The sequence below is a fragment of the Periplaneta americana genome, chromosome 13, assembly GCF_040183065.1.
Source record: "Periplaneta americana isolate PAMFEO1 chromosome 13, P.americana_PAMFEO1_priV1, whole genome shotgun sequence".
In the NCBI taxonomy this organism is placed as follows: domain Eukaryota; kingdom Metazoa; phylum Arthropoda; class Insecta; order Blattodea; family Blattidae; genus Periplaneta; species Periplaneta americana.
In genome coordinates, this window is record NC_091129.1 from 63,725,208 (window position 1) to 63,842,247 (window position 117,040).

At 35.2% G+C, this 117,040-nt stretch overlaps 1 protein-coding gene across 5 annotated transcripts; it reads left to right on the plus strand.

Annotated features, from left to right (window-relative positions):
* Positions 1–19,351: 19,351 nt before the first annotated feature.
* LOC138712014 (death domain-associated protein 6-like) lies at positions 19,352–116,277 on the plus strand. 5 transcript variants are annotated; one of them, XM_069843393.1, is made up of 12 exons: positions 19,397–19,544; positions 22,003–22,124; positions 33,745–33,855; positions 39,690–39,800; positions 45,862–45,957; positions 57,619–58,041; positions 62,601–62,686; positions 67,610–67,707; positions 68,209–68,352; positions 70,740–70,912; positions 74,754–74,943; positions 91,509–116,277. In XM_069843393.1, the coding sequence occupies exons 2-12, from the start codon at positions 22,092–22,094 to the stop codon at positions 92,552–92,554; spliced, it is 2,511 nt and encodes an 836-aa protein (XP_069699494.1). In that variant the 5' UTR covers positions 19,397–19,544; positions 22,003–22,091; the 3' UTR covers positions 92,555–116,277. The 5 variants fall into 5 exon arrangements, with proteins under 5 accessions (XP_069699493.1, XP_069699497.1, XP_069699496.1 ...); XM_069843392.1 differs by lacking the exon at positions 22,003–22,124 and having other exon boundaries at positions 19,352–19,544; XM_069843396.1 differs by lacking the exons at positions 22,003–22,124; positions 91,509–116,277 and adding an exon at positions 83,963–87,619 and having other exon boundaries at positions 19,352–19,544.
* The last annotated feature ends 763 nt before the right edge of the window (positions 116,278–117,040 follow it).

Below are 117,040 nucleotides of genomic sequence, written 5' to 3' on the forward strand. Positions count from 1 at the left end.
CAGATATTCATATTACCAGATGTCTCAGATCATAATTTCCGTGTGTGCAGAGGTTAGATGTCATGGCTTCTGTGCAGTACAGGCCAGATGTTTTCTCTCTTCTTGATACACCTCCGTAAAAATTCTGTGCTTGGCAGGAGGAATTGGGTCCTCAGGTCTTCCACTATTGTCCAACTGAGCGGTTATGTCGCAGGGTCGTCAAAACGGGGAAATCATGTGGCAGCTACTTACTTAACAGGACCTTTTTCTTTAAATTATATTTTAAACAGTTGTAAAATATTATACAGAATTCTAATTCCGTACAGCAAATATTTTCAGAAAAAATCCTAACAGCTCAGTCACTAGCCTTTACAGAGGGGCCAGCAGAAATGGGTGGGGGAAACCGAGATGTGATATAACCACTCAGTCGAACAGTAGGAAAGACTGCTTGGTTAAAACATATACCAGTCTCGATGGCATTGATGATAAAAGACACACAATGCTTGCTTGACATATGTTGCTTTGACCTTTTCTAAATCTGCAAGGTTCCCTTCTGTGAGGTGCTTCCAGATGATTTCTATGTCACAGCTCAGAATTGGAAGTATTTTCACTTTGAATAGTTAGAGCACTGTTCTCAGTGAAATCCGGTTCAGTTTGCTATGTCATTTATCGCTACTATAGCGCTTCTGGACTTCTTCTTCACGTGTTTAGTGAAAGTTGTTTCATGTCATTGCAGGGTGATGCCCAGATAGCAGAAATGTTTAATGTTTGACAAGGGGACTCCATTGCATTGAATGCTTCTTTTGATTTTATTCTACCTCCTCTCCTGAAGGCCATTGTGATGGTTTTTCCCTCGTTTATTCTGAGGCTGGTCTCAGTTGCTCATTTCAACAAATTGGCGAAGGTTTTCGGAAGCAAGTTTGAGAATCAGATAGGATAGCCATGTCGTCTGCATAAATGTATACTTTCACACTGTCCCTTTTCACGGTGTTTATGCCGTCCATGGTTGCCAAGTTAAAGAGCAGTGGGCTTACAGGATCCTCTTGTAGTACACCAACTGTTTGCCCTATAGGTCTGGATGTTGCCAGGTTGTCATTCACTTGGACATAATTTCTTGCCAGTATGTTTCTCATTGTGGCTGTTATATAATGCTTATCTCCTATGGTGTCGGCCAAATTCTACAGCATTTTTTTGGCGATCTAGGAGGTCGAAGGTCTTTGTGAAATCAACAAAGATGTCTATTAATCTGTCTTTTTACTGTTGTAGTGTATCTTTGACATTGTTCAGTAGGCATTGTATGGCTTGGAGCATCGAGCAGCCCTGCCTGAAACTGAACTGTTCTTCTGGTATTGCTTCGTCAGCCAGGTCATTGAGACTCTGGGTGTTGAGTTTAGAGAATATCTTGCATGCAGTGCATTCTAAAGCAATTCCTCTGTAGGCATTCACATCTACATTACCCTTCCCTTTGTAGAGTACCTTCATGGTAGAAGTTCTCCATCTCTCTGGTATTGTGCAAGAGACTAGACATTCATTGAAAAGCACTGTCCATGCTTCTGCGAGGGTAGGTAGTGATGCCGTGAGGTGTTCATTGAATATATTGTCTGGCCCTGTAGCTTTGTTCTTTTTGGATGTGCATATTGTTTCTGTCACTTATTGGGTTGTGAACTCTTGCAGTTGACTAAGAAGTTCATGTTGTGTGTCAATGACTTGTGCCTGTACCCAGGAAAAGAGAGAGCAGAAGTTTTCTTTCCACTTTTGAATGGGTATATATCCCTCGGGAACTGTGGGTTTCTAGCTCTTTATGCCTTGAAGGAGTTTTGTTCCAAGTCTGCTAGAAGTTTAACTTCTTCTTGAGTTTTCTAATGGTCTCCGTGCTTCTTTGAGAATTGTTTTGTATGTTTTGAGGCTGTTAAAGTATTCTTTTAAGTCATCTGGAAGTCCTGTCTGAGTCTTCTTCCGGGCTTTGTAACATTTGGTATTGAACCAGGGCTGTGATTTCCTTTTTCCTTTATGAAAAAAAAAAAAAAAAAAAAAGAATACGATAAAACAAAGATGCATTTGCGCTATCATCCCATGTCATTATTTGTCTTTTTCTTCTCCCCCCCCCCTTCGTTCCCATCTACTGGTATTCCGCACATTTACCTCGAGAAGGAGTACCACAATCTAGTACATACAGTCACGAAGCTCAATTCGTAGGGAATATGCATCCAATGACAGTTGAACTTTAGTTGCTAGCCATTAGGATTGCTACTATCGCCTCATCACAGACAATGCAAAATAGTATCGGCACAGTCTATTGTTCCTAGTACTCTCAGTTGTTAACCGCTTGGAACGCTGTATCGCGAGAAATGCAGAAAAAATCACCTCAAGCTTCGTGACTGTATGATATTAGACTGTGGTAGTACCTTCAGTCATTTAGTGAGCTACTTACTGTACTGATGGCTGGTCTGCACGGAATATCAATGTTGCCAATTTAGTAACTTTATCGCTAAATCTGGTGACTTTAATGGTTTTTTGCGACAATTTTGTTTTTAAATTTTCCATTGCTTAAATAGGGACTCAGCGACTTTTTCAGCACTCTTACTTACAAATGGCTTTTAAGGAACCCGAAGGTTCATTGCCGCCCTCACATAAGCCCACCATCGGTCCCTATCCTGTGCAAGATTAATCCAATCTTTATCATCATACCCCACCTCCCTCAAATCCATTTTAATATTATCCTACCATCTACGTCTCGGCCTCCCTAAAGGTCTTTTTCCCTTTGGTCTCCCAACTAACACTCTATATGCATTTCTGGATTCGCCCATACGTGCTACATGCCCTGCCCATCTCAAACATCTGGATTTAATGTTCCTAATTATGTCAGGTGAAGAATACAATGCGTGCAGTTCTGTGTTGTGTAACTTTCTCTATTCTCCTGTAACTTCATCCCGCTTAGCCCCAAATATTTTCCTAAGCACCTTATTCTCAAACACCCTTAACCTATGTTTCTCTCTCAGAGTGAGAGTCCAAGTTTCACAACCATACAGAAGAACCGGTAATATAACTGTTTTATAAATTCTAACTTTCAGATTTTTGGACAGCAGACTGGATGATAAGAGCTTCTCAACTGAATAATAACACGCATTTCCCATATTTATTCTGTGTTTAATTTCCTCCCGAGTGCCATTTATATTTGTTACTGTTGCTCCAAGATATTTGAATTTTTCCACCTCTTCGAAGGATAAATCTCCAATTTTTATATTTCCATTTCGTACAATATTCTGGTCACGAGACATAATCATATACTTTGTCTTTTCGGGATTTACTTCCAAACCGATCGCTTTACTTGCTTCAAGTAAAATTTCCGTGTTTTCCCTAATCATTTGTGTATTTTCTCCTAACATATTCACATCATCCGCATAGACAAGAAGCTGATGTAACCCGTTCAATTCCAAACCCTGCCTGTTATCCTAAACTTTCCTAATGGCATATTCTAGAGTGAAGTTAAAAAGTAAAGGTGACAGTGCATCTCCCTGCTTTAGCCCGCAGTGAATTGGAAAAGCATCAGATAGAAACTGACCTATACAGACTCTGCTGTATGTTTCACTGAGACACATTTTAATTAATCGAACTAGTTTCTTGGGAATACCAAATTCAATAAGAATATCATATAATACTTCCCTCTTAACCGAGTCATATGCCTTTTTGAAATCCATGAATAACTGATGCACTGCACCCTTATACTCCCATTTTCTCTCCATTATCTGTCGAATACAAAAAATCTGATCAATAGTCGATCTATTACGCTGAAAACCACACTGATGAGCCCCAATAATTTCATCTATGTACGGAGTTAATCTTCTCAAAAGAATATTGGACAAAATTTTGTACGACGTCAACAAAAGTCATATTCCTCGAAAGTTACCACAGTTGGTTTTATCCCCCTTTTTAAAAATAGGTACAATTATGGACTCCTTCCATTGTTCTGGTACAATTTCCTTTTCCCAAATAGCAAGTACAAGTTTATAAATTTCGCTGTATAATGCACTTCCACCCTCTTGTATTAATTCTGCTGGAATTTGATCGATACCTGGAGACTTGTACTTTTTCAGATTTTCTATCGCAATTTCGACTTCTGAAAGCGTGGGTTCGGGTATAAATGGCTCAGCAGTTTGTATTTCAATTTCTTCCCGATCATTTCTATTTGGCCTATGTACATTTAGTAGTTGCGCAAAATAGTTTTTCCATCTGTTTAGGATTGATGGAGAGTCTGCAAGCAAGTCACCATTCTCATCCTTGATCACGTTTACCCTTGGCTGATATCCGTTCTTAAATTCCTTTATACCCTTATATAAATCTCGAATGTTTTTATTCTTACTATTTGTTTCTACCTCATTCAGTTTTTCCTTCAAGTAACCTCTCTTTTTATTCCTAAGTGTACGACTTGCTTCCCGTCTTTCATTGAAATAATTATCTCTCTTCTCCTCAACTGGATCCTGTAAGAATTTCAATTTTGCCTGTTTCCTTCTTTCTACTACCATGCAACAATCTTAAAAAAACCACGGTTTCTTTTTCTTAGTTTCATAATAACCTGTGCTCTGCTCAGCTGCAATTTTGATACTATCTCTGATATTTTCCCACACGCTATTAACATCTAATTCTTTCTCAACTTCGTCGGAACTTTCTAAAGTGGCAAACCTATTCGAAATTTCGACCTGATAATTTTGCTTAGCTTCCTTGTCCTTTAATTTCAAAATATTGAATTTAGTAATATTAACTTGTTGCTCTACTCGCTTGGCTACTGATAATCTTTCTCTTAATTCTCCAATCACCAAATAATGGTCAGAATTACAGTCTGCACCCCTGAAAGTTCGAATATCTACTATACTATTATGTCTCCGTTTATCTATCAAGATGTGATCTATTTGGTTGTGTGTCAATCCATCTGGAGAAGTCCAAGTATATTTATGTATATCCTTATGGGGGAATGTTGTACTTTTGACAATTAGGTTTTTCGATGTGGCAAAGTTGACTAATCTAACTCCATTGTCACTACTAATTGCGTGTAGGCTCTCTTTTCCAATAGTTGGTCTAAAAATATCCTCCCATTCTACTTTAGCGTTGAATTCCCCCATTAAAATGTTCATGTGATATCTAGGGAACTGATCAAAAGTATGTTCTAATTCCTCATAGAAGCTATCCTTTATATGGTCGTCTTTCTCTTCTGTAGGGGTGTGAGCATTTATAACTATGATGTCGCACCATCTACCCTTAAGTACTAAATATGATAACCTGTCACTGATAAATTCGACCTTTTTTACTGCTGATTTCATTCTTTTATGAACAAAGAATCCTGTTCCTAATTGGTGTTTATTGTTTCCTTCCCCATAATACAACAAGTAATCTCCTATTTGTGATATGCCATTCCCATCTAACCTAACCTCTTGTACTCCCACGAAGTCTATTCTATATCTAGCTAGTTCTTTTGGTACTAATGTTACCCCTCCTGTTCTATAAAGACTAGTTACGTTCCAAGTGCCAAATCTCAAAACCTTATTCCTTTGCTGTGGTAGTGCCAGAGAATCAGTCCTATTCCGAGGCTTATTGTAGGGATTCGTAACAAGCTGTTTTTTACGGTGATGGGTTGTTAGCCCTTCGCCCAACCCCCAAGCTGGAGGACCACCCCTTATCGGCTGTCCATGACTGCTTATTCAATATATTCGCAGCTACCCTCCATATCTGGAGGCCGTCTCCTGTATCTGCAACCCGAGGATGCGCCATGCCGTGGTGATAGGGAGCCACAATATATTGTGAATTTTATTAGTAACAGCAATGTAATTTATTCGTCACAACAATAATTCCTTTCTACAATTCGCCTTAAACGCTCTCGTCAACAATTGGGTTTTCACTCAACACAATATTCGTTATAAAACTCCACCGACGACAATGACAATTTACTTGGACTAGTACGAACAACAATGAACTGTTAATCTTAACTAATATTTACGAAGTACTATTTAGGAATCAGAACTATCAGTTCTCAGTTCACAGTTCTTCTATCTCAGTCACTCGAGTTCACAGTATCTCGAACCACAGACCTTCAGAGACAGTTCACTGTACTCGAACTCGGGTCCCTCCAACTGCGGTCCACTGCACTCGAACTCAGGTCCCTCCAACTGCGGTCCACTGCACTCGAACTCAGGCCTTCGGATGCTGACGCAGATGCGGACGCACACTCGAGTCAACTTCCGGTTTGCTTGACTGGCTTGCTTGCTCTGGCTTTCTCACTGACTGAATAACTGAAAACTGCTGTCGTTCCTTCGCGTCCTTAATTTATAACCACAGCGACGTAGCCTCGAAAATTCCACGCGTCTCTAGAGATTGCACTCCAGAAAAATCCAGAGCCCTCTCCTCTCTACCAGCACCAGATGCGCGCGCACTCTCTCTCCACTCTCTCGCTGCGTTGGCCCTTTCCCCTCTCCGCCGCGCGCCATCCCAAAGTGCTCCGCGCGATCTTCTCTCTTGCGGGACGCTGGTCGTGAGTTCGAATCTCACGTCGCTGTCACATTGCTCCCTCCTTAGGACTGCTCGTCTCGGGCAGTCCCTTGGTAGGCTGCTAGTCGGTCCAACGTTTGGGGTCCTCCGGCTGCTCCCTCCTTATGGTGGCGCCACCCCATCCTTGGCTTGGCTGGGCAGCGATACTCGTACTGCGTGGGCGCCGTCTTGCTTTTCCACTTGGCCCTCCAAGGAGAGCTCGCCGGCCACGGGTTGGTCTTCGGCGTCCATCAGGAACACTTCATCCCGACCAAGACGGAGTATACGGCGCCGGACGTCCACCGTCGCATCGAGTAACCGCATGGCGTCGAGTCCCAGGACGACGTCCTCGGTGATGTTGGCGACGAACACCCACATCTCCAGTTTCCTCTTCCCCAAGGTCAGGTCCAGGAAGACCTCTCTCTGGATGGGCAAGCTCTCGCCTGAAGCAGTCCGTAGCTCGTATTGGCGCAGCGGCGTTCTCCCAGGTAGGCCACGCACGACGTCTGGTCTGGCGACAGTGAGCATCGCCCCGGTGTCCACCAGTACTCTGCATGGACGGCCTCTTATCCGTCCTTCAGCAATCAGCCCATCGTCGCACCTTCTGTCGACCGGTTTCAGGACGAGCCGAGGGGACGGTGATGACGGCGCCGACGTGCTCCTCCGAGCATCGGCCCCCTCTCTCTCCTGACTGTAGCCAGGTCGGTCGCAACTCCTCCGCAAGTGCCCAGGTTCACCGCAGGACCAGCAGGTGGGCACCCGTCGTCCCCGTTGCTCAGGCGACTGTTGACTCCTCTCGGTGTCAGCCACCTCTCTCTCCGGCCGGTGGCCAGAGCGGTCGCAGTCCCTCCTTAGGTGTCCCGGCCTCCCGCAGGACCAGCAGATGGGCGCCCGTCGTCTCCGCCGCTCCGTTGACTGTTGGCGCTCCTCGACGTCGGCCACCTCTCTTTCCTGCCTGTGACCGGATCGGTCACAGTCCCTTCTCAGGTGTCCCGGTCTGCCGCAGGACCAGCAGGTGGGCGCCCGTCGTCTCCGCCGCTCCGTTGACTGCCGCTCGGGTGGCTTCGGTTGGCGCCCCCCAGCATCCGTCGCCGTGACGCTCCTGATCCAATGCGGTGTTGAGACTCCCGCCGCCGACTTGGCCGCCTCCATCCTGAGGGCCGCCGCCAGAGCTGCGTTGATAGTGCGATGCTCTGCTAAGAGTAGCTGTTGTCTTATTTCCGGGTCTCGAACTCCGCTGCCGAAGGTGTAGGCCGCCTCTCCAGCGATGAAATCATTAGGTAGGCCCCTTGAGGGCCTTATGGGCCAGTTGTTCCACCGCCATCGCGAATTCTTGTAGGGACTCGCCTGACTGTTGGACCCTCGTTTTTAGTTGGGTCCTAAATGCTGCAGCAAGTTGATGGTCACCATAACGTCCCTCCAGGGCCGCCATTATCTCAGCGGCTGTCCCATATTCTGGAACGCTGTGAAGAACCTCCGACGCCTGTCCCTGAAGCGCGGTCAACAGCTGGGTAGTCTTCTCCGCTGGCGTCCACCCATTATGTGCCGCGGTGGCCTCGAACTGGAGACGGAATATCGCCCAAGACGTCGTACCGTCGAACTTCGGCGTCTTGACGTTGTGATGTCTGGCTCAAGGCGATGATTCCGCAGGGCCACTATATGGAGTCCTCAACTCTGTGGCCGCTTCTTGCATGGCACGTCGAACCTCCTCGGCAACTATCTGTTTATGTTCTCTAGCCTGGCGATCCACCAACGCGAGAATGTGCTTGTTTTCCTCAGCGTGTTTGTCCATCATCTCACTCGTCTTGTCCAGCAACTCGCTCGTCTGCTCTTGACGACGCTCGAGATCACGGATTTTGCCATCGAAATGGTCTACATCCTGTCTCAACTCGGCTACTGTCTCGTTTATAGTTGTAAAATTCTGGTTTAGTTTATCCAAATCGGCCTTAAGTTCGTCTTTTACGATGGCGACAATTCCATCTACGTGGGCCGAAACCTTCCAATTTGCGTAGTGACGTCATCTTTCACTCCGCTTATGTCGCCTTTCACTCCGCTTATGTCGCCTTTCACTCCGCTTATATCGTTCTTCACCTCACTGATGTGTTTGTTTATGTCGTCTTTCATTTCTGCTTTTACATCACTTATGTCCTTTTTCATTTCAGCTTTCATTTCCGCGATGGCTTGCAGGATCTGCTGTAGGTTCTCCATTGTCGATAATATCCCGATTCTGACACCAATGTGAATTTATTTCCACTCAACAATAGGATTTTATTCTTCCAACAATAATTCCTTTCTACAATTCGCCTTAAACGCTCTCGTCAACAATTGGATTTTCACTCAACACAATATTCGTTATAAAACTCCACCGACGACAATGACAATTTACTTGGACTAGTACGAACAACAATGAACTGTTAATCTTAACTAATATTTACGAAGTACTATTTACAAATCAGAACTATCAGTTCTCAGTTCACAGTTCTTCTATCTCAGTCACTCGAGTTCACAGTATCTCGAACCACAGACCTTCAGAGACAGTTCACTGTACTCGAACTCGGGTCCCTCCAACTGCGGTCCACTGCACTCGAACTCAGGTCCCTCCAACTGCGGTCCACTGCACTCGAACTCAGGCCTTCGGATGCTGACGCAGATGCGGACGCACACTCGAGTCAACTTCCGGTTTGCTTGACTGGCTTGCTTGCTCTGGCTTTCTCACTGACTGAATAACTGAAAACTGCTGTCGTTCCTTCGCGTCCTTAATTTATAACCACAGCGACGTAGCCTCGAAAATTCCACGCGTCTCTAGAGATGGCACTCCAGAAAAATCCAGAGCCCTCTCCTCTCTACCAGCACCAGATGCGCGCGCACTCTCTCTCCACTCTCTCGTTGCGTTGGCCCTTTCCCCTCTCCGCCGCGCGCCATCCCAAAGTGCTCCGCGCGATCTTCTCTCTTGCGGGACGCTGGTCGTGAGTTCGAATCTCACGTCGCTGTCACATTATATATATATATATATACACACGTTGTTGGTTTTTCAGCACTCTATAGCGACAAAAGTAAAACATTCACTATTGATAATAAGGAATCTAGTGACTTTTGAACTATCGTGCTTGGCAACTTTTTGTACAATACATATAGCAACACTGCAGAAGATTGTTTAGTTAAATGCCCGAAGACAAGTTGGAACCTCATAACATAAGTGGCAACAGTAAAACATCGCTCATGAGGCAACTAAGCCAGGAGATAATAGGTAGAGTGACCAGTTCCTGCTGAACATATATCATATGGAGTGTGGTGATTAAGAATACCAGTATCGGATTGAGTGTCACGATAGCTGTCTCTTGGGCTAGTGTCTCTTACAGCACCAGCGTGCATTCGTGGCTGCAGGCGGTATGCTTCCTCCTGCACGAGAGTGCATGTTGCCATGCACTGCTTACCCGTAACCTATTTCAGTGAATGCTGATGACCACTGTACTAGACTGTGGTACTAGTATGGCCGTCAAATTACCCATAGTTAATCTCTTTTTCTGGTGTATCTATCAACTGTTTTGTTCATATTACGTCGTGTTGTAAATAGTATTTCAAAAGTGTAGTCAAGTTCAGCAGGTGTTATTTTTTTTATAAATAAGCTAATATTATGTTCGGCTCAACTGTAGAATATGTCCCTCTATGCTTTAACACATTGACACCGACTTTTGAAAATCTTGGGGTGTGCTCATCATGTTACACTTTAAAAGTCATAATTACCCCCTATATAATTATAGTAAATGTAAATGGTACAAAATTAACTTAAAATACATTGATCACTCACCTAAATAGGGAGAGACTGGAACGTGCTCCTCCTGACAGTTGTTTTGCTGATGAATTCGTTGATTAGAGGTTCCAGGTTCAGTTCCCTTGCGAGAACGGAATGGATGTTCAATAATGCTACATGATTTAACCAGTCTTGGTTCATGGTGGCTCTGGTGTAAGTTTTCAGTCTTTGAAGTGCAGAAAACGAACTTTCTGCAGTACACGTGGATACAGGTATCATTAAAAGAAGTCGCAATAATTTTACATATTCTGGTATCATGTTCTTCATCCTCTGTCCTACTCAAGTATTGCACTACACTTTCAAAGCTATCTAGTGTAACATTGTTGTTTTACCACATTCAACAAAATATCTCTGTGAAGAGTCAGTCTTACACAGTCGAAATCGTCACCGTAAAAAGAAGTAACATAACTACTATCGTCTTTGCCTAATAAAAACTGTTCTATTTTGACAAGGTGTGACATTGTTTCGGGCGGAAATCTGCTTTTAAAGCTGCTTACTGTTTGATCCACTACCTCAAAATATAAAATTCGCAACTTTTCTTGAATATCTGATGAATTATGCTTGTCACCACCTCGTAATTTTAATGGCAATTTTCTAGGGCGTGAAACAGTGGGGAGACTTAACTGCAATGTATCACACTTTTCTTTAGCATGTTCCCAAAGTGATAAAAATGTATCTGTATTTATGGCTCCTTCTATTGAAGGCAAAACAGCATCTACAGAATTACAAGCAAGGCGGAAATTCAATGAAACTTTTTGAAGTACTACATTAAGTTTTTCTATTCTTTGGAATACAAAAATTAGCATCTTGATTGAAACAGTTTCAAATTTTTGCAGACATTTTAGAAATCCTTTAGCTTTTGCACCAGCATCATTCCTTTCATCTTGTGTATCATTAAGAAAACTTTATAATTATTATCTATGCACAACAGAGACACAACACGCATTCATCATCTAGTTGGACAGAATGGTCTTAAACCTTGACCTGGTTCAATGTCATGAGAATCTGAAAGCAATTGTTTAAGATTGCCGAATTTTCCTAGCCTCTTGGGTGAACCACGAATAAATGAAATCAAATCTTTGAGAATTGACAAAATATCTCTTAATACTGGAATGTTATTAAATGAGTCTTAAACAACTAAATTTAGGGAATGAGCCAAGCAGTGAATTTAAATAGCCCTGGGTTCAATTTCTTTTATCCATGACTGTAATCCTTACAGACAACTGCTAACGTTTTTTGCGCCGTCATAGCATTGCCCACGACAATTGTTCACAGAAATAGAATATCTTAATAATATATCCTTCACAGATTTAAAGAGGCTATCTGAATCAGTTAATGGGAGCTCATAAAAACCACAAAACAACTCATGAACAGCAAAATTTTGGTCAACAGTACAAAAACAAATAGACATCTGCTCTCTAATTAATATATCGGACATTTCGTTCAACATTAATGCATATAAATCATATTCTTTTATTTGTTGAATCAAAATTCTCTGAAGAGACATGTTTATCAATGTTATAATTTCATTAATTATGTCATAAGACATCCACGTGTAACTAGTCTGATTAAGCCATAGTTTCAGTTTGGGTACATCCTCGGAACGTAATTTCAGAAGATTGACAAAATTAGAAGATTCATCAACATGACCACGTAAGGTCAATCCTTGGCAAACCAAGAACAATATTGAAGTAAATTTTTTTTAAACAAACAGTAGCAGCCCGCTTTTCTTTTGCTTTAGAATGACTAAATGATGACAGGATATTTACTCCTTTTTTCATAGAATTATTTGTACTAACTGAACACATATGCAAATTACTTTTTTCATGAGATTTGAATCGTTTTAAAGTAATGGACCAGTTCTTAAAGCCATATTCAACGAATGCATTATAGGAATCCTTGTTCGCAGTAACAATTTTTGGAGGCAATCTCTTATTTTCACACGTAGACCTACACAAAAAACAATAAACTCTGTCATCTTTTTCGTCATACTGAATCCATGTATATGTTTTTTCCCAATGTTTTTGAAAAGTCCTACCCCTGTGGCTGCCACTTTCAGTACCGGTATCATTTTTCGTGGAATTACCAGAAATAGTAACAGGGATTTCATTGTCACAAGCTCCGAAGATGGATCACTTTTACTGCTACATGCTGTCGATTCGATATCACCATCACCATTATCAGTCGAAGTCCTTTTGTATTTCACTATATAATTATCCATTTTAACGATTTTGACATGCAAGACATGAAGACATAACATAATTTCAAGCATAAGTGACACAGGTCAAACAGAACACAAACTAACGTCTAGCGGTCTACACGTTCTGACTTCTGACTACTTCGTTCAATTGTTGAAGTCTGGAAATTCAAATTCAGTATAAGTTACACTATATTCAACATGATTTCACAAGAAAAAATCTCTCGCTGGCTGTTGCGTTTCATGATTGTTACAAAGCTGCCAATTAAAGCACAAAGAACTTTGCCAGGTTGTTATAAGTACTGTCCATTTACTGAATGTTTTAGCTAGGAGAGATGGGGCACTCTTCGCAGCAGGTATGTCGGCTTACTGGTAACATATGTGGTTGTGTTAAAAGGTTATCCTAGAAGAAACCTCTAATTAAATTCGTAGTATAAACGTTTTCATCATATCATACCCAACCGGCTTCATTTCTAGTTATTTAATACAATAATTAAAGGTTACCACCTTCAGTTTACATTATTGACTTAACAAGCTGCATTCCCTTAATATTCGGACTATTTAGAAAACGGTCACTTCACTTATATATCAACATGGATTTTAATTCCTACGAATTCAATTACCCGTTTGTTTTAAGATAACCTTTTTACAGTAGTGTATTACAAAAGCCAGCCCCCCATCAATGCGATGAGTGAGTCGATTTTAATTATGATCAAGAAGCAAACCTTTATAGTGCCGGTTGGGTATGATGAAAGCTTTTATATATATATATATATATATATATATATATATATATATATATATATATATATATATATATTTTTACAGAATAGTAACGTAAAGAAAAAATAATTCTACAATTTTCAATGAGGTATGCTGTGCATACCCACTCAGATTTTGGGGTTTGCTTGAGTGACCGAGCATACCTGTAGTCGGTGCCTATGCTTTAACATATGATGGAGTGCCAACATCCTTCTTGATAAAAGAAAGAATATGGAAATGAAATATTCAGTCCATGTCACAACTGTAACACTTTTAATTGTACTGTATTTATTTATTCCCTCTACAATCTATTACAGATTATAGGTGCGTCATTAGATACAAACACAAAGTACAAACACACACATAAAATAAGATTTCTAGTATGAATTTAATTTTAACACTCACAAGTTTTCCAAAGGATAATAAAACTACCAAAAGACACAATAAATAACAAGATACATAATTAGATATCGGATTTTTAGGCACTAAAAATTGCAGTTTTAGGCGCCTAAAATAAGCTCAAAATTTGTAAAATTAGGCTCTATTTTAATGAAAATAGGCATTTTAGGCACATCAAGGTATCATACTTATTTCTTTCACTGAAATTTTTAGTTATACACTAAAATACGCACAAAAAAGTATGTATAAACATTAAAAAAGAATACTATATTATATTTATAAACAGAGCTGCACAAATTTAATATATTGAAACTAATGAAATAATGATTATTGATATCAAGATTACTCATTTTAAGTTATTGAAATTCAGTTCCATGCTCAGACTTTATTATAATTATCTGCACAGTACACCACCAGAATTTTTTCTAAATTCTCCACAGTTAACCTTTGCCTTTTGTCACTGAGAATCATTTTGAAAGCAGAAAAACTTCTTTCAACCGAAACTGATGTGAGAGGCGCAAATTTTAAATTAGGTACAATAGAAACATCAATACTTACTGGAACATTTACACTTTCCCCCGATATCACTCTTGATACTTTTTCCAACAATGAAAATCCTACATTCTTATTTAATACGTTGTCCCACTTATTTTTAACTTTTTTCCCAGTTTCGCCCAAAGCAGAATGTATGTTCACTTGAGCTTCCTTTACTATTGCTATTTGGCTACAAAGAGATTGTTTTTCACGTTCTAATTGTTCAATGCTTGCAGGTATGAAAGAAAAGTTTGATGTTATGTAGGCAATATCGTTTTTCACCCGTGAGTCATTCAGACAATCTTTCACTGCTTTCACACACGCTGCACTATCAGTTTCAGGTAATTTATCAATAACTGTGACCACTTCTTTAAAATACTTAGAATAATACACCACTGACTGAATCCAGGTTCCCCATCGTGTAACAACCGGCTGAGGTGGGAGTGGGATATCTGGAAAGTTCTCTCTGAATATTGAAATCCTGGATGGGGCTTTACAAAAACATTTTTTTGTGTTAGAAATAAACGAATTGACAAGAGGAAATTTATTCCGGATTGTTTCAGAAACCCTGTGAAGGCCATGTGCTAGACAGGTTACATGCGTGAGGTTAGGATAAAATGTTTTAAGAAGTGGAGCTGCAGCAACCTTGTATGAGGCAGCATCAGTACAAAACAACAGAACTTTAGAATCGTTTATATTACCTGAGTATAAAGACTGTAGGCCTTTATTTACAAAATAAGCAATGGCTTGGCTATTCACTTTCGAAAGTTCCTTAACACATACGAGGTGTGGAATCGAAGGTCCATCAGGACTAAGTTTTCCTACTACCATATTTGCTATATACCTATTCATAGGATCTGAGGTTTCATCCACAGAGACCCATATGTAAGAATCACCTATATCCTCCCGAATGGAAGCTAAAGTTTCATTGTATATTCTGTCTAAGTAATTTTTTCTTAGGGTCGACTCAGATGGGATATTTTGTTTGCAGTATTTTTGTAAAAACTGTCTTAAAACCGGATTTTCAATTGCATTCCAGGGAATGTTAGCAGCAACAAACGCTCTGGTTAAATCAGCATAGAAATTGCTGCTGAGATTGGATGAAGTAGGCTGTGTTAGTAAAGTTTGTTGCAGTTGATTTTTCTGCTGAGCTTTAGCCTTATGAGCCGCTCCTTGCACACGCTGCTTTAGGTGGCACTTCTTTTCTTGCGAAATCTAAAAATGTAAAGTAAACTGAATTAAAATAAAATCCTAATTGTTGTATTGCCGTATTTCTATCACAAAGTTAGTGGGTTCGAACAATCAAAATTTTAATGACCTGCAAATACTTTAACTATCGGAATTTAAAAGGTTAAAGTGTAGTGGTCTTAAAAAGAATTATATCCCAGGATAGCTCAGTCAATGTATAAATATTATAGGCCTACTCATTAAAATTAATAGAATTTATATATTTCAACTATTGTTACATACCTGTTTGCTACAAATCTTGCAGAATATTATTTTTCCATCATAAGTGAATTCTGAATATTCTGTTAGCCATTGCCGGATCAATGTAGATTTTGCTCTTATATTTTTCGGCATTATGGCGTTAAACTTCACAGGAAAACGTCCTACCGCTCAAAACTTCTCAACACAAATAAGGTGGGGGAAAGAGCAACTGTTAACGAGCATTCAAATGAACCGTTGTTATTGAGATTCAATTGGACAAAAATACAAAGTTCCACTTATTGTTGCATTTCCTGGTAGTGTTAACACTAGGAGGGCCATTCTTTTAAATATTTTGTAACGGTTTACCCTACTAATTCGCAGTTTTACGACTTTTCATAAATATTTCAAAAACACTCTTTCTCCAAAAATTGTGATTTTATGACACTCTGAAGGGCAGTACAGCTAATCGGTTTCAGACCGAAAACAGTCATTTTTATAGTATAGTATATCTCTGAATCGGTAGCAGCACATGTTGTGATTGTTGCCTGCTTCAAAACTAAGGTTGGTTCTTTGTCGGCATTTATGCCTCCAAACATGTTAAATTCGGTGAAATCTATTGCGAGTGTCGTGAGATTCAAAACATTTTGTTTCCTTTATCAATGGTTTCATGGCCGGTGTGAAGCAAACTTTCCACTTTTTAAATGCCTTAAATTTCGCAGTGAATGCATGTATAAATTATAAAAAGTAAGAGTAAAATGCGAAACTTTACAGTGAGTTAGGCATTTTTAGGCGAATATTAACAAATTAGGCTTTAATAACCGTTTTAGGGCATTTTAGGGCACTATAAAGTTCTTTGAATACCTTTCAATTTCCATGAAACACATATATTAATAATTATTTTTACTTTTCTCCTAAAGAAACAAAATAGGCATTTGCCCTAGAATCCGATGTCTGTACATAATACATTTTTAGTTTACAAGACATTAAAATAAATAGACTAACATAGATTAGGTAAAAACAAGATAGGCCTATATAATGAGATTACCATACATTAAACAAGTTTATCATCTGAGGTGATTAATTAGGAGAGCGATTGAGTCTTTAAGAACCAAGAGACGTTATCTTAGTTATTCTGTACATTTATTATTAATACCGTTTAGAGAAAAATTATGCGCAATTGTAATGAAGATAGGTATTCTACTTTACAGCTTTAATGTAAGAAACCAGTAATTTTGAATGGCATGAACTGGAGCAAAATAGTTTTTATCCTGGTTTTGAAACCTTCATAATTTAAATGTTTAATATCCCCAGGTATCTTGTTATTTATAATAAGATACCTGTATGAAAAGTAGCCTACTGTTAAGACTTTTGGTAATAGTATGACAATTTATATGCAAATTGTTGGCAGCTCTAGTGTTATGGTTATGAATTTCAGAGTTCCTTTTAAAATAGTTAAGTTTTTTTTTATGAATGAAGCAAACTGTTTCTAGAATGTAGATGCAGGGGACTGGTAAAATATTTGATTCTTGAAAAATTTCTTTGCTTGGAGTGCATATAGGGACTTGTTTTATTATTTTCTTTTGAAGTTTAAATATTTTTATAGCTTCAGAGGACATGCCCCAGAGTATTACGCCATATGAAAGAATGGAATGTACATGGGCAAAGTAGGCTACTTTTAAAGTTGGAAGAGAGATGCTTTTTGTAACAGTTCTGAAAGCATAACATAATTTGCACAGTTTTCCAGAGAGAAAGCTTATGTGTTGAGTCAGGACAAATTGGAATCAATCCATATTCCCAAGAATTTTGTGCACTTAACTTCTTTTATATGCCGATTGTCAATATATATTTGCAAAGTTTTTATGAGTTTTATTTTGATCAAAATAAATAAATACTCTTTTGTCGATGTTTAGATTAAGTCTGTTATGTATTAGCCCCGCTTTTTATTGATTATTAGCTTCATTTATGTTATTCTGTAGGATATTCTCATTTCTAATTCTGAAAATCATATTTGTGTCATCTGCAAAGAGCACTGTTTCAGAGTGGGATATATTTATTGACATCATTAATATACAGAGTGATTCACGATGATTTACCGTCCTTTACGGAACTTATTTCCCAAGACATTCTGAGCAAAAAATGTCATATAAACATGGGTCCTACTCTCAATATTTACAGAGTTACGTTTCGTTATTGGAACACATTGCTGTGAACGCGTGATCTTGGTCAGCGTGCAGTCAGCAGCCAGCACAAGCGCTATGGAAATCAAAATTATGTAGCGCGATGAGTGCCGTTCACAAGCGTGCAGTCAAGTGTACTCAAGCGGATGGCGACATTTTTTAAAATGTATTGTAAACTCTCCAAGACAGTAAATTAGGATGCAAAATTGAACTGTATATTAAGTTGGTGGAAGTGGTATGATTTGTAATAATTGTTATAAGTGCGTAAGGATAATGCAATTTTCTAGTTAAAAATAAAAAAAAGATTTCTGTACGAAGCAACTAAGGAGTTCACAGCACATTTTTAGCTTCAGAATACTTGCCAATTAAAGAAATGATACTTCTGAATGGTTCGTTCTCTATTTGTATTATTCTTTTACCTTCAAACTAAAGAAAAAACGTATTTTACAAACAATTTTAAATTAGTGTAACTCTGAAAATATTGAGAATAGGAACTGTGTTTATGTGACATGTTTTGCTCAAAATGTCTTCAGAAATAAGCTTCATAAAGGACGGTAAATCCTCGTGAATCACCCTGTATAGCAGAAATAATATTGGACCCAGTACTGAGCCTTAGGGAACACCGGTTTTGATAAAAGCTGGATTTGAGTTATACAGTGAAATGTACACTGATATAATAACCTGCTACTACTCCTGTTACCTCCAAATCCATTCTAAAAATCGCTTACGTATGAATATTTGGCGATTGGCGGTATTTCGCGGAGGATTATGGGGCGTAGAAGGTGTAGTTTGACGTCATATTCGTCGCACTGATTTCAAGCTTATTTGCTTGGATTGCTCCTTCCTTCTTTTTTTATCTTCTAAGTGGGGCACAGACTGCTTAATCTTCCACGGATACTAATATTTTTGTATCATTTTTAACTCTGTTCAGAAAAAGAATAAAATGAAATTTGCTTACTTGTATTTTGTTATCAAACGTTGGTATTAGTCTATAGATCACAGAGAGATAGATACTTTCCAGTGTTTTCTTAGTGAAGTTGGTATCCGTGATCAACTATGAGCATCCACAAATCTAAATATTTAGAAGGAATTTTCTTCCCTTTTATTTTTTCGACATTTTATAATAATCCACAAAAGGAACTGTTTTAGTTATATGTTAAATTCCTAACGATGTTAATATTGCTTCTCTCCAAGTATAATAGTATGTAGATTTATGGTAGAAATTTCAATTGTTTTGTGCGTGAATCGGTACGTTTATTATATAGAAGGCATTGAAAGTATAGTTCGAAAATGTGACTAAGCGGAAGATGTTTATGAACGGTTGTAGGCTAATGATAATGTGACGTAAACGGCTTATGTAGAGTTTGTTGTAATAAAATTGAGTCGAAAACATTTTATTTTATTACATAATTTATTCAGTGAATAAGGTCGTTTAGGATGCGTGTCTTTAGAAATGTTGTATGATCTTATTTGAGGCACATTTCTTCCAAAAATAATATTATTGTTTTTCTTAATGACGTCATTCTTCTTCATCGTTACTATGTCCAGTTATCATCATTTAGTCTTTTTGAACGTGTGCGTAAATGGTCGTTCTATAGTATCAATTACCGTAAATAATGTTGTGTAAAGTAATTGAAATGGTGTACATTTAAAATAATATTGTGTTCTATAATATAAAGAAATGAGTAATTCCGATGTGATAACAGTTTCTTCGGATGAAGAAAATAGTTCATTATTTCAGGTACAGTAACATAACAGCTGTAGACTAAAGTAATAGAGGACACTTTCAGATAACGCCACCAGAAGAATCGCTATGGCTATGTAAACATTTATTTGCGGGCTGCTCGAAACTTTGATAGTTTTAAAGTGGTCAACAATGAGTTCTGTTTAATATTCATCGCTCATATTTTTTGCCATAATTCAGTAATTTTCTTTATTGCCCTTTACTTTTATTGGATTCCCCTTTTATATTAATAATGATGAACACGGTGATAAGCTTTTAATGAGTGAACATTGATAATGCAACCATCACAATCTCTTATGACCTGATTATAGGCCTAATGTAGATGCAGTGTTTATTCAAATTTAGTCAGACTTTCACCCGAGGTATGAGAATCTATTAATTGGGACCGCGTTCATTTAATTTTTGAATACTAAATTTGAAAATTTCGTCTATTTCTATGAAGACTGTCACGAGTGGGACATTTGCATTGCATTTTTCTTCTCATGTGACAAATATTTAGTTCGGTAGGAACAAAGTGGAAAACCACTATATGCACTCTTGATATTAAAATCTTCCATAATATATTAATTTTAAGGAACATTGCCTCAGTTTTAATACCATTTAGTTTTGAAATCTTTTCACGGGTGAGACCAAAAATGAACATAAATAATGACACTGTATGAAGTTTTATTGAAGTTCTGTTAAGTTATTAGTAAAATAAATTCAAAACACTTTCAGACTGGTATAAAAAGAGTTGTACTCCATTATGATCTGCATAAAATAATAATTACCTACATTTTACATATAAAATATAAATTATTAATTGTTGTCACGAGGTGGGACATGGTGTGAATTGTTCAATTTATCCTATCTCATATAGGTTCAGAACTTACAGAAAATGCAATTTCTCACATAGGTATTTCATTACTGGCTGGAAAAGGAAACATACAATTTGTTCATAATATCTACAGTATGTATGACACATCAGATTGCGATAAATCTGAAAGCTTTCTCTGATTCACCAACAGTTCGCATGCACATTATTTTCGTATCACCATCCTCATATAATTATATTACTTTGGCAGATGGTAGATAGAGTTTTTCTAGTGTCACTAATAAAGTTCACTAGCACAAACAATACTGGGTTAATTTCATGAGTTACTGTTGTTCCTGCACTATGTTCTTGCAGTTTTCTGCAATCGTTATTTTCATATTCATTGTCTCTATCAGGATGAGGCTTAAATACCTTGCATTCCACTAATTCTGATAGATGTATAAAACCAATAATCAAGTTACCAGAATCACAGCCCTAGAAATAATGCTTTGAATGCAGTCAGTCATGCATTGTTCATTTTCCAAGTCACAGCAAATTATCTTTAAAAGTTTTATACCAAGCTTATTAGTAAGCAAAGTGTAGGATTTTATTGTTGATGGCATTGGCAAGGAAGCTAAAATTTGTGTGGAACTTACACACAGTGTGTGACGTTTCACTTGACAGAAGGATATTCGTTGGTCGAAATTATTAGAAAATATTTTGATAAATTAATTTTGGCTGATGGGTGTTCTGATTTCAACACATTGTTGTTGTTGCTTTCTAATGTCAGGCATTTGACAATAAAGTCATTTGACCTCTTGCACTCCAATATTTTTCAACACATTGTATGCTTCTTTGACAGTAACAATCATGTGACAATTCTTTAGTAAACTACCGTATCCCCTTGCCAGTTTTAGAATGTTCACGAACATCTTTAATACCAGGGACTTACCAATTGATATGATCTTGAGCATGAAACTCCTGAATTTTAGTAACTATATCTTCATATAAGTAGTAATCGAATAGGGCCTGTAATTTCTTGACCCTCAAGTAATCTTTAGACGGTATTAGGTATACATTCCAACGTAAGTTTCTTTACAGCAGCAAATTTTTCCTCAGAATGTGAGAAGGAACTTTCGTTACTCTACTTTGCAAGTAACTGGAGAATCCTAAATTGTCCTAATTTGGAACAAGGACTGACTTGTTTTTGCTTGTTTTCAAAATTATCCTTAATCTTTTGCTGGTATTTTCTTTTCCTTTACATCGGTTTCCTTTTAATGCACTGTTCTTCTGTTATATTTCTTCTCATTTTTTCCTGCTGCCTTTTGTCCTGCTCTCTTTCCATTTCTTTATGACTTTCATACTTCCTTTCAAATTAATATTCTTTGAGCAATGTCCTCATCTGTCAGCTGATGTCATTTTACCCATGTGTGGAAAAGATCGGAAGTCCAGACTTAAATTACAAGGAAAGTGATGTCCCCATAAAATCTGTCATGGGTGGGACACACAATAATATGATAAATCTCGAAAACTTTTCGGTACCATTCTGGAAACACTGGATTCAATGTTAAAGAGGACATGTTTACTTATAGATAATCTCAACTTTAACCATTAATTTGATTTTTTTCTAGAAACAAACTTTTTTATGTTATTTTATTACAGATGGGACATTAGGAAACTTGCCTACCTTTCAAATAAAATATTATTGCAGCTGCAACAGTGGACTATCTTCTTTCATTCAGCACAATAAAATGACAGACAAATGGAATGGAAAGCTTTATACAGTAAGACTAACTTACAGTACAGAAATCCAGTTCAGGCCTCAGGCCTGCAAATTTCCACAATTCTCTTCAAACCGTGATTTCTTGATAAATGGTGAACTGATATCTGCATTTCTTCTTTCACAGATAACTTCCGTGTTTTCTCTTCCCAAATCATTAAGATTTGATCTAATATAAATTGTTTAAAAATTTTGGAGTCTGCCTCACTTTGTCATGGCGTGATCCTTGTCGTAACCACGATTTGAGACATTATAGTAACGTCTTTGGTTTTAACATTTTTGCTGTAAAATTCCTGTACGTATCTGGATAATTTATTTTAACACTAAAATTACTGACATATTCAGCACTGAGTTAAATATTGGAATAGGCCTAAGTTACAATTATCAAATTTTGGTAAAATCCAAGATTCAGTCACTGTTTTCTCAGACCAATAGAAGATCCATGATGTGACATGTGACATTACGCATGAATGGCAATATTTAAAAATACGAATGTAATTGGGGGCTATCACTCCGACACCCCCAGTTTTCTCTCTCCTCTCTACACCACTCCACTATACTGCACTCCTTCTACCTACTTTATTCTATTCACTATATTTTGTATTAAACTGAAATACTTGACTTACCCTTGAGTACTTTGAATATGCCAGGATTTGATCCTTGAACCTTTCGTGTAGTTAACTACTATCATAGCCATTACGCTAAAAATTCGTTGATGAACAAACCCTTAAAAATTATACTTACAATGCACAATTAACATTAATTACTTCGAAAGATATTAAGTTATATGACCTTATTATCTATATTAATAATAAATCTGTAACCGAAATTTTTCTGGTAATTTTCGCTTTTTCAAAAATAATTGGTGTCGGCATGTATAATTAACCATCCTGAGACCAAAAATCGCTTTTATGAAATTTTTGTTTGTATGTCTGTCTGGATATTTGTTACCTTTTCACGCTATAATAGCTGAACCAATTTATGTGAAAATTTGAATATAAATTAAGTTTGTTCTAATTTAGATTTAAGGCTATAGGCTATGGCATTCAAAATACTTCATGTAAAAGGGGACTAATAAGGGGACCTGAAATAAATCGAAATACCGGTATCTCGCTTATTGATTTTTATGAAAAATATTACATAACAAAAGTTTCTTTGAAAAGTTTTCCGATAAGTTTCATTCTATGCAAAATTTTGATAGGACTGATATTTAACGAGATATACGAGTTTTAAAATAACAATGCGTTTTATCATCACCACCTCAAACTAAGAGGCTATAATGAAATGAAAACAAATGACTTCATCTATAGGCTAAGGGGCCTTGCACAACAACAAACGGAAGCTATTCATTTAACACTATTTTATAGGGATATAATTGTATAATGGGAATGTATAAATGTTCATCAATATTAACATAAGAAAATGTTTGTGTGTTTGTATGAAGTAATCTCAGAAGCTATTTAACCGATTTGTATGTGAAATGATCCTACAGCTACTTGTTTCAAGAGAAGATCTCCATTCCTTTTCAAATATTTGTTCATTTTGTTTTGAATGTTTTTGTTAGTATTATCTCTGTGAACTTCACAAACTTAAACTAGGCCTAGTTTTGACCAGTTTTTTCAAATAAATGTCCGAACTGTCACATATACAGTACTACTTGTAGAGATACAGTAAGACGTAAGAGCACTACCACCCTCATACCATGTTTTAGTAGATGATTCTGAAAGTACTTGATCACTTGCATAATGTGTTCTGTTGCTTCTGGTTAGAAATAGACAAATCTTTTGCTAATAGATTTAAGAAGTGAGCAGAACAAACATATGTAAAGATGTTAATATTTTCATCTTTAAGAATTTCATTTTTCATCTTAATCATGTTAGGTGCATTGTTCGTAATGATGCTTTGGATTTTACATTTTGTGACGCCTCACCTTATATCGGGCACTGCTACTGGTAATGGTGATGTGGATTTGATCAAATTGCGCAGTAGAAGCATATAAATAGGCAGTGGTGGGTATTAAATAATATAACATATAATTAGTCAAATATGTAAAGAATACAAGTACAGGGTGGTTTGTTTGGGTATGGATAAAATAAAAACACCGTAAAACATTTACTACTGAACTTTATTTCTTGAAACTTTGTACATACAACACTGAAAAATGGAAAATTCCTCAGAGCTCAACATGACCCCCATTGCGCATCCTGCACAACTCATAATGGTGATGCAATTCAGCCCATGTCCGTTGTAACATAAGAGGGGTGATTTGTTGAAAAACTTGAGTAATTTTTACTCTCAGATCATCAATGTTCCTGGGTCTTTGTGAATAGACAATGTCTTTAACAAAACTTTACACGAAGAAGTCAGGAGGGGTTAAATCTGGGGAGTTTGGAGGCCAAGCCAAGGGATAGCTGCTTCTCATACTGGGTTTCGCCTGCAACTTCCTGCATGTTTTTTTTTTTTTTTTTTTTTTTTGGTAATTATGCATAACAACTACAGAAGCGATTTTAAATTTTATTCTTTCACAAAACCCTACATTTTTACCCCCTTTTTCAAAAACACTTGATAACAAAAGTAGGAAAACAACGTAAACTGCAAAAACTTAATGTAATATTTTTTTTTATCAAAAACCTTAATTTTCACTCTTTGTCAAGAGGACAAATTTAAGCAGCAATAATCTAAACTAACCTAACCTAACCAAATTAGCCACACAAAGACTGAATCAATTTCACAAATTCGTCAAACAATGTCAGACATGATGAACCTTGCCTTAATAATTCGTAGGATACAGGGCTGCAGCTGCTCTAAAGAATGCGCACATTCTCTCTTCCATTAGATATTTACACTTTAACATATATTCTCCCAAATATCCAATGACGCAACCAAACGAAAAACGTCCACAACACTAAGTTTACTACATGCCAGAAAGGTACCAGAACGACCAACTTTCTTCCCTTTTGCATACTTCTGGTATAATCTCCCGCAACGGAAGTTCAAATCCGTCTTACTTACTCTCAACTCATGGCAACACACTTCGAAAATCATGCAGTCCTTAATAATACCGTGATTCACGAAATAGTCTACAATATCCTCCTCTCTCAACTCTATACAGACAAAAAACGAAATTCTACATCCATTACAACTCACAGCGATAGACCACCTACAAGAGAAGAATAATACATGCACCAACTATGAAAAACTACAATCATACAGCCAACGACTTAGAGAAATTCTAGCTCGTAACATACAGCTATCACTTAACCACAACCATCCAATCATACCGGAAAAATCATCACGCAATAACAACACACAACGCTTTATTTTTTTTTATTTTATTAGGTTATTTTACGACGCTTTATCAACAGCTTAGGTTATTTAGCGTCTGAATGAGATGAAGGTGATAATGCCGGTAAAATGGGTCCGGAGGTCCAACACCGAAAGTTACCCAGCATTTGCTCATATTGGGTTGAGGGAAAACCCCGGAAAAAACCTCAACCAGGTTAACTTGCCCCGACTGGGAATCGAACCCGGGCCACCTGGTTTCGCGGCTAGACGCTCTAACCGTTACTCCACAGGTGTGGACACAACACTTTATGAATTAACCACAAACATCCAATCATACCGGAAGACACATCACCCAATAAGAACACACAACACTTCAGCTAATCAAATCACAATACATTAAAAGTTATGCACTCACAACATAGTCTTCTAAACACGAGAAAAAAAAACCAAGTTAAATTCTACTTCATATTTTAAAAAATCTACTCTACCTCAACCGTAAGTGACCTACACATAATATACACATACTAATAAATGAAATTCAATACTAAACACTACCAGACCACCAAAAATAACAAAATCGCTTCTGTAGTTGTTCTGCATAATTACCTTTTTTTTTAACACAGAACTTGTTTCTACAAATGTTCGATACCACAATATTATGGAATCGTATTTAGGTACATTATGCACATCATACTCACGTCGAAATTCCCTTTGAACTCTTTTAACACTCAAATTTAGCATACCAAAGAACATATTGTGCCCGCCGTTGACTTGTAGTAGCCATTTTAATCATCTACGATTTTTATTTGTCCTTTCAGATTATACATTGTTCATTGTCATATATGGAAACTTCCATCTTTTAATCATAATATAACCAGCAAGAAATTTTTCCTACTATCATAATAGCTTTATAATAATAAATTAATATTATCCATACCCAAACGGATCAGACTGTATATATTGTACAATGAGATTAACTGACATGAAAGAACAAAGAGTTAATAATGGAAAATATGTAACAGTATTGAACTAAATGAAATAAACCAATATGAGATTTAAAGGCTGATAAATCAGTACAATATACTCTAATACATTTCTTCAGGCTCAAAGCCATATTCAGTCTTAACTCGGCTATTAATAAATTATTAACACAGATCTATACCGTATTAAATTATTACAAACATACCGTAGACTAATGAGAGGAGGAAAATGTCTCAAAGAATTTAGAAAATACGAAGCTAATACTTTACCAAACAGGCGAATCTCTGAATACCCAATACATGTTACTATAATCTGGATCCTTTCAGAATAATCCATTGTAGCCTACATATAACTTCCGTGTTTTCGAAACTTCAATACTAATTCAATACTAAACTCCACAGCACAATTTCGATCCCTTTCATTTACATATCTACGCAAAGCAAGTCTCTGAGTCTAACTTGTCTATATGACCAAACAGAAGGTGAGTTCCCGAGTGTAACTTATCTATATGTTTAGGTAGAAGCAAATTTCTGAATATAGCTTATCTACATGTGTAGGCTGTGGCGAATTCCCAAGTGTAACCTATCTACATGTCTAAGCAAAGGCGAGTTTCCGAGTATCACTGCAATCCTACTCGCCTAACCAAGAAACCTCTTATTTCCTCCTCTCTCGTCTACCCACAATTCCTTGCTACTATTAGGATAGAACATTTGGGAATATCCAATAATATAGGTGGCACTAGCTGCTGAAGAGCTGCCGAAACGATCGAGCCGACATGCACGGCTCAATTTGTATTTTTCTTCTGTAGATTTTATGGCATCAGCAGTTGTTTTAAAATAATCATTGGTATGAGGGTGTCCAGAAGTATCAGTAGTGTCTATTAGGAAAATTTTATCTTCTTCATTTACAAATATGGTTCGTTTTGGATATTTAGCCAGCTGTCAATTGTCTTAATACACATTCCCATCCTTCAATTATGTCGCACACAATTCTGACTCTTTATTGTAAAGTATTTACAACCATTTGTCAGTAATGTCATGTCGAGAAGGAAGTCAGTTCTTAGAAATGTGCATGGTTTCTTAAATTCTTTATGTTTTACTGTTCTAAGAGGAGTTGTTGTTTAGTCAACTGTCTGAAGACAGGTGTGAACCTCACAAGTGATATCAACAAGGCACCACTTATGAGGCAACTAGACCAGGAGATAATGGATAGGGTGGCCAGTTCCTTTCCCTTCCATTGCATACATTGCTGATTATGACACTAATCAGACTTCAGATGTATACAAACAATTGTTCTTTCTCTGATACATATCACCAAGTGAGATGTACTGCCTGATAATAGATGTAGCTGCATATCAGCCAGAACGTCAATCAAAGATACTAAGAGAAGTGTTAGTTGCAAGTACAAATCTAGCAATTTGTTCATTTAACCCTCCAGTGGTCGTGTAAATCACAATAATGATCCAGTACTTTATTTTTGATGGGTGATCCGAGATGGCAGCACTTAACATATCTCCAATATGGGTACCTTTCTTTTAAGTTACATATTTCTGTCTCTACCATCCTGTAATTGACAAGTGTTAAGTGTTTTCTTGGCGTGTAATTATGTTGGTACATTTTTGGATCACGATTGTGCTCCACACAAACATTCTCAGTTTCTAAATTTTTGGGGTTTTGCAGCATTTATAATACCTATATAAATGGACAAACAATTGTTTTGTGAATAATTAACAGTTGAATATACATACATGCATACATGTGTAATATTAGACTTTGTTAATGTGTAATGATCACTAATCATTAACATTGAACACAAAAACTTAAAAAATAAAAAATCACATGTTAAAAATTGCTTAAAATTTGGATTACAACTATGATCCACGTGACCACAGTTCTGCCATCTGTCTACAGTATGTGGAACCTGAGTCACTGAATTGAAGTGGGTAGGTATTGGAAAAAAAAAACACACGCACACACACAGAGTTTGAGTGTGCGACCACTGGAGGGTTAATGCATCTTTTTCTCGTTCAGAAGTGTTTGTAATGAATTTATCCATGTTAGTAATTTAGCAGTTAATCAATTTGAATTCCCCTCTTCTTCCCCCCCCCCCTAATGGCACGGCCCTTAATTTGTCATTATTCACACCCCCCCCAACTCTACGAGCAGGCTCATATAATGTTGCTAGTGCTGAGAAGTATAGATCACTTCGTATGTCATAGACTAGACGGAGTGCACCACAGGCAGTAGGTTTACATTGCACTGGTAATTAATGATATTTATGGAGAATTGTTGGTATGTCATGGGGGAACCGGAGATTCTGGAGGAAACCTGTATGTTGTTTGGACCACAGACTTGCCCAACACAAGTTATAAATTCAAGGTAGGGCAGACTTGAACCTGGATCCACTGGCTAAGCCCAGCACTCTAGCACTGAGCCACTATGGGGGTGTAAATTTCTCCATATTGTATTTCATGATAGGCTTCTATATACCTACTGGTAGCTAGTATCTATATATCTATTATATAATCTATTTTTAGATTTTGAATCAGCTTATGATCCCTTAATAAAAGAAGAAATGTGGGTACTGATGCATCAACTTGATTTCCCCAAGAAGTTGGTTAATCTGTGTAAGGTCATTTCATTCAAGTAGTTAAAATTGGTAAAAGAATATCGCCACAATTATGTTTGAAAAAGGAATTAGGTGAGACAATGCAATAGCACCATTATAATTTAATTTATCCGTGGAAATTGCAATACAGAAATCAAGAATTCAAACTAAATGGAACATTTTTAATAAATACTATCAAATTCTGGCATATGTGGAAGAAGAATACAAGATGTTTTGGTGAAGCCTTCATTACCTTAGTGCCTTAGAAGAACAAACTGAAAAGTTTGGAATAAATATCGATTTTAAGGATCAACAAAACTAATGTCAGTGTCAAGAAGAGTCTATTTTTAACAATTGGTATTGAAAATTATACTTTTGATAGAGTTAGTGAATTTATATAGGTATCCTGGTACATTTCTCGCATCCAATAATGATATTAATGAAATTCAAATGAGAATTAATTTAGCTAACAGAGCATTTTGTTTATAGAATTAGAGAAAAGAATTTTTAAATTGAAGAAGGGCTGAATAGTATTGGAATGTAACGTTTCTTATAACTGTCGCCAAATTAGTAAGTGAACTTGGGAATATATTTTGACTTTTACCTATACTTAAAAAAAATTATTTCTAGAAACATCAAGAAGAAAATTTATAACATTTTAATTAGGACAATAGTAATGCAGAGACATGAATGTTGAATAAGGATATATGCACACAGATTGCCGTTTTTGAAAGGAAGATCTTCAGAAGAATATATGGGGCTCTTAGGATTGGAGATGAGTGGAGTTGCAGATACAACAATGAAATTAAGGTGGTTGGGGCATGTAAACAGAATGGCTGAGACTAGTAGAGGTGAAACAAATTTTTTCTACACATCCGGAAGGATCCAGACAGGGGTTAGGTCTAAAAATAGATGGTAGGTTTGTGTTCAACAGAATTTGGTAAGATTTGGATTAAGGAGATGGAAGGAGCTGTCAGCAGATAAAGATGGAGGAGAGCCACATAGGAGGAGAAGGTCCACCATGGGCTGTAGTGCCATGTAAGAAGAGCTAGTATCTATTGATAAAATATATTAAATAAAATAGGCCTACTTGCTAGTATTGCCTACGTAACAATGTTAATGGAGTGTTGACATCATTGGAGACCATTTCTTCATTTTCATTTTTAGGTTCACAAGTGGACAGAGTTACGCAACAATAGATTAATTGACAATTTGAAAAAATTGAGATATTTGCACATATTTGTTATTTGCTGGATTATTTAACTCTGAAAAAATCAAGAATGCGATATCTGCATTTTGGTGCTGTCTATAAGCAAAATTCGTTTATAAAATTTATTTATTTATTTATTTAGCTTTGCAATATTAAACCAACTGCTGGTCTGTTATTAAAAGCGCTTAACATTTTTTTATTATTATTTGTGCTATTTTTTCGTAATAGTATGAATGTTACAATACTTCTTGCATAAAATGTTTAATAAAGACCAGATTTATTTCAATGGTCAGTATCTCGAAAAGTTGGTCTGGATTTCCATTTTTCTATAGAAAATATATCTGTGTGCTTTCAACCGAGCTACAAGCCCTTTCATCTCCTCTTTACACATTTTACATTTAGCTCTTATACCAGGTTTACATCTTGAGGAGAAACTTATGGATCAATCTGTAAAGTGTGCTGGAACTATTCAAGATAGATATGGGAAGACAAATAGAAGAAACATATAGATTAAGCAAGAGCAACAAGCATCCTATACTAGTAAAATTCCAAAGCCTAAGGGCAAAAGAAGTGATTATGAGCAAATTGAAAAACCTGAAAGGATCAAAATTGCGAATTGAGAAGAATTTTTATTTATGAAACAAGAAGAAAAAGAAGTAATTATTGTTCATACATCTTGATTACACAACTTTTAACACTGTATCACTTCGGAATATGTATGTAAGAACTTTCTTGTGTTAAATTTTAATGTAAAGGTCGAAACATGTTAACAAGGTACCTCAAAATTTAACACAAGAAAGTTCTTATCATACATATTCCTAATTAGTGTTACTATTTCTAAAAACAGCAATTATGTGTAACGACACACTGAAAATTAACAGACAAATTTATGATTTGGAATATTGAAAAATGAATTGTGATCATCCTAAGTTCTGGAACAAAGTTGAACAATCTAAGTCAAAGGGTCACACTGTGTGGAGGAAACCGAATCATGAATAAGTCAGCAAATGAAAGACAGCAGGAGTCAGTGAACTAAGCAAATGGACATGGAAGTGGATAGATGAGACACATGAACGCAATGATTGGAATGAGCTGGGCTTAGCAAACAGAAGACAAAGGCATCAAGACAAGAATCGTCAGAAGCATAAGTGCAGAGAGATATAATGATGAGATGAACAAAATAAGAAAGTGCACTGTCATAATTAGTGAGGGAAAGGAAGGGGATGTTAAGTGAGGAAAATGGGGAATATGAAAGGTACACAAAACAACATGAGGGTGAGATGAGGTTACACAGAAGTAGAAGGAAATCTGAGATAGATGAGGTAGACATCCAAAACAGAGCTAGCTGTAGTTTATTGAGTAATCGTTTAGAAGGTAGAGAAAAGCATAAGGGAGGTTGTAGAGAAAGAGATGAATAAACTAAGAATGAAGAGTTGATAAGGCGTCGTTAAATAACAAATTAAAAAAGCACTATTTTTTTTTTTCCCTCACTTTAACATCTTTGGTCATATCGCGAGTTAATCTTTGGTTGAAATCCGAAGGTCTGTATACTATTGCTGAGACTGGTTCTATTGTTGTGAACTAGATGGCGAATATATATATATATATATATATATATATATATATATATATATATATATATATATTACTGATTTGTTATGAATGAGACTAGTGATTTTCAGGGATATTGTGGCCCGAATTTCCTGGCATTTGCCTTACGGTTGAGGAAAAACCTCAACCAGGAAATTCAACCCGACTGGGAATCGAACCCGGGCCCTCTGCGTAAGAGACCAGCATGCTGACCCCTACACCACAGAGGTGGTTAAAAGCACTATTATGACCTAATACTATTTCAGTATCATTGATATGAACCACATCTATTTCAGTTTAATCTACAATGTAACATACAAATTAGTAATTTAGTTTGATCAACTTGTGCATTATTCTATGTTGTATAAGCAAGCACTCACAATTCTAGTTGAATTGTTTACAGTACTACCTTAATGATTTTGTTACTGCTGTTGCTGGTCCTACAGATTTTTCTTTTCCATTCTTACTATCCTCTTCACTATCGTTCCTTCCTATTTAAATTTGCTAAACATTGTAGGTCTACTATAAATCAAAACACAGAGCATTATTAACTACGTACACCAAACCAATAATGGAACTTATTTCAATTTTCAACATTGCTAAAAGCTGTTACAGTAACAGTGAAGTGTTGCCAAAACCATTTGGAAGAACTTCCGAAAATAACAATCCATTTTAGAAAAAAATATTAAGTTAAGCATTAAAAATAGAAAAGAAGTCCAACTCTGGGAGTAACGGTTAGTACGTCTGACCGTGAACTTGCAGGCCCAGGTTCAAATCCTGGTTGGGACAAGTTACCTGGTTGAGGTTTTTCTGGGGTTTTCCCGCAACCCATTAAAAGCAAATGCTGAGTAACTTTCGACGGTGGACTGTTGACTCATCTCGCTAGCATTATCACCTTCATCTCATTCAGATGCTAGATAACCATAGCAGTTGAAAAAGCATCTTAAAATTACCAACTAAAAAAAAAAACAAAAGGAGGAGCATTTCTTTAAAATCGGGGTCTGTCCTGACAAAATTGGAATGGGCAGAAACCAATTGTCATATCATTTATGAATTTGGACGAATATGGATGAGTTCTATGTTTTTATTTTTTTATTGTGTTTCATATTTGGAAAAGCCCTACATTTTCTGAAAAATTCAGTTAAAAAACCCCTAATTCCTTGTCAGGCAAAATATCCCTATGCAAAGGGATTAATTCCTCAATCTGACAATACTGATTATTTTGCTTTTGCATTGTTAGACTGTTGGTCGATATCTAAAATTCAAATTTAAACTGAGTATAACTCTTTTTTGCATTGTTAAACTGGCATTTGAGCTGTGATTTAGATAATAGAAATAATATGATTAAATAATAAAAATAATTTGATTTAAATAATTCAGAACAATAGTTTTCTCTCTGCAGTTTAGAGTTTTGCCACATTTATGTTTGACTATAACTCTGACATATTGTTGCAACTGGGGGATGGGCTGTGTTACTTCATAGACGTGCATTCTTTCTGATTTCTGAATAACGACATTCTAGAGGTGACTGTTGAATGTATCAGTTACTGGTGTAATCTTACGGTAAATATATTTGAAATTAAATTATCGCCTATTTAAAATATACTTTATATAAAAATAAATAAAAAACGGTAGAATATACAATAATATGTTATCGAAACATATTGCTTTATTCCAAGAAGTGTAATATGGACGGCCTGCCTGTTGTGATGACAACACGTGCATTTGTTGACATCAGGTTTCACTCTTGAGCTAAACGTGTATTATCCACAGATCGGCCATATTGAGCTACATAATCTAGATAATTAATGTCTACATCCACAAATTAGAAATCAAGTAGCCTAGCCTTATATCTAAAATGTTCCGTGAATATTACATTTGCCTTCTCATTTCAAAAATAATTTTTATGTTTGTAAGTGTAGGTTGTACATCTTGTCTTCTTTGGTTTCAGGATAATAAGTCATCTTTAAAGCTTATAAGAGAAGTAAAAGATAATTTTGGTGAAAAATCCAAAAAGGAAACAACTAATCGGGAGAAGAATGCTGTTGAAGTACTTAGAAGGGTAAGAAAAAATACAGCATATCTGATTGAAATTTGGTAGTGATGAATGAACTTACTTTTATTTTTGTATTTTTTTGTATTTTATTAACTTATCTAACATTTTTACTGTGATATACATCACAGATTTTTTTTAGATATTTATTGTGAAGTTATGCTTGAATATTTAGTAGATCTAGTATAGGCATGTCCTCAGGTTGCGGATAGAGGAGACGGCCTCCAGATATGGAAGGTAGCTGCGAATATATTGAATAAGCAGTCGTGGACAGCTGATAAGGGGTGGTCCTGCAGCTTGGGGGTTGGGCGAAGGGCTAACAACCCATCACCGTAAAAAACAGCTTGTTACGAAACCTAACAATAAGCCTCGGAATGGGACTGATTCTCTGGCATGACCACAGCCAAGGAATAAGCTTATAAGATTTGGTACATGCAACGTGACTAATCTTTATAGAACAGGAGGGGTAACATTAGTAGCAAAAGAACTAGCCAGATATAGAATAGACTTCGTGGAAGTACAAGAGGTTAGGTTAGATGGGAATGGCATATCACAAATAGGCGATTACTTGTATTATGAGGAAGGAAACATTAATCACCAACAGGATTCTTTGTACATAAAAAAATAAAATCAGCAGTAAAAAAGGTCGAATTTATCGGTGACCAGTTATCGTATTTAGTACTTAAGGGTAGATGGTGCGATATCGTAGTTATAAATTTTCACGTCCCTACAGAAGAGAAAGACGACCATATAAAGGATAGCTTCTATGAGGAATTGGAACACAATTTTGATCAGTTACCTAGATATCACACGAAAATTTTATTGGGGGATTTCAATACTAAAGTAGGACGGGAGGATATTTTTAATCCAACAAATGGAAAAGAGAGCCTACACGTAAGTAGTAATGACAATGGAGTTAGGTTAGTCAACTTTGCCACATCAAAAAGTTTAATTATTAAGAGTACAACATTCCCCCATAAGGATATACATAAATATACTTGGACTTCTCCAGATGGAATGACACACAACCAAATAGATCACATCTTGATAGATAAACGAAGACATACTAGTATAGTAGACATTCGAACTTTCAGGGGGCAGACTGTAATTCTGACCATTATTTGTTGGTAATTGGAGAATAAAGAGAAAGACTATCAGTAGCCAAGCGAGTAGAGCAACAAGCTAATGTTAGTAGATTCAATATTCTGAAATTAAAGGACGAGAAAACTGAGCAACGTTATCAGGTTGAAATTTCAAATAGGTTTGCTGCTTTAGCAACTTCCGATGAAGCTGAGGAAGAGTTAGGTGTTAATAGCGTGTTGGACAATATCCGAGATAATATCAAAATTGCAGCTGGGCAGAGCATAGGTTATCATGAAACTAAGAAAAAGAAGCCATGGTTTGATGAAGATTGTTCCATTGTAGTAGATAGAAGGAAACAAACAAAATTGAAATTCTTACAGGATCCAATTGAGGAGAATAGAGATAATTATTTCAATGAAAGACGGGAAACAAGTGTTATAATTAGGAATAAAAAGAGAGATTACTTGAAGGAAAAACTGAATGAGATCGAAACATATAGTAAGAATAAAAACATTCGGGATTTATACAAGGGTATAAAGGAATTTAAAAGTGGATATCAGTCAAGGGTAAACGTGATCAAGGATGAGAATGGTGACTTGCTTGCAGACTCTCATTCAATCCTGAACAGATGGAAAAACTATTTTGGACAACTACTAAATATACGAAATGATCGGGACGAAATTCAAATACAAACTGCTGAGCCATTTATACCAGAACCCACACTTCCTGAAGTCGAAATTGCAATAGAAAATCTGAAAAAGTACAAGTCTCCAGGTATTGATCAAATTCCAGCAGAATTAATACAAGCGGGTGGAAGCGCATTATCTAGCGAAATTTATAAACTTGTACTTGCTATTTGGGAAAAGGAAATTATACCAGAACAATGGAAGGAGTCCATAATCGTACCTGTTTTTAAGAAGGGGGACAAGACTAACTGTAGTACTTTTCGAGGAATATCACTTTTGTTGATGTTGTACAAAATTTTGTCGAATATCCTTTTGAGAAGATTAACTCCATATGTAGATGAAATTATTGGGGATCATCAGTGTGGTTTCAGGCGTAATAGATCGACTATTGATCAGATTTTTTGTATTCGGCAGATATTGGAGAAAAAATGGGAGTGTAAGGGTACAGTACATCAGTTATTCATAGATTTCAAAAAGGCATATGACTTGGGTAAGAGAGAAGTTTTATATAATATTCTTATTGAATTTGGTATTTCCAAGAAACTAGTTCTATTAATTAAAATGTGTCTTAGTGAAACTTACAGCTGGTCAGTTTCTGTCAGATGTGTTTTCAATTCACTGCGGGCTAAAGCAGGGAGATGCACTATCACCTTTACTTTTTAACTTTGCTCTAGAATATGCCATTAGGAAAGTTCAGGATAACACAGAGGGTTTGGAATTGACCGGGTTACATCAGCTTCTTGTCTATGCAGATGACGTGAATATGTTAGGAGAAAATCCACAAACGATTAGGGAAAACGCGGAAATTTTACTTGAAGCAAGTAAAGCGATAGGGTTGGAAGTAAATTATGTCTCGTGATCAGATTAGTGTACAAAATGGAACTATAAAAGTTGGAGATTTATCCTTCGAAGAGATGGAAAAATTCAAATATCTTGGAGCAACAGGAACAAATATAAATGACACTCGGGAGGAAATTAAACACATAATTAATATGGGAAATGCCTGTTATAATTCGATTGAGAAGCTTTTGTCATCTTAGTCTCCTGTCAAAAAATCTGAAAGTTAGAATTTATAAAACAGTTATATTACCGATTGTTCTGTATAGCTGTGAAACTTGGACTCTCACTTTAAGAGAGGAACAGAGATTGAGGGTGTTTGAGAATAAGGTTCTTAGGAAAATATTTGGGGCTAAGAGGGATGAAGTTACAGGCTTATGTGAGTGCGGCAATGAACCTTCGGGTTCCTTAAAAGCCAGTAGTAAGTAGTATAGGCGCTATATATTTTTGGTAATTCATTATAATTGCGCTACCAAAGAAAGGTGGATATCTATCCATATTCCATACCCACCTACCGACCAAAATGCGTATATGCAGGGCATATCAAAAGCTTGAACTAACCTAACCTAATGTAACCTATCACTGATACTAGACTTTACAAAAACTCTCTCTCTATCTATCTATCTATCTATCTATCTATCTATCTATCTATCTATCTATCTATCTGTCTGTCTGTCTGTCTGTCTGTCTGTCTGTCTGTCTGTCTGTCTGTCTGTCTGTCCGTCCGTCCGTCCGTCCGTCCGTCCGTCTGTCCGTCTATCTAGCTACCTACCTACCTACCTATCTATCTATATATCTATCTATCTATCTATCTATCTATCTATCTATCTATCTATCTATCTATCTATCTATCTATCTATCTATCTCTGTCTGTCTGTCTGTCTGGCATGTGATCGTCCTATCTTTCTTAGGCAACGCAATTGTAAAGAAGATATATATATATATATATATATATATATATATATATATATATATATATATATATATATATATATATATTCGCATATAATTCGTTACTTTATGATTTCTGTATTGTGGAGTGTACTCTTGCACTTGAACTATCAAATTTCGTTTAATTGAATATACATTACATCACAAAGGCAGTGTCTCGAACTTTTGAAAATTGTAGCCTACTGATTCTAGAGTAAAGCATGATAGTTCAGTGTGACGGATAATGCAGATACAGCTGTGTTTGTGATAACAGGATAGTTGTGATGTGTGTATAACAATAAATATATTTCTTGAAGTCCAAAAGATCGCAGTACTCAATTCCTCATTAATTAGAGTAAAATTTATAGTTATAGTTCCTATTGTGAAACAAAAAATTGTTTTTCTTTTGACAAATGGTGTAAACCTGCTGACTTTCATTAACAGTTCTGGGTTAGAAGAAGGCAGGTTTAACCATCAAATATATATTTTTTTTTGTAGACATTATGGTTGCGATAAACCTGATAGTAAATTTATGTAAATAATATTTTTGTGGCTTATCTATTTCAAAGTATTTTAACTTATTTATAGTATTGATAAATATATTCGCTCAACTTTGATCATCTTCAGGTCTTGAGTTTGAACATGAAACAGGTTAACAATTTAAATACACAAATAACACAAAAATAATTACATCAGGTATATTTCATATGACATATTGACCATGTTTGGAAGAAGAAGTCAAGATTGCACTATGTAATGTCAAAAAAAAAAACATATATATATATATATATATATATATATATATATATATGTGTGTAAAAACGTGCAAGATAAAATCAAGTTTAAAATGTCTTGAATTGTTTGCTTTCGAATATGTATCTATATAAATGGAAGTACGAATATGTATATAATATATATGTAGGCCTACTTGTATTACTTGTACATCCAGTAGGCGTATGTATACAATGTATATGTAGGCCTACTTGTATTACTTGTACTGCACTGAGGTGCATTTCTTTGAAATCAGGACTGTCCCGACAAAATCGGAATGGGCAGCAACGAACTGTCATATCATTTTTGAATTTGGATGAATATGGATGAGTCCTATGTTTTTATTTTCTTATTGTGTTTCATATTTGGAAAAGCCCTACATTTTCTTAAAATTGAAGCTAAAAAAATTTTCTAATTCCTTGTCAGTCAAAATATTCCTATGCAAAGGGATTAAATTCCTCAATCTGATACTGATTATTTTGCTTTTGCATTGTTAGACTGTAATTGATATCTAAAATTCAAATTTAAACTGAGTATAATTTGTTTTTGCATTGTTAAACTGGTATTTTAAAATAAAGTTTGAGCTGTGATTTAGATAATAAAAATAATCTGATTTGAATAATTCAAAACAGTGGTTTTCTCTCCACAGTTCAGAGCTTTGCCTCTTTCATGTTTGACTATAACACTGACATAATATTGCAACTTGGGGATAGGCTGTGTTACTTTATAAACGTGCATCCCTTCTGATTTCTGAATAACGATATTCTAGAGGTGACTGTTGAATGTATCAGTTACTTTTGTAATCTTATGGTAAATATATTTGAAATTAAATTATCATTTATTTAATATATATAAATCCCACAAGGGTAGCTGCCCTTCAGTAAGGGTTGCCAAAAGACACAGCATAGGAAAAAATAAAATAAAAATAAACATTTGCGTTATCACTATTTACGATTTTTATTTTCAAATGGAAGCTACTCTTGGGAAAGTACTTTCATTCAATAATTATTAGTAATCAAATAGAATATAAGGAAATTTAGGTGTACAGGTGATTACGTAAAATCTGAACAGAATATTTCATTACGTTTATAGGAATAATTTTTAAAATATTTAAAGGAATTCCAAAAGACTTAAAACATTCAACTGAGAATTTCGGAATTGTTCCCCTTGTTCCGAACAATAGGCTAAATATAAAAATAAATAATAAACGGTAAGTTAGAATATAAAATAATATGTTATCGAAACGTATTGCTTTATTTTTTTTTTTTTACAATGTCAATGTATTGCTTTATGCCAAGAAGTGTATTATGGAGGCCTGCTTGTTGTGATGACAACACCTTCATTTGTTGACATCAGGTTTCATTCTTGAGTTAAACTGGTATTAGCCACATATCAGCCATATTGAGCTACGTAATCTAGATAATTACTCTCTACATGCAGAAATTAGAAATCAAATAGCCCTATATCTAAAATGTTTCGTGAATATTATGTTTCTATATCTGTAAGTGTAGTACTTCTTGTATTCTTTGATTTCAGGATAATAAGTCACCTTTAAAGCTTATAAGAGAAGTAAAAGACAATTTGGATGAAAAATCCAAAAAGGAAACAACTGATCGGGAGAAGAATGCTGTTCAAGTACTTAAAAGGGTAAGAAAAATACAGCATATCTGATTGAAATTTGGTAGTGATGAATAAATTTACCTTTTTTTTTATAATAATGCTTTTTATATATTATTCTCTAACATTTTTACTGTGATGTACATAAATAGTTTTTTGAGATATTTATTGTGAAGTTATGCTTGAATATTTAGTAGATCTAGTATAGGCGCTAAATATTTTTGGTAATTCATTACAATTGCGCTACCAAAGGAAGGTGGATATCTATCCTTATTCCATACCCACCTACTGACCAAAATGTGTATGTAAAGGGGATACCAAAAGCCTGAACTAACCCAACCTAACCTAACCTGTCACTGATACTAGACCTTAGAAAAACCTACTCTCTCTCTCTCTCTCTGTCTACCAAAAAGCTTACATGCAAGGCATGTGATCCTGCCTTTCTGCCAATCACACTTCCACAGCAACTTCCCACCCTTATTCCAATGTGAAATTGAATGTCACTGCTCAATTTCACTTTTGTTTACGGTATGTATGACTCAACTAGAAGCCAAGTATGTAAATACGTCCCACCTTTCTTAGACAATGCAATTGTAAAAAAAGAAAATTATATATATATATATATATATATATATATATATATATATATAATATATCTATATACATATTTTTCGCATATAATTTGTTACTTTATGAATTTCTGTATTGTGCACTGTACCCTTGCACTTAAACTATCAAATTTCATTTAATTGAATATGTATATTGCACCACAAAGGCAGTTTCTCCAACATTTTGAAAATTATACTAATTCTAGAATAAAGCTTGATAATTCAGTGTGACAGATAATGCAGATACAGATCTAGCTGTGTTTGTGATAACAGGATAGTTGTGATGTGTGTATAACAATAAATATATTTCTTGAAGTCCAAAAGATCGCAGTACTCAGTTCCTCATTAGTTAAAGTAAAATTCATAGTTACAGTTCCTATTATAACAAAAATGTGTTTTCTGTTGACAAATGGTTTCAACCTGCTGAGTTTCATTAGCAGTTCTGGGTTAGAAACAGGCAGATTTAGCTATCAAATATTTTTTTTTGTAGACATTAGGGTTGCGATAAGCCAGATAGTAAATTTATGTAAATAATATTTCTGTTTGTGGGTTCTCTATTTCAAAGTATTTTATTTTAACTTATCTATAGTATTGAAAAACGCATTCACTCAGCTTCGAGCATCTTCAAGTCTTAAGTTTGAACATGAAACAGGTTAATAATTTAAATACACAAATAACACGAAAATAATTACATTAGGTATATTTCATGTGACATATTGACCATGTTTGGAAGAAGAAGTCAAGATTGCAATATGTAATGTCAAGAAAAAATTAGTCTAAAAACGTACAAGTTAAAGTCAAGATTAAAATGTCTTGAAGTGTTTGCTTACGAATATGTATCCATTTAAGTGAAAGTACGAATATGTATACAATATATATATATATATATATATATATATATGTATATGTAGGCATACTTGTATTACTCGTGCATCCAGTAGAAGTATGTATACAATGTATATGTAGGCTAATTGTATTACTCTTACTTCCACTGAAATGGATACATGTTCGTAAGCAAACATTTCAAGACATTTTTAACCTTGATTTTAACTTTATGTTTTTAGATTATTTTCTTTTTTTGACATTACATGTTGTAAGCTCGACTTCTTTTTCCAAACACGACAATATGTTATCTGAAATATGCCTAATATAATTTATTTTTGTTATTTGTGTATTTAAATTGTTAACCTGTTTTATATTCAAACTTAAAATCTGAAGATGTTTGAAGTAGAGCAAAAACATTTGTCAATATACTGATTGATTAAAATAAAATGCTTTGAAATAGATAAGCCACAGACAGAAATATCATTTTTATGATAGTACCTATAAACTGTAGAAGTAGAGATTTTTTATCACTATGTCTGTTGCTTTGCTTTAATATTGTTGATGTAAGACATTTGTTAGAGCAACGAATATTTATGCATGATCATAAAAATGAAATTATTTATAAAGTGCTGAATTAGATTCATAAGAATGCTGTCTGGATTTGCCATTCTTGACAACTAGGAGAATTCAGACATTTGTTAAAGGAGGGTTAGAAATGGGAGTTGTCTGCCTAAGGGTGACAACCAAGAAAGGAAACTTGAGTAACTGCAGAAGTACTACATATTGGTGCTAAGCTAGTAGTAAATATTTTTAGGGCCTTTTTTTTTTTTACATATTAAGGACAGAAACCTTCTTTAGGGATATTTTTATGCTATCCTTTGGTAAACTTAAAGAAAAATATTATAGCCACCTATTGTGTGGTTGCCATTGCATCTCTCTGGTGTATAGGTGAAGAGGGGGAAAATTGTATGACAGACAAGAGAGCCTGAGATTTAGATGGGTGATGTGATGCAGTGATAATGAAAGTATATTAAGTAAACATAAGTTTATTAAAATTGCTCTCGGGATAGGGGAAACAGGAGTGCCATGGTGGAAGTTGATAATATAGAAACTTCATTCAGGGACTTCGATGTTAGAGAACACAATGATAATGTAATAGAGATGAAGATATGGGAAAAGAGGGGTAACAGGAATGCCTGGGTGGGAGAAGAATGCACTTGCCACTATAATACTAGGGCATTCGATAAGTAATGGCAACAATGCTGTATGTAAATCAGTGCTCCTAGCATGACCATTGAAATCTTGTACTATCTAATAGAGCAGCGATTGTTTCATAATTTCGCAATATTAAAAGTCTGGAAGTAGCCATATTTTGTAAATATAGTAGCTGTTTCTGATTTGTAGTAAACAATACAAACAAAGGTGTTTCGTAAAAATCCAAGTTGCAAGAGAAAAACATGGAACTCAGTGCTTTAGAGCATTACAAGAAGCCTGTGGGAGAGAAGTCCTACCATACTGAACTATTGCAAGTTGGGTGGAGCGAGGCATTCATTTTCAATCAAAAGTTGACATCTGAAGAGCTTTAGACTGATCAGTGAGAGAGATATCCAGAAATGCTGCTGCAGATGGAATCTGCTGTCTTCTAAGAATTTGGCAATGTATTGTTGACATGGCAGGAGACTATATTTGAAGTATGTAATGTCAAAAGTAACCCAAATAAATTTAGTGTGAAACAGTAACTATGTTGCCATTACTTTTCGAATGCCTAGAACTTCAGAACAATGGAATCTGGGTTCGAGGTTAGTTCTCACTATTGAGGGCTCAATGGGCTTAGCCCACGATTTTTCGACTGAGAGAACAAGCTTCTATTATCAAGGGCTCAGCAGGTCTAGCCTTTGATTTTTCGACCACAGATGGGACTTCAAAGAAAAGCTAGGGTTCGTGCAATCTGGAATTAATGTCAGTAAGTCAGCTCAAAGTCAGTAAGTTACGGGAGTTGAAGCTAGCAAGATTACATTGAAATGTTAGATGGAGGTATGGGTGCTTCTGTCTGAAAAACAGACTCTGATCTGCCTCTTATACACACAGTATGGCTCAGGGTTGCCAGATTTTAGATCTACAAAGGAGGGACACTCTTTTTACATCATACAATATACTTACGTTTTGTCTTAAGAAAAGAGTGATATGAATATTGGCAGAGTTGACATTTTCATGACTGCACAAAAAAAAAAAAAAACTATCCCTTTATATGCAGTTGAAGAAACTAATGTGAATCTGAAAGTTGGAATTTTAATAAAAAAACATATTGTAGATACAGGTTTCCAAGTACAAAATAATACTTATCTGGCTTTTCTGTGGCATCTTTTTGAATGATTTGTGGCAGTAATGTGAATGTGTTATGCCAAATTATTGAGTTAATGACTTAATAATAGCAGTACTGTCTCATAGATTTCCCCCAGCTGTTTATAATTAATTGTAAAGCACAAATTCCAGAAGATGGCATCACATGTGATAAAATATTTAAATTTAAATGTTTAATTGATGACAATGACATAAAATTTATTGATACTGGTACCTAAATTCGTATTTATTTTGTGCATTAGCATATTACTGCTCCAAACCCATAATTTAAAATACAGAATACATTTTCAGACCTTATATACATATTTATTGCTGGATTTTGGGATTTTCAACAAGCTTTCATCCATTCTCTGTGCCTTGCATTTCTGATGAACGTCCCTTTTTTAAATGTTTAGAAATATCATATTGACCATTGAATTCACTGACACAAACCTTACACTTCCCAAATATTCGTAACAATAAAATAATATAATTTAGGTTAATTTTGTAAAAGAGGGACTTTTTGCATCCCCTCCTCGAATTGAAGCATGACTTGGGATTTTTATATGAAGATTTGAACATGTCTCGCCAAATTGGGATTTTTGGCAACCCTGGTATGGCTGGATGTGCAGGTCACATGACAAGTGAAAGAGAAATATCTTCTCTCTCCTATGTTGGCATGGAGACGCTCATCATGTCATATTGGCATGTGAAATACTTTGGTTGTCTCTCTTGTTAGGTGCAGTTCCTTTAGTAAAAGCTAAGAAGTCACATGATTACCATATAGTGACTGACACTCACGCCTTCTTGTGACTGGATTTGGTATGACCTACTTATGGCTGGACACAAGAGAAGCACTGGCTTTTAGAAAAATAAATTAAATAATTTGTACTGGAACACTGTTTTAATAAAACAATGCAACTACCAGTTATAGCATACATGTGCTGAAAGTTTGTTTCACTACTAAGCTTTAATTTGTGGATATATAGAGATTCTCTAAATGTTGTTGTTGTTGTTTTCTAATGCCAGGCGTTTGACAATAAAGTCATTTGACCTCTTGCATTCTCTAAATGTTAAATGTATGATAGTGATAACTGTCAGAAATCTTAAAACCTAAGTCTTGCACACTGCAAGTTTTGGAAAACAATTCCTAACCGGCTGACTATTCATGTATTTGATGAACTGCAATATGTATCATATAATTTATATTAGAGATGTGAGGTATGCATATAAAGGGCAGTGGCGAATCTCTTACGAGGCTTTTGAGGCATAGCCTACCCAAAAAAAATTTGAGATATATCTAGTAACAGCAGATCTATAAATTCGTAATAACAATGTATTGTAACACTTTTCACTCCTATCTTTCCATATACTAAGTTCACTGTTGGCAGTCATTCCAGGCTGCAGAGTTCTGTGCGAGGCTTTTGTGGCAGAAGCCTCTGCTATGACAGCTAAGATCTTGACTCGCAAGCATGAGGGAAAATTGGGGAGGGGGTATCGATTCGCTACAGCTTAGTGCAAAATGTGGCTCATGCTTTGTTGTTGAGTGTTAGTTTAATCAAAAGTGCATGCTTGTGTGTGCTACATATTAATTTTCTGTAAAATGGCGCATATTGAGAGACACACAAACAAAGTAGAATTAAACATGAATACTGGTCATGTGTTTAAACAATTTACTTTTAAATTGCAATATCGTTTGACAGTTCCTGAGAGAGCTGGGTAGGGAGTTCCAGAAACGAATTGCTGATATTGTGAAGGAGGAAGAATAGTGAGCTGTTTAATGGCAAGGCATTGATAATAAAGGGTCATTTTTAGAAAGAGTACCCAGGCTGTGATAAGAGGACAAGAAATTAAAACGCACCAAGAGATAATTAAGCGAAGAAGTATTGATGATGCAATATAGGAAAATTAGTGAATGGATATATCTTCAGTCCTGTAATCTTACCCATTGGTCGTATTTACGGATGTTCCAAATGAAACGTATGCAGGCATTATGAACGTGCAATCTTTGGGCTAAGTTAGAATTTAAATCTGTTAGTAGAATGTCGCAATAGTGGCACCAATATTTGTATGAGAATTCTTTTTAATTGAAAAGGTAGAACATTTTTCAGGCAAGCAGATTTTTTTTAGCCTATCCAGTATTTACACCTTAGCTTCGCCACTGATAAAAGATGACAAATTTTCAGTATTTCTTGTAATAGCAAGTGTAGATTTTAATTGAATTAGTTTTTTGTGGTGACTAAGGCTATTTAATTATTTCCGTACTGTGAGGTGACCACTTAACCACTATTTGAATGTTGTTTGTGTTACTTTTTCAGATTACACCGGTAAGAGTAGATGTTGCATCTACAATGCAGAATATTCAGCATTTAATAAAGACTGAAAACAATGGAAATAATATTCTGTTTCATAAGGTAATATGTGAACGTTTGTTTATATTGTTTGAAATGCCTTTATATGCTTGAAGTTAATTTTTCTTAAGGAAATGATGGTTAGATAGAGAATTCCATTTGCTCTCTCTTCATTCGTTTCTAACAAGCATGCAAATTTTCTTTCTCTCACTATTAGTTTAAAATATATATTAATTACCAAACTGTGGATCGCGAAAGTATATCAAATGGTCTATGGGTAATTTCTAGATTAAGATTTTCGTGGAAAAATAGCCTCATAAGACTAACATTTAATGTTAGTTTTGTTGTGGAGATTATTTCTTACTTATTACGTCTTTCAGAGTATTTTCTTCTCTAACATGTAACAGTATATTTGTTTGCAGATAAGTTGTATGAACATGCTACCTATGTTTTATTTCTGTATACTATTCCATACTATTACATCTGTGTCGTGGTCTTCCCTGATTCCTTCTTCTGATGTATGGGTCGCACATGGTGGTCGCGTGCATCCATCTTGAGTGCTACATTCTCGTCACATGGCCCCCCCACTTCCACTTCGTCATCATGGCACGTTCTGCTGCATTGGATGTGTTGGCTGTAGGCTGTCATTAGGGAGCTTGTCTTTTAGCGTGACTCCTAATATTTTCCTGTGCATCTTTCTCTGGCAAGTTTGAATTGCTGCATATTGCTGGATCGTTATAACCAAGTAAAAAAAAGCTTAAGAATAATCTTCTCTACAGACGTGGACAAATTATTAGACTAAAACGTTTTTCTTGGAAACATAATATAATTCGTCATATCAACTATCAGTCTAATTCACAGAGTCTCTATTGTTGTAAATATGATTGTTTACATCTTTCGGTATTTTTGTCCAATGGTTAAGTATATTTTGTCTGGCTGTGTTGGTACTACTGGTGTTTTAATTATATACTGCAGAAGATATTCAACAGTCTGTTCTCCCATGGCCTGCAAGAAGACCGGACATGAACGAAATTGAAAATCTGTGACCTATACTGAAGAAGAAAGTGAACAAAAAGAGGCTTACAACAAAACATGGACTCATTTAAGCACTGTCTGATATCTGGCTAAATGATGCTGATATTCAAAGAAAGTGTCAAACTTTGGTTTCCAGCATCCCTGACAAAATCAACGTGTTAATAAAGAATAAGAGAATGTTCACAAAATATTAGTAACCTCCAGACTCAATTTTCTGTTCATTATTTCTGTGCAAAATACATTTTTGTTCATTATTTCTGCCGATAAATACAGTGTTGTTGCACATATGATTAATTTGGTCTAATAATTTGTCCACGTCTGTATATTGTCCACTTTCAATGTCTGTCTTTTGTCTATAAATATCTTTTGTAAACTGAAAAAGAATGTTCTGTACACAAACAAAGGTTAGGGAGGTATGGTTAAACTTGCTTAATTTTTTCATTTCATTTTCTTTGGGGATATCTTCACTCCCATTCGTGACTTGAGTTACATGCTTCAGCACTGAAAATCTTGAATTTTTCTTCAACTTGTGGCCCACTAAGTAGTGTAACATAACCAACATTACCAGTATGTCGCAATTTGAGAAGTTGTGAAACAGGTGATTAATTGAAAATGTTGTTTGTCAGTAACAACAGCTACATAGGTAACACAGGAGTGATAGAATGTGCATTATAGAGTTTTTCTTTTAACTAATGGCGTTTACTTGATTGTCTGTTATTCACCGATATGAAGCCAATTGTGTAGACCAATTTACTGACAGAGTCATTGCCTAGGTGTGTCATAGGAGAGTTTAAACAAGCTGTCTTATTCTGGTTATAGTAAAAATTATAAAAGTTCACCATTTTTTTAAATATTATTATTATATCCCTCACGTATTAGACCCTACAGGATCTGTTACGGTCTCATGCCAGCGCTTGCGTGGTCTTCCCAATTTCCTCTTTCCTCTTGGTAAATAAGTAAGAATCTGTTTAGGCCATCTTGTGCGATCCATCCTTTCGACATGTTTTTTCCACTGAAGGCGATATTGTTGAACAAAATTAACTATAGGATCCATTTTTAGTTCCTGCAATATGTTCACATTTTTATGGTGTTCCAGCAAAGAGCATCCCACTGTTCATCGCATGAACCTCATTTCAGCTGTCGTCAGCCTTTGCTCATCAGCTTTTCTGATTGTCCATGCCTCGCTACCGTAAGTGAGGACCGGTCGAGCTAGTGTTTTATATACCTTTAGCCTTGTATGTTTCTGAACATGGGATGATTTGAAGACTGTGTTAATTACGCCAGTGATTTTTATAAATTTAGATATTTTGTTTGACATATCTTCATCAGTGATGTTATAACCTAAATAGTTAAATGAATTAACACGTTCAATTAAAGTATTATTTATCATGATCTTACTTGGAATTGGGTTCTCTCCCGAAAATGCCAAGACTTTCATTTTCTCTTTTGAGATTTCCGTATTGAAATCTGAGGCGATTATTTGCAAATTATAAATGATCCTGTTTGAGCGATAATAACCTGATCGTCGGCAAACAGTAGTGTATCGAGAACTGTGTTTCGATTAATTTGAATTCCAGCATGATGACTTTGTCGCCAAATGTATAAAATATGGTTCATATGTATAATAAACAACAGAGGGGAAAGACCGTATCCTTGTCTAACACCTTGGTTGATGGAAGTCCAGCTAGTAGTTCTGCATTCAGTTCTTATGGCAATTTCATTTTGTTGATATAAATTATAAATGGAGAGAATGATTTGGTTTGGCACATTATCATAGCGTAAAATCTCTAAAAGTTTATTTCTATCAACTCTATCAAAAGCTTTTATGAAATCAATAAAAGCTAAGTGGGTTGGAATATTAAATTCTCTGTGCTTTTCAATTAAAATCTTCATGGTGGAATAGCTGTCACAACATGATCTTCCTTTTCGGAATCCATTCTGTTCTTCAGTGATTTTGTCTTCGTAAAGATGTGATAGTTTATTTTTGATTATGGCTGTATAGATCTTATATCCAGAATTGAGAAGACTTATACCCCTGTAATTTTCACATAATTTTTTGTTTCCTTTCTTATAAATAAGTACTACAATGGCTTTTTGCCAACGTTCTGGGGGTTGTGATCCTGCCCATATATTGTTTAAGAAATATAAAAATCTATAGGTAAATTCTTCTCCAGCGTATTTAAAAAGCTCAAAATTAAATTATCTTCGCCTGGGGCTTTCCCGTTTTTTAAATGTTTATATACTTCAATGAGTTCATCATAAGTAATAATATCTGTTGTGTTATTGTTGGAAGTCTTTAATGTAAGAGAGATGTTTTTGTGAAACCATATATTTTTAAAGTAATCAAGTAGAGATGCGTTAGGAATAGGGTTTAGAACAACATTTTCTTTTATCTCCGAATTTATTTTCTTTAAAATTTTGAAAGTTTTGGGTCTTGGTAATGTTAAATCTCTTTCTAATCTTGAGACGAAATTATTCCATTTCTCTCTGTGTTGCTTTCTTGTTTCCCATTTTGCAATTGCTCTCTTTCTTTTATAATCAATTTCATCTTCAAGTTTTTGTGTTTGTAAAAATCGGAGATATGCTTCTCGCTTATCATTTATCACCTTCTTGATATCCTCATCCCATTTCAGTATGCCTCTTTGTCTCTTCTGCTTAATAGTTTTTATGCCAATACTTTCAAATGCAGCCTTTTTTAAAATATCTGTTAAATTGTTCCATTCTTCCTCTATATCATCCGAGATTTTGGTTGTTTGAAGATATTCCTTTATTCTACATTCATATAGCCATTTAATACTATCATCTCTCAATAAGTCTACTTTAAAAATAAGCCTATTACTTTCTTGCTTGGAATTTTTAATATTTCTTTTATGCCATGGTGCTGGTATTCTAATAGGGGATACAATTAAATAATGATCTGTCTCTAATTCAGGACCTCTACAAGCTTTGACATCTAAAACGAAGCTAAACAATTTTTGATTACAAATGACATAGTCAATAATAGATTGTGATCCTCTTGCTTGCCATGTATATGTGTGTATATTTTTGTGTTTAAAGAAAGAATTCATTACTTTTAGATCATTGTAAATCACAAAATCTCGTAGTCTTTGTCCATTATTATTACAAGGCGTTTCGCCGTGTTTTCCAATGCGCCCTGTAACTTCATTATTACCAGTTCTTGCATTGAAATCCCCTAATAAAAGTAACATGTCTGATTTATTAACTTGTATCATCCTTGTATGATAAGCCTTGAACATTCCAAGTGGCAAATTGTAAAATACCCTTTGTTTTTCCATTTATTTTTACTCATAGTCCTATTCACGCCATAGTCGTCAATAGATTCTGCATTCCGGCTGTTAATATTATGAGACTTGAATGTAATATAGAGTTCCTGTGGATAGGTTACAAGCCTGTCGCACAGTAGTCCAGTGGTAGGGCTGCTACCTTAATAGTCTTCTGGACAGGCATTTATATGGCATTTCCTCCATAAGTGTTGGAACAGTTATACCGCTATGACTTGGTCCCCAGAGCCTCGTCTGTTTAGGAACAGGTTGCACCACGTGAAGGTGAGGTTGGGAATTAGGTAGGAGAGGTGATAGATGGAATGAACTTCATTACCCTTTGTAACCCTTTTTTAAATATAGATACGAAAATAGGCATTTCAACTGCTAAAACTCAATCAGGCATTAACAATCCAAATAAGCATTTTGGATATTATAAATCTATATCAAATTTAATTTTTCATAAAATGTGGATATATTTAAAGAATATTGCATTGTTTAAGGAACAAAATAAGTATTGTAACCAAAAATCCCAGTTCTATTGATAATGCAAGAAACTATTTTGAAATGTACATAATGTATAAGAAGAAAGTATGTGTCATCATAACCGCATTTGTGACTCAGTGCTAGCATGTTAGTCTTCCATCTAGTTGGTCCATACTCACTCCCCAGCCAGGTTGTGATGAAACTTGTGAACAAAACAAGCATTGCAGGTTTATCTCGGGGTACTCTAATTTCCCTCTTTTATTCCACCAACACACTCCATCTTGCCCTTTTTTCATCTATCATATCATCGGCTTACAAGCGAAACACATAAAGTCAAACATATTATCTGTGAGAAAAATGCATTTTGAAAGCTCTTAACAAAACTTAATCCTCAAAATATTATTTTTAGTAAGTTGTTTCTCTTTATGTGTATTTAATTTTCCAATTCTAAGTTTATACACATACATTATGCACATTATAGCCTACACGCCATTTTCTCAGAAGTAATATTTTTTACTTTGCTTGTAAACCGACCATATTTTGTAATAGTTAAAAACAGGCTGTGATCAAGTCTTAGTGATAGTACAGGTTTCTAATTGTGATATATGAAGAGCTTGGTGCTCCAGGGATTATCAAGTATTTGTCTGGGGATGGGACTTGTTCACGATTGTATATCTATCAGGTCATCTATTGGAGTTGGACAATCATAGCGTATATATAAAGCATACAATGGGACAAGCTAAGGCAATGTGTCATCTTAATGACATTGTTTATTTGTATATAAACTGCTTTTGAGGTAGGCAGGTCAACAGTGTTTACTCTTTTCATATACTTTTTAGTTATTATTCTATTACCTATTTGATTTATTTTCTTTCTTTTTACATATTAAGGAGGTTTTGTTAATGCTATCATTACAATGCTTTTACAATAGCATTGTATGCTAACAGAGCATTTCTAGATTTTACAGTATTATTGTTACACCTTTTGTTTTTCTATTCGTATGTCTTAACTATGTTTTAAATTTAAGCTTCTTGTATTATACTTATGCACACGTGCATCATTGTCGGTTAGTGTACCACCGGTTAAAATTGCCATCTAACTCCTGGTTAAGAATTTTTACGGTGTCTTGACCTTGGTTAGGACTTAAATAGGAGGTTAATCATGGTAATCTCTAACTGGTCATATTCGAGTGGTTAAAGGAGATAACCAGTGATTAATAGGGCAAGTAAAACAAAGTGACGGCCAGATCCACAGGTGATTATTTTGTACAGTACTTGAATTACTTGGATAGAGATGATTGTGAGCATGAAGTTTCTATAGTGGAAAGAGACAATTCTTACTAGGAATTAGGGGACAGAAAATTTCAGGAGAGATTTCGTTTATTAAAATCTACAGTTTCATTTCTGCTGCAACAAATGTATCACTTGAAATAACACACAAAGTCATATTTCTCCTATGGTTCGGCTGCTTATATTATGATCCTATGTATCTGTTATTTTCTGTATTTTAAGAGGGAACACTCTCTTTCTCTATGTCACTGCTGAATGAAGAGAGGTTATGGATGGATCTTAGGATAATGCACAATTCCCTGGTGTAAATGGGGTCCTGGATCGTACAAACATCCCTACTAATCTTCTGCATCCTTGTTCTTTATGGATATTCCATCTTTTTATATAATACATTTAAATCTAGTAACTAAGTCTATCAATACTTCAATCTCACATTGGGATATAATCATTTTTGCATTCAGTTTTCCATTTTGTACGATTTTAACCTAACAGCACTGAAAAATAAAGAAATGCAACTCACAAACATAACAATGCCCAAAGGCAATCAAATGCAATGCGAAAATGTAGGACATGTTCATTTCATAGTAGACCAGAGTAAGAGCAGTCGTTTTTAGGCATTGACTATCATCTTTGCAGACAGAGGTTTGGACGCTTTCCTTTAGTCATTTTGTAGAAACATTGTACCGTTATAGACTTTACTCTGGTTACATGAGGGTCAGTTAACCATGTTTAAGTAATCGGTGATTATGAATGGTGCACAGAAATTACATTTTAACCACAGTTACTGTTTAACCATCGTATCATAACCTATGATTACTGCGTTTTTAACTGAGGTTGATGCACTTTGTATTGTATTGTATTGTATTGTATTTATTAACATTCCATGGTATTCATACATTGTTTCACGCTAGAATATGGAACAAATCAAAAAACTTAATACTATTATAAAGTCTTAATTTATAGTCATAGTCTAGATGAAATATATACAGAAGAGATTTACAATATAGTCTACTAGTACAACACAAAGTTTTAGTATCAATTTCATGAAGCGTTATTGAATGTCATGAATTCACCTACAGAATAGAAGGCATGAGAAATTAGGTACTTCTTTAATTTGGCCCTAAATAATCTTATGTTTTGAGTTTCATTTTTTATAGCAATAGGGAGGCTATTAAAAATTTTTACTGCCATATAACGCACTCCTTTTTGATAGCACGGTAGACTTGTCGATGGAGTATGAAAGTCATTTTTTGATGCATATTTATGCTCTGAACTGTTGAATTAGTTAACAAAGTTTTCACGATTACATAAGAGGAAGATTATTCCCCAGAATATTAGTCCAAAACTCATTATTGAGTGAAAGTATGCAAAGTATATTGTTTTTAAGATATTGATATTTACTATCTTTTGCGTAGATCTAATAGCAAAACAAGCTGAATTTAGTTTGGCGGTAATTTCTTTAATATGATTTTTCCAATTTAACACATTATCGATTTTTAAGCCAAGAAATTTGGTTGTTGTTTCTAATAGGGATCTATTGTTAATTATTGCGCTAGAAATTTGCGAGGTTGAATTTGGACAGGATTTAAATTGAATTATGTTAGTTTTGTCACAATTTAATACTAATTTATTGACTGAGAACCAGTCACATATTTTGAAGAGAATTTCCTCTGTTGAAGATTGGAATGTGTTGGAGTTATTGGCTGTAATTACTATACTTGTGTCATCTGCAAATAATATGGGATGACCTACATCTTTTATTAAGGGGGCAAGATCATTTAACACTAAAAAAAAGTAGGGGACCTAATATTGATCCTTGAGGAATTCCATTATTAATAGTTCCCCATGTCGAGGCAGATTTCATAGTTGTATTGATTTCGACTTTCTGTTTCCTATCTATGAGATATGAGTAAAACCTTTGGTGTACAACACCTTTAATTCCATAATAATCTAATTTATCTAGCAGCATTTTATGGTTTATACAGTCAAAGACTTTGGAAAAATCACAGAAAATCCCTCCAACTTGTAATTTTTTATTAACTGCCTCCAGAATTTTGTCAGTTAAACTAAATGTTGCATTTTCCGTACCTTTATTTTTCCTAAATCCAAATTGTTCTGGGACTAAAATGTTGTATCTTTCTAGATGATGATATAGTCTTTTATACATTACTTTTTCAAAGATTTTGGAGAAGACTGGTAGAAGTGATATGGGCCTGTAATTTTCTGGAGAGTTGTTTCACCCTTTCTGAAGATAGGAATAACCACTGAATATTTTAATCTCTCAGGGAATATACCATTGAACATTGAATAGTTACATAAATAACTTTATGCTCGACCATGCCGAAATGTAGTAATTATACACCTGGTAGTAGCCCTTTAATGCACCTCATTAAAGTACACCTATTCATTATACTTCAGTTATTCAGCCAATGAGAAATCACCATTGTACCATTATAAAACTGCAAGTATCGATTATTCTCGGATATGCAGTCGAAAGACAATTAGCAAAACGTCACGGAGGCTGGAAATCCAATACTGTCGCAGAAGGTTATGTTCTGTTACTATAATAATTAGAGTTAATTGTAAATAATATTCAAATAAATTCAATTTGTCATCTCGTTTTTCAATTCTAAATCAATTTCCAGGTTATATCAATATTAATGTTCGTGTTATTCTCTAGATTGTATCAAGGTCAATGACATTCGTCCCTCGGAAAAAATCAATACTTTCGCGTCTGCGCACATCTCACAGTTTAGAAGGTCACTTCCGCTCTTCACTTACATAACCATAACGTGAATACTTATGAATAATTTCAAGTTAGAAATATGGTCGAGCATAAAAAGTCGTATGAAACTTGCCTATAATGGTAATTAAGACGCTCATATGAAAATTATGAAACAAGCTTGTGCTCGTTTCATAAACAAACATACTCGCGTCTTAATTACTACCATTATAGGCTCGTTGTACAATGTACTATAATGGCCCAGCTATAATATGTGAACTCGCTTTTAGTATTTTGCTTGTTATTTCATCATACCCTGAGGAGTTTTTTGACTTTAGCTTTTTAATAATTGCAATTATTTCTTTTTTTGTTTGGAAATATTTGAATACTTGGGAATTTTGTCGGAAAATATTGTGTTAAAGAATCTAAGCTGTTAGTAACATTATCTGGGGGGATGTTGAGGTTATCAGTTATTGTAAGAAAATATTTGTTAAATATATTTGCAATTCCATTTGGGTCTGACGTTTATGTATTGTTAGATATAAGGGTATAGTTTATTACTTTACTTTTTGGTCGTCCACTTTCCTTTTTAATTATGTTCCAAGTTGTTTTGATTTTATTATCAGAGTTTTGTATTGTTGTATTATAGTGTAATTCTTTAGCTTTTTGGATTACTTTGTGTAAAATTTTTGAATAATTTTTATAGTGTTGTTTTAAGTTTGCATCATTACTATTTCTGCTCTGTATGTATAATGATCTCTTGGTTTTGTATGAGATTTTAATACCTTGTGTAATCCATCTGTTGTTACTTATTGTTTCATTTTTATAATTTACAGGAAAACTGGATTCAAAAATATTTAGAAACTTGTTGAATTTACTGTTCATATCACTTTGACTATATGCTGATTCCCATGTTTCATTTTTGAGATTTATTTCAAAATTATTTAATGATTCCCTGTTTATATTTCTGAATCTCACTTTAGTTGTTTTTTTGATGATGTGTTAATATTTATATTTAGGAGTTGAGCATTATGATCCGAAAGGCCATTAATTATTGGGGTTGTGTGAGATATACCTATTTTTTATTTTCCGATGAATATGTTGTCTATTGCAGTAGCTGAATCCCCTTGTATTTTCGTCGGAAAGTTTACTGTGTAAATTAAAGTGAAAGATGCTAGCAATGAATTTAGTTGATCTTTCCTATTGCTTTCTGTTAGATAATGGACATTGATGTCTCCGCAAATAATGCATTCGCGTTTCAGTTTCTGTAAGTATTTTAGTGTCTTTTCCAATAAATGAATAAAATTTTCGTAGTCTCCAGATGGCGCTCTATATAGACATATTATAGTGAAATTATATGTTTCATTTTCTAATTCAACAGCACAAATTTCTAATCCCTGTCTTTGCAAAAATGTGAAAGATCAATATTTTTTAAATTAAGGTCAGATCTGAGAAATATACTCACCCCTTCATCCTCAAGAGTTTGTCTGCAGTAACTAGCACCTAATTTTTATCCTTCCGGTGAGAGAGACAATATTTCCTGTTGTTTCATATGGTGTTTGGCAATACATAGCACATTTGGATTTAAATGTTCGGAATCTAAGGGTGCAAGGAGTTCATCAGTCTTATTTCTTATAGTTAATATATTCTGATGGAATACACTGAATGTTGATTGTATTATGATTTGCTGATTCTGTTTATTATTATTATTATTATTATTATTATTATTATTATTGTTGTTGTTATTTTGACTTTTTTATTTATCCTAAAAAAGGACAAGCCCTATGACGGATTACAACAGGAATTTTATTGTCACACTTACCATGGTCATACTGGAGACTGTCAGCAATGAGACGCGTTAGCAAGTCCGTGCCTCGAGAATTCAAATGTAGTCCATGATTAGTGTATTCCTCTCTTACAATGGAGGATGTGTCTATAATACTGTATTAATGTGGGCCATGTCCCTCTCCAACTGAGCCAAGTCAATCCACAGATTTACACTCTCAGCCCTCCTATTCATCCACGGCTTGTCATGCCTCTGGAAAAGGTTCACAAAACCCACATTCGTGGCCACTCTTCTGTGCAATGTTGTGTATGTCTCCATCAATTTAATAATTGAGGTTCTTCTCTAGGCTGTTTCCTGCACCCCCCACTATAATTACATGATCTTCTTTATCAAGATCTTTAGCAAGCGCAGAGAGATCCCCTACAACATTGGCCAGAGAAGTGTTGGGTTTGAAAAAGCTGGTAACAGCATATTTCTCACCCAATGAAGCCTGGAGCCATTGACTTATTCCTCTGCCATGGCTGCTACCTAACAAAAGTATCTTCCTCCTACGCTTGGGCTCTGATACTGAGTTGGAAGGAGCATCAGATTCAGGTTCTAGAGAATCCAGAACAGTTGCTCAGTTACACTTCAATATTAGAGGTAGCAATGGCAGTACTAGGGACTCTGGAACTCTTCCCTTTATGCTTCAGATTAGAGACCACCTTAAACTCTGGTGATTTACTTCTAACTTTAGGCCTTATAGATTTCAAAGCTGCAATTTCCTCATTAGCAAGCTCTAATTGTCTGCGTAATTGGGTGATGGTTTCTGCCTGTTCCTTTACAATATCTAATTGTTTACAATATTTACATTTCCATTGACTATTTACATTTTCAGCATTAGTATTTGCACAGTCCCAATGAAACCATATATTACATTGCATACAATTAACACCTTGACACACTTTCCTTCACCATTAACCTATTAAGTAAATGGAAGGAATACCTCTCCTCTGGAGTTGTGTAGACTTCTAGTACATATTGATAAATGAAACAATAATAAGCAGGACAGAAGTGACTTGTTAATTTTATATAATTGTATGTTATTGTTGCTGATTAGTTATTGTTATTTTTTTTTTGTTGCAGTTTCTTGCGTTATGCAGAGAAGATAAAAGTCCTGAAATGGAAAGAGTCATTCAGAAGGCACGTAGTTATTACATGAAGTGTAGGCCAGAATACACTTCTTCACAGGAATTTGGAAACTTGCTGATACGTACAATGTCGAATATTAGAAAAGATCCACGTAGTATATATGTATATATAAAGGATGTTGTTGATGAAATGAAAATTAGAAGACTAAAAAGTTGTGAACCACCTTGTAAAAAACAAAAATTGTCAAATGGGTTAGTTATTAATGCCAATAATTCAGATGACCCAGAACCAAGTAGTAGCCATAATAATCATGATACAGAAGGAAACTCAATGAGTAAAGAAATTTCTAAATTAGCGAATAATGCAGAAATTAGACACAAAGAGAGAAGAATTAAGAAACTTTCAAAAGCATTGAAGGTAAGTGAACTACGAGATGTTACGATCTTTTGGGGATTTTTTAAGGTGTGAATGTTGGAAATAAAGTAAATATATGTTGTTAGTTGTAAAATGTGAAATCTAATATTAGCAGATTATAATGTGAAAGCGAGAGAAAGGGAGAGAGAGCTCGTCAATACAACCAAACATAGCCAAAAGCATCCGAGACTAGCGCTACACTTGTCGGCGGTGAATAGGACTTCTCCAAATTCGACTCCTCTCACGCATTCTAGTTAGATTTAAAAACTCCGCTAACCAGTTATCTTATTGGTTGAACTGCTGTTGTCATGGTTCCTGTGGAGGAGAATCATGTAGTTGTCTCCGGTGTCCTACTCTCTCATAGACACTGCAGGTTGCTAGATGTTGAGCATACAGTTTACAGCACTAACTGTTTTTTCAGTACGAATTATTTGTACTATCTACAGAATAGCGAGCTGGCATCACCAACTGGATGTGGTGGGCTTGACATAACTTACATCTTAGTTGTAATGAATAGTAAAATTAATATAAAAGGAAAAAATCCATCATTTGCTATAACTGGTCTATGATCTTAATTCAGCTGGAATGAATACCGGTACTGTCATATTGTATCCTGGTAAAATATTAGAGGAGGCATGGCCTCCCTTGCCTCCCCTGAATATCCACTGCTGCGTCATTGATTTTTTGAAACCTCCTATTTGGCATTACACGTAATTTTTCAGGAGGAAGAAAAATTAATTAATAATCAATGGGCCTACATAAGAATATGAAGTAATTCAGTAGAAAACGTTAGTGATTATGATGAACATTAATGATTCATCGAGGGCTAGTGTAGACCTATTGATATTTAACTAATATTTTCTTCCTCCTGAAAAATTAGTTTCTGTACTGTCACATAAGAGGTTTCATAAAATCAATGATGATAATATGTACTGTCGTGTTTCAGAGTTGTTAAATTTATTGTTTCACAAAAACTATTGAAAATTAAAAACACGTACTATTTATACGATTTATATAATGACTGTAGCTAAACACACATTGAAGAATGTCTACTCAAGTTTTCCCTTTAACACCACACATTTCTGTGACCTTTGTACCCAGTTTTAACATGTAAAGATGGTCTCCTGCTTGAAGGTTTCACGATCATAACCAGTTTACTACATTTCATACAAAAAAAAAAAAAAAACCAAAAGGGACATGAGACATTCCCACATTACAAAGAAAATTTTATTTTTCATTCCTTCACTTTGACAGACACATCACTTTCCATTTTTTCTTTGGTTCCATCACTCTCATTGTTCGATATGTGAATGATTTATCTTGGATTGTCGCTATTTCATTATAACTTTCACTTTCAATTTGAAAATATCTGTGTATTTCAAGTTCTGTTTCACACTGTACACCAATTTCTGGCAAATTGGCATAAAGTTGGGTTTCTTCGTTATTTGATTCTTCTTCCTGATCGTCTGGCTGAATGTCGTTTACAAAATTTTCATAACCAACTTCACAATATTGAAAAATTGTAGTTACTTCTGATTCCAGTATTGCTTCTACACTACTTCTTTCTTAGATAAACATTGTCTTGTTTCTTTCTTTTTAATGATGAATCTGATAATTGTTTCTGCTTCCTTAAATGCACAGAAATAATCGCATTTTTTTTAAATTCTATGTTTTTTAGTTTGAAGTAAACTGAATTTCAAGAGACAGGTTGTTCATAGTCGTCTTCAGTGAAATTAACAGAGCATACATGAATATATTTGCTTGGAATGAAGTCCTTGCGATTAATGCCATTCAGCCATTCATTATACTGTTCTGAAGATTTATGAAAACTTATAATAATTACTCTTCTGATAATGTTCAGAACAATTAACCAAAAACACTACAAATCTTCATAATTATTGCAACTATGGTTACAAATACAACATGCTAAGGAAATAAGCCAAGCAAGAAGCACTACTGCAATGATGCACTGTGTAATACGGGAGCTTAGCTGACATCATCACTATGAAAGGAAACTTCATGAAAGGATTGCAGTTTTTGTAAGAGAATAATCTCTTCAATTAGAAAAATATGAAATTTAACCAGACAGAATCTTTAAGTGGTTCTCCTTCATTCTTACCACATGAACAGCCCATCTTAATCTGTTAATTTTAATATTCTTAATGTCTGGTTCATTATACAAACTAGAGTACATTAAAAGAGAGAGAAAATTTGTGAAGTGCAGTGATTAATCTTGTTTGTATTCTTCATATATATATATATATATATATATATATATATATATATATTTTTTTTTCAGTGGCACTCTTTTACAATCTACCTACAGTCTTCTCAGTCTATATTTTTTCTTTCCAGCCTCCAATTAAGTTTGACACTTTCTTCCATAAATCTTTAATGGTATAATTACATTACTTCAAATACCATTAATCGAAATTGTCGAAGTTTCACATTGACAGTAAATAGGAGAGCAAATATAAGTGTTTACAGAGGATGCCAGAAAAAATGTATACATACTTCAAGCAAAGAAAAAACTATGTTAACATAAGAAAGCTGAATTCACACAAACAGAAAATGATGAGCACTAATCATCTTAGACTTTTACGATTACAACAGTTGCTCAAAATGCTCACCATGGGCGTTGACACACTTCTGAGTGCGTTGAACTACTGTTCAAGCAACGTTTGCGAAAGTGTCCTCAGCAATTGCAGCACATGCTGTTTCAATTTCTTCCCCAAGTGCTGCCAGTGTAGCTGGTTTTCTACGGTATACAACATTCTTAACAGTCCCCCATAGGTAAAAGTCCAACGGAGTTAGATCCGAAGAACTCTGTGGAAACTCAATCGGACCTCTTTGTCCTATCCAGTGCCCTGGAAGATTGTCATCAAGGTACACATGTACATCTTGGTGGTAATGTGTTTGTGCACCATCTTGTTGGAAGTAAAATTCCTCATTTCCATAGAGTATGAATGGCAGGTAACACGGATGTGCATAACATGTTCAGGTACACTTGGCTAATTACTGTTCCATCAAAAAAGAATGGTCTAATTAGACCCCTAGATGATGACTCACACCAAACATTAATTCCAGGTCAATTAACAGCCTTTTCCAAAAAAAAAAAAAAAAAAAAAAAAAAAAAAACATGTGGATTGTTTGCATACCAGTAGACACAGTTATGTCAGTTAACAGTTGCATTCATCTTAAATTGTGCCTCATCAGACCAAACAACTTTCACTCACAGTACTGCATTCTCCAATCAGGGTCATCTTCATTTAATGCATGCAAAAATCTTGGGATGAAAACTTTCAACTTTGCTGTTTTAATAATGCGAAGTACGCTGGTTCTGTTAATCCCAGTCTCACGTGCACATTGCTTTGTAGATTTCTGCAGTGAGTGCTCAAAACATTTCAAAACCATAGTCGAGGATGCGGGACTTGTTGATGTGTGAGGTCTCCCAGATCTGCCCTTGTAAACATCGCATACGCTACCATGAGTCTCAAATTTGTCACGAATGCTTGCAATCATTAATTGCGTTGGTGGTTCTGTTCTGTACTCATGTCTCCATTGCCGTTGAACTTCAACAACATTCTCGGTTCTCCAATACCACTTCAGAATTGCTTTTCGCTGTTCAAACAATAATCTTGGCTCCATTGTTGTTGTTGTTGTTGTTGTTGTTGGACCTGTCGCACAGCGACGCTAGCGTAATGTATTTGAGTCTCATCTGTTTACAGGACATCATACTACACATTACTGTTGTTTTTCGGTCCAACTTTGAAATATATTAAATAGATATCTCTTGTCAAAGTGTGTGTACATTTTTTTCGGCTCCCTCTGTATATTTGAAAGTCAGTTTCATTTTTGGAACCATTCTGTGAGTCAAAATATGAACATCTTGCTGAGTTGCGAGGATGTTGTCAGATTGTATTTTCTGGTATTGAAAAATATCATATTCGTGGGGTATAATTCTGGATGTTTTGTCATACCTTGCTGCACTGTTAATGACTATTGTATTTTATTTTAACAGTGGGTGCTTGATATAAAATTCTTAAAACAATCATCTCCTCTGGAAGTAATGTGCCGATGTTATATGTTACGTTGCTGTTGTAGACTTTGTCCACAGTGCATCATATGGATGGTGATTAATTAATGGAAGAATGTTGAAAAGGTGAAAGGAGATTCAGGTGTACTCTATGGAAACCTCAACATAATCTCTCTGCTCACCACAAACTTCTGAGCCTAGGTTTCCTGCACGAAAAGATGATACACTAACCGTTTGATTAATGATGCACTGCAATTTTGAATTTGATGTAACAACGTTGTTATAGTTTCCTTAAAGGAATGAATCACAATACTGAAAGAGCACATGTTTTATTCCCTGGGTAGCAGTGACTGTAATCTTATTTAGTTCTTTGCTATAAATTTGAAATATGAATAAATTATACGAACTTTTTTAAGAGAAGACATAACTCATTAGGCAGAAAGTGTCAGAATTCACTTCAATTTGTTTTTCTTAAAAAATTTGAAATTTCAGGTTGATATATTTATCTGTACTGTATTTGTTCTAGTGTATTCACAACGTTATTGCAAAGCTGGAGGTAAAGGAAGTTGATTTTGAAGATGATAATGATTCACATTACATCAAGCTTGGGAGGTATTAAAATAAAATTATTATTAATATTACTATTCATAGTACTATTACAGCCCTCCTGTGTCCTTACCCTTCATGATAACTATTCTCTTCTTTCAATTAATCTGAAAACCAAGTGCTAATAACATTTTCTTGAGCTTCTGTTATTACCAACTTTTATCTATTTAAATTACCTTAATGTTGTCAGTAGTTCTGTATATTTGTGTTTTCATTTTGTATCAGTGAACAAGTGTTTTTTTATAATGGTGCTGTATGTAATTTATTTTGAGTCATTAGAGTTTTTGTGTATAATTTTACTTACTCTGTGAAATTCAGAGAAAATACTGTGTTGTTGCAAAGAAAATGAATTTTGATTAGAATACATTTTAATTTTCTTTGATACAGTAAAAGATTCGTTTGGTGTGTAATTCTGTCTATCTGTCGCTGTGTATCTCTTCGTCTTTGTAGAGTCTTTGCTCCCAACTTAGTTGTTGAAGTTTCTTCATGTACAGTCCCAGAAACAAAAAATTGCCTGGTTCTTGAAGCTCCTTACAGAACACGATTCACACCACAACAAATTAATAATTGTCTTTAACCCAGTATTATTTGAATAGTATTACAGAAAGGTATTTCACAATTAATGCAAGAAGCACGAAATTGATCTGAAAATAAGATCAACTTAATGCCCAGTAGTCATTATTAAACAAACATGATACAGTACGACAACCCCGATTATGACGATTCATCACAAGAATTCCAATAGCTCTGTACTAGCATGCTTGCTCATAGACTACAAAGTTTAGGATTTGGATGCTGTTGTGAAAAGTGTTTTTATTTTTTTAATAACTATGCAGATTAATTTCGTTTATGATCATCCTCTGTGTGATTTATAAATATTTATCTACTATTAAGAATAGATCAATTTTCGTCGCATTTTTTAAAATACCTTTCAGGTTACATCAATAGTTGACATAAAATAAATTTCAATAAGTTAACTGCTAAAGCGATCTCATGTGTACCACTGTTTTGCAGCACTGGGCATTCACAATGCATTGAATCTGAAACTTAGAAAATTCAGGCTGACAATTTTTTTCTGCAACTATACAGTGTATATATTGTTAAGGATGTAACATGTTAAGAATTTTTACTCTAATATAAGTGACAAAAGAAGCTGCTGTAGTCCTTAAACATAATTTTCTTCTGGAATTTTTCTTAGATAAGAAGTAGTCTTGATTAATAAAGTATAAGCCACATATTCCCAAGAAGTTGTAAGTAATAGGGGTGTCAGGCTACAGTTTCGAACTGTTTGTCTCTTCGCAGCCCAGCAGAAAAAATGTTAGATTTTTGTTCATCTCTGGATGAATTTTCACATGTGGTCCTAGTCCATAATTTTGTGCATGCAGGTGAATTCAATATTCATGTTTAGCATGTATCTGTGTTTAACAAGACAAGTTATGTTCTGTTTATAATCTGCATATTACTGTTACTTATTTTCTTGTTTTTCGTAATTCTTGCATGGTAGACAGTTTTGTCCCCCTTTGGCACTCTTGTAGTTGTTAGTTGCAGTTTGTCTCTGTTATACCTGAAAGATAGCAATAATGTTGGAATTTCTTACTCTTTTTTTTCTTTATCATTCCCTTGTGTTTTACTTTTTCTGTTTTCTTCTTCTTTTTGCTTGTATCTGTTGATCTTAGAACTAAATCACAAACACAAATTTAAGCATATTTATAGTATGATCATGGACCGTGTTTGATCCATTTTGACATACAGATGTCATGTGTGTAGTCTGGACAATTAAAACAAGAGACATCTCAGTGGAGATGATGTTCGTAAGATGTAAAGCAGCTTTTACTAACTGAGATTATTATTATGAAGAAGTAATGAAATAATTGAAAATGGCATCTGTAATTAAATAATTAAAAATATCATCTATCATATGAGGGTCACTCCAAAAGTAATGCACAGCATTTATTTAAAAATTACATTTTTATCCTTCAGCTTTGCTATTTTCACAGAATGTAAACACATCCTTTAGGAACAAAATATCACTTTTCCACATAATCCCCGTCCCTTTCAACTGCTTTACGCCACTTTGGTACGAGGGCCTATGTACCTGCATGGTAGAAGTCTGGACCAACACGTCTGAGCCACTCTTTAGCAGCATGCACGAGGGAGTCGTCATCTTGAAACCTCGTTCCACGAAGGGATTCCTTCAGTTTACCAAAGAGATGGTAATCGTGTAATCGTATGATGCCAGATCAAGACTGTAATGCAGATGTTTCAGTGTTGTTCATTCAAGTTTTCTGATCTGGTCTGTGGTCTTGTGACTGACATGTGTCCGTTCATTGTCATGCAATAGCAGAACATCCTGTTTCTCCCGATGTGGTCGAACACGACTCAGTCGAGCTTGAAGTTTCTTGAGAGTTGCCACATACACGTCAGAATTAATGTTGGTTCCATGTGGCATGATGTCCACAAGCAAGAATCCTTCTGAATCGAAAAACACAGTAGCCATAACTTTTCCTGCTGAAGGGGTAGTTTTGAATTTATTTTTCTTTGGTGAATTTGCATGATGTCACTCCATTATCTGCCTCTTTGTCTCCAGTTCAAAATGGTGAAGCCATGTTTCATCTCCTGTCACAATTCTTGCAAGAAAGTCATCACCATTCTCATACTGGTCCAAAAGTTTGCTGCACACTGTTTTTCGGGTTTCTTTGTGGGCTTCTGTCAACTTCTTCGAACCCCACCTGGCACAAACCTTTTTTAACCCCAACTGTTTCAATATTCTGCACACACTCGCTTTTCCTATTCCAACTTGGAGTGACAATTCTTTCACTGTTACGCGTTTGTCAGCCACAACCTTGTTGTTAACGTGCTGCACACTGTCAGGACTTCTTGCCGCTGTGAGGAGTATCCTGAATATTGGCCACCAGATAATCTGCTTGCCCACCGACTAACTGTACTGCGATCGACAGATGCATCTCCATACACCTTTTTCAACCTCTTGTGAATGTTTTCCACTGTCTCGGTCTCACAGCACAGGAACTGATAACAGCACGTTGCTTCTGACGAATGTCAAGTGCAACAACCGTCTTGAAGGAGTGCTATAATGGCGCCATTCATGGGAACGACTTAAATTAAATTTGAATACAAGTGGGAAGGATGTATCTGTGACCTCCATAAATTGCACAGGTGTAGAATAAAAAATAAATTTAAAAAAATGCTTACATAACAGCCGAAGGAAAGAATTTATGCCTGACCATGAAATGAGTAGACTCGAGTTCAAATCCTGGTTGGGACAAGTTACCTGGTTGAGGTTTTTTTGGGGTTTTCCCTCAACCCATTAAGAGCAAATGCTGGGTAACTTTCGGCGCTAGACCCTGCATCCATATTGCTGGCATTTTCACCTTCATCTCACTCACATGCTAGATAACCATCGCAGTTGATAAAGCATCGTAAAATAGCTAATAAAAAAAGAAGAATCTGATATGTGTGAATAAAGAATTCCGACTGAGGATTGCCCAAGAGGCAGAAAATGAATTGGTTGACTGTCTGAATGATGGATTAACACATGAAAGCTTAGCGATGGTGATTGTGATAAATGTTTATGGACTCTTGTACGAGATAGTAATATTTTAAATTAAACTGAAGTTAGTACTATATTTAATTTAAAACTATTCTTTATCCTTACATTTTTATTTTCTTATTATACGAAGAACAAAGAGAAAGTATTGTGTCACAGAGATACAAGTTTTCAGTTTCCCTGATATGCTGCAAATATTCCAATACCATAGGAACTGTATGTATGGTTGAAGAATTTGACGAAAATCATCTGGAAATTGTACTGAATGACTCCACATTTCTAAGTTCCACTGGACACCAAAGTAGACCACACTTAGTATGGCATATCCACACATCTTTCATTGAACCGCAACATCATTAATGAATGATACATGTGACTGTGGCCATAATGCTCCTCTTATCACAGTCAAGACGACTTTGTCAATACCCAAACCTCTGTGTTCATAAAGAGGGAACTTTAAACGAGTACAGAGAAAATATCAGTTTTCTGTGGATATACATATAATCATGTTACTGAAGACCTACTGTAATAGGAGGTAACCCAGATGTATCAGCTACAAATTTTACAAAAGAAATAATAGTGCGGCAATCTGCATATTCCGCGTGATAAAGTCTGCAAATCTTTTACACCACTTTGTAAGAACCCTTAGTATAAATTATGAAGAAATAAAACAAGAGAACTGCAGAACATACTCAGGAATTACATGACTGTAGTACACTGCAAGTACAAACTGCATTTCATAAAGAAATAATTAAAGCAAACACAAAGTTCACAGATACTGCATTAGAAAATTGATTATAGGAAGGATAATTTTAAATCCTACAGCATTCTGTCAGATTTCAACAATGAAGATTACGAACTACTGCCGATTTTCTAAACGAAATCTGTTTGAGACTGAATATTGTATAAATTTTTCCTTCCAATTTTTTTTATGCACTGTTGAAATATTAATTTGATTTATACTTCCCTTCCAATGTATTATCAACCACTGTTTTTTGTGTTGTTTTTAAATAATGCTCATTTTGTGGTAAGCATGTTGCTTCATTATTTAATGTTATCCCAGCATTAACTAATAAAATTACGAATGCGATACAGTGATGGAGACCAAAATAATGGTTGAGGTGTACATGTTACTGATTACGAATGCTGTCTTTAATTATGTTACTGATTACGAATGCTGTCTTTAATTATTCATTTACCTCATGCAAATACCAGTATTTTCCTATTTACTCTGTATTAAATGTTAGCAGCTCATAACACTGAGAGAGATGTTGATTTTTGTTTAGTTTCATTAAAGAAAATGAAGTTTATTTAGTAAATAAAAATATAAGTGTAATCAGTTTGTGGTTTTTTGTTGCATACAGATACAAAGACCGATTTGTAAAAATACACCAGAAATTGTGTGAGTTAACAGGAGAGTCATGCGGAAGTAAATTATTTCGGAGGAGGATTGCATTTTCAGGTAGGATTGAAGTTCGGAAAATTTACAGTTGTGTCCCACTGTCTTCATCTAATTACAATTCAGTCACTTGAACGAAATGTCATCTTTTTATTATAATTATAAATGTGATATACGTATAGCTTTGACATATTCTGTCTTTTTGTGAATATTATAAATCAATATTAGACATTCATAATGAGTGGAGCTCTCTGGTTATATCACTTTCTGAAGTCTTTGGAGAAGTGACTGACTTGTTTTACTTTTATGTAGTTTGAAATGGTACAGTGTAGTTCTCCTTGTTTTTTAGTAAAATTACTTTTATTGGGAAGGGAATTTCTCTTGTAGACCACTCTAATTTCGTCATTGATGACTGATCATTTAAGATATTTCTCGTATACATTTTCTTTTTATTTCATGTGACAACATAGGATATAGAAGTGATGAAATACAGTATGTTTCAGAATGAAAGTAACATCTGTCTCTGTATATAATTCTCTGCTCTAAATATTGTTCCTTTTGCAGGAACAGATTGGCCTGAAGTAAACAAATGCATTGAGAAGTTTGTAAACAAGACTGGACAATTTCCTGATTACCGTGATATCTTAACTTTGGTTCAAAGTGTTCAAAGTGATGCAAATTTGAGTCCTAAGGAAATAGAAAGAGTGGGTGAGTTGAGACAATAAATTATACATGCACACATACATATGCATACACGCACAATATACATGCATATTACTCGGGACAAATAGGAATAATGCTGATGTCCGAGGGTGCCATTATCATGTTTATATGTGTGTTATGGCGGGAACGGTGAATGGAGGGGAAGAGAGAGAGAGCATGTATACAACCTACAAAGATGCAGTACCTACCTGAGACATGTATGAATAACTTACATTGAAGATATAATCATAGCAAAGAAGACGGCCCCGAAGAAGGTAGTACATACCACTAAATGTCAATATGTTATCCATAGTACTATGTTATAGGCACAAATTGCTAGCTTTCTCTCATTCTTTTGCTATATTTCTTACCGATTTTTCACTCTTTCCCACTGCTTTCGTTGTCCTTTCCACAGTTCTTTTCAGAGGAATAGCTAGACTACTCTTTTTTTTCTTCTTTATGAACTTAAATACTACTAATTTCACAATTTGGGACATCTGGTCGACATCTACAGCTTACAGCTAGGACCCAGAATACAAAGCAGAGATTACCTTAAAAATTTTACAAACATCTTTCTATTTTGCAAATGTATTTTTCCCGTGGTGACTTCCTAGGTGGAGTTTCTATGTTTCAAAATTACCCACAATGCTATCACTGAAGCAATATTGCCAACCAACTGTACGATCTGAATTGTACATGTGCGATAATTTGGTGTTATGTACGATTGTACAATCCAACCTGTGGATAGTGCATGAAATGCACAATCCTGTCGGCAAAGAGGGTAAAACATGTCAAAAAGAGAGGATTTTAAACATTTATTACAATTTACGACATTTCAAATTTTATAATATATTCATTTCTGCTGTATTATGGGTATATTTCGTTTATAATTTATAGTAGTTTCTGCATGTAGCACTTCTGTATTACAAGTACTGTACAAGTTGACTGTTGCAAAACACATTTCTATAAACATTGCTCTCCTATGTCTGCAAGTCCTGGTGAATGACAGCTTGATTTTGGTAAACATTATTATAGCGACAAGGAATCACATAGTGTCCATTACTTGTGGCTATTCAAAAATGATGCTGACAAACAACCTTTGTTTATTCCCAAATATGTCGGAGAAATGGTCTCTCTAATCCTCTCAATAGCCTAAACATAATTACTGTTATATAGTAGTAATTATTTTGTAGTTTCATTCTACAACTTTTCAATTAATACAGAAACAATTTTCTGTTATTTCACATTACAAGGTTATCATTTCACTAATATTTTCGATTTTTTTTAATCACCTTCAGGTGGAGAGACATAAATTAACAAATTGAGCATAGGTGAAATGCAAGAAGAAACATATGTGCTTATTGATAAACTAAGTTAAAAACAATGTAAAATTATATAAGGTGTGGTTCTAAGTCATTTTAACATGTGATAAAACATTTGTAAAGTTTATAAACTAATAGTCTTTTAAAGTTGATCACACTATTTGAATCTTTTGATGTTACATGACCAGTTTCAATCGTAAAATGCACTCCAGTAATGCATTCTGTATGTTTATTAATCAGTCACTCATATCCCTTCTGAACATGGTATCACTTATGGGTTTAAGTTTAAATTTTAAACTTTTGATTGTCAGTATAGTTCTGTAATTATATAAATAAAGGAAAGTTACTAGGTTATGTTCTACAATTTTACGAAAGAGCATTACAAAAAGACAGGTTCAGTTATTGTAGCATACTTTATCAGTTCTAAAGTGTGTGTTATTATGTAACTTGTAATCATTATAAGACCTGGTCCACAATAAACTGGGGACAGAAACTACAACGGGAACGGAAAAATTGTTTAAATAAATATATTTAATTGTGAGCATTCAAATTGACGAGAAGCTTGCCAGAGCTTGGGAACATGAACGTAAAAGTTGGCCAAGTTTTAACTTTGCCATTCTCGTCGTTACATAATTTCTTCTTCATCCATAATTTCTAACTAACTCAGAAATTCAGTAGAATCACTTTCAATATAAGCGACATGTATATGTGACCAGATTAACATGTGAATTGAATTCTTAAGATGTGTTCTGTGCGTAAAGTTTGAAGTTGGTTAACCGTGTTTATATTGGCTGTCTTGTTTTCATGAGAGAACACCATTGGTCAATTATACACAGATAACATCAGAATACATGATTTCGACTTCATGTATTGTTAATGACATACATATCGATATGCATAGTCGTTACTGTTCTTGGTTTATTGTGAATCATAACCTTCATGTTCATATCCCTCGCTTCCTGTCCTTGTTCTGGTTCTCATTCCTGGTTTATTGTGGCCCAGCCTTAAATTATAAGGGAGTATTGTGTTTAAGTTGAAAAATTATTGCTTAGTTATTTTGTGATTTGACAGCGGAAAAGGCATTCCTCTCTGTTGGAAAGCAGTTGAAGAAACAGCGGCAGTATGAGTCCTGGGATGCATTATCTGTTTTCCTCAAGGATCAAGCAGACCCTGCTGAGAATAGTGCTGATCTTGAGTCCAGGTTGCAGACCAACTACGAGGAGTATGCTTCACGCATTCAAGATGTAAGCTTGTACATTAATGTCACAAGTACTTGCAGTAATTTAGTATTATTGGTTATGGAAAGACCATTTGAGAATTTTATGGAATATGATCGATCAGTATTAAAAACACTTCAAATTTCAACATTCTTAAAACTTGTTACAATTCATTTGTGGTTGCTATACATGTTTCAGCACCATAAAGTCCCATCTTCAGTAGCACACATTCTGAAATTGCGAAAATATTGTCTATTATTCTTGATTTATGATTATAGTGTCTAAAGTAATCTTGTATTATGTGAAAATGATACAATTAAATCTTATTATATAGTTTACATTAGCGATTGTATTATGTGAAAGTGATGCAGTTAAATCTTATGTAGTTTACATTAGCAATTTGAAAGTGAACAGCATATGTTTCGGTACTTATCGAGACAAGCTGTGTTATTGCGCGTTTTTGTGCATCATGCTGTTCTGTCAGATGGACTAATAGGATTTGCGTGGTTGTGGTAGGCAATGTATGAACTAATATATAAAATTTAGTGTATAACAAATCCAGGGTGATTCATGAGGAAAGGTAAAAAATTTTCGAATGATGGCGGAGCTAGATACATTTTTTTGGTAAAACGTCTCGCCCCAATGTGACTCAGATGTTATCATATGTTGCTGACATTAGAATGTGAGACAAGGTCACCGATCGCAATGAATGATGTAACATTGGAATCTGCATTGTGAGCGATGTAGATAAGAGAAACAAACCAGGTGGTGGGGCATTACAAATCTCCAATCGCCTGCCATTGTCTGATGTAATGACACAGAACCAGCACATAACACAAATACCACTATCACTTAGCTCACAGCAGTTCAGTCAGCTACGTACAGTATGGTACAATAGTTATATAGGTACAGTTATCGGAAGTGTTAAGTTGTGTTTTTCAAGATACCTTATAAATTTTCGACTGCAGAATACGCCGATATTGTGTATGTTTATGGTTTGTACGATGGAAGTTCCTTGCATGCCATATGAATGATGCTTTCTGAACAGAAGGGTACCATATCGAAGAATATTTACTGTCAATGGGGTTGGATGAAAGACTTAGTATAGCAAAGGAAGGGGGAAACGAGATAGGCACTAATTGACCGTATTTTGGATGTGGCATAAAGAACAGTCACGAGCAACTCTCCCAAGCGATGAGCGTGATTCACACCCAAGCGTAACAGTGCATTCAAACAGAAGGAGGTACCTTTGAAAATGTGTGAAAACATCGACCCCGACATCTAGAATATTAGGTGTGTATGCATACATGAATATAAACTTTAAATTTGTCAGTTATCTGTCTCTGGAATCTCAAGTTTTTGTGAAATCAAAGAGCCATATCTCAATAACCATTCGAAAACGGACCCATATTTGTATGAACTTTTTGACTCAGAATGACTTCAGAATTCACATCCTAAATTTTTTACCCTTCCTCGTGAATCACTCTGTATACTGGAATCAATAAAAGTAAAGTGACCAGATTTTCAAGTCCCAAAATTGTGACACTTTGCAAAGTGGAGATAGTAAATGAATGGTGAACTTATTCCACTATACTTATTAGCTCCATATCATATATCTTTGATTTGGCATGCAATGGTTAGGTTACTTCTGTTGGGGAGAAGAGAGAAGTGTTTTTGTCAACATTCCATTGCAATATCTGTGATAGTGCTGGTTGACTTCCTTCTGGGGGCGCAAAAAAGATCTGTTAACGTCTCTTGAGTTTGGGCCTTTACTTGTTCTATGAAATTAGTTTCTTTGGTCTTTAGCAGTATTCCTATATGCTTTCCTTTTCTCTGCATAGAGATTTAGATTTGTGTTGGAGATATCTGTTCGTGCGCTGTGCAGGAATTTGAGTGTTTCTTTTCTTTGTAGCACTCAGCAACAGATCAAGTTTTGGCTATTATTTGCCTGTGGGAGTAGAATGGTGATACAATTGTACAGTATGTAGTTTTCTATTCTTTTCAGAGTAGGATCTAGTTTGCCCTTTCTGTGGTGTATTGAAGCTTTGTCAGTTGCTTCTTTTCTAGTTTCCAGTTGTATTTCCTTCAGCTTTCTTGAGATTGTGGGGAACTTTACTGTTTTTGTTGGCTTTTTTGCTTTGTTAGTGTAATTGTTGATTCTACTGATAGAGGTTTTCCTTAGAATGGTGACTGGTGAGGATGAGAGTACTCATTGTCTTATGAAAATGTAGTGAGACGTTAGGCCAGTTGAAGTATCTAGTCCAGAAAATACTCCAAACAACCAGAAACATCGAATTCGTGCTGGTGACTCACAGTGAACACATTTTCACAAACCGAACTGAAAGCCAAACTTGTTTGATGATTTGAGCGCAATATAGGCCTGATCCTCTGACCTCATACTTGATTTAAAGAATGAATACTGCCAATTGGAAAGCTGTTCGACGAAGACAATGAGAAAGCAACAGATACAGGACTTTCTTCACAATCAGCCAAGTCTACTGCAGAAGAAGGTGAATTGTCTCAATCAGAATATGTGCCCTCACTGGAAAAGAAAGCTCGATCAACTGTCGCCATTACTGATGAGATGAAAGGAAAGGTCGTTGCTTCTTTTTCAGGAAAAAATATGTAAGGCCCAGAAAGGTGAAACTATGCAAGTTCAATTCAAATATGTAAGTAGCTTGTGACAAATTCATCGCTGGTAAAATATGTAAGTAGCTTGCGACAAATACAACGCTGGTAAAAGCAATTCATTTGAGGTGGCAGTAAAGGAGATTTGTTGAACAGGTTGTGCTATTGGGTATTCTCGGACTTCAAAAATGCAATAAACGTGGGTCATCCGATTTATCAGTCCGACATTCATATTTGGGCCAGAGAATGTGTGTAGTGTAGACCAGTCTCCTATGACACACTCTGGGCAATGATTCTGTCGGTAAATTGAAGTATTCAACTGGCTTCATATTGGTGAATGACAAACAGTTAATTACCCGCCATTAGTAAAAAAAAGATGGATATAGGCTCACAAACTTAAGGTTTGCTAATGATGTGGTACTATTCACCAGTAATGCAAGCAAGCTACAAGATGTGATCCAAGAACTAAACAACAGCAGCAAAAAAGCCTGCCTATCGATGAACATGAATAAGACACAAGTAATGACAAATAGCCAAGACATATCAATCATAATTGACTACAGTATGTACCAGAATATGTATACCTAGAACAACTGGTAGGAATACAGAACTACATGGGCAAAGAACTAAAATGCAGAGTAGCGATAGCATGGAAAACTTTCTGGGCCCTAAAAGTCGTTCTGTTAGACAAAAAATAAGTCGAAAAATCAAGATCAAAACACTAGACTCTTGCATTTTCCCATCACTACTACATGGATTAATAAATATAAAATACAACATTATAAATACATTCTACCCTGACACAGATAGGTTACACATTTATACAGACAGCTCCAAATATCAAAATGATGAAACAGCTGGGGCTGGAATATATTCCAAATTATTCAGTTTTTATTTGTCTACAGGAGTCGTTGATGGAAAAAATAATTTTTTTGAAAGGTTGGACTTTTCATGTTGCATATGTTTTGAAAAAGTTCAGTGGTCTTTTCAGAAGAGATACCTACTAAACAAGCAGTCATTGAATGCAGTTCAAAAATCCAAAAGTAGGATGCACTTCATGTTCAGTCTTCTAGTAGTTGCATAACAATGAAATTCTAATATGAAAGTAAAGTATGTTAGTCTATAACTTCAAAAAAAATACTCCTTTATGCTTTATTACAGAAACTCAAGACCACACCAAATTCAACATTACTAAAGGTTAAGAATCAGCTATAAATTATCTACTGTAATTTTGTTTAAGGTAATTGACAGCTTTGCGGAAAAGCAAGTTGCAGAAAAATTAGTAGCCGAAGAGGTGCCTGATGAAGATGCCAACAAGAGTGAAGAAAGTGGACAAGAAGAAGAGGGCGAGGAGGAGGAAGAGGAAGAGGAAGAGGATGGGGAAAAGGACTTTGTAGACAAAGTCTTGAGAGGAGAAGAAAACATAAGCTGTAAGTGTTAAACACGTATTATGAAGTGACGCATTTGTTACAATGACTGATAACACTGACTAATAGCTGTTATATGCTAGAGATTAGAATCACCAATTCTGACTACTTGGTTTCGAAAATGATCATAAAAGTCGCGATTGGTTATAGTTTTTGAGTTGTAGAGGATTATGAAATCGTTTTATATTCCATAATTTAAGGTGGTGTAATTAATGGGTCAATCTGACAGCGCAGGAAAGAAATAATGAAATTTAGTTCGTAGATGATATTCTCTCAGATTAGAAACATACTTATTTATAGTAGGCAAGAAAATATGTTTTGAGTGGAAACAATATGGATCTCCTCCGATTATTTTGAAGTAAGAAAATACAGTTTAGTTTTGTACTTTAGATTCTATGGTTTTGTAATATTTGTTGAAATTGTCATGTTTAATTGATCGATTTATAACAGAAAAGCATCAATATGCCGTCTAAATGTTTGCATAAAAGTGACTTTTTGATATGCTATTTGTAATGAACCTACGTTCGTGAAGTAGATGCAAATTGAAATCCTTGACTTGTGCAGAATTTGAATTGCATTTCCGATGTAGATTGGAGGACTATGATAAAAACTGGTCACCTCATTTATGTTACATATCTTTCACTTCCAACTTGTGCTGCAGAATGAATGTTGAAAAGAGAGCCATAGTATTTGTAGTTCTTCTGAACGTAGCAATCACAACACCGACTACTACTACTGTGTAGTGCTACCATGATCGAAATTTCTATAACATATCCAAATCTTCTTCTTCCTCCTCCTTCTCCTTCTCCTCCTCCTCCTCTTCCTCCAGTTGTCTTCCATTATTTAGAATCTAAATTCCTGTAAAGATGGGAGACCATGTCCTGCTGTTTAGAAATTTTTCCTGTTTACTGAGTCTTGGCTGTTACAAAGTGTACATTTCTTGAAGTTCAAAATTCCAATCCTGTGTTGATGATGTGCTAACAATTATGGCACTAGAGATTTTTTTTTGACTTGTTATTAATTCTTCAAATTTGTTGAATTTTTTTTTCCCCCCATGTAATGCTTTCGTTTTGAATATTAGAGTGGTATGAATAACAATTGAATTGTGTAATCCAACTCCACAAGATTTTTTTTTGTGAAAAATAAAAAAACTATCTGCATTGTAAGAATTGTGTATTTAAACAATGAAGTGATATTCTAAATGAACTTTTTCATATTTCTGATCCATGTATAAATTCAAGCAGTTTGAGATGTTTTTTTTTAAATACCAAAATAATACATGCACTTTGCTTAATATATATAGAATTTTTACCTTCTTTTAACTTATTGTTACATACTTTGCGATATTTATTCAGTTTCACTCTCAGGTTGTACATTTTCAACAGCCTGGAGTGATTCTACATATACACCTATTTCTGATCCTGATTTTAAATTTTTCGCTATTTTTTACATCTGACTTTTTAAAGGAACTTAGACAAATTACCTTTAAGTTCTCTCATATCAATTCTCTCATTCGACAATATCACAAATTATATTAACCCATTCCACGTAATATTGCACTTTATTTAATTATTTTTGTCACATGCTTGAAAACTATGCCCTGTTCTAGGAAATTGAAGCACTGTCTTACAGAATGTGCCTAATTTTATTAGTGATGAAAGAAATGCAATCATGGAATGGTTTTTGTTTTGATCAGCAGCACAATCATTGAAAAGATACAACATTTTGACATTTTTATCCAGTTTTTCATTAATAATTTATGTTACTGGTATTTGTGTATAATTATGGCATTTTTGGTTAATACCGATAATTTTGGTTCATTTTGTGTTAAATGTTGTAGTATGTTTGCGTAAGGGACTTACTACTTCATTGATTTCTTTCTCTGCCTCTGTTTCAGGCCACAAGAACATAGTCGGTTTTTTGTTTTACCACTGTGTATACCAAAAATATCAGAGTTGTGGAATTTAATTGAATAATCGAATCAATTAAAATTAATCGGTTGTAGTTGATATTAATTATTATTTTGTTAATACAAACTCATACTAAAAGTTCAATATTTCTCTCTCGAAAATTGCTTACTTAAAAGCACAACAGTACTGTTATTTTCTAACTTCAAACCAGGTAGCGTAGGCAAAATCTTTGCATAAACACTTCAAAAAGAGATGGAGATATGAGGACAGTGACCTAGTCTACCTCTATTGAAAGTTGAAACACAATGCGAATAAGTTTTATGGTTTTCCAAGAAAACTTCCATCTTGTTGTCAGCTCATCTTTCTAGCATATGAAATACATACTTTTCTCATCCCGAATTTAAAAGAAAACTTACAAATTAAACCAAACCCTTTAACTCTATTAAATATAGAATATAATCTAAATTTAACAGAAGAAATACTGAAATCAGAAGTAAACACTGAAATACTGAAACAATTGACTTTAGAGACAATTAATATTAGGTACCCACCAGAAAACTGGCTTCATTTATACACCGACGGATCCTTGATCTCCAGAGAACAAGGTGCCGGTGCAGGTGTTACGTGCTGTCTCTTCTCACTTTACAGATCTCTTGGGTACGGAACAAGAAGTTTCGATGGAGAAATCATTGCAATAAGTGAAAGTCTCAGGAATCTTCTATGCCACATCAATAAATTTAAGAATGTAGTTATATTGTCAGACTCCAAAGCAGCTATTCTATCAATAGTCTCTAAACATACACCTTCATCTCAGACAGCAGAAATAACTAAAATGCTCTCTCAATTAATATCACTCAATAAAAGAATTGTATTCCAATGGATATCATCCCATTGTGGAATCCTGGGAAACGAGATTGCGGATGCTTTAGCAAAGAAGGGCAGCACTGCTACTTACAGACCTGTTACTAAATCTACGTATTATTCTGTGAAAAGATTTATTAAATCTACATACTTTGACTCTAACAAACAAAATTTTATAACACAATCTCAAGGGAAAAAATGGAACTCTCTGCATCAAAATCCACAGTTAATTCCCGATTTACTACGAAAATCGTCTGCAGCTGCATTTAGATTGGCAATAGGCCATGATTGTTTGGCCAAACACCTGCATAGAATTGGAATATATCAAAGGGTGTGCTCCATTTCATGTTAATAGAATCACAATATTTGTTATTAATCAGAATATAATTTGATTAATAGGATAAAATTGTATACCTCGGAAGTTTGAATTATATATAGGTATAATAAATAGAATTGCAATTGATATTGCTAGAGCAATTACTCCTCCTAGTTTATTTGAGTCCCCTAACTGCTCATTGTGCAGCTCAAGCCAAGAAATGGATTTGGAACATCTCAAAATCTGTGGTTCAGTGGCTGACCATGATAATATCTTTGAAAAATATTGGAGTGCAAAAGGTCAAATGACTTTGTCAAACGCCTGGCATTAGAAAACAACAACAACATATTTTTCTCGGATTTGTCCCTCTCATCCCTTATAAAATAGCCATGTCTACACTGTGTGCAAGTGAGAACGAAACTACATTCTTCTCTTTCTAAAATCTGGTAATTCGATTACAATAGGGGCCAGTCTTCAGTTTCGACAGCTGTGCTTTTGCAGAAGTTGCAGTTTCTGTACTGAGTTTGTATATGAAGGCTGTGTGTTTAGTTTGATAAAGAAAAAAAATCAATTTTCTGTGGTTTCTGAAAAGTGTAAACTCCATTATGTCATATGAGAATTTGAGAAGTAAGCTCGGTGAAACGTATTGGATTTAAATTTAACGATAGTGGAGAAGTGCTTGACAGAAAAAAAAAGATTGTGTTTAGTGATACAGTATACATTGTTACTAAACGTAGAGCAGCACTTAATTCGGAGTATGTGAATGCACTCACATGTTTAAAATCATGGATGAAGCAGTATTAACTAAGTGAGTCTTCATACTTTTTGTTATTTATGTTTGTCTCAAAAATTCCCAGAGAAATTGACACAATAAATTATAAGCCTCATAATAAATATGTTAGTAAGTAATTAAAATAGTTGTTTTGTAATATAACGATACAATATATACAGATATACAACATTTAATACTTATACTTATCACCAAACACAAGTTAAATTTAACAATAATTGTGTATTACAGTATATTAAAAAATTTTTGAACTCGACCAAAACTTGATTAATCGATTGTGTATTACAGTATATTAAAAAAATTTTTCAACTCTACCAAATAGTTAATCGATTAAATATTTTGATCGATCAACAGCACTAAAAAATATACAACCAGGGGTCTGTTTCATAAAAGTATAGTAAAAGACTCTAGTAACTTACTGTAATAAATTTAAATTTCTACCTAAGTTCATTTTCACGTTTTATAAAATTTTTACTACCTTAGTAAAATTTTTGCTTTAGTAGATTATGATAGAGAGTGGATTAATCTTGCACAAGATAGGGACCAATGGCGGGGTTATGTGAGGGCGGCAATGAACCTTCGGGTTCCTTAAAAGTCATTTGTAAGTAAGTAAGTAGATCATAGCCTACTTGGCCATATTTATGAATACATGTAGTAGGATGACATGTAAATATAATAGGAGGCCATGGTTATTGTTCCTGGTGCAATATGGAGCAATATTTTCTAGTACCATTTGAAATTGCTGAAAACTTAACTTTAAACGTTCATTGAATTCATAAGTATTTTTAAATATCAAACTTTGTCTTTGGCCTAAATCTTCTTTGTCTTCTATACTCCACAATAACTTCATCATTGTCACTTGATTCTGAAGAGATTTTTTTTATTATTTTGTTTCTTTTATTTAAATATGCACTAGTAATTAATTTTACCAAGTTATGGAGTTAAGTAAAAAACCGTAGCATTTACCTAAAGTAAAATTACCATAGTAAAATATATGAAACACCTTCTTGTTTACCTTAGTAAAAAACTAAAGTAAATGAGAGTTTCTCCTAGTAGTTACTGTAGTAATTATTTTTACCCTGGTAGTTACATGGAACATAGCTTAGTAAAAACCATAATAGGATGAAATTGATCATAGTACTTATTTATTTAACTCTAGTATGAAACCCAATCCAGAAAACTAGTCTAGTACTAACCAAGATTTACTAGTACATACTATAGTACACTTTATGAAACTTACAGCACCAAATTTTTCTAGAAAACTATAGGTCAGAGAGCAAAAAATTAGGGTTATTCAAGAACCCATGTCTTTGTAACTTCTTAGAAGTTCGGACAATGGAAATTAATAATTTTCTTCCTTTTTATTACTCAGTCTTTCACCACTGATTTAAATGGTTGTCATGTGATTGATTCAATATTTTTAAGTTTATATTCAAAAGCATATTCTTTGGGTAATAGGCTAATTTGAGACCTGACAAAAATACCTTTTAATTTCGTCTTATTCACCTTAGGAAAAACTGTTCTCAGGTTTTCAAACACACTTGCACTTGTCCAAAGCCTTAACAAAATTCTTCATTAACCCAAGTTTCATGTGAAAAGGGCGAGAAGAACTTCTTTTGTGTGTGTGTGTGTGTGTTTTTTTTTTTTTTTTTTTTTAAACTAGAGGCACATACTTTAAATTTGTTTGTTCCAGGTATATAGTTTTTCCTTTTTTCCCTACTATTTCATTACATAATGCTTTGCTATCCATAAACACACAAAGCAGTAATATTTTATAAACCTTCCTCCTGTAGGCCTGTGAACAATACAACTATCTTGAGATCAATGCAGATTTCCCAATAAAAGTTTTTGTAGCTAATTGCATCTAAAATTCTGGCTATATTGGCCTACTTGAAAGTTTCCTTCATTCCTATAGCAAAAAATAAAGGAATTAGTAGTAAATTACATTATGAATCAATATGTCCTTTGAACTTTGTTTAGATGAATTTATAAATACAGTAATTGCCAATCTGTGACATTATGTAAGATGCCAAATTCCTTCATTAAGATCGGAACATCTACATAGAAAACACATATTGTCTCTCAGAATTAAATGTTGAACAAATTGTTCATGCCAAGTTGGGTAAGTATATACAGAATGTTAAAAAAAAGTGTCTGATATTGCAACAGGAGGTGGAATTGGTCAAAACTAGAATAAATGTTTCTATAATTGTATGTTCGGAAACAAATACCTGTTGAGATATGGGCCATTTTACTTATGTTGAGTAGCCTATGAGTAGTATTCGGTGATGTAGGCTGTCTTTCTTTTGAAGTTCATTGCATATTTCTGATTTTCAGCACTCTTGACGGTTGTATCAGTCATAGCATCATCAGTCATTTGAAATTGTGCTTCCATTGCAGTAAGGTAGCCAAACGAGATTAGTGATTCCATGCAGTGTGGACAACGTAAACAGTGAAATGGAGTCTTACTATTCCACGAGGGAAATAGCAGACATGGTATTCTGCTATGGATTAGCCAATGGTAGTCAATGACAGGCCTGTATCATGTACGGTGAACATCATCCACAATGCAACATTCTATCAGAGAAACTGTTTACCAGGTTGTTCCAGTGAATTGCAGAAATGGGATTATTCGCAGCCAGGACAATGGATTGCGGTAGACTTCACACAGTTTGCATGCCAGAAATGGAGGAACGGGTGTTGCAACATGTAGAATGTGACCCTAAACAATTGTGCAAAGAATTGCAGCTGCTGAAGGTATAAATCAAGCTCTTGCGTGGTTAGTTCTGCATGAGCAGTTACTTTATCCTTACCATATCCAATGTGTGCAAGCACTTAGGCCACCAGACCACCATGCCAGATTACAATTCTGCCAGTGACTTCTACGACAGAGCACTGAAAACCCACAATTCACAGCCTGCATTTTATTTACGGATGAGGCAGGATTCACAAGACATGGGATAGTAAATTACTACAACACACAAGTGTGGGCAGATGCAAATTCTCGAGCAATCATGGAAGTGAGACATCACGATCCTTTTAGTATCAATATGTGGGCAGAAATTGTGTGAGATAGACTCCTAGGGCCATACATTTTACCTAACAGATTAACAGGTGCTGTGTAGCATCGATTCCTGTGTGATGAATTACCCATGCTTTTGGAGAATGCTGCCCTTTTAGAAAGACAGCGGATGTGGTTTATGCACGACTGGGCACAACCACATTTTCTACGCATCGTGCAACAGTACTTAACTCAAACTTTTCATGGACAATGGATTGGTCGGGGAAGTCAAGTAGCATGGCTTCCCCTTTCACCAGACTTCAATCCATTGGATTTCTGGCTATGGGGACATTGGTGTATGCCAAACCCATCGACAAAGTGCATACGTTACAAGAACGAGTGTCCAATACATGTGCCCAAATCCGAGGGCAGCCAGGTGTGATCTTAGAATTTCGTGATACTTTGAGAAAAAGAGCTGAAGCATGTATAAGAATGCATGGTAATCACATGGATCATCGACATAACAGACAGATGTTATCAGAGGACAGATTGGCAGAAATCATCACAACTCCTATTTGTGTTTATGGCATTTACCCCAAAAATATTGTACTGTTAAACTTTGTGACAATAAAGTAGTATTGTTCACTAGAATTGGCTTGTTGGACGAAGTCCATTGTCTGACATGTAAATACTCAACATAAGTAAAATGATCCATAACTTAACAGGTTTTGTTTCTGGACATACAATTATAGAAACATTTATTCTAGTTTTGACCAATCCCACCTCCTGTTGCAATATCACTTTTTTTTTAAACACCCTGTATTTTAGTGTCTTTTTCCAGGATATTCCTCTGCTGTAGCCTGAAGCCCGGTAATTCTGTCTTCTTTTACTTGAATATAAATTGTAAATATTCTTAACATAGCAAGTGGACTTCTTCACGCTGATATGCAATGTTTGCAGTTTTGAGGGCCTATTGTCAAGCCACAATTTGAAGTTTCTCCTTTACTTTCTTCAACTCATGTTTCTGGAGAAAATGACACTAGTACAGCTCATGCATTTTGTCAAGACACTCGCGATGTGCAGTACGGGAACAACGTTTCTATAGAGGGGGTAAGAATAAAAGGGAAGGTCGGACGTGTGTGTACTGAGTTCAAGGCAAAGACAAACCCATTCCCCTATAATTCCTAAGTAGACTCATCCGATCCCGTGCACAGCTCTGTAGGAAGAGTGGGGGAGTGTCTGGACATAATGCATGTGCTGTAGATCTTCACTATGAGAAACTGATCTGATTTCTGAGAGAACATTAGTATATATATTATAGTACATTTATTTTTTGTTGAAATGCTACCAATGTAGCATTTACATGATTTGATTGGTCCTGTCACACCATAGCCATTGCAAAAGACCTGATTTGCATTTGTTAGTTAAGTGCTATTTTTCAGGATATAAAACAGTATGGGGCTGACTAAAATGCGAAATTCAGAACAATATTTTCTATCAAATGGACATGATGCCATTAATTACAGTAATTATATTAGACTTGTAGGTTTTGGTATGGTTTAAACATCCATACCAAAACCTATTGCATGTTTAGTGCAATCTTTAAATGAGGTGCAACAGTGAGTGATATAGAATTTCAGAGTTGCATGCAGGCACATGCTTAAAAAATATTCTATGTCACTGTTGCATCTCGTTTAAAAGCTAGAAATGCCCATGCTAAACATGTCTGGTTATAGCCTGTTAAATAGGTTCATAGGCACAGAATATTTCTGCCATTTTCTTCTCTGTAATTATAAATAAGTGTTGTAGTAATGTTGAGAATTAAATATTTATGTTCTGAATTAGTAATGCAGTGAAACACAATAGATAAAATTAATGCAATGAACTTCAAAATTGTGTCAGTTTTAATTAATCTAATGACCTTTATTGCAGACAAAATCAGTTTTACAAAAATATATAATATAATCGATTATTGTCTTTACAAGTATAAAAACCTTGTTCTCTAACATTATTAGGGACTCCCTTAAAGACAGATAAAAAACACCAGACCCATTAAAGACTATTATTAATCAGCAAGTCTGCAAGAGCCTATAACTCTGGAAGCATGTAGAAAAAAAAAAAAGGAAGGAAATTTTGTTTTACAGATTCTTCCACCTCAGAAACGGTATTTGATACCACCAGGCTAGTATAGTTCATGAAGGTCTGCATGACTGTATCTGGAGGCATTGGTAACTAATCAACCAATCAACTAATAGGTAGCAACTTCATAGTGTAACAGTACAGTCTTAGAAAAGTGCGTCAAAACTTTTTTCCAAGACTGTACATATTGCAGCAATAGAGGCCATCTACAACTACCATATCACTACAACCACTACCACTACAGTAAATGATACAAGAACACAAATAAAGATCCTAAAACCTGTACAACAAATTTTGCTGTAGTAGATTCTTATCCATGTAGGTATTGCAGAAACAAAATGGCTGATGTGCATACTAAAAAAGGAGAAACAATACTTAACAAACCCCACGGGAATCTACAGGTAAGAAGTAAAATCCAGAATATAAAAAAAACTCAAAACTAAAAACACCTCTAAGACTTCCCAAATCTGAATTATTCATACATTTCACATTACAATTCTTCTGATCAAAACATCTCCAATATTTTCTGTTACCTTTTTGGTTGTCTTGATGGTAATGGTACAGATTATCGTGGTGTAATAACATTGGTTTGTATTCAATATTTGAATTTGACATTCCACATTTCAGTGCTAGGCAATGATAAATGATTATTATTGAAAACATTATTACATGCAATGTAATTGTGTGGGACATTTAGTTGAAAGACACTTTAATGGTTTGACCAATTTTATGTGAGACTGTTTGACCTGTGGAACATATTTGTTGTGGCCCTTTTCATTATGTTGACCCTATTAAATGTGGGACTATTTGGTTTGGGTCCTTCTTGGTCGAACATCATGTTAGTGGGGATATTTTTTGATGACCTTTTTCTTTTGGAAGAGCTGTGGGACAGAAACATGGACATTACGACAAAATGAAGAAAAGCGACTAGAAGCATTTGAAATGTGTATATGGAGCATATGAAATGAACAGACAGAATAAGAAATGAAGAAGTGAAGAGTGGGTAAAGAAAGAATGATTCTGAAACTGATCAGGAAGAGAAACAGGAATTGGTTGGATCACTAGCTGAGAAGACACTGCCTACTGGAAGGAATGGTGAGTGAGAGAAGAGTTTGGGACAGAAGAAGATATCAGATGATAGACGACATTAAGATATATGGATCATATACCAAGATGAAGGCAGAAAATAAGAAAGATTGGAAAATGCTTGGTTTGCAGTGAAAGACCTGTCCTTGGGCAGAAAACTATGAATGATTGAATGAACCTATCGTGGGCTTACAAGCAAAACACATAAAGTCAAAAATAATACCTCTGAGAAAAAGGTGTTTCGAAAGCTCATAACAAAACTGAATTCTTAAAATATTATTTTTAGTAAGTTGTTTTTCTTTGTGTGTATTTAATTTTCCAATTTTTGCTTATAAACTGGCGATATTCTGAATATGTCAAGATTATCTGCAATTGCTAAATTCTGCCTCTTCATGGGCACTACTGCTTGCCCAGATACCGCCATAGGATAGGATTAATAAAAGATGCAAAATGTACAGTGTACAATGACCCTGGCCAACTTCACAACAAACAACACCACTTAACCTACCATAAACTGGACAGAAGAAAAAACTGCAGCAAGAAGTATTAGGAAGCAATAGAGAAAATGGTGCAAGCTAGTTAAAACTCATCACTGTTGTACAGTGTTAACAATATCAGTAATACATATTGAAAAATAAATTCAAAGACTACTTATATAATATTTTTAAGGATTGGTTAAAAGAGTGAAAATGAATGTATACTATCATATGACTTGAAGTTGGAAAAAATTTAAGGTATTTAGATGAACTTCTCAATTTTGCTTAGTACATAATTGAGGACATGGCCCGAATAAGAGCGTATAATGAAAAATGGTGTTTTCAGATCAATGTGATTTACATGTTAAGGAGCTTGCTATGCTGATCGAATTCAAGTTAAGCAAATATTCAGAAACACATCCTCCTTTAAATTCATTTTGAAATAAATGTAATAAAGGAAACTGTTGAGAAACAGCATCACATCTCTGTAATAAAAAGTCTTGTGAAACTTTTTAGGCATTCTTTTTCCGACAACAATGTTAATATGGTTAACAAACTTGTAAACCTCTACAAAACTGATTTATTGAAGGACATAATATTTTTACATCAGTTATACCCCAGTTTCTTAAATCATATCTCCCCTTTGCATTTATTGTACTCAATAATTGCACACTCTAATAGAAATAGAGAATACATAACTTCAACATGTATAAATACAAATATGTTTATTTTTTACTTTTCATTCTTCTTTTATTTGTTACCATGCGTCATCAGACGTGTCTTCCGCTGCCGTTGATGCTGTTGTCATTTGTTCAAACACTGTATCATACCATGCTTTTCCTTCTTCATCCAAGAATGGGTAGGGACATCTTACGACCTTTTCCTTGGAGGGGTTAATAGGTACTGGTTTAATTTGTGGTGGATTCAAATTCTTCATCTTTAACAATTCCACTGGAGTCTTCCATACATTAAAATGAATGAAAGATGATGAGTACAAAGCTGATGCTGAAATTACGCCAGATGGACTGTACAGAAACTGTTGGTATTTATGCATCAGAAAGGTAACTCCTATGCAAACAAGAATCAAGAAAGAAATCTTATTGAATTTTAGCACCCATATCTCAAAATAATCGAAAAATGGATTGTTGATCATCTTCAGATATGTTGTTTTGACAAGTTTTAATACAACACTTACATATCGAAACAAATGATTTTCCTGCTATTTGAGTTCCTTTAGAAGTCATGTAAGATTTACCACTTTTTCTATTACTTTTCAGTTCTTCTGTTTTCCACTTGTTTTTGTCTACAGCTTTCTTTTCTCCTTTGTTTACGTGTAGCACAAGAGTCACACTCTTGAACAACCTGCTTAGACTGACTCACTAAACAAACAGGTTCCCAGTTACACTGATGTATGTGCAGCACTGTAATGAAACATGTCTCCTGTCATGTGTAATGAACCTAGAGATACAAAACTTTACTACTATGTACTGCAGACACTCTATTTACAAATTCATCAATAATTGGAAAAGGGGTGTATAGCGATAAATGCCTTATTTGTGCCATGTCCTCAATTTATGATTTGATAAGTTATATGGTGAACTTTAGGTAGAATAATAATAATTTACAATTCATGTTGGAAAATGTTCAGCTAAGCCTCGTGTTCATAACAAATATCAAAATATGATTAATTATTATTCAGTCAATATGGCTTAAGCATTGCATTACATATGAGAAAAAATATATTGATGTGTTACATCCTATTTAATCTTGATACAAACGTGTTCGCTCCTAATGGGGCATCTTCAGGTACAAATATAAGTATCATCTAAAATCAATTACAATACAAGCTTACATTTAAAACTACCTTGACTAGAATAAAGTATGACATGGTGACTATGTTATCTATATCAACATTAATTGTCCTGTCAAAATTAAAAACAAATTCATTTTAAAACAATGTGAATGTGCTTGGCCATGCTAAATAGATCCCTTGTATGGTATCTCAAATGTATTGTGTTGTCAATAAAATCATTAAAATACTAAAACTATACAAATTAAAATCTAATATTATCAAATGTGGAGCCATAAAGCATGTATAGCTAATTTCGTGGAGCAAATGGAATTTTCGTGAAATATTCAATGCCCTCGTATCTGAAAACAAACATATATCTGTGCTAGGTAAAATAGAGATTATTATACCTTCATATGACTTTTCATAATAATCTCTATTTCACCTAGCACAGATATATGTTTGTTTTCAGATACGAGGGCATTGAACATTTTACGAGAATTCCAATTGCTCCACGAAATTAGCTATACATGCTTTATGGCTCCACATTTGATAATATTAGATTTTAATTTGTATAGTTTTAGTATTTTAATGATTTTATTGACAACACAATACATTTGAGATACCATACAAGGCAGTGGCGGCTCCTGCATATTTCTTAAGAGGAGGAAAGAAGTTAACAGGACGAAATGATACCTTCTTGAATGAAACATGCTACAAATTAGCCTATATGCATACATGTAAGACCAGGTAGTGTTGGGGTTGGCCTTCCCTTCTGTATAGCAATAATCTATTCTTGTAAACTGAGTTACCTAAATTGTCCAAAATATATATGTTTTCACTTCCATTCATTGTTGAATAATTGCGCAAATTAACAATTACAAGGAAATTCACAACCTCGTAGCATTTTTCGAGCACCTACAGCATCACACGTGTTGGAAGAGACTAGCTACTAACTCGTAACCGGAACCGTTTTACGAAAATGGAAATGGGAATGGGAAATAATCTGAGGAAAGCGAGAACACTGCACCCACGTGGTCTGTGTTGCCACATGTACATTTTACAAGTTCAGTATCACATGCTTTTGAAGAATGTCAGTTCTTGTAAAGTCATACTATCATTATTGTTCAAAGCTGCCAGTGGCCGATTAATTTTTTATGTTAAAAATGATGTAGTTTGGAGTACCTACTTTCAGTTTCAAATATATTTGTACAAAACTGACAACTTGGCTGTTGCCCTGTCTAGTAAACAATGAATAGAAGTGAATTTCAGGGTCCAACTACGTAGAACTACTTCCTCTTTGTTTTACATAAACCTGACTTTAACTTTCAAATATCCACGAAAGTTTCAAACCATGAATAGTAGCCTATATAAAGTGCAATGAATAATATTTTTTATTTATAATTTAAAAAAAAAGTTTATATGATGTCTTTCATAGCATTGCGTTAAAACTGTTTTTGTTGTGTCTCCTCCTAGATGTGATAGTCTGGTTGAATGCAGCATCGTTAGGTGGCAGCGATAGCGAGCTTGCTGCACGACCAGTCAGTTTCTATTTCCCGCCCATGACTGATTCAGAGGAGGATCTCCTCCCTCTCCGTTCATTTACTTGCTTTAAAACTCTGCTTCTTTCTCTAGCTGCTACTGCGCTGTTGTCTATGTGTGTTAACTGCAGTAGAGGAGGAATGGAGTGCCTTTCCTCCACACAGACAATCTCGTATCTTTCTCACAGTTTTCTACAGCACATGAGCGTGCGTCGTTTAAAACTCGATCAACCGAGTTTTTCTTATAGCTGTGAACTTAAAAATTATCGAATCTTCCTCGAATTTCAAGGCACATATTTTATTTGGTATTTACTTTCAAAAGAAGAAAATGTGAGGATGACGTTCCTCCCTTCCCTCCCCCGAGGAACCGCCACTGATACAAGGGATCTGCTTAGCATGGCTAAGCACATTCACATTGTTTTAAAATGAATTCGTTTTTAATTTTGACAGGACAATTAATGTTGATATAGATAACATAGTCACCATGTCATACTTTATTCTAGTCAAGGTAGTTTTAAATGTAAGCTTGTATTGTAATTGATTTTAGATGATACTTATATTTGTACCTGAAGATGCCCCATTAGGGGCGAAAACGTTTGAATCAAGATTAAATAGGATGTAACACATCAATATATTTTTTCTCATATATTTTTATTTCATATGTAATGCAATGCTTAAGCCATATTGACTGAATAATAATTGATATTTTGATATTTGTTATAGAATAGTAATATTCACATGAGTGAGTCAAGTTTCTAGAGATCGGTGAATATTCATAAACTTAATTTTAAAAATGCTTATTTTTTCATTGGAGACATTTTGAAGGAACTACTAATGGTAATGAGTGACCATTTATATTTATTAAATTTTACAGACACATTAATTCCTTAAATCCATACAGGTTTACAAAAGTGATTTTCATCTCTGTGTTGAAAGGACTACAAGTGCCATAAAAATATTCCGTGTAATTCTTGTTGAGTATTACAGACTGATTATTTAGTCCTGACAGCTCAGTGACGCGAAAGAGAGGAAGTAGTAGGAGGAGTGGGGAGAGTTCCGGAGTAGAGATAAGGGCAAGCGGTCGGCACTGTACACTGTACAGCTTAATTGTACTGGAAACATACCGCTATACTGCACCCATGACATCCAATCGCTTTGAAGGCAAGCGAGTGAATAACCCAAACACTTCTTGGTGTAACTAAATGGACTCGCCTGACCAAGGCGCACATCGCCTGCATCTGTCAGGACTAAATAATCGTACTGTGCTGATTAAAAATGATGTTATAATCATATAAGTTGTAATTGTGTATATCTGTGAAAATAAAGGAAGTATAAAGCCATGCTTTGTTTAAATATCTCTAATAAAATTTTCTTCATCTCAGCCATTTATTTCACTGATTCTGTTTATAATGCACTTGGAAAAAGAATAGCTATGTTTTTCTACCCTTTGGTCTTTGAACTCATATCTACTGTAGAACCTAAATTATCCGTCATAATGAAGAGGAGGGTAGGAATAGTTAATCGTAAAAGACTGATAATCCATTCAGCTTGTTCATTCCTTATTTTTATGTTCTTTTAAAGAAATCTGCCGCTTTTTTTTTTTTCTGAACTTGATTGCCAGTATTTTTTTTTTCTGATCTCCATTCTAATTCTTCGAAGTAAAACAATGTCTGGGGATGAAGTGTCGTCATCTTTGTCCATAAACCTCATGAGGGTTTCAGCTGATTCAAGTGCAGTTGGTAGAGGAACACATGATTCAGGCATTATCTCTTCTTACCCTCAACTGTTGAAGGAGAAAAAGATGGGAAGATTGTCGGATAATCCAATGATCAGTTAATCGAGTGACAGATAATCGAAGTTTTATTGTATTTATGTGAGAGCTGGACAACCATAGTCGCCACATTAGATTTGTGTTCCAATAGTCTTGCACATAGTTTGTTTTATAAACTGAAGTGCATATAGCTAAGGAATGAAACTTACATTTTTAAAATTCTGTGATACATGTTAATTCATTCTTCATTAATGTTTGACTTAAACATTAATAGCATGGTGTAGTTCGTATGCTGCAAAGAACTAAAGATTGGGCTGTGTAAGGATTGTCTGCAGGGTGAATAGTTTCTTGATTACTTATGGTGTTTTCTTAGTGGCTTTCTTCCCTGCTCGTGAACTGGGTAATCTGGAAGGATGTGTGGAAGTTGAAATCTCATCTGTTTCAATGTAAGAGTAAAATGTTACTCAGACCTTATTGCCACTGTTAACTCTCTTTAATAAAATTTTGACTTCCTGTTTTTATTTATGAGAAGGCATTAATAGCAAAACAGCACGAAAAATTGAGATAATAAAAATTTATTGACTTAAATCGGAGAGATGTTCATTTGCCCAGTGTGAAGTTGAGCTTAGCATCTACATCTGTTAACATTCAAAGATGCCAGTATGAACATGATGAAGAGAGAAGTTATGTAATTGCACGATATTGATAAGTTATTCACGAGTGTTTGATAAATCAGATTGAAATAAAATTATTTAACTTAGCTATATGCACAGTACTAATTTAGGACTTTCGATCACTTAAATAATAAAAGCAAAAGCCATTACTGTACTTAAATATCTTGGCACATATATTTTCATTGTCATTTTGTTTTATCTTACCATGTTTCAGCTGATGAAGAAGGGGAAATGCATGATCTTGAAAATGATGACAGTAACGCTGCATCAGATGATTCGGAAATTCATGACAATGACATTGTTAAGAAGTGTGATGTTTCTGCTGGTATGTCGTCCGATGGTGAAAAAGATCAGAAAAGTTGCAACAAGTACTCAAATAATGAGTGTTCTGACAGATGGACTGTCATAGACATTCACCGTACAGGACGACATGGTCCTGTATCACCACCCGTCATAGGAGAAGATTTAAGTGAACGTGGTCTGTGTTATTTTAAATTGCCATGTAATGAGGATGATGATAGTACCAAAGAGAAACCATCGATGTCTCGAGAACATGAACATAATGATGACTTTGTAAGTGAGTCTGAAGAAAAATTAACATCTCGCCCTGCTTCTGTGTTACCTGCAGAATTAAGTGCTACTGAGAAAAAAGCCGTCTCATCGGAGAAGATGTTAAGATCAGACACCAAGTCTTTAGACTTAGAACACAATATTAATGATGTTAAATCTTCCCTTGTTCCACATCATTCCAATCCAAAACAAGAAACTGACGTTTTTGAAAATACATTCAAAATTAGTGATATAAAAGCTTCATCCACTCCTAATGTTACAGCTTCAGTATCACATTCGACTACTAGGGATTGTGTTGGTGTGAAGTCTTCACAGCCAAAACAGTCAGATAAATCGAATGCACGTGTGCTATTTCCCGATAACAAGAATAAGCATAGTGCTGAAATATTGGATGAAAATGATATACTTGTCTGTTCAAAGGATGAGAAAATTTTTGAAAAGGATGCGGAAGATTCAGATGAGCCAGATATAATAGTAACACAACCTGATAGTGTCATTAAAAAGAAATCAGAACATTGTTTGGACACGTTAAAAAGCAAATACTGTAAAAATAATAAATTTGTTGTAACTCGTATGGAAGTGCAGTCAGAGTCAAAACCTAAAATTTTTGAAGTGCCAAGTTCATCAAGGGGTGATACGAGACGGGGTCATGATAAACCAATTTCACCTGAAGTAATTACTTTGGAGTGATACACATTTTTATAGTACATACAAAGCTATTCTTAAATTATTTACTTATTGTATACGCTCTTTTCCTGTCTTCTGCACTGAGAATGGGGAAAATTAAAATTAATTTTTTGTGTGTTCTTATAAAGACGGAATTATGATTTATGGTGTGTAACATGTATTACATGAGCTGAGTACTGATTGTCTTTTAGATAAGTTATTCAAAGAACTGAAATGTCTTGGCGTTTTTACTGTACCAAATAATACAAAAAGTATATATTTGAGACATATATCTGTTAGTCTAACACTTTCTTCTGTAGAATAATACACAAAAATTGCACTGTATTGTTGTTATGCTGCAGCAACTTTTTAGTGTAGAACGTTTATATGAATATCAGAGATGCAGTGGTTTTGACTTTGTTACCATTTTTTCAGACATTTTGAGTAACTTATGACAAGGATATAATTGTAATTATGTATTATGCAATGTGATGACTGTTTTATTTATATTTTGTTTTTATGACTTAAAAAGTTACATTAATTAGATCGGCTACTAAAAGTGGCTCTATGAAAACAGATGTTACAGTAAAATCACTGTGATTAAGAAGAAACATGGTTGCAGAAAATAAGATGTGTTTGAAACACGACACTCATTACTCAATTCTTTCTACATGCACTGCCATCTCTGTACAAGCCAGAATGAATAATGTGGCAACTCCACTTGGCCATAAGTAGCCAGTCACGCAATAGCCGTTAGATACACATACAGAATATTTAAGATAACAAATTTCACAAGAAAGGAACAAAATCCATGTATTATTACAATATACAAGTTTTTATTCCAGGGCCATAATACATTTTGTTCTTATAAATTAACGTCATTTTCCTTGAAAAACTGTCAACTTTATTTTGTTTTTATTGTTTTGAGTTGCATCTTGCTGTGTATCATTCTTATATCTTGTGTAGATTTTTATAACAATTCATTAATTATAGCAGCTACTATTGGTTCATAAAAATATGATGATTTCCAATGACCTGGATCTTGGTAGTTATACCATTTTCCTCTTGCTTCCCAATATAGGCTAGTTATATCTTGTGCACTTTGTTTTTACTTATGGCACTGCACTGAAATAGGTGTTCTGCATTCATGACAATGTCTGTGTTGCACTTCATAAATATTACTAATGAAATTACCACATGAACATGCATCAGTATTATAAAATGAAAATATCGAATCAGAAGCAACAAAATATTGTAAAACACCCAAGAAAAGTTTTTTTTAATGACTGTCATGGTGGCTCATTGCTAGCGAGCTGGGCTTATAAACCAGGCAATCTAGGTTCAAATCTCAGTAGATCCACCCTGAATTTACAACTTGCGTTAGACAACCTGTAGTCCAAGCAAAACATGATTTCTCCAATTGTAGTTTTGACAAAATATTTTTCTGTACGTTATTTCACTAACTGGTTTGACATCTTAGCATTCCTCTTTGTGTAAACTATACATGTTAGTGATATTTAGTTTAGGGTCTAAATGGATTTTCTTAAGTAGTGTGATTCCGCTGTTGGAAACTTTTCTGTCTATTGTTTAACACTATATATCATCTGGGTGAGTTTTCTTGCACGAACTCTTTTTGCCTCTCTTATCACTACCAATGAAAACTCCACTGTCCCTTTATAAGCTGTATCAATGACATTAACAGAAATACTTAGGATGTTAAAGAAACCCTAGTAAATCTTCCCTCACCTTAGTTAAGTAATAGATCTTAGAATCTCTGCAGTGTTTCAGTGGCTGTTCTCGTCTTGCTGGAATCACACTCATTGTGTTACTAAGGATATAGTTCTGCCTTTTATAATCACAACCCCAGAAATATCTACAAATAGAGTACTGTACCTTTCATTCTTTGACAAATTTTTACTGCTTTGGTTTCTTACTCTGAGTTTCCTGCTTTTTTTTAAATTAAATTCTCCTGTCACTTTTCTGACTTTTTTTTTTCTTATCTTGACCATTTACCCTCGACATTATCTTAAACATTATCACACACGTCTGCACCTTCCTTGTCATTGGAGTCAGGTGTATAATCAGACAGTCAGAATCAAAATCAATTGCTTTACAATTCTCATCATTACCTCCTTGAACTCAACCATATAGATATTTGATAGCCGTCCCAACCAGGGTTTAATAATCAGCCTCTTAATAAATTCTAAATGAATATTTATATTTAATTCAATTTTTCTTTAATAGAAACCCTAGTTAGGTAGACTATCATTAGGCTATTAGTCTCATTTGTTGCTGAACCCTCCTGGTAATGATTTTGCTCTGTTTTCTCTTATATTTTAGTTGTATCAAGTCTTCTACATCTCCACTATGATATCCATTCAGTAGAAAGATGATATATGTTTACTAAAAGGAAAGACATAATAGTTCAAAGTTTTTTCATTATTAATATATCACAGTAACGTGCTCAGGAATTTTCAATAGGGAAGATGATAGAACTTATTCAATATCATACACTTACTATTCTTACCAGTGGTGCACTCACCATTTTTTGCCGGATCTCATAAGTGTAAATACGGGACAGGAGTATGAATGTTACCACGTGCTCGCACATCAAGTATGTAATTTCATAGACAATCATAAATGAAGTAACAATATTTATTAAAATTGAGCATAATTAAAACAAGCAAAAATATGCAACTAAATATTATTAATATATTTTAATAAAACTGAACCTGATACTGTGCAATTGAAATTCTCTATTTTACATACCACTATGAACCTATGTTATATCAATTATTTATTGCAACATCTTTTGTCGAGTTGATACAAGTTTCACAAAGTTTGGAACATTAATTTTCTTCGCACTACACAAAATATTTTTACCAATTTTTCTCCTACACTAATTTCTGCAGTGCTTAAAAGTGCCACTGTTTCCTTCAAAATAATCCGAACAGAATCTGTAATAGAGGAAAACAAAAATTAAAATCTCACTTGCAATGTAGGGGAAGAATTTTATTGTAGCACTGTACTTAAAATGATTACAGTTTTCAAGCTGACATTTAGCAGAATAGAACTTTTGTTGCATAAAAACGTCATTACTGTATTTTACTGTATGTACTTGTATTTTATGTCCTGCACCTGTCGTGATCTGAGGCATCCTGTCTAGGACTTGCGTTACAGAATGCGCACTGGTTTGAGTCCTCATGGGAGAAGACATTTTCCTCATGAAATTTTGGCCAGTGTATGGGACTAGTGCCCACTCAGCATCATGATGCACTTGGAGAGCTATGATAGGTAGCGAAATCCGGTTACGAAAGCCAGTTATAATGGCTGGGGGGATCATCATGCTAACCACACAGTACCTCTGTTCTGGTAGGATGATCGTCCACCTCTGCTTCGGCATGCGGATGTGAAGCCAGCAGCCGGCTGGTTGATCATGGTCCTTCATGGACTGTTGTACCTCGGATTATTATTACTTGTATTTTATAATGCGTAGAAGGGAGGATAATATTAAAATGGATTTGGGGGAGGTAGGATATAATGATAGAGACTGGATTAATCTTGCACAGGATAGGGACCAATGGCGGACTCATGTGAGGGCGCCAATGAACCTCTGGGTTCCTTAAAAGCCATTTGTAAGTAAGTAAGTATTTTATAATGTACTGTTTAACAATATTTTCCTCTTAATTATGTAACTTTCATGAAGACACAGTAACTTTCACTTAACTAGAAAAATCAGTAATCTTCTTTTGGTGTAAGGAACTAAACCTACTAGATGATGTGATATTGCACCAGTGTTGTTTAAACATCACATTAGTCGGCATGGCAGCAGCGAGCTGTTCTACCTAGCATAATGCCAACTCAAGAGCATTTGCAGCATCTGAATGTGACACAAGGTCTTTCGAAACGCCTTCTGCTTCACTACCTGTATCTTCAGAATTGTCATCAGGTTGCTCCAGGACCAAGAGACAATGTCTTCGTCTCTGAAGACTTCATGACCATTGTCATCGACTGCTATCCACTCTCGAATACAATTTTTCCCTGCTTCTTCACATTCCGGGATTTCTTAAACAGGTTATAGAAGGCCATCATTGTTTGATATTTGGATGGAGGGAGTTTCTTCAAATACGAGACTTAACCACAGTTTCTTCCACGATTTTTGGAGTAAATGTTTACAATTGTCCCAAGCCTCAGCTACCCAGTAAATGACATTCTTTATAGTTTTTTTTTTTTTTTTTTTTCTAAGATGGAACTGTCCTCTCCTTCAATTAGAGTTCGTAGAAGCATTTTCCGATAATTTAATGTCATGTTTTGTAACACACCTTGATTCAAAGGTTGCCATATTTGGTGGCAAAAAGATTGCTTTTATGTCTCCATTCATATCCGATGGATGAGATGGAGCATTGTCAATCAAATGTAAAGCTTGAAGGGGCAGTCCATTTTCTCTATTGAACCTTCTAACTGAGGGAACAAATTATTTCTCAAACCAGTTCTTTAACAGAACACTATTCATCCAAGCTTTGCTCTGATTTCTGTAATAAACAGGTAGAGAGTTCATATTTGTGTGTGTTTTTTTAGGGCTCGTGGGTTAGCAGATTTTCCAGTTACCATGAGTGGTAATTTATTTGTTGCTATAGGCTAAAACAGTGAAATATTTATTCATCTTAAAGCCTAGTGCAGACGACTTATCTTTTGAAACAAGACTTTTAGTAAGAAGTGCTTTGAAATTAAGTCCATTCTGTCAGCATTTTAAACTAGCTGTTGCGAGTAATTTTCTGACGAAATCTGCAAACTCACATTCTTCTGCGGCAGCAACATTGGCTGATAATTTCTCTCCACTTATCGTTAATTGCCGGATTCCATGCCTCTTTTTTCAGCAGTGTAACCAACCATTGGTAGCAGTAAATATTGAATCGTCATTCATACCTTTGTTGAGCTGTAATGCCTTTTCTTGAATCAATGTGCTGCTAATAGGAATGTCTTTTGTCTTTCCTGAGTAAACCATAAGGAAGTCGCTTCATCGATTTTATCATGCACAGACATGGTGAAGTTGTGGCATTATTTCAATGTTTTTTTTTTCTTTCACTTGTGTTACAATATTTTTTTTATTTTCCCACCTATTTTTTTGCAGTCATTGACAATGGTTTTCCCGACACCAAATTCATTAGCCAATTTTGTAGTACTTTCCCCCTTGTCCAATTGCTTGAGAACTTCCAGTTTTTCTTTTAATGTACACGAGCTATGTTTCTTTTTGCATGTCATTTTACTGTATGATATTACACAACCAAACACTAGATCTATATTCACTTAATTTAACAACGAAAATGATAAACACTTCACTTGTCCTGATTTATTCTGTTTACATATGTAGGCTACCAATAACAGAGGTCATCCACTAAGTATGTAAAACTCCGGTGTACTGCAGATACTGCTATTGTGATTGGCTACTGTCTTTTTAACATGCAAGCAACCGCTGTGCTGACGCTTCCACACAAGATCACACAACCCTTGCTCTTTTGTCTCATCATTATGCTGTTGCCAAGTGGTTGCTAATACTGTAACTGTGTACTGTATAGGCCTACTGTGAAGAATATTACATGTTTTTCGGAGAATCCGAACAGATCACAGTTCCAATCAATTTCTGGAGTTCTACTGTACAATATTCATCATACATTGCATCAAGATCCAAATCTTTTTGCAGCTTTTAACATGAACCAGGCTGGTTATTTTGCCAAAAGGAAGAGGTCCTTTCGAAGATAATACTTCCAACAACCTTAATATGCTGTGACAAATCTGCTCATCCACCATATGTGATTAAAAATGCTTTCCTCCAGAACTTGCAGAAAGCTTCGTGCTTATGATCGTTGATTAGCCATTCCTTCATTTCATCTTCAAATCATTCCTTTCAGAACACGCACAGTCTCTTTACCTTCTTTCCAGGCTCTTTATTTTTCTGTTATGATGTGATATCCATAACCTACACTTGCACTGTTGTAGTAAATGAATCAAAATCCGACACTTCAAAAAAGAAAGATACTCTCTTTTTACTGTACTCTTTCTTATATATTAAATGCAGAATCACTATTGAAATCCCGATAATTGTCGTAAATAACAAAGTTAGTCAAGAAACAGATGCTGACAAAATGAATGATCCTGAATGCAGTGAAAAATAATACTTTCTTATACAAACACGTCATGTGCGGAATCACATTCTGCACAGCCATTGAGGAGTCATTAACCTTCAGACTACCAAGCTCTAAGACCAACACCAACTACCAAGCGGGGTCAGTCAAGACCCCGAGGAGAAATTGCTTGATAAAGAACAATGAAAACGATATGTAATAAAATACTTTAATAAAATTATAAATATAGTGCATTTTGAAAATAGAACATATTTAATCAATGAGTTCCAATTGCACCCTGAAATTTCCTTCTCTAGTACATTTTTTCATATTTCGAATTCATGCATTCAAGTTTTTCACAGTTTCTTCCGTGAGTTCAAATTAAATGTTGAAACTAATTAAGGGCAATTATACTTTTGACAATAAAAGCAAAAATGTTCACAAAAAATAAAAAGTGTGTACAACTGAACAGAAGGAAGTTATGCAACAAATTTCACATATGAAGTCTAGTTCACATTTTCACTGCATGGAAGACACACTGGTTTGGTTATTTTCTTTATATGGCTTTCGCACATGTATTTTTTTTATACATTTCACAGGCTTCACTAGCATTCCTGTCAGTTTTTCTAAGGCACAACTGACATCGGCTTTTTGTAGCTTGATTGAGGTTCACCATCTTGTCTTCCCATAGGCTCTGGCTCAGGAACAAGATAATATCTCATTGCAGTTATTGCTGGTTTATGAAATCCTGTGGGATGCTGAAGTCATCGTTTCACTTTCGGAATGATCGACTCCTTCCCAAATTGGAGCAGAAAGTTCCTTTTTCTGTGCGTAGAACTTGACTGAAGATGTGGATTCTTCACCTTCCATACTATATAAGCATTGAGACACCCAATGTCGACAGTGTTCAGGAATAAGACATAAGGTCATCGTCTTCTGGTTGTTTTCACAGAATATTCATTTACCATTTTATCCATAGACTGCGCTTGTTTGAGAGTAACGTAAAATCAGTTCTTCTCTATGGCAGTGAGACATGGAAAGTGACAAAATACCTCACTCAAACTCCAAACATTGTGAATCGTTGTTTACGCAACATATTGGGGGTATGGTGGCCTAACGTCATTTCCAATACATTACTTTGGAAGAAGATGCAACAGAAGCCCGTTGATTTGAAGATAAAAAGAAGAAAATGGTGCTGGATTGGACACACCCTGAGACGCCCAGAAGGAAACATTGATAAAGAAGCATTCGAATGGAATTCTCAGAGGAGTAAGAGAAGAGGAAGATCTAGGATAACATGGCGGCGGTTTGTTCAAGAAGAAGCTCAAAATCTAGGGAAGAACTGGAGAGAAGTGAAGGCCTTGGCCGCAAATGGTCAAAATGCCACTCTTTTATTGTGGCCCTATGCTCCCCATAGGGAGACGCAGGACATTGAGTGTATGTATTTTGTCCATAGTATCGACAACCCCCCTTTTACGGCTAGGCAACAATACCTTGAGTATTCCTTGCCTATTCTTTCTCATTGTTCCACACAGTGTCAAATATTTCTTGTAAAGTTCACTTGCACGTGGAATAGATGTAAGAAGGAATATCTGTCGTAATGCCATATCCTCCTTGTAGGCAGCTGGTTAGATCAAACACTACTCTTTGACATTAATTTTTTCAGAAGCAGCCCCTTCTTTTCCAGTGTACACCTATAAGTTTATTACGTAACTTGATTCTACATCAACCAGGGCCCAAATTTTCATTTCATACTTACCAGCTTTTGACTTCATATAAACAATGAAAGGGCAGCATCCTCGGAAAGAAACAAGTTGTTCAGCTACAATCCTAATTCACATCTTACAGTAGATGGACTTACAGTGGTCGACAAACAAACTGAAGACATCTTTGATATCAAGCAGTTTATCATTTCGTCTCTTGTACTAGTGTCATCAAATGTGATGAATGTCGATAAATGCTGAAATAGAGTTTGAGATATTGCAGCAAGAAATGTCTCTTTTGTACATGGGATCTGTAGTTCATAAGAACTCCATAGACTCCCGTTTAGCTTTCAAAACACTCATGGTTATCAAAAATGCATACATTTCATCGCCATCTGTTGGCAGCCTTGTCTCTGTTTTTCTGGATTCTTTGTATTTCATTCTTCATGAAAATCCTGTTCCTTTTTATTAGTACAGTCTATTATAATTTTTAAAATACTATCACCAAAAATATCTTGAAAGCATCATTCATTGTCTGAATTCTCTGAGATGCACATGTAAGCTCCGGAGGCACTCCAATAATATATTGAACTGTTCGTCGCGTGGCTTTTGGTGAAGTTTTAGACCAAGACATTCTATTTTTACTCGTATCATTTTCATCAATCTGCATATCATCATTTTCATATTCACCAACATCATCATCGTTATCACTATTTTCTATTTCATCTGCTACTTCTTCAACCTCTTCTATTAGTCTCTTCTAATTCTGACAGATCAACTACTTCATTTTCACTTTCATTGTCACTCTGTATCATATGAGTCACTTCAACAACATGTTCCTGATTATGTATGTCATATATTTCCTGTCCTGCGCCGTAGCGTCGAGGTCTAAGGCATCCCGCCAAGGACTCGCGTTACTGAATGCGCGCTGGTCCAAGTCCTCATGGGGAAAGAAATTTTCTCACGAAATTTCCGCCAGTGTATGGGACCGGTGCCCACCAAGCATCGTGATGCACTTGGGGAGCTACGATAGGTAGTGAAAATCCAGTTTCGCAAACCAGCTATAACAGCTGGAGGATCATCGTGCTAACCACACGATACCTCCATTCTGGCTGGATGATCGTCCACCTCTGCTTCGGTATGTGGACGTGAGGCCAGCAGCAGGCTAGTGGGTCTTGGCTCTGCAAAGAGCTGTAGTGCCATGGATTTATATATTCCTTCCTGACATTTTTATGTATCAAGAAGAGTAATTGTGCACAACTCAATCTAAACCAATAATCTACTGTATTGAAATAAAAGGGAAGACAAATTCCCAACAGCAAGGGACAAACAATTTTAGATGCCTGAAATGCTTACTAACAACAACAATGGGAAAAGAAAATAAACTGGTGACAAAAGTTTTGTACAACACAAACTACCAAGAGGGGTCAACAGAGACCCCACTGAATAAAAATAAATATTATTCTCTCAGAGACGGAACATTTATGTAACCAACATGACAGACATGACGTGATAAACAAATCTGACAATAACAAGAAGTATCAATGTGCACAGATACCATTTTCATATTAAAATAATAAAAAAATTTCCTTTGGGTTCTCTTCTGACCCCACTTGGTAGTCCGAAGGTTAACAGTGATTTCTGTTGGCAGAAAATAAACATTTCTCTTAGACACCAGTATCACACCGATGTCATATTTATATTTGAAATATGGGACAATTGCATCCTGAACAGTAACTGTGCAGGATGTGAGATGAGTATAATATAATAAGGGACTGTCCCATCTGGCAACCCTGGCACCCAGTAGAAGAAAAATATTATTAACATTTTTTAATGGAGATTATTTATATTTTACTTTTTTTTTGCATATATCAGCCAATAACCCACCATGCCTCTGATATATCATTACATACATACAGTCCACACCTGTGGAGTAACTGTTTGCGCATCTGGCCGTGAAACCAGGTGGCCCAGGTTCGATTCCCAGTTGGGGCAAGTTACCTGGTTGAGGTTTTTTTTTCCGGGGTTTTCCCTCAACCCAATATGAGCAAATGGGCAACTTTCGGTGCTGGATCCCAGACTCATTTCACCGGCATTATCACCTTCATCTCATTCAGATGCTAAATAACCTGAGTTGTTGGTAAAGCATCGTAAAATAATCTACTAAAATAAATAAAATACATACATACATACGTGTTCTGCCCAAGGGCAAGTCTTTCATTGCAAACTCAGCATTCTTCAATTGTTTCCTATTTTCTGCCTTCCTCTTAGTCTCCACATATGATTCATATATCTTAATGTCATCTATCATCTGATATCTTCTTCTGCCCCGAATTCTTCTCCCATTCACCATTTCTTCGAGTGCATCCTTCTCAGCCAGTGATTCAACGAATTGCTTTTTCTCTTTCTGATCAGTTTGAGCATCATTATTTCTTTACCCACTCTTTCCAACACAGATTCATATCTTATTCTGTCTGTCCATTTCACACACTCCATTCTTCTCCATATCCACACATCAAATGCTTCTAGTCGCTTTTCTTCACTTTGTCGTAATTTTCATGTTTCTGCCCCATACAGTGCTACACTTCACACAAAGCACTTCACTAATCTCTTCCTTAGTTCTTTTTCAGAGGTCCACAGAAGGTGGTCCTTTTTCTATTAAAAGCTTCATTTGCCATTGCTATCCTTCTCTTGACTTCCTAGCTGCAGCTCATGTTACTGCTTACAGTACATCCCAAGTATTTGAAGCTGTTCACTTGCTCTACTGCCTCATTTAGAATTCGCAAGTTTACCTTCTTTATTTTTCTTCCGACAACTAAGGTCTTCGTCTTGTTAGCATTTATCTTCATCCCATACTGCTCACAGCTGTCATTTAGCTCCAGTAGCATATCCCTTAGTATTGTCTCCTCTTCTGCTAACAACGCCATATCATCTTATGCACTTTATTATTCTTACTCCTACTTTCACCCCTCCCATGTTCTGAAAACAGTTCTTCACCAAATCCTCCAAGTAGATGTTGAACAGCATAGACGATACTGGGCATCCTTATCGTACTTCTCTCCCTATTTCACTTTCTTCAGACATTTCTTCTCCTATTCTGACTTTGACTTGTTTCCTATGAAGGTTACTGAATAGCCTCCTGGCTTTCCAATCCACCCTATTTTCTTCAGGATGTCCATCAGTTTATTCCAATCCACTCTGTCAAATGCGTTTTCTAGGTCCACAAATACTATATACACTTCTTTATAGGAATTTAATGCCGTGGTTAGTATATTATATACTTGTACATACTTTCCCTTTCATCACCATTATATACAATCTTCTTAGCCATTGAGACTAACAAATCTCCCCTGGATGACATTTATGAAACTCACAATACACTACATTAAACTTTCCTTTTCATAATCACTGTAATTACATAATCTTCATAGCCAATGAGAATAACAAGGCACTGCTCGATGACACATGTAAAACTCGTAACAGTTACACACAACACTGCTACATTAAATTGAACTCAATATAGCTGTATAATGTATATTCAACTATTCTTACATAGTAATAATGACATCTTGAAACTCATATTAGCACATTGTCCTAACAATGGAACAAAATTTCCATTATTGGCAGCTGTTTCACTAGCAATATTTGTAGAGTATTGGTCAATCAAATACTATAACTTACAATGAGAATATAGTATCTTATTCTTCACCATATTATTTGAAATCTTATAATTTTCATTTTTGTACTTCAAAAATTCTATACTATTTATTATTAATTCAGGAGCATGTTGTTATTTTCCTCGCCTATCAAGATTCTGTGCTGCTAAAGTCCTCTTAAGTGCACTTAGCGGACTTTTGCTTTCATTTAATGTTATTTTGTGTAAAATAAAGAAAATCAGTTATGTGCACTTGGGGGATTTTTGCTATTTAATTATTAATGCTTTGTATAACATAAAAAGACAGGAAAGACCATGTATGTTACTTCGTTTTAGCTGTAAAGATTAATCAGTTTTGTACTTAACTGATTTGTGTGACACCTGTTGACCAATGTGGGGAGAGAATTGAGAGAATTGCACTTAACTGGTTCTTGCAGTTGATAGTTTCGTTTTGTGATAAAGGCTGTATAAATAACTAAAAAATGACAAAAACTGCACTTAATGAGTTTTACAGTAAGCCCACAACATAGTCCACTGCTATGGAGTGACAGCATGTGTGACTATGAAACGAATGAGTCCAGATTCAAATCTTGATTCTTACAAGTTGGGATTTTTTTTTCCAAAATTTTTTTTCTCAACCAACTGAAGTAGAATTACTGGGTAACTTCTGGTGTTACACCTCTGACTCATTCCACTATCATTTATTCACTTATTATCATTACCTTAGCCTGGATTAAGTTCATAGTGCAGTGTACTGTACTCATATAAGAGCATGACCATTTGGTGACAAATATCATTCCCAAAACAGGAGTGGTACAGTCCGCGTCACCGTTTTTGGCATGTGAAATAAGTAATGGGAACGTTAAGTGCGAGTGTTTTACATTTGCCGCAGTCAGTCTGACAACTGTGTTTGGCAAATGGCTGATGTGACGTGTATATGAAATGGTACCATTCTCAGCTGCACTATCAACATGCTCACAAACTGGGCTCTATATATCTAGGACACACGCCCAAAACGCTGGTGCCAGCTATAAGCACAATAAGTTTCAGGCTGCAGTGCAAGCCTTGGGGCCCTTCCTCCATGGAAAAAAAGAGCCCACGATATAAAAATGCTGGTATGTCACTGAGCACATCTACTGTTTCAAACATGTTATAATAAATCACTTCAAAATTGCTGCTCTGTGAATGCATAGATTTCAGTTTTTTGAGTATCACTACCAGGGTGCGAATTAACGGGGGGGGGGGGAGGTTTCCAGCCTGTTGGAAAGTTATGCCCCCCCCCTCATAAATTCATATTAACATCCTTGCCAGGGATAAATTCAACCCCCCCCCCCTCACAAAATATAATTGTTTTAATACAAGTATACTTTATAAAGCACAGTCTAAAGTAAGCAAAGAAAATAATATTGATGTATTATCATCACCAGCAAGCTGACAACAATCAATAACTTAGGAATTCCACATCTTATCTTAAGCCTGCTCATGGCTATAATAATTATTATAATCAAGATGCAAAACAAGCAAATCAGTGCGACCAAGCATTGAGCCGTATCGAATGAGGATAATAATAATTTTATTTATGGTATTTTCTATCTAGGATTCTATCCCTGCTCATCAGAAATCTTAATTCGCACCCTGATCACTACTAATATTATTTAAAGGTGGCAGGGCAGGTATAATTAAAAATCTCAGCACAGAAATATACATTTCCATATTGGGAAGAACATAGATCTAAGAAACTCATGACACGGATTTTATTTTTAAATTCCAAAATCTGACTTAATGAAACATGGTTAGGGGTGTGATTTTTTGTTATTGACAATATACGCGAAATGCGTTAAAAACTTAATTTTATGTATGAAAAATACAAATCTCTTAATGAAAGTCCAAAATTAAGCGAAATATATCCGCGAAATTGATAGAAATCCTTTCTGGCCTGTATTTGTGTATTAAATGGCTCGTCTTGCCTTCATTATACATCTTGCTTACACAACTTTTAACATTATATCACTTCGGAATATGTATTATATTATTCTGAAGAAGGTCAATAACAGACCAAAACATGTTAACAGGAGAAAGACATATATACATATTCCGAAGTGATATAGTGTTAAAAATTGTGTAATCAAGATGTATGTATGATAGAAATCCATTAAATTACTTCATAATCACGATATTTTCAACAAAAATCAGGTTTTATGGAGAATTCGCACGAAAAAATGACTATATTTCAGGATTTGATGGAAATTTGAACACTTGTATAGGAAACTTAAGAAGAACTGTAACCTGGTATACGGCATTTGTCAGGCATCTGAAAACAATAACAATTTAATGTAGTTGTTTACCACACTTGTATACGATAAAAGTGTTTATTCTAAGGTTTATCCTCACATGTTACAATGCACAGTTTATAATGTGATTAATGCACTTCTGTTTTCAATATTTTATACTTTACTAATCAGGACTGCTACTGCTACTGAGCTGGAATCCATAGTAGCCTGTTTTCATTTTATATCCCTGTAGGCCAGAATACATCGCTTTTGATGGGGAGGTTCAAGCAATTAGAGTGCCATTACAACAACTCACAGCCCACTTAGGTAAATTCAGTAATGCTGTTATTCTCTCTGACTCTAGAATGGCTATCCAATCATTTAGTCAGACTTTCTGGCCTGGTTCAATAGAAAAAAAGACTGCCAAGATATGCTAAAAGAACTTGCAGCAAACAATAAAACAGTTGCTCTACAGTGGATACCTGGTCACTGCTCAATCTATAGAAATGATCAAGCAGACTCATTGGCTAAGAAGGGAGCTCGGCTCCCACTAACCTACTCAAAACCAATGTCATTCCAGTCTGTGAAAATATCTGTAAAAAAACAATTCAAGAGTCAATTCTGAAAATACCAATTCAGCCAAGAAAAAGTGCAGTCACATTCTTTCGTCTAACAACAGGGCATGATTTACTGGTGGAACACCTCTTCCACTTAGGAATAATGGAGACATCATCCTGCAAATTGTGTAACACTAATACAGAGATGGACCGACATCACCTTTCAGTGAGGTATGTTCTGGCCTACAGTCACTCACAGAAGTGAAACACTATTGGGAAGTCAGAAAGAATATGTTTTTTCTATAGAATTTTTTTTTTATGTTTGTTGACTTGTTTTCTTTGAAGATTAATGATTCTGTTATCAATTTACCAGCCATTAGATAAATAAATACTTTACTAACTATACACAAAGCTATCTTAACCTCTAACAATTGAATATAGGCTATTTAGTCCAAGCAAACTAAAGCAATTATGCCTTTAACCTGGACAAAATTGCTTCAGAAGCTTTCTAAACAGTTTCTAGCTCGTTAATGGTTGCTAAATAATTTCCAAAATCAGACAATATCAGAACACGGAACATCCCCAAAAATGGTTTTCAAAATGACAGACTGGCTGTTTCCTACTAAATGCAAATAGAAACTAATTTGCTACTCTATAACAAACACTTTTTTGCTTATTTGTGAATTTTGGACATTAAAATGAATTCAAGTGGCTATATCTGTACTTGCAAACAGTGCTCAGCTTACCTTCTGAAAATTAAACTGTGAACAAAATGTTCCTGGAATGTAAATTTGTGGTAAGAATAAGCGATAGATTATGGGCTGGACTTTGATCAAATCTGGTAATAGAACAAGTACTAATATGTTCCCTAAAAAAGCAGAGGAAGACTTGACAAGAGGAAGTGAATTTACAGAAATCTAAAGGGCAATGTGGCTTTTGTTATGTTCCTGTATTCCACGTATAACTTAACAATGCAGGTATACATCAGAGTTTTGTTGGAAAGTAGTGAAAAACACGAGAAATAAGAGTAACCAGACAATAAAGGGACAGCAATGACTAATGCAACCCGAAAGCATAACAGCACTTTAGACATGTGGTTGCTACCCCAAACATGATTTTGGTTATCAAACTGTCTCAATGAAACAAATGTTAGGACAATAAACCATAATTTAAAAAAAAATAAAGCATAATATTTAAAATAGGACAATTCTTGGAAAACGAACAGCCAGCTTCAGTGCACTGTTTGTAACAACTGTGACCAACAATTAATATTAAAAATACTAACATTAACAATGAGAAGCTAGTTTTTCAACAATGGAAATTTCAAACATAAGAATATAAGTTATATTTTAAATTCTTAACTATAGTTCTACACCGTGTCCTGCTTAGAGGGATCGAGAAATAAGTGATAATTTCAAGTGTAAATAGTGGTTTATTAACATACCTTTTTACTTAACTTGGTGTAAAAACTCTCAGAGTTTCGGAGAATGCTCAATGCAACTCGATGTGTGCACCTTGAATTGCTCTGCAGACATCTAAATGATATTCAGGCTCCCGCCAAGTATTCTGTAACATTGGTGGAGTCACTAACGCAGCTCCATTTGTGATGCATTGCCTCACTTCCTCCAGACTGTTAGCTCTGCCTCTGTTGTACACAGCATCTTTCATAAAGCCCCAGAAAAGAAAGTCCAACGGAGTCAGATCGGGGGACCTGGGTGGCAGGCAAGGGGTCCTCGTCTTCCGATCCACCTATCGGGGGAATTTTTCATCCAAGAACTCACGCATCCATTGATAAAGGAGTGAGGCTCCATCCTGCTGAAAGACCGATCCTGGGGGAAGTTGGTCAACAACAAAGTTCTGCAACATGTCTAGATACACATTTCCTGTGTCTGTACCCTTGACGAAGAAGAATGGTCCAATGACGAAGTTCATCGTCAATCCACACCAAATATCCACTGTGGGACTTTGGGTGTCTCTCTCTCATGTTCACATATAACATGTGGATTCTCTGAACCCGTATCCGGCAGTTGTGCCTGTTCATTTTTCCACATAAGTGAAAAGTTTCTTCGTCAGAGAAAACAATGTTGTCTAGATACGAGTTGTCACTGTCAATTCATAGAAGCATTTCAGCAGCAAAATTTTCCATAAGCAGACAATCATTGGACTTTATCTGGTGACGAAGCTGGATCTTGTAAGCATACAAATGTAGACGTTTATGCATGACCTTGTGAAATGTTGATCTAGGGATTTGAAGCTCGGCACTAGTTCTTTGTATCGACTTCAGTGGATTCCTAGAGAATGTCATTCGTACATGTTCAACTGTCTCCTCAGTTACACACCATTTTGCATGTTTATCAGACTGTGGTAACAAAGATTCTGTTTCTCGGAGTGTTTCGTCCCACTTGAGAATTGCTTTATGCTCAGGTGGATCTACATTCCATGTATGACGAACATGGCGTTGTACTCGTGTAACAGATTTTTCTTCTACTAGGCATAGCATGCACTGAAATTTCTGTTGTGGTGTTCACATGTTTACCATAGTGTGTTCTCCTACAAAATTGCGCCAGGCTTGTTTTAGTGTCCTAGCAACAAACAAACGAAAGTTACTCATGCAGCTGTTTTCAAACTTTGTTGCATAAACGTGGACAGTTTCTCTATCTTGTCAGATGTAAATCACGATATCTTCATCTGATTTTAAGTGGTGAGCATTTATTTCTCGACACAGTGTATTTGTAGTTCTGTGAGGAACAGGACAACAATTGAAATAACATTACAGAATACAAGTTTAACAGTTTTATGGCCAGTTCACACTCTGAATCAGAAGGATTCTCATCTATTTGATACCAGCGTGCTGAAAACATCTGTGACTGCAATACAAAGGGTTCGCGAGTTTCCTACAGACAATTTTGTGGCTGAAAAGGCGAAAATTTTGTGTACCTTATGTTCAGAGTGTATTAATTTCGAAAAAATCCATTGTGCAGAAACATGTGGAAAGTTTTAAGCATAGATCTTGGAAACAGAGTGATGGACAGGATTCAACTTCAGGTGGTCCTAGCAGCATACGTGCCAGTATGATACCTCAAGTATGACACCGTATGGAAAAATCCAAGGATAATATGAAAGATCTTGTGGAAGCATTCACTTCTGCTGGTATTCCATTGCATGTCTTTTGTAACCAATGATTTGTCAGTGGATAGTGACAGCTACATATATGCAGCCAGTTCCCAGTGAAACCACTCTAAGGAGGTATCTTGCAAAGTGTGCTGAAGACGACTTTCAGGAAACTAAGTCAAAATGTGAGGGAATTCTGTCTATTTAGGGGTTGATGAAACAACAGATATAAAGAATCGTAAGGTGGTGAATGTTCTTGTTGCTCCACTGGGTGTTGTGAATGAAAAACTTCGTCTTGTGAAAACCAAAATTGTTGAATACTGCAATGCCAATGTCATAGGAAATCTAATACTTGATACACTAGATCTTATTGATGTTCACAGAAGAAATTTTATTGTTTTAATATCAGACAGTGCACCATATATGCTTTCTGCTGGCAAGTGACTGGCTGGAGTTGCACCTCAGCTTTTACATTCTACATGTTGGACTCACGTATTGCATCTTTGTGCTGAAGAGATTAGATTTTCACTAAAAATTGCTGATGAATTCATTGCAGCTGTTAAGGCTGATTTAGCGAAAACTCAAGCCAGAAGGGAGAGATTGCTGGACTGCCTAAAAGAAGCAGGAATATTTGTTCTACTTCCAGTTCCTGTAATAACTCGCTGGGAGACATGACTGAAGGCAGGAAAATATCATTGCATCAATTTCAATGCAGTCAAACATTGGATTGATTTGGAAGATGGTGAAGGCAGTGCTGCTGTAACAAACTTAAAGCAACTGGTTGAAAATAAAGAACTTTTACTTCAACTCAGAGCTATATCTAAAATTTCTGAGGACTCTGCAATCAAATACAGGTTTTGGAATCAGATAATCAAGATGCAACAAAGGTCTGGCTTCTTCTATCATCAATTCTTCAGATGGTTCAAGGTTTAGGTGCAACGTTTAAAAAAATTTGCAGGATATATGAATGAACATCATCCTGCTCTAAATTTCTGGAAGTAAGTTCAGAATTTAGATCCAACATTAGCTATTCCTGAGAAGATTTCGGTTTTTACTTCAAGTGAACAGAAACGTTTCTCTGCCATTGATGTTTCAGTGGAAGAAATATCAACATATGCAGCAATGGTACATGGAGAAAATTTGTCTTCAACTTCTGCCTTATCCTTCTGGCACAAACATTCCACCAAGATGCTTATCCTAAGTAAGCTGGCAATGAAGGCAATTATGGTTCCTCCATCATCTGCCTCAGTTGAGAGAAGCTTTTGTACTCTCAATTGAATTTTGAACTCTAAATAGTCATGTCTGACAGAAGAAAATCTAATCTCACTTAGCCTATAGGCCTAACTTGCAATTAATCAAAATCAACTTCAAGAGGGTGTTGTTCATCTGGAGAGTGCAAGTGACAGTGACAAGGATGACTAGATTTTCATTCATTTCATGACTAGATTGCTTACAGTGTATTCTTTTATAAACTTAATAGGCCTATCCTGCAAACTAACATTAGTGACGAAAAAAAATTCAGTTTGATGATATACATAAACAGTATTTGACTTACGTTTATTAGTATAAGAGACATTATTACGTATTATTTATGTTAAAAGAAATTTAAAATAAAGCATAATTTGAAAAAAGATAAAGCATAATGTGGGTTGCTCTAGTACAGACGTGGACAATTATTAGCAAAATGTACGATTTTTGTGTCATATTTTTACAAAATTTGACTTTTCAATTTAGACTACTGTTGACAGTTTTATTATAACACTCAGAAATATTTAAAAATGTCAATTGCCGCTCAAAATTTAAAAGTCAAATTTTGTAAAATTATACCATAAAAATCGTCAGTTTTGCTAATAATTTGTCCATGTCTGTAATGGCATTAAGAAAGTAGTCGAATGACTACTAGTCGATTCCATTCTGACTCAAGTCTTTGCAACATTATTACACGAGTCACTGCTGATCCTGGAGTTAACATTGATGAATTGTTTCCCATCATCGACAAAATGATAGGGAAACCAGTATTCACATATTCTGTCAAAAGGTGAGACAAAGTGAAAACTCTAGGATCTGCTGCTACCTTTGTGAGCCCTGTCTAAGGCGATATTCAAGCAGATTCTGCATTTCTTTTCCAGAAATTGATGATTTGCCACTGGTGATGAAATGCATGTTAAAAAGATCATGTGTTACGAACCATATGCATACCCTTTTGCATTATTCAAATCACGAAGTATGTTGCAGAAAGCCAATAAGTCTCAATTAGCTCGTGCAGTATTAAAATACACTGATAAAATTTACGCATGGAAAAAGCTGAAGAAATTCGATGTACAGACCAGTATGTACTGGATCTCTACTAAATCGTATTTCATGTACTAACAATGAAACGCATGAGAGAATTTTAATCTCCTATGCCGAATTCACCCACAAAACCTATGGAAAAGCCATACCGGTAATTATTTTTTATGGCTACAGCGACTCTCCTATGATCAAGGACATAGCCCACAGAAGACTAGCACCAAGACAAATAGGAATGTTAATTTCAGTCTGAGCATGAAGTTTGTCGGAAAGAGGGAGTACTTCTTGGCTAATGAAAGCAACAAGCAGCCTTGTAGGTGAGTTGTTGAAGTACTGGTGTATTGTGCACAACGCAGATGGGGATGCTGATGTGGACATCGTTCATACTGCAATCTCTACATCAGAAAATGTATGTAGAACAGTAATAGGCAGGGGTGGCTCGTCCATAAGAGCTGCGGAACTGCAGCACTCCCTGCTTTGACAGGAAAATAAAAATAATACTTATTTTAATTTGTAGAAGAATTATTGTTACAGCTTTTATTGGTAAATTGCTTTATATTTCATCTGGCCGGGAATATGTACTATTATCTTATGCATAATCTTTTTGCGCGTCGACTGTACTGGAATTGACACTACATTCAAAGTCGTCTTGGGATCTGCAGGGTGGGACAGATCATAGAGAGTGTGTCTTGCTAGGTCAGGGCGTAGAGAGGTGAAGGAAGCGGAGGGAAATTGCCGCTGTTTAAAACCCATATTTCGCTGCAGTGGCTTGCAGAGCCAGGCGACAAGGGAAGATCTTTCCTCCCCTCCCACATCGCTATTGTAATTCTATGTTAAATGGATTCTCTATTCCCTTGAAACTTAATGACAAAATTTTTATTTTCTCTTCATATACTTATTGTTGTAGAATCTTATCTATTCCCTTGAAACTTAATGACAAAATTTTTATTTTCTCTTCATATACTTATTGTTGTAGAATCTTATCGAGTTAATGTAACGAAATTAATCTTTTCTTTTGCCTTATTATTACATATATATCCAGCCTCCAGCAGAACCTAATATTTGCCTTAACTCAAAATGATTGCACGAGTGTAATCCTTTTGATACAGCACATAAAATACGAAAGAGACTTCTTTTCCAGTTTTAGAAAATTGTTGACCATCATTATATCTGAGTGTTGCTTTGGTGTGATGTTTTAGTACTGTAACTTAACCAGTGCAAATGTGCAAGCATGAGTGTGTGTGAATTACAGAATATTAATTTTATTTTTCTCAACTTTCCGTTGGGGAGAAAATTGATTTAATGAAGTGAAATTAAAGAGTCGTTCGTTACCCAACTTAAATCTTACTCAAGCTTCATCCAGCCGAAATAGTGCATATATGTAAGGAAGTATAACAATGAAATTTACGCTGAGCATTTGTCGTTGCCTCCTCTTCGGTGGTGATACTGTATAGACTAGGAGTGGTGTGACAGATTTAGGACATTTGCCCCTAAAAATTAAAAAGCACGAATCTTTGCAATTTCACCTGAAAAAATGTTGTTTCATTGGCTATGTTAGGCAAAACTAATATTGCTGCGCAATTAAGTGAAACGAACAGAACAAACATTCTCAAACATAATCAAGAAGTGAGAAAAAATCGTGAAATTATTTTTAAAAATATTGATTGAATCAAATTTTGTGGCCAATATGAACTTCCCCTTAGGGGACATGATGAAAAAACGATTCGAAGAACCCTGGTGTATTTCGTGGGTTACTATAGTCCATGAGTAATCTAAACGAGCCTCTCAAAAATCATTTGGAACATGCCACTGTTTAAAGGTAATTCTAAGACAATTCAGAATGAACTGGTAGATTGTAAGTTGAGTGTCTGCCGATCAGAAATTCAGACTGAAATCGATGGTATTAGTTTTTTTTAGCGATTAGCAAATGATGCCACAGACATCTCCCAACTAAGTCAGAAAGTTTTGGTTTTTCGATATGTAGTGCATTTATTTTTATCCTATACTTATTAGTAATGGTATCAAGAAGTGAAATTTGTATCTACCGAAATCTACTGCAGCTCTCCCAATCCACAAGTTCACAAGCCGCCACTGGTAATAGGGGAAGACTTGCTGATTCTGTTTTTGTACCATGCCAAGGAAAATTGTTTCAAGTTGCACTTTCGCAGTGATTCAAGACTAGCGCCATCTCCCAATCCTGTATATTCAATCATTGTTGAGTAGTGACATTTACAAGTTTCTTTTATTTTTGCATCCTTTTCCATGCTGATACCACATCCAGAATTTGTTTTCTGTTCTGTTGCGAAGATCTCAGCATTTGACAAACTGATGAAAGTGGTTGAACTTCATTAGTTGTAAATACATTTTGCTCTTATTGTTGCCAACACTCTAATATGAAGTTACTGGAAAAAGGGCAATGGGTGCAAAATATTGAAATCCACCAATGCACTATGTCATAGAATGATACTTCAAAAGGAAGCTGCAGCTATATCATTTGTTTTACCCAAGCTTTTGCCACCTACCAATTTGTCTACAAAATAGCACAACTTTCGCACTTACTTTCAAATAAGAATCTGGAAAACTATACAAGAGAGGGTCAATGCAGAAGAGTAGGGTTGATATGAATACTATAATCCCTACTATTCTATAATCTGCGACATGTCACTAGCTGTAAATTATCTACTCAACAAGATACACTGTTCCCACAAGATTAAATGTGCTACTTGATGTTGATGCAAGCGTAATTGATGGTCATGTTCAACTGCTTGTGGCGAGTGCCAAATCAGTGGTTGCAGTAACAGCCACCCACTACCGATATTGAATGTGATGACACTGATAAAGACGATTAATTTAATTTTACTTTTATTTGAGGAAGTAGATTTCTGTAATGAACAAAACTTTAAACAAAATTTCAAATTGTTTTCTTGATTTTTTAAATTCTGTAAGAAAATTTTAACATAAATTATATAACATTTGTGTATATTGTTGAAAGATATTTTATTTGAAACATGTTTAACTTCAAATAAATGCATCATCTCTCTCCTCTACAAAGCGTAATTAGTTTCTTTTTGCATATAGTATGAAACTACCAGTCCGTCATTTTAAAACCATTTTTTGGGAGTGTTCCTGCATTCCAAATTTGTCTGATTTTGGGTATTATTCAGCAAGGATTCCTGAGCTGTAAACCTGTTAGAAACCTATAGAAGCAATTGAGGACCGTTTTTGCAAAACTTGCTAACTGAAAAAAAACTAAATTTTACAGGAGAGACAAAAAACTGATTGGAGACAAGAAATAATTCAATTTTACTAAGATAATTTTAACATCGTGTAGAGCCCTGCCTTGTGTTAACGAATCCACCAAAATCTCAATTTTGCGAATTTTGCAGTTAGCAAGTTTTGCAAAAACAGTCCTCAATTTTGCTTAGGTCTAAATGCAACTTGTCTTGACTAATTATACAATACAGTAGCACAGGTGTGCTGTAACTGACGTGTATTTACTTGTTTGCAGCATTTTAAGGCTGGTTCACCATAAACTGGGAAAGGAAACGACAACGAGAACGGAAATAATGTTAAAATAAATGTATTTAAATGTGAGCATTCACAATAATTAATTGTAAATGCTCACATTTAAATGTATTTTTACAATATTTCCATTCTCGTTCTCGTCGTTTCCGTTCCCGGTTTATTGTGAACCAGCCTTAACTTTCTGTTTTAATGAAGCATTAATGCAAATCAGTTACAACATTTAATATCAAAATAATAAAACATTTATCTTTTTGATGTATAATTTTTTCTACATGGAATAAATTCAACCTGCAAACATCTTGAACATAAATATGCCAGCTTGGCTAGTTGGTTGGCTTCACACTGTTGCCAAGTTTCAATCTGTCTTGTATAGAGATGGCTGTGGTACATGGAAGAAATACTGTCTTCATGCCCTCGGATTTAATTTTTAGAAATGTGACGATACAGAAAAAAACTTACTATTCTTAAAATTATTGTATTTGTATACGTACCAATAAATGTATATTGTATAATTATTTATACATTTTGACTTATTGAGCATAATAGCAACTATATCATCATCATCATCATCATCATCATCATAATATCAACAACTACGTATTATATTAACACAGGAATTATAAAGCGGTAAGAAAAACCATGAGATGCATAAAAAATGGTTGTAAAAACAACATAGATCATTTAGACCTGGTACTTCACTGTTCATCAATCATCCATGTGAATCCAGTTATGTAGACCACTTTATTGTCAGAGTTGTTCCCAAGGTGCACTACACCCACAATGGAATGGGATGAAGATAATAATGGAGATTTGCTGGGACACCACAAGGGAACTGGAGAAAATCCCTGGACCATGTGCTTGTCTAGCACAAGTCATAAATTGGGGGTATGCCAGGGATCGAACCCATGTCTCCAATGCTCAAGCCATTGGACTGCTATGGTGGCATACGGCAATAGTATGGCATCCATAAATTTAGCCACCTAGTGGAATACATATATATCTATCTATCACAAAAATTATATAATACAATAATATAATAAGAAGTGACATATGATTAAATGAAAAACATGGTATTAGCCACATTTAAAAGACACAAGTGAATTGGGTACTTTTGTTTACTGTAGAGTTTACACAGTACTGGTACCCAGCACTGGATAAAAGTGCTGATCTCTGATGGTTTTTTTTTTCCTTGGGTTATTTTACGACGCTGTATCAACATCTAGGTTATTTAGCGTCTGAATGATATGAAGGTGATAATGCCGGTGAAATGACTCCGGG

Coding starts and splice junctions, on each gene's coding strand:
- LOC138712014 (XM_069843392.1), top strand. CDS start 19,485: ATGAGTAATTCCGATGTGATAACAGTTTCTTCGGATGAAGAAAATAGT. Junction 33,856..39,689: donor CTGTTGAAGTACTTAGAAGG/GTAAGAAAAAAT, acceptor CTTTGATTTCAG/GATAATAAGTCACCTTTAAA. Junction 62,687..67,609: donor CATTACATCAAGCTTGGGAG/GTATTAAAATAA, acceptor TGTTGCATACAG/ATACAAAGACCGATTTGTAA.